The sequence below is a fragment of the Callithrix jacchus genome, chromosome 3, assembly GCF_049354715.1.
Source record: "Callithrix jacchus isolate 240 chromosome 3, calJac240_pri, whole genome shotgun sequence".
In the NCBI taxonomy this organism is placed as follows: Eukaryota; Metazoa; Chordata; class Mammalia; order Primates; family Cebidae; genus Callithrix; species Callithrix jacchus.
Genome location: NC_133504.1, coordinates 16,125,752 through 16,269,930, shown reverse-complemented (window position 1 = coordinate 16,269,930; position 144,179 = coordinate 16,125,752). Strand labels below are relative to the sequence as shown.

The 144,179-nt window shown below is 37.4% G+C and overlaps 1 protein-coding gene across 12 annotated transcripts; it reads left to right on the top strand.

Annotated features, from left to right (window-relative positions):
* Positions 1-59,992: 59,992 nt before the first annotated feature.
* On the top strand, positions 59,993-117,445 carry ADAM29 (ADAM metallopeptidase domain 29). Of its 12 annotated transcripts, XR_008479970.2 has the most exons (10): positions 59,993-60,116; positions 72,279-72,478; positions 78,568-78,648; positions 85,299-85,453; positions 87,721-87,831; positions 88,253-88,430; positions 96,192-98,982; positions 111,435-111,556; positions 112,708-112,896; positions 117,019-117,445. XR_008479970.2 is itself a non-coding variant. In XM_078366236.1 (9 exons), exons 7-8 carry the CDS (start codon positions 96,372-96,374, stop codon positions 111,542-111,544), a joined length of 2,721 nt encoding a protein of 906 aa, XP_078222362.1. In that variant the 5' UTR covers positions 59,993-60,116; positions 72,279-72,478; positions 78,568-78,648; positions 85,299-85,453; positions 87,763-87,831; positions 88,356-88,430; positions 96,192-96,371; the 3' UTR covers positions 111,545-111,556; positions 112,708-117,445. The 12 variants fall into 12 exon arrangements, 10 of the variants coding, with proteins under 10 accessions (XP_078222362.1, XP_078222360.1, XP_078222359.1 ...); XM_078366236.1 differs by having other exon boundaries at positions 87,763-87,831; positions 88,356-88,430; positions 112,708-117,445; XM_078366234.1 differs by having other exon boundaries at positions 87,763-87,831; positions 112,708-117,445.
* Positions 117,446-144,179: the final 26,734 nt, after the last annotated feature.

Sequence of the window (144,179 nt, the reverse complement as noted above, 5' to 3'; positions counted from 1 at the left end):
TAGATTTCAGTGGTTTCTATTGAGATGTACTCAATGTCACAGATTCTTTTTTCAGCTGTGTCCAGTCTACGGAGAGGCCCATCAAAGGTATTCTTCATTTTTGTTACCGTGTTTTTGATCTCTAGCATTTTGGGGGAGAGTCTCTTTTATAATTTCCATCTCTTTGTTTGCATTGACCACCTGTTCTTACACATTGTCTACTTTACCCAGTAGAGTCCTTAGCATATTAATCATAGTTATTTTAAATTCCCCATCTGTTACTTCCAGCAGCCTGCCATAACTGAGTCTGATTTTAATGCATTTTCTGTCTCTTCACACTGTGTTTTACCTATTTGTATGTCTTGTCATTTTATTCTTGATAGGTGGACATTATGAACAGGATAAAATGAACTGACCTAAGCAGAGTTTTAGTAATGAGCTGGTACCATATGTGGGAGGGGAAATGTTCTACAGTCCTATGATTAGGTCTCAGTCTTTTAGTGAGCTTGTACTCTGGACTGTGAGCTTCTCAGTTTTCTCCACTTTGATGGGACTAGATGACTACAGGGAATCGAAATTGGGTATGTCCTTTCCTCCATAGGGGATGCTAGATCCAGCAGAGGTTGGATATTTCTCTTCCCCCAGGTCTGTTAGGCTCCGATAAAACCAACAGTTTAGGCTTTCATAAATAATCTCTCCTGAGAGTAGAGCTTGTTAAGAATAAATACATTCAAATGGTTTAGTTTCCCCTAACCTTGCCAGAGCATGAGGGGATTTTGATGTGTTATCTATTGTGAGCCTGTAGAGCTCCAGGAGGTAATGTGTGTGAGAGTGCATTGAATGGGAGCACCCATAACTGGGTTCCCCTGTTGACAACTCTCAAGAATTGTCCTCACTGAGCCTCCGATAATTCAGTTACACTTTCGGTTTTCCTATCCTTGCACTGGTTCCAATATGCCCTGACTGCCTGTGTTCACCTGTTTGTCTCTCCAAATTGGGGACACTGGTTTGTCTGTTATGGTACTAATAAAAATTATTTTATCGCATTTTAGGTTTGGGGGTACATGTGAAGAACATGGAAGATTGTTGCATAGGTTCACACATGGCAGTGTGGTTTGCTGCCTTCCTCCCCATCACCTATATCTGGCATTTCTCCCCATGTTATCCCTCCCCAACTCCCCACCCCCCACTGTCCTTCCCCTATTTCCCCACCCCACAAACCCCAGTGTGTGATACTTCCCTCCCTGTGTCCATGTGTTCTCATTGTTCAACACCTATTAGTGAGAAAATGTGGTGTTGATTTTCTGTTCTTGTGTCAGTTTCCTGAGAATGATGGTTCAGGACTTTTCCTATTGTTAGGCTGAAGTGGTGATTTATAAGCTTCTTACATGCTGAACCAGAAACTGGAAGTTTCTTTCATTATTTTTGAGACGAAGTTTCACTCTTGTTACCCAGGCTGGAGTGCAATGGCATGATCTCGGCTCACTGCAACCTCCGCCTCCTGGGTTCAGGCAATTCTCCTGCCTCAATCTCCCGAGTAGCTGGGATTACAGGCACGTGCCACCATGCCCAGCTAATTTTTTAAATATTTTTAGTAGAGACGGGTTTTCACCATGTTGACCAGGGTGGTCTCGATCTCTTGACCTCGTGATCCACCCGCCTCGGTCTCCCAAAGTGCTGGGATTACAGGCTTGAGCCACCGTGCCCGGCCATGGAAGTTTCTTATGGTTCTATTTTAAAAACTTTAACTGATCTTAGATTTTGGATTTTTTTTTTCTTGTTGTTGTTTGTTTTGTAGCTTTGGGGAATATTTGGCCTTTTAAACTTCTGCATAGTTTGTCTTTGAAAGGAACTTCACTTGAGCCTGAAACACATTCATTTTAGAATTTAGGCATGTTCAAAGCATTTCTAGAAGACAATGTGGTATATGTAGATGTACACAAGGATATTGGGGAAAACAATCTTATTCAAAAATAGAATCAAGTCACACAAGTTAAATGATAAGTTTCATTTCAGTTCCTCTAAATACTTACCTCTCTCTTTTCTACAGCATTTATATTCACTCTTGCCTCTAACTGGTATGTTTAACTCTGCATGGTTAACTCCTCTAGTCTAGCATGTCTCAGCTTGAATACTTCCCAGAGAAAGCTTCTCCCATCTTATGTAAAGCATCGTTATACCTGATACTCTATCATATCATCCATTTTGTTTATCATAAACACAGTTCATGGTAACCTTTTTTATGTACTTATTTATTTTGTCTCTTCTCTGGTAAGGTAGCTCCATGAGGTAACTACCCCCTTTGCCTTTTTTGTCTTTATATTTTCATTACTTAGAATAATCACTGGCATAGGATAGATCTTTAAATAATATTTGAATTAAAATAATAGTAAGGACTACAAATGAACTTCATAGAAGAGGAAAGTTTCAGGATGCAAAATGGCATTTATAATTGACATCAGTGTTCTCTTCCCCTTACCCACTTGCATTCTTGCATCTTAGGATAAAAAAAAGAGTGTGAAAAATACAAGGTGGTGGATGAGGGAGAAAATAGATATTTTTATACTTGTGGAATATTGAAAACTTGAGAAAACAGACCAGGAACAAAATTTGTACTGATTGATGGAGACAGGCTGGAAAATTTGGCACCATTCCTAGACTAGTCTGCGGGGTCCTTAACATTGATAGTCGACAATAATTGGTGCAGACTTAGCACCAAGGTCAGCCTCAGGGGCAGACAAGTGAATCTGTGGCAGCTGCAGAGGCAGTTGTGTCTCTAGTGAGTGTTAGCAGCACAGTTGACATTTGGAGGAAGGATATTCAGTAAGCAAAGAAGAAAGAGAAAGTGCTAAAAAAATCATACAGTAGCCATGGAGACCAGTAGCTTCATGGAGCATTGGGCATGACACTTCTAGGAACCTCTCAAGATTAAGAAGAAATTGAGAGGTTGGCTTTGTTGAAGAATTAATAGGAACATGCAGTGCCAGGTAAGTTTTATACTGTCAACTTTTTAAAAGATATTTTCTTATTGCCAGATTGCTGAGGTCTAAGAAACAAAGGTTTCCTTCTAAAAATAATTATCTTCTTTATTTGCCCCTATGATAGGGAAATCATAAGACAAAAAAATAGCCAAAAATCCCCCAAATACATCCAGACATTTTCTGTACACAAAAGGTTACAAACATCTAAAACAAGTAGATTTTTCTTTCGTCTAGCCAAATAAATTAAGAAGAAGAATATAGACATTTAGGATAATTAAGTTCTTTCCCCAAGTTTCTTGGATTCAGAAAAAGTTCTCCGGGGGTTTAATGTAGCAAAAAATTGTGGAAAATATTTTTCTCATACACTTCCATATATTCTCATATCTTAATTATGATATATGACTTTTTCTTCCCAATGTAAATCACACTTGTCTTGAGTTGACATTTGGCAATTCAGACTCACCCCTGGCTGAATGGAGGTTGATAGCGTCCTTGCAGTCTCCTCCTTTGGACAAAGGACTGTTGGCAGTAATTTATGTTCTCTACACTATTTCTCATACTTGTGAGAGAAAGATCCCAGCTTGGTCAAAGACTTTCAAAAATAAACACTGAGAATGTCCATCTTGGCCACTGATCTGTTTTGTGTCTGGTACTTTGTATGAATCCTTGTGGTGATGAATTAGCCCATTTTTCACCACTGCAAAGAACTGTCCAAGACTGGGTAATTTACAAAGAAAAGAGGTTTAATTGGCTCACAGTTTAGCATGGCTGGGGAGGCCTCAGGAAACTTGAAATCATGGCAGAAGGCAAAGAGGAAGTAAGGACCTTCTTCACAGGGTGGCAGAAGAGAATGAGAGCCAGCAGATGAAATGCCAGGCACTTATAAAAAAAAATCAGACCTCATGAGAACTCACTATTTCAAGAATAGCATGAGGGAAACTATCCCCATATCAATTACCTCCACCTGGTGTCTCCCTTGACACATGGGGATTAAGAGGATTATGGTGATTACAATGCAAGATGAGATTTTGGGTGGGGATACAGCCAAACCATGTCAGGTGACTAATAATGTTCCTTTTCCTATGTCTTTCTCTAACTTGTCACATATAGAAGATATTCCACCTTACAATGACTTTATTGGTAGTATTTTCTACTATTTTTTTCTACAGATAATTACTTCAACAGTACTAGAAATTTATGTGCTACCTTTAAGGCTTAGGGTCCCATGACATAGAGCCTGAACTTTTTATCCAAGTCTTACACCTGTACCTAAGTTGCATTAAAATGGAATCTTTCCTTGGAGCATTCAGAGACTGACAAAACCTTGAAATAATTTCAAGTAAAATTATATTTATGTTTCTAGATGTACATTAAAGATCAGATTCATTGCTAAATCTTGACATTTATTCAAGAGGACATTCAATTTAGAAATAGCTCAAGGGCATTTCTGAAATTAGAGATCAAGTTTGAAAGTCAATAAAAAGATGATGCCTTTTATTTTGTAGCCATTTTCTTTGCCTCAATGTTGCTCTAGGAATGTGTGTGTGTGTGTGTGTGTGCGCGCGCGGCGCATGCATGCACAGGTGCGCGCTCATGCACATATATTAGAGTTGTTATTAGATTCTTTCCAATTTATAATATTATATATTTTCTATCCTATAAAACTGTCTACAGGAATAGGTTTTACTATATCTAAGAATTAAGAATGACTTTTTCAAACTTAGAATGATACATACCGATATTTCTTATTCAAAAATATCTCTCATAAATTATAGAAATAGCAGATATTTAAGAACATATTATCTTTTCTTTCAGCTATACTCATATTAAAGTAGTAAACCTTTAAGCTGCTTTAATTTTTTCTCATACTATTTGGTATAAATGTTTCATATATAAATGTTTTCAAATTTTAGATCGAATATAGTTGCATAAGATTGCAATATGAGAACATCACATAAAAATCACAGAAAAAAGTGAGTAAATATTTATGTGCATAGCAATATTTTTTAGTACAACACACATAGTAACAATTTAAGTTCAAATCAATGACCATATGCTGTTGAAATCATAGGCTGTTTCTGCCTGAGGACTGCCATGTATTGTCATCTACAGTGACAACTATTTCTTTGACAAACTCAAAGAGTGCTGTATTTTTCCCCATCAATTAACAGAACTATGAGTCTGAACAGACATATGAAACAAACCAGCAAACGTGATCTGTATGGCCTGGCTCTGGTGATAGAAGTTTGGGTGGATCATGTTTCCATAATAAAATTATTATCTGCTTCAGAGTACCTGGATGAAGTAGAATTTTAACATACCAAGCCCTCAAACCAATTAGAACACTGCATGGCAGCAAGGAGAGTCTCCTTCCCCTTAATGAGCCCTTGGTAATAAAAGTCTACCACTGCTAACACCTATGTTGGGGATAAATTTAGCACCAAAATATTTTCATATAAGCAATGGGCTTTAGTTGTTGTACCTAAAGTACACAAGAGATGCCCTTCTTACTTGATAGACTACCTGCCTGAGACTCTTAATCTTGATGCTCAGTGCTGTCTCTGAAGCAGAAGGCATGGATGATTATTACCTTATACGAAAGACTCTTGTTCTGTAAGCTCAAAGATCCTCTATTGTATTGCAATTAATTGTGTTCAGGTATCATCTGGCCTCCTTCACATTGCATTGTAGGAATTGTGGCTTGGAAAACTGGCAAACAAAAAAGCTGATACTCTGGCTACTTGAATTGCTGTAGTAATATACTATTTTTTGTCTCTGACGTGGGAGTCTGGTACTTTCTGCAAGCACTCATGGGGTTCTGGTATGTAGTTGGCAAGTGGCATGAATCTTTAATCCTTCAGAATTCTTAATAGTTTTGGCTATGAAATTGGGACATTGATAGATACACAAAAATTTTAAAGAAAGATAAAGTGCTACTGTTCTTGGATCAGTGATATAAGAAGACTTCCTGGAATTTGGTGGTGAATTCAGTCACCTAAGTGTTGGAACAGCACAACCCTGCCTGTAAATGAAAATCTTGATTTCTTTGTCCTCATATATTTTTTTTACCTATAAAGAGAAACCTTTAGACAAGTAACTTAAGATCTCTGCATCTCACTTTCTTTCTCTTATGCAAAATGCAATAATACTGTCAACCTCATATAATTATTATAAAATTCTAATTAAATGTCATACAAAAGGCACATACACAGTTGCTGACTTAATTAAAAAAAAAGAAAATCTGGAGGCTGAGTGGTGAGAAGTAAGGTTGAAATTAACTACACAAATGGTGTTTTGGTCATTCTCACTCTTCTTAGGGCAAGCAAAGGAAGCAGCATCATCAGAAAGAGGGGGCAGCAGACTTCAGGATCTCATCTGAAAGGCAGTGTAATTGTGGCTACTGAGTCAGAGTTCTTAAGATGAAGCAATGTTAGCAGTGAAGATTTTGCTATACATTATAAAGCTTGGTGGTGCTGAGAGGATTAGATGTTCATCTGGTTGTGCTGTGAGTGACTGAACTGAAACTGAAAATGCATGTGCCTTGCTTACTAACATGGAGCCACTCTCTTCCTTTTCATCTACAGGTCTTTTATTTATACTCTATTCTAATTTTATCTGCTTTATGGATAAACAAGATTCATGGTAAATCCAAGATTTCTCTGGTTCCAAGGAGGACCAAAGATGATATGGTCATATACGTAGTCAACTTTGGGATAAAGAGGTATTCAAATATTTTTACTATTGGATTCAGAACACAAGTTACCAATGCATGCACTTCCATGAGGAGAGCAGATGCTTCTAAACAGGTAATGTCATTTGGCTAGGGTTTATAGGGTTCACAGTAGGGGAACAAGGCTAATGTGATCTTGTGTGTGAGTCTGTTCGATCAATTCAATGTACTTTTTCAGTTGCTTCTACAACTAAATGTAGAGTAAGCATTAATGTATTATATAATTGCACTTCCCATCCCAGTAATGTCAGAGCGTATGGTTTCAGGAGTTGGTGTAAAGAAGTCCTTCTACCATTGGGGGTACTGAAACCCTAATGACATTGTTAAATCTCAATGACTCATAATTTTGCTGATTAAAGCCCTGTCATGGTTTGAAATGTGTCCACCCCAAAAAATTTATGTTGAAGCCTGACCACCCCCCACCTCACTTCTAAATGTGACATTTGGAAATAGGATCTTTGCAGATGTATTCAATTTAAGATGAAATCATAGAATTAGAGTGGACCTTAATCCATTATCTGATATCCTTATAAGAAGAAAGAAATTTGGACACACATAGGAAGATCTCCATGTGAAGACACAGAGACACACAAGGAAGGACATGTGATGACTGAGGCTGCAATGGGAGTAATACGGTTGCAAGCCAAGGAAAGCCAAGTATTTTTGGCAATTAGTAGAAGGTAGGAAGAGGCAAGGAAAGATCCTTCCCTGAGTCTTCAGAGGGAACATGGCCCTGCCAACACTTTGATTTCAGACTTTGACCATACAGAGTTGTGAGCACACAAATTGCTGCTGTTGTAAGCCTTTCAGTTTGCGCTACTTTGTTATGGAAATCCTAGGGAACTAATCCAGAGCCTCTGATTTCCACATAGAGTTGCCACTTGGAGTTTTGGATTCATCACTTCTCTGACATGACTATAAGGTGAAAGCAGTTATTAGCTTGCTACTGGGCTCTTGTAGAAACTAGACACCTCATTTATGGAGTCATTGTGACTATAACCTGATATATCCATTTTAGCGTAGTTACACTTGGACTCAATGACTGACAAAATGAGAATGACCTAACAAGCCTCATTTGTTAAATATAAATGGTGTATTCAAGAATGCAGCCAGCCTCGTCCAATTGGAATCTTTGTTTAGATTTTTTTAAAAATGGCAGCTGTTCCTTTAGGAGAAGCACTCCATTGCTTAAAGCAAAAACTGCTAGCTCAATGGGGCCTACAACGCAAGGAGCGTTCCTTCAATTTCTGGTTCTGGATCACTAAAGGTGTTTGTTGGGATTCTGTGGCTGTTCAAGCTCTGTGCTGACTACACAGAACCAAAAGCACAGGTGGTCACGCCACCCAGTAGGCAGAACCAAAGCCTCATCTCATCTCTCTCTCTGGTCAATACCGTCACTTAGTAAAACATTTTATTTTCTGGATTCATGAAGAGTTGCAATTAACATAGCTATTTGGAATGCCATTTTAAACATTACAGACTGTCAGATTAAAGACATCCTTCTTTGTCATTGTGGCCTATGGAAACAAATTGCAGCTGCTGTTCATACTATTTAGTTCATTCATGTAGATATTCATGGTAAGGGCCTGTTTTCTGATGAAACCAACGGGAATTGACACTGAAATCATAGACAAGGTATTTCATAGACCTTTCACCCTCCCTATTATTCACAATCATCTAATATTGCTGGACAATGGAATGACCTCTTCAAAAATGGCTCAAAAATATTTCTTAGAAAGAAGGGCACTTTAGTGAATTAATGCAGCTATCTTCAGAAAGGTATTTCCTTTCATGTACTTGCTGGGTAATGATTTAGATAAAAGGGATGGGAGCTATGTAGACACATTTTGAAAATTCAGGATACGGTTATGATCACTCCTATGAATGATGTTTCCTTCTTTCCTCTAGCAACAACTCCAGTCTGTTCTTGATAGTATACCATATTAGTGGCGGTCCAGTGAAAACAGGTCCTAGAGGATTCAAAATTAATTCTGACTTAGACACTGGAATTATCTTATTAGACATGCATAGTCATAGATTGAAATAACCACTTGGTTGAGTTCACTGCTTGTTAAGTTCATAGTGGCCCATGTGAGTCAAATTGGGTCATGTAGAAAGTTTCTGTAAGTTTTATAAAAATTTCTTTGTCTGTCTTGAACCTGAGCTTTCCAGATCAAAGGTCTGGATGTGAGTAGGGAATGACATGAAAAGACAAATGCAGTGATAGGTGCTGGAAAGAGACTTTAAGCTTGTATCAGACAGACCATAGAGTGGTCCCCTGGGACCCCTACATGTTTTTTATATGGTGCTATAAAGCCTGGAAAAAAATTGATTCCTGATATTTGTGGGAAGCAGAGCTCCTTATGATAGGCATATTTATTTAGCAAAAGAGATTTCCAAACAAAGTGTTGAAGGTACCATCTGATGTCTTCCTTCTGCTTATGGTGAAATGGTGAAATGCAAGAGAGACAGAGACAGAGAGAGAGAGAGGAGGAAAGAGAGAGAGAGAGAGAGAGAAAGAGAGAGAGAGAGAGAGAGAGAGATTTGAGGAGAAAACTATGAAGCAAAAAGGAACCAGGAATCAGCACTTGATGAAATTGAAAATTCTCATCATACTAAAATGGCAATAGATGCAAAATTTAGACATCACTTCTGAAATCTTGACATAGAGAAACAGCCAAAGATGTGGCTGTGTTAATTCTTGGTAAAACCTAAGAAAGAAAAACAAAAAGTTACAGTTTTCAGTTACACAAAGACCCTTTGAAGAGTTTAAAGTTGTATCTCATAGCTCCTCTTAATCAAACCATGAGGCCTACAGGAGGCATAAGGGCATTGACCCTTACCCATCTCAGCAGGAGGTTAAGAGAGATAATGGATTAACTTGAAAAGATCTGTGGAGGTAGCTTTTGTCAAGTCGAGTAAACCCCACTTAAAATCCATGGGAGACCTACAGAGATTTTCTGAAATTTATGTCATTAAAAACACTACTCCAGGGAGGGGACTCAAGATGGCGCTGTGAGAACAACCCAGGATTGGAGCCCGCATTGAATTCGCAAACGGTGAGTCAGTGCTGCATTTCCAGACTGATCTTTGTTGCCCACAGAACGGGGAAACTCCCAAGTATAAAAAGACACGGGACGCCAGGCAGTAGGTCTGCCTGGCGAAGCCAGCAGCCGTGGCGGCGGCGGCCGGCCCTACCCAGCAATCCCCACAGGGCGCGCTTGTCCGGGTGCCTTGTTGAACCGGCAACCTGAGACTTGAGAGGGCTGGACTTGAGACTGAACGAGACTTGCACAGTAGCCCAGCCCAGGGGATTGCAGGGACAGATCGGTTGGGATACCCAGTGGGACGAACAAAACCGCGATTTCAAACTATCCCGGGCAGACGGTCCGAGACGCTCTGTGGGGGAGGGGCGTCCACCATTACGGAGGCAACCCGTCCCTACTGAGATACACGCCCACTGCTGACGCAGCCTGCCGTTGCTGAGGCAACACGCTACAACGAAGAGACTCCGCCGCAGGGCGTGGCGGAGACCACAGCAGAGCCGGCAGGAACAGCGCGAATCACACAACAGCAGGGCGGAGCCTCGGCAGCCAAACAGTGGCTAGTCTGCCTTTGAGCTGGGCAGGACACCTGATCGGACATCCAAAAATAAAGCCCAAACCCCTCAACACAGAGCATTTGAGAAAAAAAAAAGGGTTGTTTAATGAGCTGTGTTGCAGCAGAATCAAACATAGCAGCCTAACAGCCCTGAATGAACAACAGAGTGCACAGCTCAGCAATTAAACCCCTATAAAGTACAAACTGTCTCCTCAAGCAGCTCCCTGACCCCTCTATATCCAAAAGACTGTCATTAGGCAGGCATCATCCTGGGACAAAGAGAGCAGAAAAAGAAACTGGTAGCATCCCTCGCTGTGCCACGGCTACTAGAGGTGCACCCCAGACAAGCAGGGTCTGGAGCGGACCGCAACAGTCGTACAGCGAAGGGGCTAGACTGGTAGAAGGAAAACCAAGCAACAGAAATACTTCATCATCAACATTCTGGGTGTCCACTCAGAGACCCAAACGAAAAGTCAGCAACTACGCAGACGACCAGCGGACAAATCCACAAAGATGGGAAGAAACCAGCGCAAAAAGGAGGAAAACACCCGAAACCAGAACACATCGCCTCCTAGAAAGGACCAAAACTCCTCACCAGCAAGGGAACAAAGCTGGACGGAGAATGACTGTGACGAAATGACGGAATTAGACTTCAGAAGATGGATAATGAGAAACTTTTGTGAGCTAAAAGATCATGTATTAAATCAATGCAAAGAAACTAAGAACCTTGAAAAAAGATTTGAAAAAAGATTCGAGGAAATGATAACAAGAATGGATACCTTAGAGAGGAATATGAATGAATTAAAGGAGCTGAAAAACACAATACGAGAACTTCGCGAAGCAAACGCAAGTTTCAATAGCCGAACTGACCAAACAGAAGAAAGAATATCTGAAGTCGAAGACCAACTCAATGAAATAAAACGAGAAACCAAGATCAGAGAAAAAAGCGCAAAAAGGAATGAACAAAGTCTCCAAGAAATGTGGGACTATGTGAAAAGACCTAACCTACGTTTGATAGGTGTACCAGAAGGGGACGAAGAGAATGAATCCCAGCTGGAAAATACTCTTCAGGACATCATCCAGGAAAATTTCCCCCACCTAGCAAGACAAGCCAACACTCAATTGCAGGAAATACAGAGAACACCACAAAGATATTCCGCAAGAAGAGCAACCCAAGGCACATAATCATCAGATTCAACAGGGTTGAAATAAAGGAGAGAATACTAAGGGCAGCCAGAGAGAAAGGTCGGGTCACCCACAAAGGGAAGCCCATCAGACTCACAGCAGATCTCTTGGCAGAAACACTACAAGCCAGAAGAGAGTGGGGGCCAATATTCAACATTCTTAAAGAAAAGAACTTTCAACCCAGAATTTCATATCCAGCCAAACTGAGCTTCAGAAGTGAAGGAAGAATAAAATCCTTTGGTAACAAGCAAGTACTCAGAGATTTTGTCACCACCAGGCCTGCTTTACAAGAGCTCCTAAAAGAGGCACTACACATAGAAAGGATCAACCAGTACCAGCCATTCCAAAATCACACTGAATGCTAAAGAGCTTCAACATAATGAAGAATCTACAACAACTAACAGGCAAAACAGCCACTTACCATCAAAATGGCAGTATCAAATTCACACATAACAATATTAACCCTAAATGTAAATGGACTAAATGCACCAATCAAAAGACACAGACTGGCAAATTGGATAAAAATCCAAAACCCATCAGTGTGCTGTATCCAGGAAACCCATCTCACATGCAAGGATACACAAAGGCTCAAAATAAAGGGATGGAGGAAGATTTACCAAGCTAATGGAAAGCAAAAAAAACAGGAGTTGCAATTCTCATCTCTGATAAAATAGACTTTAAAGCAACAAAGATCAAAAGAGACAAAGAAGGCCATTACATAATGGTAAAAGGATCGATACAACAAGAAGAGCTAATGATCCTAAACATATATGGACCCAACACAGGAGCACCCAGATACATAAGGCAAGTTCTTAATGACTTACAGAAGGACTTAGACTCCCACACAATAATAGTGGGAGACTTTAACACTCCACTGTCAATACTAGACAGATCAACCAGACAGAAAATCAACAAGGATACCCAGGGCTTGAACTCAGACCTGGAGCAAGCAAACCTGGTGGACATTTACAGAACTCTCCACCCCAAATCCACAGAATACACATTCTTCTCAGCACCACATCACACTACTCTAAAATTGACCACATAATTGGAAGTAAAGCACTGCTCAACAAATGCAAAACAACTGAAATCATAACAAACAGCCTCTCAGACCATAGTGCAATCAAGTTAGAACTCAGAATTCAGAAACCGACCCAGAACCGCACAGCTTCATGGAAACTGAACAACTGGCTCTTGAATGTTGACTGGGTAAACAACGAAATGAAGGCAGAAATAAAGAAGTTCTTCGAAACCAATGAGAATGAAGACACAACGTGCCAGAACCTCTGGGACACATTTAAAGCAGTCTCTAGAGGAAAGTATATAGCAATAAGTGCCCATATGAGGAGAATGGAGAGATCCAAAATTGACACCCTATCGTCAAAATTGAAAGAGCTAGAGGAGCAAGATCAAAAAAACTCAAAACCCAGCAGAAGACAAGAAATTACTAAGATCAGAGCTGAGCTGAAGGAGATTGAGACACGAAAAACCCTTCAAAAAATCAATAAATCCAAGTGCTGGTTTTTTGAAAAGATCAACAAAATAGACAGACCACTAGCCAGATTGATTAAAAATAAAAGAGAGAACAACCAAATAGATGCAATAAAAAATGATAAAGGGGAAACCACCACAGATTCCACAGAAATTCAAACCATCATCAGAGAATATTACAAACAACTCTATGCACATAAACTAGTAAACCTGGAAGAAATGGATAAATTCCTGGACTCCTGTGTCCTCCCAAGCCTAAACCAGGAGGAAGCTGAAACTATGAATAGACCAGTAACAAGGTCTGAAGTTGAGGCAGCAATTAAGAGCCTACCTCACAAAAAAAGCCCAGGTCCAGATGGGTTCACAGCCGAATTCTACCAGACACACAAGGAGGAGCTGGTACCATTCCTTCTAAAACTATTTCAAACAATCCGAAAAGAGGGAATCCTTCCCAAATCATTTTATGAGACCAACATCATCCTGATACCAAAACCCGGCAGAGACCCAACGAGAAAAGAAAACTTCAGGCCAATATCCATGATGAACATAGATGCAAAAATCTTCAATAAAATATTGGCAAGCCGATTGCAACAGCAAATCAAAAAACATATTCATCATGATCAAGTAGGATTCATCCCAGGGATGCAAGGCTGGTTCAACATACGCAAGTCTATCAACGTAATTCACCACATAAACAGAACCAAAAACAAAAACCACATGATTATCTCAATTGACGCAGAGAAGGCATTTGACAAAATTCAACAGCCCTTTATGCTAAAAACCCTCAATAAACTCGGTATCGATGGAACGTATCTCAAAGTAATAAAAGCTATTTATGACAAACCAACAGCCAATATCATACTGAATGGGCAAAAACTGGAAGCATTCCCTTTGAAATCTGGTACTAGACAAGGATGCCCTCTCTCACCACTCCTATTCAATATAGTACTGGAAGTTCTAGCCAGAGCAATCAGGCAAGAAAAAGAAATAAAGGGTATTCAAATAGGAAAGGTGGAAGCCAAATTGTCTCTATTTGCAGACGACATGATAGTATACCTAGAAGACCCCATCGCCTCAGCCCAAAAACTCCTGAAACTGATAAACAACTTCAGCAAAGTCTCAGGATATAAAATCAATGTGCAAAAATCACAAGCATTCGTCTACACCAATAACAGACTTAAAGAAAGCCAAATCAAGAGCAAACTGCCATTCGCAATTGCTACAAAAAGAATAAAATACCTTGGAATACAACTCACAAGGAACGTAAGGGACCTCTTCAAGGAGAACTACAAACCACTGCTCAACGAAATCAGAGAGGACACAAACAGATGGAGAAACATTCCATGTTCATGGTTAGGAAGAATTAATATTGTGAAAATGGCTATACTGCCCAAAGTAATTTACAGAATCAACGCTATCCCCATCAAGCTACCATTGACTTTCTTCACAGAACTGGAAAAAACCACCATGAACTTCATATGGAACCAAAAGAGAGCCCGCATAGCCAAGTCAATTCTAAGCAAAAAGAACACAGCGGGGGGCATCACACTACCGGATTTCAAACTATACTATAAGGCTACAGTAATCAAAACAGCATGGTACTGGTACCAAAACAGAGATATAGACCAATGGAACAAAACAGAGGCACCGGAGGCAACACAACATACATACAACTATACAATCTTTGATAAACCTGACAAAAACAAGCAATGGGGCAAGGATTCCATGTTTAACAAATGGTGTTGGGAAAACTGGCTAGCCATGTGCAGAAAGCAGAAACTGGACCCCTTCCTGACACCTTACACTAAAATTAACTCCAGATGGATTAAAGACTTAAACATAAGACCTGGCACCATAAAAACCCTAGAAGGAAATCTAGGCAAAACTATCCAGGACATAGGAGTAGGCAAGGACTTCATGAACAAAACACCAAGAGCATTGGCAACAAAAGCCAAAATAGACAAATGGGACCTAATGAAACTCCACAGCTTCTGCACGGCAAAAGAAACAGTCACTAGAGTGGATCGGCAACCAACAGAATGGGAAAAAATTTTCGCAGTCTACCCATCTGACAAAGGGCTGATATCCAGAATTTACAAACAACTCAAGCAGATTTACAGGAAAAAAACAAACAAGCCCATTCAAAAGTGGGCAAAGGATATGAACAGATACTTTATGAAAGAAGACATATATGAGGCCAACAATCATATGAAAAAATGCTCATCGTCACTGGTCATCAGAGAGATGCAAATCAAAACCACATTGAGATACCATCTCACGCCAGTTAGAATGGCGATCATTAAAAAATCTGGAGACAACAGATGCTGGAGAGGATGTGGAGAAAAAGGAACACTTTTACACTGTTGGTGGGAGTGTAAATTAGTTCAACCATTGTGGAAGACAGTGTGGCGATTCCTCAAGGCCTTAGAAATAGAAATTCCATTTGACCCAGAAATCCCATTACTGGGTATATATCCAAAAGACTATAAATCGTTCTACTATAAGGACACATGTACACGAACGTTCATTGCAGCACTGTTTACAATAGCAAAGACCTGGAATCAACCCAAATGCCCATTGATAATAGACTGGATTGGAAAAATGTGGCACATATACACCATGGAATATTATGCAGCAATCAGAAATGATGAGTTCGTGTCGTTTGTAGGGACATGGATGAATCTGGGAAACACCATCCTCAGCAAACTGACACAAGAACAGAAAATGAAACACCGCATATTCTCACTCATAGGTGGGTGATGAAAAATGAGAACACATGGACACAGAAAGGGGAATACTAAACACTGGGGTCTATTGGGGGGAAAAGGGGAGGGCCAGTGGGAGGGGGAGGTGGGGAGGGATAGCCTGGGGAGAAATGCCAAATGTGGGTGAAGGGGAGAAGAAAAGCAAAGCACACTGCCATGTGTGTACCTACGCAACTGTCTTGCATGCTCTGCTCATGTACCCCAAAACCTATAATCCAATAAAAAATTAAAAAAAAACAAAAAACAAACAAACAAAAAAAAACACTACTCCATAGACTGAAAGAGACAGAGAGAGTGTAAAATGGAAGAAAGCTGTTAGATCTCTAAAATTCTACTTATCGGAAGCAGGCTGATAAAACCATTTAGCTGCAAAAGTTCTATCTTCTATGAAAAAGGAAGAATCCATAGGGTAGATCTTAATGCCATGGAGGGCAATTCCAGGTCTTAAAAAGTAATTAGGAAATGACAAACACTTACATATTTGTGTCTAAGTTGTGCTGAACCACTGAGACCTTTCTTCCTTCCATTTACCTTCTTTTTGGCTGGAACTGTCTACAGCTGCTATTCTATTTTAATCTTACCACTTTATGTTAGTGTTCTAGGTGTTTAGAACTTGTCTCTTCAGTTTTTTAGATCCACAGGTAGAGAGGAATTGTGCCCTGGGAGCTGTACCTAACAGATTACAACTAGAAGCCTCATCTGCACCTGGACCTGGTTTAGATGATAAAATTTTGAACTTTGAGCTTGATGCTATAATGAATGACACTCTTGAGATCTTTGGGAGGCAGCGGATGTGTGTTGCAGAGCACTGACTGCTGTTTGCTCTGGACTGTCTTTTGAGGTGTGTTTGTGTAGAGATAGTGTCTTCAAGGGAGAAAAAGCATGCAAGGATGCATGCTTGCTGCCTAGATAATGTTTCTCTGAGAGAAAAAAATAAAAGCAGGGGTGCTTCCTGCTCGTTAATAAAGATTCATGTTTCCTAAGCTTGGTGTCTCTTTCCTGTGGACTACAACCCACTAAATGTGTGTGTGTCATCTGGCCCTCCTGGTGTCTCCTTGTAGAAATGGAGACCAGGGGAAAAAGTGCAAAATATATGCTGAGTCTCTCTCTGGCTACTGGAATTAGCTTAAGTAATAAACTGTCCTTTGTGACTCAGGAGTCCTATGTCTTTTGCTACCAACCTTGAAGTTGTGTTAGTCTAACTTGTTAAGCTACAAATAGGCTAGAACCTCAGATCTTTCACAATTCTTAATAAGGTGATATATGCCACATTTGGACCAAGGCAGAGAAAAACTATGTATACTTCCCCTTAGTTCCCATCCCCTTTTAAACTGATATTGGATGGAGGCACACAATGAAAGGAGTTGTTTCTCTGACAGCCTCCTATATAACAGAACAACAAACTGGTTTTTCTATTAGGTAAGACAACAATTCGTTTTTTAGAATGCTAACTTCCTGAAGTGGGGTTTATTTGCTACCATGATGGGAAGTTTGCGCATGAATTTGACCAAGAATGACAGACTAACAAATGCGAGCAGCCAAAAGTCACACACATCACACCTCCTGAAAATGTCTATGGAGCCAACTGTAGATAAATCCTTAAGGCAGTGCATCTGAGTAGGCAGCAGAGGTGGTGATTCCATTACTCATCTGCTACGGTATATAAACTTCCATTTCAAGGTCTACAAGCCTCACAGCCCCAGAATTGGAGGTGTTCTGAGTTTGATGTCTCGTCTGCTAGATCTCTGAGCATTATTCTGGAATGTGAAGACCAATGAAAGACCTGTCTAGCTACCATTGGTTTTTCTAGGACATAGTGTTTTCTAGTACATGCTGTTCCTGTTGGTCTAGCATATGTGCTGCCTGGGCATTCACCTTTGTTTACTTATTATTTCACACATTTCTAGAAGTACCCTATCAACATAGAAATAGTATTGGATGATGGATGCCACTTCAACTACCTATGAACAAATGTGGCAATTTATCAGCAGTGGAGCCACAGGCTAAGAAACAGTAAACACTTTAGGACAAAAGGTTGAATAACTGTTGTTATGTGGCAAATATTTAGTAACACTGCTGTGTGCCTTAATGTGAAAAGAAGAGCAATATTTTACTGTACCTGTATTTCTTGGGAAATTTTGTTATAAAAATTAAACATATTTGTGTATGTTGGCTTTACTCCTTCTTCTTGAAAATGGGACTTTAAGAAATCAGTCCATGCAATAATTATCTGCTTTGATATCTGAGGTGAGAAAGAATAGGGAAATTTATGGCTTAGCAAGATTGAGAAAATCTACAGACCAGAAGCGTAAAACAAGACGGAAAACAAATTAAGGGCAACAAAGGCCCAGTAAAATTTCTCAGTGAAGCTACGTGACTCAGTCCAGAACGAAAGATCTGATGAGGGTTTTACTTTGCCTTTCAAGATAAATGTTTTAGATGGTCTCAAAATAGCCACCATTAGGTTGAGAGTGAAAGGTGGAGAGAAAAGGAGGCAAGACAGAGTTGAGAATTATTTCTAATGAAGGACAATGATAAAGTACTTGGTACTTAGCATTGATTAGAAGCAAAAGCCTACCAAAATTATAGGAAATTTTTCTGGGGAAACTTGATGGCTAGTTTTATGTATCAACTTGACTGGGCTAAGAAATGCCCAGAGAGCTGGTAAAACCTAATTTCTGGCTGTGTCTATGAGAGTATTTAACGAGGAGATCAAAACCTGTCTTGGTGGACTGAGTAGAGATCACCCTTCGCTCATGTAGGTGAACGTCTCATTCAATCCACTGAGAGCCTGAATAGAATTAAAAGGTGGAGGAAGGAAGAATTCACACTCTCTTTTTCAGCTAGGACGTCTATTTCCTGCCCTTGGATCCTGGTGCTCCTGATTCTCAGGCCTTAGGACTTGAGCCAGGACTTACATCATTGGACCTCCATTCAGTTCTTGGATTGCAAGTAGACCAGCAGCTTTTCTGAGCCTCTAGCTTGCAGAGGACAGACTGTGTGACTTCTCAGCCTCCATAATAATGTGAACCTATCCCTCATAAAAAAATCTTTTTGTATGTGTTTCTCTTTATATGTCCTAATGATTCTGTTTCTCTGGAGAACTGTAGCACTCCAAAGAAATCAAATTCCCTGAAGTAGAAAGCCTTTGATATTTGTTCTTTGAACTTCCATCAGATCCCCAGTCACAGGCAAAAATTAAACATCTATAAGCAAAAATTACCATGCAAAAAAAGCATAGTATTAAAGCCCCACAGCCATCACAGAGGGTATAATGCCAACATCCACCTCACCTGTGACCCTAACAGGAACATGAACTAGAAAAATGATGCAGATTGCAGTCAAGGCTCACAAACTATGATCCTTTCAGAGAGCAGAATCAGTGTCGAATCAGGAACTTCCACCACTGCCAGAGCAGAGCTTCATGAGGCCCTCCTACAGGATTGCCCCTTTGCCTTGAACCAGAGTTGGCGTGTTTTCTTATTCTTCCCATCTCTGAATGTTCAGGTGGCATATTTGTTTTGTTTTGCTTTTTATCATGGATGTCTTGCCCCGCTCTGTAACTATATAATGGATGGGGGAGGGGATAAGGGCACGTAGTCTGCTAGTTACTAAAACACAGGATCATGACGGTGTAGGATCTGTGTTGTGGTTGCTCGAATACAGGATCAGGGAGAGATCCTGGATTATAAACTGGGGACAGAAGTCCCTGAATCCTTGGGAACTATTTGCACAAAAATTTAGAAACAGACTAAGTGCCTGAATTATCAAATAGAAGAAAGTAAGATCCACAAGTTATGATAGGGACAAATAAAATTCTATTATGTTAAGCCACTAAAATTTGCGTGTTTCTTAAAGAAATAGTGTTGCCCTTAGTTGGTTATTCTCAAATTAGTATTCATTTCAGCCCCTAAAGAACATTTTCAGACTTTTAAAAAAAATCACCTCATTAAATTTTATCTGTTTATGTCTTATATGTGTATCTTTGATTATACATAAAAAGAGAACTATTTGCCCTCCACACCGGAACCATATTTTTTGCCCCTTGAGGGCGCAATTGCCTGAGTTGAAAACATGTATCCAGAATGATGTTAAGATGTGTTCTCCCTCCTGCCCACCACTCTTCCCTCTCTTAAGGTTCCCATCTATCATGCACACTAATCATTTTCACCTTCTTTCAATTTCTTGAACATGAGAAGCTTTTTCTAACTTAAGGTCTTTTTTATTTGTTTACTTTTTTCCTTGAAAACTTAATTTCAGTCTTTGTACTGCTGGCTTTCTCTAATTTTTCATGATATTTCGTAACATTTTCTTAAGTGTTACCTTTTCAGAGAAACCTGATTCTAAGGTAATCTACTCCTGTCATTCTCTCTAAGTAGTCTAAGTTTTCTTTCATAGCACTTATGATAATTTAAATAATATATTTGACTGTTTTGATATGTACTCGTTCTTATGCCTGTCACTCACTGCAAGACACTCCATATATACTTGGAATTAATATACTTGTTAATTAATATTGAAGAATGAACATAAAAAGGATAAGTTAATGAAAGAAGAAAGAAAGAATGAAAGGAATCAATGGCAGGTCAATTCCACTATTTCTAAGTTAACCTTTTCACTCCATTTTCTCTTTTGCTCTCTAGAGTTCAAAGTTCACATTTAGAGACATTTCTTATTAATCTGCAAAAGAAATATTAAGTGTAAAATTTCACTAAAGCAGAACAAGTTCATGCTCACTACTTCAGGTCTATCTGGTAGCTTCTTGCTTAAACTTCCTTCTCCTGAACTTCTCATCTAGAACTTTCAAGATGTTTTCCAGAGGCCCATGATAACACCTACTGATAAATATTTTACAAAAGTTAGTGACCACGTGTGCTACCTGAAGGTATTTCCAAGGAAAGATTTTTCCAACTCCCTCAGTGAAGTTGGAGTGTTCAGCTAGCCCTTCTGTGAACCAGGCTTTAGTTTACTTCTTCCTTTTTCATTCTTCTATTAGCTGGTCATTGAGGCCTCACACAAGGCCACAGGTGTAGGTGGAGAGAGATAGGTTGATGTAGAGTAGGTACTGGTGGCAGTGGGAGGGTGGGGTGTGGTGATGTAATTTACCTGTGCCATGCAGATTTGCTTGAGCTTAATCTCGACATATACCACTTTCAACTTATTGTTGGAAGGCGGCCTAAATTTAATACACGTTGTGTCTGACAATGATGAGTGTATGATGGGCAGTCTGAATCACATGGTCATTTGATACCTCACAATCAGTCATTCAGTTTCCAGTAAGGCCCACAATCCAGGAATTGTACTGCAAGTGGTTTACAATGTCCCGCTGAAGTGGAAGGTCTTATTCCAAACCCTAGTGGCCTGTGCTGTAACTTTCTTATTAGAGTATTCTAAGGACTCCACACAATGTTCTTCTCTATAGCAGAGCTCAGAATATTATAGCCCATGGGACAAATCTGACTCAGGGCCTGGTTTTGTAATTAAGGTTTTATTGGAACATAGACACACTTATTTGTTGATGCACTGTCTGTGGTTCCATTTGCACTACCACGGCAGAGTTGAGTAAGTCTAGGCTAATGGTGGTGTTGAACAGTTGTACTACATCAGCAAAGTACAGTCATTGCAACAAAGACCCTAAGGCCTTCAAAGCCTAAAATCTTTACTGCCTGACCATTTACAGAAACAGTTTGCTGACTCCTGCTCTGTAACTTATTGGGTCTGCCAGATCATATCACCCAAGTGGCAAGCCTGTTCTACACCAGCATATACCTGCTGCTAAGCTGCCTTCTGCTCTAGGCCCCACTCAACATTGGCAGTATTCTAAGTCACCTGACTTAGAATGAATCAGAGCAGTACCCCCTAGTACAGTATGTTTTATTTCAAAAATCCAAAAATGTCTGCCAAGCATTGCAACCTTTTAGTAGCAGGAGGCTTTGATGTCCTGACATGCACCGTATCATTGAATCCTTAGAAGTTTCATTAATATGGCAGGTCCCATGCTCTAGCAAGCAGTCAACTTAAAAAGGCATATGTGGCTAAGGGCAGTTGCTCACACCTGTAATCCCAGCAATTTGGGAGGCCAAGGCATGTGGATCACCTGAGGTCAGGGGTTCAAGACCAACCTGGACAACATGGCGAAAACCCATCTCTACTAAAAATACAAAAATTAGCTGGACATGGTGGCATGTGCCTGTAATCCCAGTTACTCAGGAGGCTGAGGCAGGAGTATCACTTGAACCCAGGAGGCAGAGGTTGCAGTGAACCAAGATTGTGACACTGCACTCCACACTCCAGCCTGGGTGACAGAGAAAAACAAAAAGGTATATTGAGTATCTGTTACTTCCTGTGGACTATCCGAGTCTTGTAAAAGAATTGGATAGTCCACAGAATGTCCAGATAATCAAGATCCTTTCAGACTATAGTGTGGTGATGTAGCAGAGTTAATATCATCCAGAGGCAAGATAATGTGCTATTTACTTTCCATCCCAATGAATGTTTCTGATTCTTCTGACAGGGAGTAAAATTAAACTCATTCACTAAATTAATAGCAACTGTATTAATTTTATGCTGCTACTGTGACTAATTACAGCAAACAGTAGCTTAAAAACAACACAAATTAATCATCTTATGCTTCTGTAGATCAGAAATCTGATATAGATCTCTCTGAGCTAAGATAAAAGAATTGGCAAGGTGAATTCTTTTCTGGAGTTTCTAGGAAAGACTCCCTTACTATGCCTTTTCCACCCACTTTCCTTGGCACATGGCCCCTTCCTCCATTGTTAGAGCCAGCAATACTTGGCCAGTTCTCACAATGCCATCTCTTTGGTTCTCTCTCCCTAGTCACTTTTCTACATTTAAGGAACCCCTGAGATTATATTAGACGCATACAGATAATCCAAGATAATCTTTCTATTTTAAGGACTGCTACTTGGCAACTTTAATTTCATCTACATTCTTACTTTTCCTTGGCCACGTAACATAACATATCCACAGGTTTCAGAGAACAGGACCTAGACATCTTCGTAGTGCTATTACTGTGTCTGCCACAGCTACATATCAAGTATAGAGTCTGTGTCGCCCTTTTCTAGGAAATATACTACAGCAGCTGTAAAAATTTGCATGCCACTTGGTTAAAGATATGAGGCTTCATTTTCATTTGACGTGAAATGAAAATCTAATTATTTTATGGGCCAATATTGGCGCATTAAATAAGGATTTGAAATCGGATCACAAAACTTAACTTTTTAACGTCTTTGAGCTTGGCATCAACTTCTGCCATTTGGCATGTAATGCAGTAGTGTTTCTGATGTTCTATCCTGGATAAGATGATGAGGCAGTATTAGAGACCTCTGATTTTTTTTTTCTATAATAATGTTTTGTATACCACAGAGCAGGAGACCAGCGTGAGGGTTCTGCTAAGTATATCAATGTTAGCACAGGCAGGGATTGGGAAAACAATAGAGGGAAAGGCTCCCGTGTGTACCTGCGGTGCCAACAGAATCCTGCAATATAAGGATTTGATTTAGCTTAGAATCTTTGTTAATAAAATTTCTGAAAAGTAGATATGCCTGCAAGTCAAAGATATTTCTCTATGGAGATATTAGTAATACCAAACACCCTGTTAACTATGTACATGTGGGAGGCAGGATTCTAAGATGGCTTTCAAAACTCTTGTCCCATGGTGTATGTGCCCTTGTATGATTCCCTCCTCCTGAATGTGGGCAGAATCTGTGAATATGATAGGATTTCATGCTTGTGAATAGGTCACTAATCAGTCAACTTTGAATTAATCAAAAGGGAGATTATCTAAGTGGGCATAATCTAGAGGTGACCTCTTAAAAGGGATTGGAACATTTCTTCAGTCTTAAGAGATTGGAAATGTGGGAAGGCCTATGGAGGGGGCCGGGTTAGCTAGGTCCTGAGGGCAGCCTTGTGAACTAGGAACAACCCCTGATTGTGCAATCAAGAAAATAGGATGGCCGGGCGCAGTGGCTCACGCCTGTAATCCCAGCACTTTGGGAGGCCAAGGCGGGTGGATCAAGAGGTTAAGAGATCGAGACCATCCTGGTCAACATGGTGAAACCCCATCTCTACTAAAAACACAAAAAATTAGCTGGGCATGGTGGTGCGTGCCTGTAATCCCAGCTACTCAGGAGGCTGAGGCAGGAGAATTTCCTGAACCCAGGAGGCAGAGGTTGCAGTGAGCTGAGATTGCGCCATTGCACTCCAGCCTAGGTAACAAGAGTGAAACTCCGTCTCAAAAAAAAAGAAAATAGAATGTCAGTCCTACAATCACAGGAACTAAATTCTGCCAACACCTCGCATGAGTTTAGATGAGGACCTCTAGATCCTACTGAGTCCTAGTAAACACCTTGAGTTTGGTCTGGTGAGTCCCTGAGCATTGGGCCCAGGGGATCCATGCCTGGACTCCTAACACACAGACTGGGAGATTAAAAATGTGCGTTAAGATAGTAAGTTTGTAGGAATTTGTGACATGGAAATAGAGAGCTAATACACATTTATACATTTAGCAATTATTTATAATATTGCCATCAATGAACTAAGCAAAGCATTATTAAACGTTTCGTTAAAATTAACCAAATTGGTCTGACATTTCATGTATGACTCTATGTGAACAAAGTCAATTAGAAGATAGTTTGCTTGCCTGTTTGGGGTTAAGAACATGTGTGTAGCATTTTACTTTATTTTCTATTTATGAGAAATCTATTTCATTATGATTATCATAATCAATTCAATCATGGCACTTCTTTGTGGTGGTGTTTATGAGCATGTGAAATACTCGGTTTCTATTTTTGTATACTTCATTTTGATGCGTATTTACTGAAGTAATAATGTCTGAAGATCTATTTTGTATTTTAATTACCAGCATTTTCTTGCATAATGAGTGTAATCTTTTATACTTATGCTCAATTACAATTTTGAGATAAAAATGTCTATTTACTTTTTGTTTCAAGGAAAATATTTTTCCTTCTCAATTGTTACAGGCATAGTTCAAAGAAAGCCTGGTATCATTTTATTTGTTCTAAGTTTATAAATAGATATATGATATTCTATTTATATTGTTGTATATAGTTTTCATTCTATACTCTATTTGGATATATTTGTTGTTTTATTTTGCTTGCTTTTACATAAAACATTACTTTTAAACTGTTTTTGTTCCCTACTCAAAAATTTTTTAGACAACAATTAAATTTACAGGGATCCACGGCAATTGTTGGCTTCACCCCCTAATTTCCTGCCTGGTGATGATAGGAGTAACAGCTGATGCAAATGACTTGCCAATAAGTGGGAGAACCAGATTGCCTGGAACACAGCTCACTACTTTTATACCACATTGGCAGCTATTTTTTCAGATATTTATAAAGATGTATAGATACTTATAGAAAGCACATGAATGCCAGAGAAAATTCATTTATTTGTCCCTGAACGCTAACATGCTACATAAAAGAAATGTCTTTTGAAAATTGCAATGCTGATGTAAAACATAGCAAAACAAAACGCAGCTGAAACAAAATTTGGAGTTTCCAAATACAATCTATCAATCAGACCACATCGTGTGAAATATCCGACGTGTTCTGGAAAGTCAGAAATATTAAATATTGAGTATATGTAGTATCCTTCCTAGCCTCTCATTCATCACCTCGCTCATTCTTTGTATACAGATTTTTCTTACTTCACCTGAATTAGTGTTATTTCTTCCCCAGAATGTACTTAGAGGGAAATAGGTGTGTGTGTGTGTGTGTGTGTTTTGATGAGGCTCAGTAAAGGATTCATGTGACTGAGCTTTTTTAGATATACACCATGCCGGTAAGTGATAGAATTGAACTGAAAGTGATTGAAAGAGAAGACATTCAAAGTGGAAGAGATATCATTTAGGAAGGCACAGGTGGGTTAATAACTAAAAGTTCAGAGGAAATAAACAGCTTATTAACTTCCGTGAATAAAGAGAAAACATTGGAAACAAAGAAGAGATAAAATCATTTAAGAGTATGTGTTGGAATGTATGTTTAATGTGGGGCTTGAATCACTTGGCATTTAAAGTAATCCCCAAATGAGTAATATGGAGATTATCACACTAATTCTCGACATGTAGCTGCAAACAGGAATGTAGAAGGGATTTTTTTCAAGTTACTAAGAAATCTTTCCAAAAAATTCACACGTTTCCCCTCATTGTTTACCGCAAGTGTCTTGCGGTACTCTCAGTCTTGAATTTTACCGGATGGCTCAGACCTAAGAAAGGTAAATGTGACGTGGACAATGGGAGTGGGTTTGTGGATTGCTTTGGTTCCCACGTGGTGCTCTGAGAATGGCACAGCATGCTGTTGGGCTAGCCAGACTCCCACTTCTGATCTCTGCTTAAGCATCTGTTAATGTCTGATGCTGGAAAAATTATTTAACCTAACATTCTTCATCTATAAATTGTGGATTCTAGCATCCCCCACAGGGCTATTATAGGGATCAAATGAGCTAATGCTTTTAAAGCCGTTAAAACGGTGCCTAGTGCACGTTAAGATTCACATAAGCATGGATTAACTTAAAAGAAGTAGCTTTGCTCCTTTTATGTTTAATATGTTCCATAGTATAGCAATCAACATAGCAGTTCTCCAGAAAGGAAAGACTTGGAAATTTTAGAAAGGTAATACAATTTGAAATTGTTCAGCATAAAATTATCCAAATAAGTGTGTATGTCATATTTAATATATAGACAATAGCAAGTTTTCATTCAGATACTTTAAAGCAAGGTAACTGATAATTACAGCTAATCTGGTAGTGCTAATAAGGTTTTTCATTATTTTATCCTCTCTTAAAAGTGCTGTCTATATGCATAGACAGAGACAGTGACCTCAGTCACATTATCAGAATAAGTTGTAAGCACTTTACTAAGTTACGTATTTTTTAAGAACCTGAAAAACAAAAATGAGGGTGCTATGTGCTTTGTTCTACCAAACATGCAAATAGTATTAATATCTTTTCATGTGTATATGCTTAAAATGTATCTCACATTTTTAACAAAGTATACAGACAAACATTGACAGCTTTGCAATATTATAGGCATTTGGGAGTTAAGGTAATTTCTGAAAGTCTTCCTATTATGAACCATTGTTTAGCCTCAATACTAAACTACATTCAGTACAAAACAAAGATTTAATCATAGTCCAAGACTATTATGTTTATTAAAATTCCACTAATGAGGAACTGCTAATGCACTATTTCATTTTGAAAAAAAGGAAAGTTCCAATTTCAAATTTAATGAATTTAAATTAGCATTTAAATATGTTCTATAAACACGTGTCAGACTGAGTTATGATCATTATGATCATTGCTGTAGTGACTGTTATGTGCCTTTTAGTGAGCACTCACTGTGTATTTAAAGCCTCGCAAAATGCAGTGTGTTTAATTCTACAGATTTCTGATGACTGTTTTTTTTCACAAGAACATAGAATACATTATAATATCTTTCCTTAGGCCTAAAACATACTGATAAAAAATTAAAGGAGTTTAATTTTTGTTTCTAAGATTTTTGTCTCTTCACTGAAATTTCAGAATTCAGGTAAATTTAATTTTCTTATTTTTTTATTGCATTGTAGGTTTGGGGGTACATGTGAAGAACATGCAAGATGCATAGGTACACACATGGTAGCATGATGTGCTGCCTTCCTCCCCATCACCTATATCTGGCATTTCTCCCCATGCTATCTCTCCCCAACTCCCTACCCCCTGCTGTCCCTCCCCATTCCCCCAACAGACCCCAGTGTGTGATGCTCCCCTCCCTGTGTCCATGTGTTCTCATTGTTCAACACCCGCCTATGAGTGAGAACATGTGGTGTTTGATTTTCTGTTCTTGTGTCAGTTTGCTGAGAATGATGGTTTTCAGATTCACCCATGTCCCTACAAAGGACACAAAGTCATTGTTTTTGATGGTTGCATAATATTCCATGGTGTATATGTGCCATATTTTCCCTGTCCAGTCTATCATCAGTGGGCATTTGGGTTGGTTCCAGGTCTTTGCTATTGTAAACAGTGCTGCAATGAACATTCATGTGCATGTGTCCTTATAGTAGAACAATTTATAGTCCTTTGGATATATACCCAGTAATGGGATTTCTGGGTCAAATGGAATTTCTATTTCTAGGTCCTTGAGGAATTGCCACACTGTTTTCCACAATGGTTGAACTAATTTACACTCCCACCAACGGTGTAAAAGTGTTCGTGTTTCTCCACAAATTACAGCTAGTGGTTGGTTGGTTTACTACTTCTCTAGCGAATTTTATGGGTTTAATTTTGACACCGTATTTTTAAAACACTGAAAACATTTAAAATATTGATTTCCAATCAGGTTATTTGCTTAGTATTCTTTCCATGCTATGCCACTATTTCTGCTTTTTTTTCTGACCTATATTTCATAATTTTAAAACACTTTTATTGATTTTGAAAAGACATAAACCAAGTGCTATTATATGATGTAATTCTGCAAAATATTATAATTGAAGCATTATTTTGTGTATTCAAAATTGTTTTTCACTTTGGTAAGATTGTTAAATATTTTGGTTGGTAATCTTTCAGTGTTTTCCCTCAGTTACATGCCTCGGATATCAATGCATTTTTTTTTTTTTACACAAAACCTTATTGAAGATCTGAAACAACCATATTCAAGAACCACTTCACTTGTTCCTGTGAAAGACTATAAAAAACAAATTGAGAAATAAACAGATGCATCACAGAACTAATATTGTTAAACACCAAACACTGTTCAGTATTAAATAATGTATTTGGAAGTTGGTTAACTTGGACATTTCTTCAAAGTGAGGAACTTTGCTAACGTCAAATCATTTGATCAGAATCACTGTCTTCCAAAGGGCTTTGTTTAAAAAAGAAATCTTTCTAAATCTTGCTACTGTAAATCATCTTAATGAAATAGTAATCAAGAGGTTTATAAATATAATACTTTGTGGTAGAAGCTGTTAGGCTAAAACTCCACAAATTCAACAGGTTGCAATTCGATAAAATATTGAATTGTGTTAATGTTACTTGTTATTTTGTGTCTATAATTGCCAATTACTGCATTATAGCACATTCTTTTTAATATATTAATAAAAATAAGTAACATAAAGGTACAGGCAATAGACATTTTATGAAGTGTCTGCAAAAAGATTTTGGAAAATATATATGAGGAGAAAACTATGCATAGATTTCAAAAATGATTTGTACTCAAATAAACTCGTACTAACTTGTTACAACACGTCTGAGTAGAATCTAGTTTGAGACATTAAGAAGGATAAGACATCAGTTTGAAAAGAGCCCCTAGAGCTCCTAGCTCAGCAACATGAATTCTGGTAGCATTGAAGCAAGAACAAATACTCAATTTATGGCGAGGCCTGAGTGGAAGAAGGGAGAAATTACTGACGCTTTATGAAAACTTTAGGGGGATGCCTCAAAGAAATCAGCAGTTTATAAATGGATAACTCATTTTAAGAAGGGACGAGATGGTGTTGAAGATGAAGTCTGCAGCAGCAGACCATCCATATCAATTCTTGAGAAAAAAAATCATGTTGTGTGTGCCCTACTTGAAAATGATTGACAATTAACAATAGCTGACTCCATAGACATCTCAAATGGTTCAACTTACATAATTCTTTTTTATTATTATTTCATTTGAGACAGAGTTTTGCTCTTGTTGCCCAGGCTGGAGCGCAATGGCACCATATCGGTTCACGGCAACTTCTGCCTCTTGGATTTCAGTGATTCTCCTATCTCAGCCTCCCAAATAGCTGGGATTACAGGCACCCTCCACCAAGCCCTAGCTTACATAATTCTTATACAATTGTGTTGTAAAATTTGTGTTTGCCAAAAATTAAGCTTTAAACCTTAGTAACTTAAAAAATGTGAATGCTACAATTTAAACTTTTTAAAAATTATATTTTATTAACAATTTTGTAAACTTTGAATAATAATGTTTATTTTTAAACAACTGTCATATTTGATTAAAGGGCTGAAAAATAAAAATAAAATTTCTTTTAATTTATAAAATTAAGTGAAAAATAAACATATAATTAAGTGAATTTTGTGTAAATTCGTAACACTGATACTTCGGCAGATACTAGAGCTGAAAATATTTTAAGATTTTGGGGACAGCCTCTACATTTCTAAAACATATTTTTTCTTTAAATAGGGATTTTACCTAAAAGGAGATCGAAGTGTGCCAAATTGCTCATATTATCAGACATTTCTTAAATATTATCTGGATAACTTCAATAGATATTTGTAGTTTAAATGTAATGAGATAATGGTAGATTCACATGCAATTGTAGAAAAATAATAGATGAAATAATAATAGTGTGACTTTATTCACTCCTCCTTCTTCAATGATGATATTTTGCAAGACAACACTATAATATCACAACCCGAATATCGACATTGATTTAATTCACCTGTCTTACTCAGATTTTTCAAGTTTTACTGTGTCATCTGTGGGTGTACATATTTAATTCAATATAATTTTCTCAGGAGTTGTTTCATATGATTGCTACAGTCAAGATACTTAACAGTAATAGTATTGCAAGGTTTCTATACGTTGGCCTTCTATGACCACACTTACCTCCCTTCTGCCTCCACCCCCTGCTGCCCAACTCATTACAAAAAAATGTTATATAAATGGAGTCATCCATATGCAAATGTTGTGGATTAGTTTTCAGTGTTGTTGTTATTAATTGATTATTCTATTGGTAAGAATTCTGGTCAACAGAAGGCAATTATTACTAGTTCAGTTTTGGGGGAGTCAAAAGTTCTATGTGGAGTTTTTATTGTGTGAAGGTTCATGCCCATAACCCCCATGGTTGCTTTGTTTGTTTTTCTTTTTCAACTTCTATTTTAGACTCTATTTATGCTGTGGTTTGGAGCACAAATTATCCCATTACCTAAGTACTGAGTATAGTATTCAACAGTTTTCAACTCTTGACACCCTCCACACCTCTCTTCTCAACAGTTTTTCAACTCTTGACATCCTCCACACCTCTCTTCTCAAGCAGTCCCCAGTGTCGATAGTTCCCATTGTGGATTGGCTTTTTCAATCAGCATAATTCCCTGGAAATCATGAAAGCTGTGTGTATGCTTTTTGTTACTGAATAGTATTCCCTGGAGTGTATGTACCAGAGTTTATTAAGCATTTTCTTCTTAAAGGGCTTCTAAGCTGATTTCAGTGTTTGGCTGCTAAAAATAAAGCAGGTATAAAATATATGGACAGGTTTTCCTGTAAATAGACATATTCATTTCTGGAGAAAATGCCCAAGAGAAAATGTCATCTTTGATTTAAAGGGCTAAAAAAAAGGAGGCAAAATTTCTTTTAATTTACAAAATTAAATAAGTGAAAAATAAACATACATAATTAGATTTAAGTGAGTTTGTGTAAATTTGTAACATTGATACTTTGGCATATACTAGAGCTGGAAATAGCATAAGATTTTGGGGACAGCCTCTACATTTCTAAAACATGTTTTTCCTTTAAATAGAGATTTTGCCTAAAAGTAGATAGAAGTCTGCCAAATGGCTCATATTATCAGATACTTCTTAAATATTATATGTATAAGTTAAATAGATATTGGCAGTTTAACTTTTTATTGAGATAGTGGTAGAACAATGCTGGATCATACAGTAATTGCTTGTTTAGTTTTATTTTAGTACCCTGCCCAACTGTCTTCCAGAGAGGTTATATCATTTTACATTTCTCTCAGCAGTGTGTGAGTGATACAGTTTCTCAGCCTTGGCAGCTTGTTTTATTATTTTTTTGTTGTTGTTCAGTGATAAGCTGATAATCAGATTTGCAGGTAACATTTCATTTGCATTTCTCTAACGGCAAATGATGTCAAAACAACGATCATGTTTTCATGTGCTTATTTTTCATCTGTAAATCCTCTTCATACAGATGAAATACAGTGAAATATCTGCTCATATTTTTTAGCCTATTGTCTTTTTAAGGTAGCTTGTTCATGTTTTCACCATTGGGTTTTAAGAGGTCTTTCCATATTCTAAATAATAGGTTTTTTGTCAGACATGTGATTTGTAAATATCATTTCCTAAACTGCAGTATTTTTCTTTTCATCTTCAGATAGGCTTTCACAGAACGAAGTCTTTAAGTTTGATGAAGTTCAATTTATTTGTTTTTCTTTTGTGAATCATACTTTTGGTGTCAAATCTAAGAACTCTTCACCTAGCTTTAGACCTCAATTACTTTCTTTAGTTTTTTTTTTTTTAAAAAAAAAAGCTTATTGTTTTATGTTTTACATTTAAGACTAATCTATTTTGTTAGTTTTGAGTAATAGGTGAGATTTAAGTCAGATTTTCTTCTTTGCAAAAATTTTTGACTATGTATGTCAAATTTTTCCAGCACTATTTATTAAAAGAGTTATCCTTCCTCCACTGAATTGCTTTGACCCTTTGTGACAAATCAATTAGACATTTTCATATGTCTTTTTTTTTCATTCTCTTTTCTCTTCTGTTGCTCAGTATGTCTCTTTCGGCCCACTCCACACTATCTGCTTACCGTAGCTATGTAGCCTTAATACGAGGGAGAGTTATTCTTTCCATTTTATTCTTCTTTGTCAAAACTCCATTCTAGGGCCTGTGACTTTCCAAATACATTTTAGAATAAGCTTTTCAATGTCTTAAAAAGATAAATTTGCTGGAATTTTGTTAAGAATTGTATTACACCTATAAATTAATTTGAGAAGAATTGACATCTTTATTATATTGTTTTTTTTTTTATTGGATTTTATGTTGAGTTTTTTGATCCATAAACATGGTGTGTCTCTCTCTTTGTTTAAAATTTTTTATTAATTTATCACTGTGTTCTAATTTTTGGTTTACAGATCTTCTTTGTTTTATTAATAATATATCTATCAGCTTCATTTTTAGAGCAATTGTAAATAGTATTGTGGTTTTCATTTTTGCCTCTCTATGTTCATTTTAATATATAAGGATATGATTGATTTTTGTGCATTGATCTTGTATCTGTGACCTTGCTAGACTCACATATTAGTTATAGAAGGACTTTTTGGCAAGACGTTTTAGGATTTTATATACATATTTAAATAAAAGGGATACTTTTATTTATATATATATTCTTGTTTTCTACAAATAAAAAGTTTTATTTTTCTCTTTTCAATCAGTATCCCTTTTATTTCTATGTCCTGCCTATTGCAGTGGCTAGAACTTCTATGACAAATAAGAGTAGTGAGAGGGAATTATCACTTTTTGATTTCTATCTTAGGGAAAAAGCATGCAGTTTTAATAATTACATTCACTACAGATATTTGTATACATCCTCTTTAGCAAGTGGAGCTATTTCTCCTAACTTGTTGAAAGTTTTTATAATGAATGAGTATTGGATTTTGGCAAATAATTTTTCTACATCAGTTGAGATGAGCGTAGAATTTTTTTTCCTTTAGCTTGTTGGATTGTAATTGATTTTTAAATGCTGAACCAGCTTTGTATACCTGATAAATCCCACTTAGTCATGGTGATTAATTCATTTTTACACTGTTGCATTTTTGTTACTAATATTTTGTTGAGAATGTTTCCATCTAATCTCATGAAACTTATGAGTTTCATACATAAGGCACCTCTTTTTTTGTACTTCATTTTTCTGGCTTTGGTATCAGAATAATACTGGCTCATAAAATTAGTCTGAAAATGTTCCTCTCTCTTCCATTTTTTCTGGAAGATATGTATAAAATTAATGTTAATTCTTTTTTTTAGAGAAGGAAAGAAAAAAAGAGGAGTGAAGGAGAGGAAGAAAGAGGAAGAAAAAGAGGGAGAGAGAACAGAAATGTTGCTTTATTCTAAAAAATGGGTATTAATAATGGCCGATCAATATTTCATTTAAACCTATGAGTAGGTATGATGTGGTATGGACAAGAATGTATATTTTGTATATTTAAAGTGGAGAGCTCTATAAATATTTATTAATTCCAGATCTGAGTTTGAGTCCTGGATATCCTTATTAATTTTCTGTCTCATTGAGTCTAAGTCTCTTTATAGGTCTTATGTATCTGGGTGTTAGGATCGTTAGCTCTTATTGTTGCACTGATCCTTTTACCACTACACCTTTGTTGCTTTAAAATCTATTTTATCAGGTGAGAGAATTACAACTCCTGCTTTTTATTTATTTATTTATTTTTGCTCTCCATTTGGTTGGTAAATCTTTCTCCATCCCTTTGTTTTGAGTCTTTGTGTATCCTTGCATGTGAAATGGGTCTTGATGTAGCATACCGTTGGGTTTTGGTTGCATCTTTTGATTGGGGAATTTAGTCGATTTAAATTTAGAATTACTGCCATTTGATGTGAACTGGCTGTTTTATCCATTTGTTGATGTAAATTCTTCTTTATGTTGATGCTCTTTACTTTTTGGTATACTTTTAGAAAGGCTAATACTGGTTTTTTCTTTCTATGCATAATGCTTCTTTCAGAAGCTCTTGTAAAGCAGGCCTGGTGGTAATAAAATCTCTGAGTACTTGCTTGTTCATAAAAGATTTTATTTTTCCTTCAGTTGTGAAGCTTAGTTTGGCTGGATATGAAATTCTGGGCTGAAAGTTCTGTTCTTTAAGGATGTTGAATATCGGCCCCCACTCTCTTCTGGCTTGTAGGGTTTCTGCTGAGAGATCTGCTGTAAGTCTGATAGGCTTCCCTTTGTGGGTAACCTGACCTTTCTCTCTGGCTGCTCTTAGTATTTTCTCCTTCGTTTCAACCCTGGTGAATCTAATGATTATGTGCCTTGGGGTTGCTCTTCCTGAGGAATATCTTTGTGGTGTTCTCTGTATTACCTGGGGTTGAATATTGTTCTGCTTTGCTAGGTTGGGAAAGTTTTTCTGAATAATATCCTGAAGAATATTTTCCAGCTTGGATTCATTCTCTCCGTCACATTCAGGTACACCTATCAAATGTAAATTAGGTCTTTTCACATAGTCCCATATTTCTTGGAGACTTTGCTCATTCCTTTTTATCCTTTTCTCTATATTCTTGTCTTCTCGTTTTATTTCATTAAGTTGGTCTTTGACCTCTCATATCCTTTCTTCTGCTTGATCAATTCGAGTGTTTAAACCTGTGCATACTTCTCGGAGTTCCCATATTGTATTCTTCAGTTCCATTAATTCACTTATATTCCTCTCTAAATTGTCTATTCTCATTAGGATTTCATCAAACCTTTTTTCAAAGTTCTTAGTTTCTTTACACTGGGCTACAACATGTTCTTTTAACTCACAGTTTATTATTATCCATCTTCTGAAGCCTGATTCTGTTAATGGAATGCACTCGTTCTCCATCAAGCCTTGTTCCCTTGTTGATGAGAAACTGTGATCCTCTTTAGAGGGAGAGGTATTCTAATTTTGAGTATTCTCGGCCTTTTTATGCTGGTTTCTTCCCATCATTGTAAATTTATCCACCTGTCATCTTTGTAATTACCAACTTTCAAATGAGGTCTCTGAGTGGACGTCCAAGTTGTTAATTCCCAGGGCTGAAATATGAGCAACCTACTGAGCCAGCCAAAACAGCAGCCTTAAGACTGATGGTGTTTTTCCGCCTGGGAATCTCCAGTCTGGCTTCCTTCTTGAGTTTGAAATAGGCAACTGTGCCTTCCCGGAGCTCCAAACGTTGGTCAGAAGAGGAACCAGTCCCGTTTACTCTGCACCAAGAGCTGCTGCACCAAGGTCCGGCAAAACCGCTGCGCTGGCCACAAGAGTTGTGCTGGCGATTCGTGGGGCTCCTCCACTGGGAATCTTCTGGTCCAGGAGCGACAAAAATTTGTCTGAAAGTGTTCTCTGTGCTTTCACTGGGAGCTGCAATCCTGAGATGTTAGCGATCAGCCATCTTGGATCGTTCCTCCAATGTTAATTCTTTAAAGAGTTGATAAAATTCTTCAGTGAAACTATTTAAACATGGAAATATATTTTTCTGACTCTTTCAAACTACAAATTAAATTTCCTGAATCGTAATGGAAATTACTCATATGGTTTCATTGTGGCCGATTTTTGTGTGTGGTTTATGAGAAATTTATCCATTTTTCTAAGTGGTCAAATGTATGAGCTTGTTCGTAGAATTTGATAATTATCTTTTTAAAGACCATAGCATGTCTAGTAATCCCTATTTCATTCCTGATATTCCTTATTTCTATCTCTTGTTTTTATGTCAGTCTTGCTAGAGGTTTATTATTGTTTTTCAAAGAACAAGCTCTTTATTTTACTAATTTTCTCTGCTGTTTTTCTATGTCTTTTCTGAATTACCTGTTGTCAAAGACTCAGTTCTGCTTGCTTCATATTAGGGTGCCGCACACTGTGAGTGAATACACATTAAGAAATACGAGATAAAATGAGGACATAAAAGAACTATGAGGAAATTTTTAAAAAGAGGAGTTTGTTTTTGCAATTCTCTTGGGTCAAGCTTCTGACAGAAAGTCAGTTTTAAAGCTACGAGCACTGTATTAGTCTCTCTGTGTGGGTGTGTATGTGTGTGCATACAGAAAAAAATGTAGAAAATATACATATATATTTTACATGTATTATATATAGGTAGATGCTACTGAAACATTAAAAAATTAAATAGAAACTTAATTTGGGAATTTGGATACATTTCCTGTGTTAAATGATGTTTTTTGTGATGAGTTTTGAAAGACTGTAAGAGTTTTAAGTGATATAAAAATAAATTCTAAAGAAAAAACTATTGTGAGAAAAAAGTTAAGGATTTTGGGAAACATAAGGCACATATAGAAAAAGATAGAAATACTGTTGAAAAGTAATTTAGTAGTTTTGAAGATACTATTTGAGTGATAAGAATACAAACAGGGGCTGGGCATTGTGGCTCACATCTGTAATCCTGGCACTTTCGGGGAGGCCAAGGTGGGTGAATCACTTGAGGTCAGGCTTTTGAGACCAGCCTGGCCAACACAGTGAAACTCCATCGCTACTAAAAATATTAAAAAACTAGCCAGGCATGGTGGTGGGTACCTACAAGAACACAGCCACTTGGGAGGCTGAGGTAGGAGAATTGCTTGAACCTGAAAGGTGGAAGTTGCAGTGAGCGCCAAGTTTGCACCACTGCACTCCAGCCTGGGTGACAAAGCGTCTAAAAAAACAAAACAAAACAAAAGCAAGACAGGGAGGGATATAATGGAGAGTGACCGTAAATGTCAATTAATTTTTTATTTTATTTTGTTGGCCTTAAGCCAAATAGATATAAGTCACATAATATTCAAAGAATATGAGAGGGTTCGAGGATTTCTATACTTGAAGACCAAATGTGTAATTGACAAATCTGTTCCTGAAAGTGAAAATGTACAAGATTTAATGAAGTATAATTAATAACTAATAAATGCGAGGACTCTTTGTTAGGTTTTGTCGCCTTCGGATATCCTCTTTTGAGAAATGACCATGCAAGTACTTAGCCCAATTTACCATTGTCTCATTTTCCTTGATTTGAAGAACTGTCTGTTCTGGATATGAGTCATTTTCTTTTCTTTTCTTTTCTTTGTCTGTTATATTTATTAGTTTGTGAATGCTACTGGAAAGCTACAGTATATGTGAAGACCAATTTCCATGCTGGCATTGCATGCATCCAAATATTATTGAACAGAGGCACAGAATTTAAACAAGAGAAAATGTGCAAACACTAGCATGCTCCATTCCCCTTTTTATTGCTTGTTTGCTTAGTATTTCCTATACGTGTTTTGTGAGTATTTTGTCCACATTGTGGCTTTTATTCTTTTAGGATTTTACTTTGGTGAATAGAATCTTTCAACTTAAATATATTACAGTTAAGTTATTCTTTCAAATTTAGCAGTTTTTAATTTTGTTTAAAAAATTATTTACCTACTCAAAGGTCCTAACATTGTTTCCCATGTTTTCCTCCAAGGGTTTTATTAATTTACCTTTGCTATTTAGATCTGAAATCAATCAGTTTCAGAAGCAGAAGAAACAAGAATGAAACCCCTAGGGAACAAAAAGAAAATAAATAATAAAGTGAAAGACTTCATCCCTAGTTATTAATAACTACTAGATAAATAATTTTAACTAGTTAATATATTAACTTGAACTTAAATACAGCAATTAAAAGCAGAAAATGGAAGAATAGATAAAAAATTTTTGACCCATCTACGTGCTTTATTTAAGAAACTCACTTGCAAACATAAGGACAAATATAGGCAGAAAATGGATGAAAAATGATTTGTCATGCAAACATTAACTAAAATGGAATGAATAAATATATTAATATCAGATAAAGCAGACTTCATACACAAGAAAAGTATTATGGTAAAAGAGACATCACATGATAATAAAATAAACAATTCACCAAAAACATATAGAAATCTTAAGTTTATCAGTACTGCTATTGACCAAATTGTGTTGCCTGAAACGGTGGTGTTAAAGACCCGTCCTTCATGTGGTGGTATTTGGAATAAGTAAATAACGTTAAATACAATCATAAAGGTAGGCCTGTGATTTGATAGGATTAGTGTCCTCTACAGAGGAGACACCAGAGAGCTGTCTCTCTCTCTTTCCCATATGAAGAAATAGTGAGAAGGTAGCTATCTATAAGTCAGTCAGAGAGCCCTCATCACAAACCATATTATCTAGCACTTTGATCTTGGACTTCCCAGCTTGAACTTAAATACAACAATTAAAAGCAGAAATTGGAAGAATAGATAAAAAAATTTTTGACTCATCTACTTTAGTTAAGTTCTAGAATTGTAAGAAAATACATACATTTTTTAGTCACACAGTCTATGGCATTTTGTTACAGAAGTTCAGGAAAATGTGGCACATATATACCATGGAATACTATGCAGCCATATAAAATGATGAGTTCATGTCCTTTGTAGGGGCATGGATGAATCTGAAAACCAGCATTCTCGGCAAACTGACACAAGAACAGAAAATCAAACACCACATGTTCTCACTCATAGGTGGGTGTTGAACAATGAGAACACATGGACACGGGGAGGGGAGCACCACACACTGGGGTCTGTTGGACTAGGGGAGGGACAGTAGGGGGTAGGGAGGTTGAGGAGGGATAGCCTGGGGAGAAATGCCAGATATAGGTGTCCAGGGGATGGAGGCAGCAAACCACATTGCCATTTATGTACTTATGTAACAACCCCGCATGATCTACACATATACCCCAGAACCTAAAGTACAATTAAATATGTGTGTGTGTGTGTGTGTGTGTGTGTGTGTGTGTGTTCAAACAGACTAAGGAAAACAGGAAAAGACAGGGCTTAAAAGTACAAGAAGCAAAAACTAAAAAACTAATAGATCTTAAGGGAGGACTAGACAAACCCATTTGTAGTTAAGAACTGCACAGTAATTTATAGAAATACTAGCCAGAAAATCAGCAAGGATATAGAACCGAAGAACACAATGAATTAAAATTTATAGAACACTCCATGTAGCAACAGCTGAATGCATATTCTTCTCCAGTGCCCACAGCACATTAACCAATAGGCAGGAAAATAATTTAAAAACATGCAGATTGAAAAGGTAGAGATAAAGTTGTCTTTATTTGCAAGTATCAAAATTATCTACATTAAATCCTAAGAAATTACCAAAAATGTCATAAAGATTGAGTTCAGCGAATCACTGGACACATTCAAATCAACAATGAGAAGAATCACGTCTTTAATTTTTTAAATTAAAGACACAATACAGTACTATTTATAGTTACTCCAATGAAAATGAAATATATAGGCATACACTTAGCAAAACATGTTCTGGGACTGTGTGCTGAAAATTCCAGAATGTTGATGGAAGAAATGAAAAAGACCTAAATAAATAGAAATGTACAGCATTTATAAAAGAGAAAATTCAACATATTAATCATGTCAATTGTCTACAAAATGAGCTATGTATTTAATGCTATTTCTATAAAAATCACAGCAAGAATTGTATAGATGTAGATAAGCTTATTCTGAAATATATATGGAAAGGAAAGATCTATAAATAGCCAAAACAGTTTGAAAAAGAACAAAATGAATTATTAACTCTTCCCAGTCTTAAGGGGAAATTACATCAATTTTACATAACATTGCCTGTAACATTGGGAAGAGTTAATCATTTGTTTTGTTCTTTTTCAATTTTTTTTTTGGGGCTCTTTATAACTCTTCCTAATGACGAGAGTATAGTACTGGGACAGATATAAACATAGATGAATTGGAGAAAATTAGAAAATCTAAAAATATACTCACATTAAGATGCCCAGTTAAATTTTGACTAAGGAGGAAAAATTATTCAATGAAGTAAGGATAGCATTTTTACTAAGTGATACTGAAATGCTGAACATTGATAGAAAAATAAAATGAACATCAATTTAAACCTTGTATCTTAAAATTATCTCAAAGTGGACCAAACACGTAAATGTTAAATTTTAAAGTACAAAACATTTAGGATGAAACAGGAAAAATATTTGGGATCTAGGACTTGGCAGAGTTTTTAGACTCAACATTTAAAATGTAATCAATTAAGGGAAACTTTCATAAATTGCACCTCAAAATAGAAAAAGAAAAGAAATCTTTATTTTGCAAAAGATTCAGTTAAAAGTTTAGGGCATTGTCCTACTGCTTTTAACCTGGGTTATGAAAATTAGAGATACAATTAGTTTAGGTAACACAACCTATTTTTTTTGGGTAGAATTTCCCCACCATATACCTATAGTGTTTAAACCAATTAATGCCATCACTTGGATATTTTCAGTGCATAAATTTTACACAAGCTTATTTAGAGCAGCATGAAATACCACAAGATGGTTTGAGATAGCCAATATGTTTTCGTTTTGTGAGGAGAGTTTGTTTTTAAATAATTGATTTCTACTTGGAAGTCAATGTGAACAAATTTTTAATAATATTAATTGTGTTATTACAACTAAGAACTTCTTTTGTTCAAGAGTCAGATAGAATGTAGAATTTATTATAGACTTGCACCAAAATAACTGAATTTCTTGGATATTACCTTATATCCTGTAAGCGATATTCAGTTTTTTTAAATTATTGGAGTGTACATGGAATACCACGCAGCCATAAAAAAGAACAGGACCATGTATTTTGCAGGAATAGGAATGGAGCTGGAGACCATTATCTTTAGCAAACTAACACAGGAACAGAAAGTCAAATACTGTATGTTCTCATTTAAAAGTGGGAACTAAATGAGAACACCTGAACACACATGGGAGAACAACACATATTGGGACCTATTAGAAGTTCGAAGGTGGAGGAGATTCAGGAAAAATAACTGAGTAGTAGACTTAATACCTGAGTAATGAAATCATTTGTACAATAAATTAATATCTATTTATTAGTAATAAATAGAAAATACTGCTATATTTTAAAAATTTCTTAGTGGCTTTAGTAAATACTTCATTTAATGTTCAGAAGTATGCTACAAATTTGTGACATTGTCTCTTTGGTTTGCATCCAAAATTTAGTAAATTCACACATTCCTTTCAGGATATGACGGACTGAATGTTTCTATCCCTCAAAATTCATATGCTGAAACCCTAATCTTCAATGTGCTGTTATTTGGAGATGGAGCTTAGAGGAACTAATGAAGACATTAGGGTGGAGCTCTCACGATGGGATTAGTGCCCTTATAGAAAGAGAGGGGAAGATAACGTGCTTCCTCTTTCTTTCTACTCTTGGCAATATGAGGATACATGGAGAAGGGGACTGTCTGCAAACCGAGAAGACAGGCATCCCCAAGTAATAGAATCTGTGGGCTGCTTGGTCTAGGCTTCCCAACTTTCAGAATTGTGAGAAATAAATGTCTGTTGCTTAAGCCACCTAGTCTGTGGTAATTTGTTATAGCAGCCCAAGCAGACTATGACATAGTGTGGTATTTTAAAAACATGTTTTATGGAACATATAAGCAAATTTTCAGTAATAATTAGGTCATGATTTTTAAATGTCTATCCTATGTTAAACCTTTTCAACTTTCATGTGTATCAAGTTCTAAAGAGTTGAGTAAATAGAGGTGGGTAATAAATATAAAAGTATGTAGAATTCTGTCTGACTATTTGGAATCACAGACAGACATTTAAAATGTTACTTATAATAGCATTAGCTTCCTCATGTATACGAACTTAGGACTATTTTTAGAGTTAAAGTAGACTTAAAGTTATCGTACATAAAAGTAATGGGCATACAATAAATACTTAAGGGCCGGGTGCGGTGGCTCAGGCCTGTAATCCCAGCACTTTGGGAGGCTGAGGCGGGTGGATCACAAGGTCAAGAGATCGAGACATCCTGGTCAACATGGTGAAACCCCGTCTCTACTAAAAATACAAAAATTAGCTGGGCATGGTGGCGCGTGCCTGTAATCCCAGCTACTCAGGAGGCTGAGGCAGGAGAATTGCCTGAACCCAGGAGGCGGAGGTTGCGGTGAGCCGAGATCGCGCCATTGCACTCCAGCCTGGGTAACAAAGGCGAAACTCCGTCTCAAAAAAATAAATAAATAAATACTTAAACATGTTAGTTTCCTTCCCTTTAGAAAAATAGAGAGAGGATATATATTCACCCTCACCCAAACAAACACACATCAGGAAAGAAAGCCAATCTCCATATAGATGTTTTTGCTTTCCAGACCCAAACCATCTGGAGATGAAATGAGGGATAATAAAACGTAACAATTCCTTTAAGGGGGAAAAAGCTTTGGGAATAGTGTTTTTTTTTTTTTTTTTTTTTTTTTTTTCACACTAAAAGAGATATTAGATGCATTTACTGTAATCAGGATTGCAAAATGAAGATTACGATTAGATTAGTTTCCTATTTCCGCTGTAATAAGTTAGCAGACAGCAATTGAAAACAACATGACCGCCTCCTTTCCTACAGTTCTGGAGTTAAGTCTAAAGTAAGTGTTACAAGGCTAAAGTCAAGATGGCAGCAGGACCGATTGCTTCTGGAGGCTCCACAGGAAGGCTGTGGCCCCTTCCTATGTCTTCCAGCCAGCTGGGTGGCATTTTTTTCTCTTTAACCAACTGCTTTGCTTGATAAAGACTTTTGTGATTACATTGAGCAACCCAGGAAGCCAACAGAATCTCCCAATTCCCAGATCCTTAAGATAATCACATCATCAAATCCCTTACTCCATGTAAAGTAGCATATTCACCAGTTCCACAGATTGGAATGTGGGCATATCTGGGGACCCATTAGTTAGTCGTTCACAGTTATAACAGAGCTTTTTATTTTTCACTATATAATTTGAAGCAAAATTCCCAAGTAAGACATGAAGAAACTGCAGACCTTCAGTGTTCTTTCAGTGTCCTTTAAGAAAGATGAATGTCTTTTCCCTTTACTGACTTCACAAAAAAGAATTCATTTTTTGAGACTTAAATGACTGCAATGTTTCATATTGATCTAAATTAGCTTCCCTCTTTATTTCTAATTTTTGATCACATTTAGTAGCACTGAAAGCAGAGCATAGCAAGGTTGTGTAAGAGTGTGTGTGTGTGTGTGTGTGTGTGTGCATGTAAAGCAAACACTATCACTTAGGCAATGGTAGAAGATACCCTTGTGGAATTCAAGAATCAGTGCATCTTCATTAATGCTTTCTGTGTCAGCCTTAATGTATTCACTACCAGCTTTAGAGCAGCCTATTTTAGGATGTGATCTATTGGCTTCATAGGGAGGTTTTAGCCAAATTCCCTACTTTAATGATTTTTTGCTTCACAGGTCATCTTGCTAATATTGTGATACATCACAAAAATTACAGCGTTTCTGGATATAATTCAATATAATAGGATCACCATAATGCTACAAAGCCCAGGCATTTTCATTTCTCATGCTCTCCCCTTGGAATAATGTTAAGAGGCTAGATTATAGGCTTTTGAAATTGCAGTTTTGCCATTTGGGAGGTAAAAATAATTGGATGAACTATAGCATGAGATAACATATTAAAAATGTTATTACCATACTGTTCTAACCAATCTCTGTTCTGAATAAAGGCACATGCATCTCTTTCTGATTCTTTTTATGTCCCTAAATGTGGAGGTCAAATTTCAAATTTAAAGAAAGTGAAAGACAACATTATGTAGTATTCCTAGTCTATATAAAATAACAGATCAATTCTTCTCTTCTCTGCCATCAAATGTATTTTATAGACAATCCTTTAACAAAACTCAAAATATCAAATAAAATGTTTTCACATAATTTGAATACTAAAATTATATTAATTGATATGTATAAGTGCTTCTGATTTTTGATTATTCTTCCTCATCAGGCATTTGGCCATTCATTTATGAGATCTCCTTTACTCCCAGTTAAAAGTAACTCCCTTTATCTTGTCTCTGTCTTTATTGTTGATTTGTCACATTTGGGGTCATTACTGAAGCTCATTGTTTTCTGTATCCTCTCTGAGGGTTCATTGTTGCTTTCTTTCCCTCCCACAATTTCCCCTGCAGAATACCAACTGATACTCATTCATTCTTTTTTCCGGTTTCTGTAACCACTATTTTAGCAATTGAAATTGCTTGTTTACTGTTCTTCTTTCAATATCGACCTCAGTTATCTGATTATTCCTCTGTACCTAGAAGAGGTTGTGAGGGCCTGGGGCGACACGTTAGAAGGAGCTTGATCTGGGTATATGTAGACCTTCATGCTGTTCCTCAGAATAACTAGCATAGAGGCCCAAACTAGCTTGAAGAATTATGAGTGATTCATGAACTGGAGTCCTGGGTCAGGCTAACCAGTCCAAGTAAAAAGAGCCAAGAACCAAATTTAAAAGGATTCCGAATTGTGAAAGCCAGTGTGCAGGCAAGGATAGCACAAATAACCAGAATGCTCAAAAACATCCTTAGATGAAAAGTGTAAAGCTGCAGACATATCTTTTCTTTTTTTTGACTGTGAGAGGTTGTTGCTTTGTTTTAGTATTTGTGTGTTGTACAGAACATGTGATAGGATGTCAAAGATCACAATGCTCCTCAGAGTAATTAAGGAAATCACTTTTAGTCCAGTCTTGGCACTTTACAAAATAGTTTAACAAAGCTCTAAGGAATGAAGATCTTTTTTTTTTAATACTTAAAGTTCTGGGGTACATGTGCAGATCATGTAGGGTTCTTACATAGGTATACATGTGCCATGGTGGTTTCCTGCATCCATCCCCTTGTCATCTACATTAGGTATTTCTCCTAATGTTATCTTTCCCCAATCCCTTTACCCGCTGCTATCCCTCCCCGAGCTCTCCCACCCCCCAACAAACCCCAGTGTGTGATGTTACCCTCCCTGTGTCCATGTGTTCTCATTGTTCAACAACCTCTTATGAGTGAGAACATGTGGCGTTTGGTTTTCTGTTCTTATGTAAGTTTGCTGAGAATGATGGTTTCCAGCTTCATTCATGTCCTTGCAAAGGACATGAACTCATGATTATTTATGGCTGCATAGTATTCCATGGTGTATATGTGTCACATTTGCTTTATCCAGTCTATCATTAATGGGCATTTGGGTTGGTTCAAAGTCTTTGCTATTGTGAACAGTGCCACAATGAACATACATGTGCATGTGTCTTTATAACAGAACAATTTATAATCCTTTGGGTATATACACAGTAATAGGATTACTGGGTCAAATGGTATTTATATTTCTAGAACCTTGAGGAATTGCCACACTGTCTTCCACAATGGTTGAACTAATTTACACTCCACCAACAGTGCAAAAGTGTTCCTATTTCTCCACATCCTCTCCAGCATCTGTTGTCTCCAGATTTTTTAATGACCATCATTCTAACTGGCATGGGATAGTATCTCAATGTAGTTTTGATTTGCTTTTCTCTAATGAGCAGTGATGATGAGCATTTTTTCATATGTTTGTTGGCTGCATATATGCAAGTACCATGCTGTTTTGGTTACTATAGTTTTGTAGTATATTTTGAAATCAAGTAGTGTGATGCCTCCAGCTTTGTTCTTTATGCTCGGGATTACTTTGGTTATTTGGAATTTTTTATGGTTCCATACAAATTTTAAGAGTGTTTTTCCTATTTCCGGAAGAATGTCATTGGTATTTTAGTAATGATTGCATTAAATCTTTAGAACAAATTAGGAAATATTGACATTTAAACAAAATTAATTCTGCTAGTCAATGAACATAAATTATCCCTTCATTTTTATGTCCTTGTCAATTTATTTCATCAGGGTTTTATAGTTTTTATTGTAGATAACTTGCATTTCTTTGGTTATATTTATGTATAGATATTTGTAAATACTTTTAAATGAACTGCTTGATTATTTTTTCAGGTAGTTCAAAACTGACTTATAGAAGTGCTACTGATTTTTGTACATTGATTTTGTATCCTGCAACTTAACTGAATTTGATTACCAATTCTAATAGATTTTGTTTGTTTGTTTTGTAGAGTCTAGCGTTTTCTAAATGTAAGATTATTTCTAAATGAAGATTATTTCTTCTCCAAACAAGAACAATTTAACTTCTTCCTTTCGAATCTGGATGTCCCTTATTTCTTCCTCTTGCCTGGCTGACTCCCAGTACTGTGTAAAACAAAAGTGATGAAAGAGGGCATCCCTGTCTTCTCGTAGATCTTAGAGGAAAGGTTTCCAATTGTAGTATGTCGTTCACTGTACTTTCCCATGTAGTATGATGTTCACTGTGGGTTTGTCATACATGGTAGATATGGTTAGGCTTTGTGTCCCCACCCAACTCTCATCTTGAATTGTAATCCCTAAGTGTTGAGGGAGGAACCTGGTAGGAGGTGATTGGATCACAGGGGTGATTTTCCCCATGCTGTTCTAATGAAAGTGAGTGAGTTCTCATGAGATCTGATGGTTTTATAAGTGTTTGGCAAGTTCCTCCTTTGCTCACTCTTCTCTTGCCTACCACCATGTAAAATATGCCTGCTTCCTTTCCACTATAATTGTTAAGTTTCCTGAGGTCTTCCCAGCCATGCAAAACTGTAAGTCAATTAAACTTCTTTCCTTTAGAATTACCTAGTCTCGAGTATTTCTTTATAGCAGTGCGAGAATGGACTAATACAATGGTCTCTATTGTTTTGAGGCATGTTCCTTCTATACAGAGTTTTTGAGAATTTTTATCATGAAGCAATGGGGAATTTTATCAAATGCTTTTTCTGCATCTATTAAGATAATAACAAGGTTTTTGTCATTTATTTTTGTTGATGAGGAGTATCACATTTATTATTCTGCATATGTTGAACCAACCTTGCATCCCTGAGATAAATTCCACTTAATCATGGTGTATTATCTTTTTGAGTGTTGTTGAATTTGTTTTGCTGGTGTATTTTTAAGGAAATTTGTACTTGTGGTCATCAGGGATGTTGGCCTATAGGGTTTTCAATTTTTGTTGTATCTTTGTCTGATTTTGGCTTGTGGGTAATATTTGCATCATAGAATGAGTCAGGAAGAATTCCTCCCTCTTGAATTTTTAAAATAATTTGAGAAGAATTGATATGAGTTCTTCTTTAAAGGATTAGCAAAATTCAGCAGCAAAGCTATTCAGTGCTGTGCTTTTCTTTGTTGAGAGGCTTTTTATTACAGATTCAATCTTACTAGTTACTATTGGTCTGCTCAAGTTTTCTGTGTCTTTATGATTAAATCTTGGCAGGTTATATTCCAGGAATTTCTCCATTTCCTGTAAGTTTTCCTATTCATTGGTGTATAGATGTTCATAACAGTCTCTGTTGACCATTTGTATTTCTGTAGTATTAGATGTAATGTCTCTTTTTTGTTTCTAATTTTAATTCTTGGGGAATTATCTCTTTTTTTCTTAGTCTAGCTAATAGTTGGCCAATTTTATTTTCTTTTCAAAAATGCAACTTTTTATTTTGTGGATCTTTTTTATTTTGGGGACCATATTTTATTTAGTCCTACTCCATTTTTTATTATTTATTTTCTTCATCTAATTTTAGGTTTGGTTTCCTCTTGCTTTTGTTGTGCAAAGTTGTTTATTTACAGTCTTTCTGCTGTTTTGATGTGGTTATTTATGGTTCCAAACTTACCTCTCAGTGCTGCTTTTGCTGAATCCCATAAATTTTAATATGTTTTGTTTCAATTTTTCATTTGTATCAAGAAATTTTAAAATTTTCTTCTTAATTTCTTCACTGACCCAGTGATGATTCAGGAGCATGTTTCCATGTATTAATACAGTTTCCGATGTTCCTCTTATCATCAATTTCTATTTTTTTTTTTTTTTTTTTGAGATGGAGTTTCGCTCTTGTTACCCAGGCTGGAGTGCAATGGCAGGATCTTGGCTCACCGCAACCTCCACCTCCTGGGTTCAGGCAATTCTCCTGTCTCAGCCTCCTGAGTAGCTGGGATTATAGGCACGCGCCACCATGCCCAGCTAATTTTTTGTATTTTTAGTAGAGACGGGGTTTCACCATGTTGACCAGGATGGTCTCGATTTCTCGACCTCGTGATTCACCCATCTCGGTCTCCCAACATCAATTTCTATTTTTATTCCATTGTGGTCGGAAAAATTACATGACATAATTTCTACTTTTAAAAAAATTTCTTGAGACTAGTTTTATGGCTCAACATGAAGTCTATGCTGGAGAATGTTTTATGTGCTCATGAGAATGTGTATTCTCAGCTTTCAGATAAAATGTTCTGTAAATTTCTGTTAGTTCCATTTGGTCTACAGTGCAGTTTATGTGTGTATTTTTTAAATTTTTTGTCTAGATAACGTGTACTATAATGAAAGTGGGGTGTTACAGTCACTATTTTTATTTTTTGTGGTCTGTCTCTCCTTTTATCTCTAGTAATATTTGCTATAGATACCTGGGCACTTCATGTATACTATTTCTGATTGTTAGAAATTGGTGAATGTATTCCTTTATCATTATATAATGACCTTATTTGCATCTTTTAAAAATGATTTTTGTCTTAAGGTCTACTTCATATGATATAAATATAGGCACTTCTGTATGCCTTTGGTTTCCAGTAGCATGGATTATCTTTTCCCACCCTTCACTTTCAAGCTATGCATGCCTTTAGATGGAAGTGAAGTTGAGTCTTATCTTTTCAAAATTTATTTAAGTGGTCTAAATCTTTTAGTTGAGAAATTTAAACTGTTTACATTCAAGGTTGTTGTTGATAAATAAGAACATACTCCTGTAATTTTTGTAAATTGTTTTCTGATTATTTTGCATATCTTTTCTTCCTTTCTAAGTCTCGTATTGCTTGTCTTTGTGACTTGGTGGCTTTCTGTGATGATAACATTTGACTTTTTTCTCTTTCTCATTAGTGCATCTGCTCTTTGAGTTGCATACTTCAGTGTATTTTCCTGAGTGTAATACTGTAGTGTGCCATCTGTTGCATTCAAGTATAGGACTCCCTTAAGCATTTATTTTAAGACCAGTCCATTTTTGACAAATTTCCTCCATTTTTGTTTGTTTGGGAAACACCTATTTTTTTTTTTTTTAAATTTAAGTATAGCTTTGCTGGAAATAGTGTTGTTTCAGAGTTTGAATACATCATTCCATTCTCTCACTCTTTTTTTTTTTTTTTTTTTTTTGAGATGAACTCTTGCTCTGTTACCAGGTCGGAGTACAATGGTATGATCTCCACTCAATGAAACTTCCTCCACTTCCCAGGTTCAAAGGATTCTTCTGCCTCAGCCTCCTGAGTAGCTAGGACTACAGGTGTGTGCCACTATGCCCAGCTAATATTTTATGTTTAGTAGAGATGGGGTGTCACCATATTGGCCAGGCTAGACTCCTGACTTCATGATCCACCCACCTTGGCCTCCCAAAGTACTGGGATTACAGACATAAGCCACTGTGCCCAGCCCATGGCCTGTAACTTTTTGGCTGAGAAATCTGCTGTTAGTCTGATGAGAATTCGTTTACATGTGACTTCACACTTTTTCTATTTTTAGAAGTCTTTCTTTGTCTTTGACTTTGGACAGTTGGACTAAAATGTGCCTTGTGAGAGAACAGTTTTGCTGTAGAATCTATAATATTTGGGGATCTTTGAGCTTTCTTTATCTGGATTTCAATACTTTTTGTAGAACTTGGGAAATTTTTAGTTATTTAATTGAATAGATTTTCCATGCTTCTTTTACATCTTTTCTTCTTCTGGAGCTCCCAAAAATCACCTATTTGCTTGTTTGATGTTGTTCTATATGTCATGTAGGCTTTCTTCCTTTTTTTTTTTCCTTTTTTCTTCTACTTACTATTTTTTTGTCTGACTGTGTTCTTTCAGAAGAGCTGTCTTCAAGTTCAGAAATTCTTTCTTCTACTTGGTCTAGTATGTTAGTTTAGGTTTGATATTTTTAAAAAATCATTCATTGAATTCTCTAGTTCCAGAATTTCTTTTTTGATTCTTTACAATAATATCTATATTTCTGTTGAATTGTTTCTCATTCAGATCATGAATTGTTTTCCTTATTTCTTTATAGTACTTATCGGTGATTTTCTTTACCTCACTAGTTTCTTTAAGGTCATTATTTTGAATTGTTTTTCAGGTATCCTACATATTTTCTTTTCTTGTGGTCTGTCATTAAAGAATTATTGTCCTCCTTTGGAGTTGTCATGTTTCCTTGCTTTTTCATGTTTCTTGTATGCTTACATTGTTGTCTGTACATCGGATGTAGCTCTCCCTTCTTCCAGTTTTATGGAGTAGTTTTTACAAGAAAAGTATTATTCCTGTAGATCTATCTATTCTGTTAGTTGGGTAGGATGCTTTGTTTTGATTCTAGATGAATATTTTTAGTGTAGTCTCTATATGATTACTTCTGCTATAATCAATGTCATTGGTGTCTGCAAGCAACGAGGTGGATTAGGCTGTGGCTGTTTGTGGAAGACGTAATGAGGGTTTGCTGGGGAATGGAGAATGGATAATGGAGCAGGCCAGTCCTCCCACACCAAGGTGATGTGAGGGAAACATCAGCACTGGTGACTGCTTCCCCTGAATGGGCCAATCTTTAGGTCCTGGGGGGGTGCATGGGTACCAGTGGTGGCAATGGCAGGTCAGTCTTCAGCCACCCTAGAAGGTCACATGGGTTCCAGTTGTGTCCACAGTAGGGGAGGAATCCTAGTCCCTAGGTCTCTGAGTCGGGCACATGGGCATTAGCAGTGTTCACAGTGGGGTGAATGGACCAGTTTCTAGGACTCTAACTGGGCTGCATGGATGCTAGATGTGTTCACAATGAGACTGACATGCCATTCCACTGGCACATGACATGGATGTACTGGTATCAGTGGTGCTTGCAGTGGTATGTGTGGGCGAGTCTCCTGGCCTCTGAGTGGGGCAGATGTGGGCTGATAGTGTTTGTGGTGTCTCTTAGACTTTTAAGATAAGATTGTTGACTGCTCAAGTTTGAGAATAGAAATGACAGAGTTTAGTATTTTTAGGACTCTTTCTTGCACTTTGAATTATGTAAGAAAAGGGAAATATAAGCTTATTTAGATTACTATGTGTTCAAATTGAGTATAAACCATATAATCAACCAGATAAACTAATATTTAGATCAATCTCTCTATCTCTTTATCTATCTATCTATCTAATCCATAGTGTATATGTGTGTGTGTGTGTGTGTGTGTGTATATATATAAATTTAATTCACTGGTAGAATCAGTGGGGATATCTCTCAGTGTCTTGCTGATGATTTTAACCTACAGTGACATATCCCCCTGATATGAACATATATTATTCAAGATGAGTTATATTGTTAATCTCTGTGAATTTTACAGTGTTATTAATTTTACACCTTGATTATTTATTTATTCATTTTTGAGATGGAGTCTCACTCTTGTTGCCCAGACTAGAGTGCAATGGTGTGGTCTTGGCTCACCACAACCTCTGCCTCCCAGGTTCAAGTGATTCTTCTGCCCCAGCCTCTTGAGTAATTGGGATTACAGGCATGTGTCATCATGCCCAGCTAATTTTTTTTTTAATTTTTAGTTGAGACAAGGTTTCTCCATGTTGTCAGGTTGGTATTGAACTTTCTGCCTCAGGTGATCTTCCTGCCTCAGCCTCTGAAAGTGCTGGGATTACAGGTGTGAGCCACTGTGCCCAGCTATACCTTGATTTATTATATGGCCTATTATCCTGATACAGACAACCATTGTTGACAAATTGCTCTATACCAAATATGGAATATAAAATTGATGTGCAAAATTACTATTGCTAGTTCCATCTAAACAAATTTATTGCTTTTGAAATTATTGTTATGAGTTATACAATTAATAAAAAGGACATGATTTATTATTTTGATATTTTATTATTTTATAAGCATTCTATTCTTAAAGTTGATTACAATAATCACGTAGAAATGGAAACAGATGCTTAAAATTTAGCATTATTTTCTAATTTACTCCATGATTTATTATAATCTCCTATTTCACACAGCTACTGGACAGGATGACTTTCCAGAGAAAATGGCTTTATTTAAAATGTAGTATTGGAAAATATATTTATTTCAACGACAATGATTAGACATTTACATAAAAAATAGCTTCTGGGTTCTTATGTCATCTAAGAAATAAGGAGAATTGGATAGTGTTTCTCCCTTCTTCACAGTCAGAAAAAAGTTTTTGTTTTTTTTAAATCTTTCAAAATGGATTCCTCTTACCATAAGACAATGACTGTTGCAGGGCCAAACAAAGGAAATCCAGAGTGACAAATCTGCACTCAGGAAGGAACAAAATCCAGGAATTGGCTTACCTGAGACGTAAGTTGCTGAATGTCATTTAAGTTGGTCCACAGAGACAGAGAAGTTTTTAAAGAATTGCTAATGTCTGAGTATAGTTAAGCATAAAAATTGGAAGCCACCACAAAACACTGGCAAATGTTAAGTTTATACTCTCTTACAAGTTTTTCCTCTAGCAAACATACCAGGAGTTCACAGGGAATACTGTTGAGAATACTGTGAAAGCCTCCCTCATGGTGCTAGCTGGGCGGTGAGTGAAACACTGCAATTCTGGGAAGAGAACAAGAAGAAAATATTTTTTCTTATGGAAGTGGAGAATATTTAGCCAATCATTATGTCTGGAGGTGGGGCATGTATATCTATGAAGGCCTTTTACCTGATACCCATGTTTGTAGTAACTGTCTAGGACTATGACTCAATGAAAACCTCAGAGGATGACTCCTGCTCATTTGTCCCCAAACAAAATGCTCACAAGATACCAGTGAAAATAACAGGAGATAGCTGGAAGAGCAGCAAGAGAGAAACAATCTTTTCTTCTGAGCAGCACAAAGTGGAGATCTAAAGTCAGTGGGGAAACAAGGTCAATCAGGAAACATTTATACAGAAAATAAGCCTTTGGTAAATTATCCAGTGCTATGAACAAAAGTTATCACTGAAGGAAGTTGGAGGTTTTGGTGTGCTGAGGTAACAACACAAACAAGTGTCAGCCTGTTCCAAATCTCAACTAGATCAAACACAACAAAATAAGGCCGAGCAACAGGTAAGGTGTATTTATTTTCAAACAAAAAAGATCTACCATGGTATTTACTATCCTGTATCACAGGTCTGCCTTTCAACAACAAAGCCTACAGAGAAAACATAATCATCAAAACCAGTCTCAAATATTAGACATATGCTAAGACTATCAATAATTGAAAATAACTAAAATTAACATATTAAAGGCTAATAGAAGATGTAGAAAACATGGAAGATTAGACAGAAATTTCAGTAGAGAGATTGAAACTATAAGAAAAAAATGGAAATACTAGGCATTGAAAATATCGTAACAGATAAAAAGAAGCCCATCTTTGACAGGCTCAGTAGTACAGGCAAACTTTGGAGATATTGTGCGTTCAGTTCCAGACCACTACAATAAAGTGAATATTGCAATAAAGTGAGTAACATAATTTTTTTGGTTTCCCAGTGCATATAAATGTTATATTTACACTATACTGTAGTATATTAATTGTGCAATAGCATTTGTCTAAAAGCATGTTTTCTACATTTAGCAACGATATAATTGCTAAAATATGCTATTGAACTTTTGAGTCTTCAGCAAGCCATAATCTTTTTGCTGGTGGAATGTCTTGCCTCAATGTTGATGGCTGCTGACAGAATAGGGTGCTGGTTATTGAAGGCTGGGTGGTTGTAGTAACTTGTTAAGACTACAGTGAACTTTGCCACGTTGATTGACTCTTGATTTCATGGAAGATTTCTCTGTAGCGCACAGTGCTGTTTGACAACATTTTACCCACAATAGAACTTCTTTCCAAACTGAAGTCAACCCCCCCTTTTTTTTTTTTTTTTAAAGACGGAGTTTCGCTCTTGTTACCCAGGCTGGAGTGCAATGGTGCGATCTCGGCTCACCGCAACCTCCGCCTCCTGGGCTCAGGCAATTCTCCTGCCTCAGCCTCTTGATTAGCTGGGATTATAGGCACGTGCCATGATGCCCAGCTCATTTTTTGTATTTTTTAGTAGAGACGGGGTTTCACCATGTTGACCAGGATGGTCTCAATCTCTTGACCTCGTGATCCACCCGCCTCAGCCTCCCAAAGTGCTGGGATTACAGGCGTGAGCCACCGCCCCCGGCCCGAGTCAATTCTTTTAAATCCTGCTGCTGCTTTATCAACTAAGTTTATGGAATATTCTAAATCATTGCTTGTCATTTCCAAAATGTTCGTAGCATCTTCACGGGAGAAGCTTCCATCTGAAGAAATCACTTTCTTTGCTCATGCAGAAGAAGACATTCCTCGTCTGTTCAATGTTTATTATGAAATCTCAGTAATTTGGTTACATCTTCAGGCTCCAATTCTAATTCTTGTTATCTTGATATTCCCACCACGTTTGTAGTTACTTCTTCCACTGAAGTCTTAAACTCTTCAGCATCATCCATGAAGGTTGAAATCAACTTTTTAACTCTGGTTAGTGTTGATATTTTGACCTTATTCCAAGTACTGTCATCCATGCTGTTTTGTTCCTTTGCTAGAGCACAGGCAGAGATTTAGTAACTATAAGGGTCTTGGGATTTTCAGAAGAGTAAACGAGCATTGGATTCAACTTAAGGTAACCAGGAATGTTAGCTCCCATCAAGTGAATCGCCCTGTTCTTGGAAGGTTTAAAGTCAGGCATTTCCATCTCTTTTCTTCTTATGACGTCTTAAATGGCACTGTTTTCTAATGCAAGGCATTGTGTCTACACTAAAAATCTGTTGTTTACTGTAGCCACCTTCACCAATAATCTTAGCTAAATCTTCCGGATAAGTTGCTGTAGATTCTACTTCAGTACTTGATGCTTCACCTTGTCTTTTCATGTTACGGAGATGGCTTCTTTCCTTGAATCTGATGAATAAACCTTTGCTAGCTTCAAACTGGTTTTCTCCATTTTCCTCACCTTTCTCAGCCTTCACAGAATTGAAAAGAGTTAGGGCCTTCTTCTAGATTTGGATTTGGCTTAAGGGAATGTTGTGGCTGCTTTGATCTATCCAGATAATAAAAATATTCTCCATGACTGCAATAAGGCTTCTGGTTTTCTTATTATTCATGTGTTCTTTGTAGCAGCACTTTTAATTTTTTTCAAGAACTTTTCCTGTGAATTCACAAGTTGGCTCTGTGTTTGGTGCAAAAGTCCTAGCTTTTGGTTTATCTTGGCTTTTGGCATGCCTTTCATACTTAGCTTAATCATTTCTAGCTTTTGATTTAAAGTGAGAGACATGTGAATCTTCCTTTTACCTTCACACTCAGAGAAGATTTTAGGGTTAGTAATTGGCCTCATTTCAATAATGTGTCTCAGGGAATAGGGAAGCCTGGAGAGAGAAAGAGGGACAGAGGAATGGCTGGTTGGTTGAGTAGTTAGAACACACATTAATCAATTAACTTTACCATCTAATATGGGCTCAGTTTGTAGTGCCCCAAAACAATTACAACAGTAACATGAAAGATCGCAGATTGCTATAACGGATATAGTAATAATGAAAAAGTTTGAAATATTGCAAGAATTATCAAAATGTGACACAGAAATGTGGACTGAGCACATACTCTTGGAAAAAGGATGTTGATAGACTTTCTGAATAGACGGTTATCACAAATCTTCTATTTGTAAAAAATGAAACATTGGTAGCGTCTAAGAAGGCAAAGCCTAATAAAATGAGGTATGAGGTATTACTGTAAAATCAACCCAGCCTGAGGAAAATAATCAGAGGACTTGTAGATTGGTTAACAGAGGTTGCCACAAATGAAATACAAAGAGATAAAAGAATGGGAAAAAAGAGAATAGAGCAACAAAAAGCTATGAGACAATATCATCTGGTCTAACACATGTGCAATTAGAATATCAAAGGGAGAAGAAATAATGAGCAGAAGAAATATTTTTTAAAATGTGCCTAAGAATTTTCTAAAATTAGTGACAGACACCAAGCCACAGATTCAAAAAGCTGAAAGAACAACAAGCAGGGCAAATTCCAAGAAAACACATCTACATATATCAATTCAAACTGTTGAAAGTAAAGCAAACAGGCAATCAAAGACACACACACAGAGGAGAGAAAGAGAGAGAATCTTAAGGTAGATGGGATGGGGGTTATATGATTTATAATAGCACTTAAAATGAAATGCTTTGGTGTAATTAAATATAATAGAATGTGTGCAGAATCTGTATGCTGAAAATGAAATAAACCTGATGGAAAAAGTCAAAGACAATCTAAATAAATGGAGAGCTACGCAGGGTTCATTATGCGTTTGAAACACTTAATATTTAAGAGGCCAATTCTTACCAAATTGATTTTTATACTAACAAAAATCCCAACTAACTTCTGTAAATATTAACATGCAGATTCAAAATGTATATGGAAAGGCAAAAGAACCAGAGTAACCAAACCATTTTTATAAAGAAAAAAATGTTGGAGGGAGATCTGACACCACCACAGTGTAGTGCTATTGTAAAGCTACAGCGTTCAAGACTAAAATATTAATGAAAGGACTGAGTCATAAATCAATGGAGCAGAATAAATACCTTAGAAATAGACCAACAAAATTAGCCAAATGATTTTTTACAAAGATAGAAATAGAAAAGACAGTCTTTTTAGCAAATGGTGCTAAAGCAATTGAACATCCATATGCAAAATAAATAAATGGACCTTGGCAGACACTTCATGCCTAATATAAAAATTAACTCAAAATTGGTTATAGACCTAAACAGAAACATAAGCTATAAAATTCTAATAGAAGGAGGATTGCATGACCTTACTAATGAATTCTTAGATACAGTGCAAAAGCATGAGCCATATGTTTTATAAATATAGTTTTTCTATTTATGTTTAATAGAGTTTATCAAAATTAAAACATTTTGCTCTTCAAAATATATGCTAATAAAAATGAAAATACAAACAACAGATTGGTTGAAAATATTTACAGATTACATTTGAGATAAAGAACTTGTATCCAGAAATGTAGAGAACATTTAACAATCATTAGCAAACTACCTAATTAAGATGGGAAAGGTTAATCTTAAAGAAAAGAATATAAATAGATGACAATCAAAACCATATTGAGTTACCTCAACACACATAACAGAATAGCAAAAACAAAGCAAACAAACAAAAATTGATAATACCAAATGCTGGTGAGGATACAGGAAACAGAAACTCTCCTTCATTGCCGGTGGGACAACAAGACGGAATGTACAGCCACTTTGGAAAGTGAGAGTTTCTTATGAAGTTAAACATATATTCACCATGTGAACCAAAAATAACATGTTTAGTTTTTACCCTAGATGAATTTGTAAAAGTCTGTGCATACAAACCTGAAACTTGTATGTAAATTTTATAAAAGCTTTATAATTACCAAAAATCAGAAATAACCAGGATTCTTTTTAACATATGAATAGGTTAACATGCTGCTACATATCTATACAAAGAAATACTACTCAGCAGTGAAAAGAAACTGTTGATTCATATACAACAATATGAAATCTATATTTCATTTTGCCAAATGAAAGCAGCAAAACCGAAAGGGCTATATATCATATAATTTCATTTATATGACATTTTGCTAAATGAGAAAAAAAATCAGTGGTTTACTGGGACATTTAGTTATGACCACTGGAGAGCACACAATGGAAATTTAGAGTGATGCAATTGTTTTCTGTGGTTCCCCAGTGATGTACAAATGGCACTATGCATTTTCCAAAATTTCAGAAATCATACAAAATAAAGAGTGAATTAAGTGCGCTCATAATAAAATAAAAACCAAGCTTTTGGAAATTCAAGGATGAAATGAAAACTGTGCCAAATAAATCTAAGTGTAGGATTTAATCTCACTGAAGTGTGTGAGAGAAACAAGAAAGAGCTCACAATAACTTTGGGAACAATGTTTTGACTAGACCATAAAATTAAAGACAGAAAGAACGTTACATAAGCATTTTATTTTGGTTGGTAATTTTGATCTCACAGTGTAAACTTAGCCATTCGGAAACTACAACTACCACAGTTGTACAAGTAAGTAAATAAAATGTAGATAGTTCATTACACGATGGAATGGGGACCATATTCTTTACATCAAAAAAGGAAATTACAAACGAGCAAGTGGGAGAGGCTAGAATGATGAGCCCTGTGGTGATGAATTAGAGTTGGAAATGAGAGATTGAGTTCTTGCTTATTATGTAAATAAATACATATAGACATGTGTGCATACATACATGTAACTTTCTCTCTCTGTCCAGGAAAAGTAAGCAGGCAGTGATAGTACTGTAGCAATGACCACCACTGTTGCTTATATCATGAATTCTAAACATGATTCTGCAATCAAAGCTCCTTGGAGAAATGACTGCTTCTAGGGCTGGGATAGGAAAAATGCAAATGCTTCTGGAGCATCTTGTCGTGCTAGAAAGCAAGAAAGGGCTGATGAATAAATAAATATATATAGATAAATAGATAGGGCATGCCAAAGTGATCCAAGAGTTCACCTGAAACCTCAGAAATCTCCAGAGACAACCCTAGGACAACTTGAGTAACAAAATAAACAATGATGATACTGAATTATTACCCATTAGATAAAATAAGTATACATGTGCCCATGCTGATGTAAATATCAAATAAATTAATTAATGAAGAAGGGAAAAAGCTTCTTTACAAATGGTGAATGTAGAAAAATGGCAGAAATAAAAAGTCAACAGGGTATCTTCAGAGCCTGAAAATATCTCCCCAAAATATTTATTAAGTACTATGGTAGTTTAAACATATGCCTGTAAATTCTTTGATACTCCTCTCTCCGTAGTGGAGGTTGAGGGTAGCTAGACGTATCAAGAAGCTTCTAATGAATAGAGCAGGGAAAGAAACAAAGGGCAGTTTTCCAGTGGAGAAATCTATCGGTTGCTAACTTAGCCATGGGGTCAAAGTAATCTCCAATAATAAATCATGTTGGCATCAAGTTTCCTTGACATATGAGAAAAAAGCTTTAAGTGATATTCTACCTCAGTTGCATCATGAGAAACCACAGAAACCCATATTGAGGGCCATTCTACAAAATACCTACAAAAGCATCTTGGTAATGAACAACAAGGAAAAACTGAGAAACTGTCACAAACTGGAGAAACTAAGGAGGTAAGATGAGTTAGTCATGTGGTAACCTGAACTGGATTCTGGAAAAAAAAAATCGGTGGAAAATACAGAGAAATCCTAATGGAGTCTGTAATTTAGTTAATAGCATTATACCAATGGTAATTTTTTACTTTTAATAAATGTATCATAGTTATTCAAGATACTAACATTAGGGGAAACTAGATGAAACATACATGAAAATTCTAAATCTTCGCAACTCTTCCTCAAAGATTAAATCATTAAAACATAAAAAAGAAACAACAACAGCAACAACAACAACCGAAACAGCTGCAGCAGTGGTCTAATGGAGAGAATTTCTCAAGATGCTGCTTATTTTGGGATTCATGTAAAAACGCTATCTTTGTTAAACCCTAGAGTACTCTTGAAAAAGACAGTTTTATGCACTTTAAACTGAAAGAGTATAGGAAAAAACAATTTCACTCAGCTAGGAAACAAAAGGGAACAAATACAAACAGGGGTAATTGATGAAGTTTCTGCAACGAGGAATAAAGCTCACAATGTCCTTCATTGCATAAGGCAAATTTCTCTAAATATTAAAGATAAAAATCTTAACATTTTGATTGGTACGCCCTGTGATATCTGTCATATATCTTGACATTGTTACCCAACTTCTCCCTGGCACTAACTATCAGGTGTTGGATACCTCTAATTACCCTCAAACACTTAGTATGCCCCAGCCTATAACTGTCACCCTCAGACTCTTAATTGAGAAACATTCTCTCCTCCTTTGTGACATCACATCCACTAACCAAATAGGGTGGTGTGAGGATCTCCTGTGAAATAAAAGCTCTCCTGATGGCCTGTTCCTGCACATATCCTGAGGACGCCTTCGACCACAGTCGATCACACGCAGGTCATAGCTATTTAAACCTTGCCTTACCTGTACTCTTTACACACATTGAAGGTCAAAGTAGTCATACTTCTGGGCATAGATAAAACTAATTTCATAATACTATTTAAGCTGAACCTGTCAGTTTCAGAGTAACCCCTCCAAATATCTGCCCAAACTTGCACCATACTCTCCAAAACCAAAGCCTAACAAAGCACTAAAATCAATAGATGAAAACCTAATTGAGAAATGAATCATGAAACTTCGTACTATTACTTGTAATACTTCACTAAGTTAAAAGAAAAACCCACAGGGCAGTGATATAAATTTGTTCGGAATCTCTCGGGTATAAATTTAATAATTATCTCCCACTTCTCTGTAGTAACAAATTCAAATATTCTTTTATCTTTGGTGCATAATGAAGTTGCATATTTTATAGCTATAAATCTTTTTTATGTTCCTTTAGCATCTGTTTAATTCAGAGTCATCTGTTTGCTTTCTCCTGAGAAAATCGATAATGTACACTGGTAGTTATGACTTAGGGCTTATTGAGAAGTTGTCTTAACTTTGAAAAGTCCTCAACCAAGGCCTCAAGGAAACTTATGTTTCCCTATATTCTACCATACTTTGCTGTATTCTGAAGTTTAGCTGAGCTCTAAGACTGACTCGATCTATCTAATTAATTGCTTTATCTCTAATAGTCTTTAAACTTTCTGATGGGAACTAAAATTTTTCTCAAAGTAAAGTGTATCATCTGCTGCATAATGTATCCCAAGGAGGTATATTTCTCAATTCTGAAAGATCATAACCATTCAGAATTTTCCTCATCACCAAGAGATTTTAGAGATGAATCTTTGGGTCTCACTCACTATAGCCAACAATGGGTTTCCAAATGTATTCATTTTCTATTCTAGGTATGAAATTAGCACAGATTTAGGTGCATAAAGCAACACACATTTATCACACCACAGTTTCTGTGGATTAGGAGATTGGGTAACCAGGTACTCTCTCTGTTCTGGGTCTCACAAGCTGAAATCAAGGTATTAGCCATGTTGCCGTTCTCTTCTGGAGCTTAAGTCATCTTCCAAGCTCATTAATTTGTTGTTGGTAGAATTTAGTTACTTGTAGTTGTAGAGAGCATTGAGGTCCTCTCCTTTTAGAGGCTGCCCTCTTTACTGGCAGCTTTCAATAGAGCTGTTTCTCTTTAAGGCTAGCTAGAGAGTCTTTTGCTTTTATCTCTTTCACCTGATTGAGTCAGTGCCCACCGGAATAATGTCCCTTTTGAATCAAAATCAACTAATTAGAGATCTCAGTTATAGCTCCAAAACCATTTCACCCTTGCTGTGTTACATAATCCAATCACTCAAGTGACATTTATCATATTCAAAGATCCTACTGACATCCAAGGGGAAAGGATTATACATGAACATCTGGGCATTTTAGGAGTCTTATTCTGCCTGCCACGTTGATTTTCAGAAATTGACACATTACTGTATCACCTGACCAAATCTTTGTTAACCAGATCTCTAACCAGGGAATTTATGCCTATATAAGAATTTAATGCTTTGAAAATTAGCCCTTCAACAACATCTCATTGTGGGCCTGCTTCATCATGAATCATTTTACCTATTCATACGTAAAAGTTCTGAACAAGTCAAATATCTCTTCAAACTCAACCTTATGGAATCATCTCAAACCAATATCATGCAACTGTTTTTCTACTGACCCGAGTCAAAATCCTATTTTCTACAGCTGAAAACAGGAGTTGAAACTTGCTCGAGGCTTCTACTAACATGATTTTATTTTCTACCTTAAACTTAATGGTCCCTTATTTTGCCAGTGTTTGCTGCCCATTAAAAATACGCAACATTTCCTAACAAAGTAGGCTTATTTTCTAAAATTGTATTACTTCCTTCTTTCCATATTTCCATTTATCACTGTAATACTTTAAATCCTATTACTCTTGTTTCATTAGGAGAGGGAAGCTCAAGACCCACTGACCACTGCTTCCTAAATATCTAGTAGATTTATTAACACACCCTAATACATTTATTAAAGCATGCCCAGAAATCCAGATTTAATCTCAAGTCATAGCCTAAGAATGAAACCAGAAAACATCAGGTAGGATACACTGGAACAGATTTTAACTCACCATTTTGACCCTTTTCCAGAGATAAAAATATGCCCTGGTAACAGAATTGTTTCTAATCTCATAGTTTGCTGGATGAATAAAGGGAAGAAGGTTTATATACACTAAAGTAGAAATGTTTTGGAGTACTTCATGATTTTGGAAAGCTTCAGAGCAAATAAAGGTGCTTAATGTAAATAAAAACCCTAATTTAGAATAGTTAGCAGATTAAAGTTATTTAAATAACTCTAATGGTTCCAAAAAGTTGACTATTATCAAGGTGGATACCAATTCAAAAAGAGATACCGTCAAAGCCGGGAGCGGTGGCTCACGCCTGTAATCCCAGCACTTTGGGAGGCCGAGACGAGTGGATCACAAGGTCGAGAGATCGAGACCATCCTGGTCAACATGGTGAAACCCCGTCTCTACTAAAAATACAAAAAATTAGCTGGGCATGGTGGCGCGTGCCTGTAATCCCAGCTACTTGGGAGGCTGAGGCAGGAGAATTGCCTGAACCCAGGAGGCGGAGGTTGTGGTGAGCCAAGATCACGCCATTGCACTCCAGCCTGGGTAACAAGACCGAAACTCCGTCTCAAAAAAAAGAAAAGAAAAGAAAACGCCAATTGATCATTATACCAGCAAGCAGTTCTCATCAAGGTCCCTAACCCATAACACTCAGAGACCGTTTTTTGAACAAGTTCAAAGAGAATATTATACTATGCCAGTCTTTGGTTCCAGAGTAAGAAAAATACTATAATAAGCACAATGGAATTGTCACCAGAAAGTATTAATGAACATGATGTAAACAAAACGCATTTTTAAAAACCTGTATTTATGAAAACAGCCAATCAACTCGAATGTTACATGCAATATTTCAACAAGAGAAATAAAAACTATAATATGAAAATCACCTCTGGCCCACTTAAAGTGGCTTCTGGTGGCCTCAGATGAAGTCTTTTAAAAAACGTATGTGACATTACCCACACATGAAGGACAAACTGGCCGCTGTACTCAATTAACACTTCATTTCCTGTTGCTGGACTACTTTTGATGCATGGTGCCAAAGAATTATAATATTATCTGACAATCCCATAAGGGCATTTTGGCTAAAACCAAATCATTGAATGGTCCCCAACATCCAATTTTCAGATGGAAGCAGAAAAGCCTACTGTCTATTATCCAGAAAGCAAACAGGGATATACTGGCATGGCAAACTGAAACCCACCTTAAGGAGAGTGGCTAACAGTGTCAACTAGCATACATTTTGATCTATCAGTTTCCCATCTTAGAAAAATATTGTATGCATGTGGTTAAATTTTAAAATTTCTTCTAATCTATAGGCAAATTTTCAAATAATTTTCATTTTTTATGACGTTCTAAATGTGCAAAGATAACCTAAGGAAATGATACATTAGGAAGCTGGACTCATCAGATATTATAACAATTTATTTAATGTTTACAATCAATTGAAATCACTTTATTGAGTCTCCAGCTACTAAGTTAGTCAATGATCCTTTTTAACCTTTGGGATATTGGTTTGACAAAAGTGAATATAAGTATTAAATTTCCTTAAATATTTCCAATATGAAGGCAAATTTAAATCATATATAAAATTCAAATAAAGGTCTGTCACCAGGAACAGTAGCCAGCATAATGTCACTGTCGATATAAAGTATTAATAAACAAGTTGTAAACAAAACACATTAAAAACTGTGTTGGCGACAATAGCTACTCCACTCGAATGTTACATACTATCTTTCAACGAGAGAACAAAAGCCGAACAAACTGAAATCAATGAATTTTCTTGGACCCATTAGAGAACTGAGCGTCATAGAGAAAATCACCATCCTGAAATCTGGAGGAAGGCAAATGCAGAGGTCACAACTGAAGTCTGCTTATTTGGAGCAGAAATTTCTGAAGCCATAAATTGGTAGCAGCATTTATGAGTTAATTCTTCTGAACTGCTGAAGCTTTATGATGAGGCTGAGTGTCAATTAGCATGAGCATAAGAAACTCGGTAGGTGCCATTTATGGAGGCTTCCACACTTGTGTGTTTTTATGTCTAGGAACCCACTCAGCTATCATTGTGCGGCGGTAAGAGAGAGATCCTCAAGACTGTCACAGTGGGTAGAGAAAGAAATGCCATTTGAAATATTCCCAGGGAATTCTTTTTTTCTGATGCAAAATGTTTATTCTGTTAGTTATTTTATGCAGTAATTTCCCCCTTACTATCACATTCTCGTGATAACCACGTCTTTGAAATCTGTAAGCAATGTTATCAAAATAATCTTTGAAATCTCACAAAAAATATATTTTATAATTCACCCTGAATAGCAAGGTTGAAAGAATAACACACTACTTCCTATACTCCAATATGCTACAGATCTACCCAAAACAAACAAACAAAAAAAACACAAAACCCAAAAAACCACCTATGCTTGGTTAGGAGCTCAAATTACTCAAGCACCCCACATAAAACATTCAAATTATTAGCATTCATTTATTTTTTATTTTTTTGAGATGGAGTCTCACTCTGTTGCCCAGGTTGTAGTACAGTGGCTTTATCTCGGCTCGCTGCAACCTCTGTCTCCCGGTTCAAGCGATTCTCCTGCCTCAGCCACCCAAGTAGCTGGGATTACAGGTGCTCCACCATGCCTGGTTTCTTTTTGTATTTTCAGTAGAGACAGGGTTTCACCATGTTGGCCAGGCTGGTCTTGACAATGATTGCTTGAGCACAGGGGTGAATACCCCATAAGTTGTTAAAAGCTCTTTCTTCAGACCAGTGTCTCCTCTCTGCACTGCCAGCTTCTACCTGTGCATCACCCATAAATACTGTGCATGATATATATACATCTATATATCATTAAAATATTTTTCACCACACATACTTCCTTTATTAGTCAGATAACAGGGAATGAAAACAACAAAATCTGAACAGGTCAGTCACTCTCTCTTTGGGATAAGATTTTTTTTCCTTGTGCATGAAGTACTCAGCAACATAAGAAAAGGAAAAGAAGACCCATTTCTTTCGCATACTCCCTAAACATGCAAGCCCCCAGTTCACTATGTCAGATTTAACTGTAAGTGTTTCTATGTCTACCTCCAGGCATGGTCATCTGATGTTTCGTCACTACTGGTTTCTGTGTCTAAGTTCTCACACTCTGCTCGCTAAGTGCGTCTTCAAGGGGGTAACAGGCTAGAACTGCAGTTCTTCAAGAAGTCATTCTTTTCGAGGCCACTTCTTCTCAGCTTCTCTGTCTTCATGAGTTCTTTGAGTTTGTCTTCTGTGAAGAAGGCAATTTTCTTCATTTTCAGGATAAAAGACACTGTTAAGAAAATGAACAGAGTAGCCACGGACTGAGGGAAAGATGCAAAATACAAAACAAAGACATTATTGTAAATCATCCTTAACACTCAACGATAGTACAGACAACTCAATTGAAAAGTGAACAAAAGATCTGACAGACATGTCATTAGAGAACACATACAGATGGCAAGTAAGCGTAGGAAAATATTATCAACACGTTTGTCATCAGGAAATTGCAAATTAAGACAATGAGATACTGCTACACACTTGTCAAAGAGGTTAAAATTTGAAAAAATTGGATAACGCCAATATCTGGTAAGGATGCAGTACAACAGGATCTCTCATTCATTGCTAGTTTTGGAAGACAGTTTGGGAGTTTCTTACAAAGTTAGACATAGTCTTACCTCAAAATCTGGAAGTTATACTCTTGGATATTAATGCAACTGATTTGAAAAGTTATGTCTACAGAAAAACCTGCATGTCAGTGTCTATAGCAGCTTTATTAATAATTGTCAAAAAGTGTGAATCACAAGATGGCCTTTAATATGCTAATAAATAAACAAACTCTGTCATATCAATACAATGAAAACTGTTTAGTGATAAAAAGAAATGAACCATTAAGAAATGAAAAGACATGGATGAACCTAAAGTACATAATAGTAGGTGAAAAAAGCCGGTCTGAAAAGGCTATATGGTGTATCATTTTAGTTACATGAGATTTAGAAAAGGCAATAAAAAGACCATTAAAAGACTAATGTAGGTTTGGAGTCTGGGGAAGCATAATTCTCCACTTCCTCCACGTGGGCTATGCAAGGTGACACCCTTTCAAAGCCTACAATGTGGAAAAAGGAAAAAGAGTAACTTTACATTAGAGAAATGAACAAATGCTGCCTAAGCTCCATGACGAAGGCCAACATCAACTGTCTCAAGGAACGTTGGTAGCAGGTGCCTTGATATGATAAAAGGCACTTTACCCCTGTGGCCTTCCAAATATGTATCATCTTCAACCTAATCATAAAACAACCGAACCCAAAACTGACATCAAACACTAATTGAGAGACATTCTACAGAACACCTTCCCAGTACTCATCAAGACTGTCAAGGTGATTAAAAACAAGGAAAGGGCAGAACTGACATAGACAAAGGAGCTGAAAGAGACTTGATGACTAATTGTAATGTGCTGTCCCAGATGGGACCTTGGAACCGCAAACAGACATTAGGAAAAAAATTAAGAAAATCTGACAAAAGGTATGGATTTAATAACAAGGTGTTAATATTGGTTCTTTCATGATGAAACATGCATTATATAATGTAAGATGTTTCTAGTAGGAGAAACTGGGTATGGAGGTATATGAAAACTCTGTGCTATCTTTGTATTTTTTTCTGTGAATGAAAACAGTTTTAAAAAACAAAGTTTATATTAAAAAATATTTAAAATGTCATGACAATCTGCCTCTTCTGTCATATAGCCATTCCTCTGTGGCTAAAGAAGTAATTAAATGGTTCTTTTGTCAAAGAAAGGAAGAAAGGAAATACCTTACAATGTGATAGAGGAAATCGCTTTAAACTATGCAGTTTTCCCTTTCAGAACCGTCCAATTCAAATGTTCTCTGGCAGAATTTGTTTTAGATTATTAAATCTGAGAGTCTTGATAACTCTTATACTTGAGCCAAAATTAAGATGCCAGGAGAAGTATCCATTTCAAAGAAAAAGGAAGTGGCTACCCGCATTGTTACGTAAAGACTTGTGCTCCTGTGAAACAAGAAGTGGACCAGACAGAAGTAAAACGCTAGATAAAAACCGACGATGATAATTGCTGGAGAAGGCTTAGAAAAATAACTAGAGGTTCACAGTGGGTACTTTATGTTTCCCTTCTTGCTGAAAGACAAATAGTAACAAAGTATCAGGTACAGATGCTTCTAATGATATAGGATCACACAATAGCAACACTGCTTCAGACAAACTCTAATGAAAGTCAGCTTTTCTTCAAATTTATCTTTATCTTTAAAAAAATTATATACTTTATTTCCTATTTGGTGTAAAAAAAAAAGGAGTGTAGATCTTTATACAGATAGGATGAAGTAGAGATTTGAGAAACCATTGTAGTGTTTTAAAGTATTTTAAAATAATCATTATAATAATTATGTATTAAATAAGTAAGGAATGGTAGTCATTGTCCTATATATTTAACCTGGTTTACCTTATTTAACTTCCTGAGCCACCATACGAGGCAGGCATGACTATTATCATTCCCACTTTACAGTCATATGGATAATGCTTGAGCCTGATGCTCAGACCACTTCCCTGCCTTCTAGTCATAAGTACCCAAGTGTACTTAGCCTAAAGAAACGTCTAGGTATCAAGATAATTAAATTTGTATAAATTTAATTTTTCTCAAGTTCTGAAAATAAGATATATATTTAGCTATGAAGATTTAATAAGGCAAAAGTGTAAGGACAGATGAATATGTTTTCCTTTGAAATACTAGTTTTTAAACTCAGAGTATTGACACTAAAAACAACATTTAGGAGGCTGAGTGGGAAGGATTGCTTGAGACTAGAAGTTCAAGACCAGTCTGGGCAGCATAGTGAGACTCTATCTCAACAAATACATTAAAAACCATTAGCCAGTGTGGTGTTGCAAGCCTGTAATCCATGCTACTCAGGAGGCTGAGCTATAGTCACGCCACTGCTCCAGTCCAGGTGACAGAGCAAGACCATGTCCCTAAGGGAAATAGAAAAAAAAAGGAACATAGCAACAAATGATAATACTGTTTCCCCAATTTCAATTTCTGCTATGTAGAAATCCTCATTTCCAGTTTTACAATGCTATCTATACGGCTACACCTTTTTATTAAATAGTTCTGTTGCCTTTATGAATTCTCTCTAACTCGTATTTGGTATATATCGAGAACTCTTAACATTCGGTTAAAAAAAAAAAAAAAAACAGAAACTAGGCAAAATATTTCAGCAGATATTCCACCCAAGAATATACATAAATGTCAAATACGCTTATCAAAGATATTCAGTATAATTAGCCATTACTGAAATGCAAATTAAACACACCTAGATACCACAACAAATCTCTTACAGTGGCTAAAAATTACTCAAAGTACTAAGTGCTAGCAAGAACTCAGACAAACTGAAACATTCAAATGTAGGTACTGGGAAATAGCACAGCCCATTTGGACTATTTGGTAATTCATTATACACTATCAATCTAGCCACTCTACTTTTAGGTATTTGCCTCACTAAACACTTATGTTTAGGCAAAAATCTGCATATGAATATTTATAGTAGCTTACACCTGTTCGTACAAAAGTAATTGCATTTTTTAATGGCACTACTTTTAATGATAAAAACCGTAATTACTTCTGCACCAACCTAATACAAAACAATTTGGGGAGAACTGGCACCTTTACTATGTTGAGTGTTCTAATCTATCAGTATTTTATTTTATTTTTTATTTCTCTTATTAACATTTTATAGTTTGCACCATGTCAACCCTGTACATGTTTTGTTATATTAATATCTAAGTATTAAATTTTCTTTAGCATAATTGCAAATGGTTGGTGAGTTTTAATTTCAATTTCTAAATATTCCTTGTTAGCATACAAACTGTGATTGAGTTTTGTTTGTTAATCTTGTATCCTGCAACCTTCGTGAACTCACTCACTGGTTCTAGGAGTATTTTATAATATATTTCCTGGGCTATTCTACTCGCCACCTGTTAAGGCGAGGTCCCCCTTGCTGGTTGGCACACAGCTACCTGGATATTCCTGGTTGTGGGAGTGGGGTTTCAGGATGAGCCTGGTGAGAGAGTGCTTCTACTGGCCCCTCAATGTTTACTAGGCCCTGATGGATTCTTTTTGCGGGTGGAATCTTGCTTGGTATTATTGGAGGGACACGCATTTGGTCCAAGGAAGGCATAATCTTTCTGGGTCACCTTCTTTTCCTAGATCATGGGCTCTTTTCCTAGACTATGAGCTTGAAACACTTCTCCTGCATGGGCTTCTTCTGTTTGGTGGGGGAATATACGACAAACTAACATTACGATTTGGTTTTCTTCCAGTCCTAGGATTCCAAATCAGTTTGTCTTTCTCTTGTCTGCTTAAAACATTTCCCTAAGGGTCTACAAAATCTCCATTTGCTGGATTTTACCTATCTCTACAAGCAAATTCCCCGTCCTGTGCTCTAGTCACACTGCCAAAAAAAAAAAAAAAAAGAAGAAGAAGAAGAAAACAAAAATGTCACCAGCTAGAGTTAATAGGCAAATTGCAGAGGGAGGCAAGACTATAACACTATTGCACTACCGGAGAGAGGCTAAAGTTATCTCCCTGAAACAAAAGAAGGGATAGTTTTCAATGGCAAGTACTAGAGGACTTCGCAGGGAGGTTGGTAATTTGATTGGGCCTCCTACATTTCTATAGAGACTGGATATAGGGGCTCTATCTTTCTTGCTACATACTTTTCAACGGGATGACTCTCAGGACCTGGAGAAAGACATTCCTAATCTGTAAAACTTGCAAGAGAAGATTTACATCTGAAAGCTGCAGTGAAAGAATTTACAATTTTAAGTTTTCTAAAGTAAGTGCTCTAAGAAAAGAGAGATCAAGGACCTTGAGCCGGGAAGAAACTGGTGTAAAGTTTAGTCAGGTTTAGGGGAACTTTTAAAGCAGCTGCCTTGGTCAGTGACAAATTAAATTTCACGAGTGCCATCTGCTAATTTGCACTTTCTTGTTTTTGCCCATGTTGGTCTCTCTGTAAAATATCCTCCGTCTTTGTTTTCCTGACAGTTTTGTTATTTTATTTCAAGAATCTGCTCAATCTTTACCTCTTCTGTGAAGCACACCCTGGTCACTCCATATCAGTTGATAAGGCACTTTTTTGTACCACCTTTCTGAAGCATGAATTTGACTTTGTTCAGAAAACATAGTCTGATGCTTTCAAAAAGACCCAGCCACCTCTCTTTGATCACCTTGTAAAACATAAAATGCCTTTTTGTTGCAGGAATTTTCCTTAGTTCAGCTCAGGATGAGGTCCTTACCGCACAGCCACGAAAATTTAGGTTCGCGGACGATTTGAGGAGTGAGAAAAATGGTTTTTTTTGGGAAAAAAGTTTTTTTTTTTTTTTTTTTTTTTTTTTGAGACGGAGTTTCGCTGTTCTTAAGCAGACTGGAGTGCAATGGCACAATCTCGGCTCACCGCAACCTCCGCCTGGGTTCAAGCAATTCTCTTGCCTCAACCTCCCGAGTAGCTGGGACTACAGGCGCACACCACCATGCCCAGCTCATTTTTGTATTTTTAGTAGAGACGGGGTTTCACCTTGTTGACCAGGATGGTCTCGATCTTTTGACCTCGTGATCCACCCTCCTCAGCCTCCCAAAGTGCTGGGATTATAGGCGTGAGCCACCGCGCCTGGCCGGTGAAAAAGTTTTAAGGGAGAAACAGAGACTCTCCGCAAACCCAGAGTGCCTGCTGGTGCACTTGCCGCCTGGAAGTTTGAACCCCAGGTTCCAGACAGGAAGAGGAGGGGCCAGGCTCCGAGCTGCTGCAAACCCCCAGCAATTTCCAGAGTCTCCACCCCAGTGCGCAGGCCGCCTCTAGTGTTTCAAGGAGCCCTTCCCAGCTGTCTCATTTTTATATAGGATTTACATTATTTCATTGTTTATACATCTCTCCTTCCCTCTCTCACAAATACCCCCCCGCCTTTTTATTTTTTGAGATGGAATCTCCTGCTGTTCCTCCTGCAGTGGCACCATCTCAGCTCACTGCAACCTCTGCCTCCTGGGTTCAAGCAATTCCCCCGCCTTAGCCTCCCAAGCAGCTGGAATTACGGGCACGTGCCTCCATGCCTGGCTAATTTTTGTATTTTTATAGAGATGGGGTTTCACTATGTTGGCCAGGCTGTTCTTGAACTCCTCACCTCAAGTAATCCACCTACTGAGGCCTCCCAAAATGCTGGAATTGCAGGCGTGAACCACCGCCCCTGGTGTCTCTTATACATATCTATGCCCGGCCTCTCTCACATATATGTATATATCAAGCTCTATCCCCACTCATGACACAAAGCTTGAAGCTAAATAAGCACTCAAAAATATTTTAAATTGAATAATTAAAGCAGTTTTTACATCATGTTAAAGTTTTAGATAATATGTCTCTTCATTCTTGTCTTTGAATAACTTGAGTTCATTCACATTGTGAAAAAGCCCCTAACACCTTGTCTGGAAGCTGCTTCCTGAGTATTTAATGAACAAAGGGATGAATAATAATGATTTATAAAGCAAAATTATTTTTCCAGAAAAGTAGCGATTTTTATCAAAACTAGGAATATCATATTAAAGTCTTTAAAAGCCTCCGTTTTTTGTTTAAAAGGTAACTATATTTGTTTTCCTTCAACTATTTTGCTTTTCACAAATGGCCACTCTCTTTTTTAATTATTCCTTTTCTCCTGGAATCAGAAATTATACTTTGAAAATGTCCTGTAGATTTAGCAATGCAAATAGTCCACTAAAACACTGACAATTTTGATGTCAAAATGATTTTCTTCTAGAAAATATTATATTTATGCATTTAAATTTCTCTTGACTGTTTTCCATATACTTCAGAAAGCTATGCATTTTTTTTCAGTCTTCCACTTTTGTCTGTAGTTATCAAGTTTAGCTTATCAGACTGCTGAATTTAAGCTTTATCTGCCTAATTTCCTCCTCCAACATTCTTTAGTAGTTCACAGTCCTCATTTCTCATTTCAGGTGCAGTAGAAAACACGTTCTCCCTGCAGTCTCATGAATTGTGAACAAAAACTGAAGTGAAAACTCAGAGGACACTCCCAGTGCATAACTTGTCAGTAGTACTGTGTTTTTATAACCATCAGCAAGAAGACAAATTTGACCGAGCCCCACCTAATCCTCTTTGCATGGACTGAGGCCTCTTTCGCAGTGGAAAGGAGCAGGTAAAACAAACAAGCAGAGGCAATCAAAATCACACCAAACCAGACCCACTGAAACGCCACCACCACTGGAGTGTGTGCGGGCATTTTCTACTCTAGACTTACTTCCAAACAGCAATGCCAACAACCAGTAGAGGTGAAAAAATGTGGATAAACACTTGTTTGGTTTATTGAACTGGGTCTTACCATATCCAAGTTAAGAACAAATGGCCTATCTAAATTTCAAAATAAGGTTCTGAATTTTAATCTTCAGATTCATTGAATTTCTTTTTGATTCAAAATTCAAACCCTTCTATTGAATATATCCTTTAGATAAATTTCTCCCAAATTCAGCACTGGATTCTCTGTTTTTCTTGTAGCCACATGAGTCTATATATTTTCCATACTAGAGTTTCCAAATATTTTCTTGAAAGATAACTTTCTATAAACAAAAATTCTGTTCATTCATATATACTAATTTCTTACATTGTATTTTCACCAACCAAACATAATCGAGACCACACACATATTCCATTTTATACTGAGAATACCTTAAAAGCTCATTTTTAAACTCTGTCTCTATTTTCATAAAAAAAAAAATCCCTCTGGATAGTACCTACCATAATTTATACATCTTTTCTCTCTCTCTCTCTCTCTCTCTCTCTCTCCTCTCCTCTCCTCTCTTTTTCTCTCTCACACACACACACGCATGCATGCACACCCAAGCACGTGCACACGCATGTACACAACATGCACACACGCACACACATTCACACTGAGAGAGTGGGAGAGACTGTTTTGAGTATTTTGGATGTATTTACAAATACAAATATGTATTTGTACAAATACTAATGTATTTTTCTCCATTTGTATTTTTTTCATATTTACTTTCATTGAAATGAAATATTTTTCCGACATTTACTTTTATTGAAATAACAATATATGATGCCTGACAATGTGGTTCACACCTGTAATCCCAGCACTTTGGGAGGCCAAGGCGGGTAGATCACTTAAGGTCAGGAGTTTGAGACCACGCTGACCAACGTGCTGAAACCTTGTATCTACTAAAAATACAAAATTAGCTGGGCGCGGTGGCACAGGCCTGTATTTCCAGCACTCAGGAGGCTGAGGCAGGAGAATCGCTTGTTTGTGCCATTGTACTCCAGCCTGGGTAACAAGAGTAAAACTCCATCTCAAAAAAAAAAAAAAAAAAGAAAGAAAGAACAATATATGAAGTTTTCCCGAATGGAAAGAAAGTATAATCAGAGAGTAAAGATGATCCCAGCACTTTGGGAGGCCGAGGTGGGTGGATCATAAGGTCAAGAGATCGAAACCATCCTGGTCAACATGGTGAAACCCGTCTCTACTAAAAATACAAAAAGTAGCTGGGCATGGTGGCACATGCCTGTAATCCCAGCTACTCAGGATGCTGAGGCAGGAGAATTGCTCGAACCCAGGAGGTGGAGGTTACGGTGAGCCGAGATTGCGCCATTGCACTCCAGCCTGGGTAACAAGAGCAAAACTTTGTCTCAAAAAAAAAAAAAAAAGATGTAACAATTCCTGGTATATAACATCAAATATTTAGGATCTAGCTGTAAGCTACCTCAGTCTGTTCGGGCTGCTGTAACCAAATCTGTATACTCACATGGTAGAAAGGAAGGCCTCACAAGCTGCCTTAGGCCTCTTTTACAAAGACGTCAATGGAGGTACAGCCCTTAGGACCCAATCACTCCCAAAGGCCACACCTCTTAATATGATCACATTGGGGTTTAAGTTTCAATATATGAAACATCCATTCAGACCATAGCACAAACCAAGTAAAGATTTTACGAAGCAGGACTATTTTATCCCACTCTTCTTTTGCCCTTTGTCCAAACTAAATGAAGATTTTGCAGTGAAAAAAGGGAAAGTCTGAGGAGGAAATGAAAGGGCTAGACACTAGTGAGATCTGGGAAAGGAATTCTTTCATCTCAGAATTCACCATGATATGGAGTGATGAAAAGAAGGGATGTCAGGATTCAAAGAATAGATAAACCTGGTGTGCATTCATACCTGATCATCTAGGAAACCTAAAAAATCTTTCCAAGTATCCTGGGCCTAGGAACGTGGGCTTAGAACATCCTCACAGATAGGTCCCCTATGATTTGGTCAGATAAAAGGAGGAATCTCATGTTACCTTAACTGGCAGAGAGTGGAAGTTAAGCAACAGAAAGCAAATGGCTCTGAGGAGGTTTCGTGATTGTCATTAGAGGCACGTAGTAAATAAATTAGATTGAACCATAAAGCTGGTTACCAGAATGGGGTTTGTGATGACAAGAATCTCTGCCTGACAGTGTGAAGAATAGGATGCCAGCAGAGGGCAGAACACACCCACAGGCCAGGAGCTTTGCTCCTTCCTCACTATATATAGCGATCATGCAACCTCTTAGAAAAGAAAGTTCTAGAGAGAAGCAAGAGGGAAACTTCTTGAGCTCCTTAAGTGTGAATTTGAAGTAACAAAGAATACTGAAATAACTGTGTTTAACTTGAATTGCTTATGACTATCTAGCATGAGGTAGAACATGAGTTTTTGAGATTTTTAAATTACAGAAAAGTCAAGAAGTTGCATGCCTACCAAGCTTTATTATTATTTTTGAACTTTTATTTTAGGGTCAGGGGTGCATGAGCAGGTTTGCTACATAGGTAAACTCATGTCACAAGAGTTTGTTGTATAGATTATTTCATGGCCCAGGTATTAAGCCTATACCAATATTTATTTTTTCTAATACTCTGCCTCCTCCCTTCCTCCATTGTTAAGGAGAGTCCAGTGTCTATTGTTCCCTCTTTGTGTCTGTATGTTCTCATGATTAAGCTCCCACTTATAAATGAGAACATGTGGTACTCGATTTTCCATTTCCCTGTTTGTTTGCTAAGGATCATGGCCTCCAGCTCTCTCCATATTCCTGCAAAAGATACAGTCTCATTCTTTTCGAGGGCTGCACATTATACTATGGTACATACCTACAGCATTTTCTTTATCCAGTCTGCCACTGATGGGCATTTAGGCTAACTCTGTGTCTCTACTACTGTAAATACTGCTGCAGTGAACATATGTATGCATGCGTCTTTATAGGAGAATGATTTATATTCCTCTAGGGATACCCAGTAATGGGATTGCTAGCTTGAATCGTGATTCTCTTTTTAGCTCTTTGAGGAATTGCCACACTGCTTTCCACAATAGTTGAACTAATTTACACTCCCACCAACGGTGTTCCCTTTTCTCCACATCATCACCAGCATCTATTTTTTGACTGGTGTGAGACAGTATTTTATTTTGGTTTTGATTTGCACTTCTCTAATTATCAGTAATATTGAGCATTTTCTCATATGCCAAGCTCCATTTTTTTTTTTGAGACGGAGTTTCGCTCTTGTTACCCAGGCTGGAGTGCAATGGCGCGATCTCGGCTCACCGCAACCTCCACCTCCTGGGTTCAGGCGATTCTCCTGCCTCAGCCTCCTGAGTAGCTGAGATTACAGGCACGCGCCACCATGCCTAGCTAATTTTTTGTATTTTTAGTAGAGACGGGATTTCACCATGTTGACCAGGATGGTCTCGATCTCTTGACCTCGTGATCCACCCGTCTCGGCCTCCCAAAGTGCTGGGATTACAGGCGTGAGCCACCACGCCTGGCCACCAAGCTCTAATTTTAAGTATCATTAGTGAATTAATTATGAAGATTTTTACCCTGTATTTCTCTTTTATATGCCAGCATTATGATGTAATTCATATATCATAAATTTTGAAGTTTTTCATTTTCTGATAATTTCAATATCATAAATATCAAACAGAAAGTTCTAATCTTAATCTCTACTTCTTCCATATTTCCCATTTTCTTAATTAGTGTTTTTATTTCTATAACTGTGCAATCTTATAGTTCAAAACACTTATTTCGGTTTTTCTAGTGCCAATTGCAATCATAATCTTAACTGATACCAATTTTAACTCTGATATTGTTGTGTAATTCTATAATCAAATTCTTCTTTTTCAATTCATCTTATTATTTTTTCACTATGAGCCACATGTCTGTTGTGATTTTTTATTTATTTATTTATTTATTGAGACAGAGTCTCGCTCTGTCACCAGGCTAAAGAGCAGTGGCTTGATCTCAGCTCACTGCAACTTCTGCCTCTTGAGTTCAAGCAATTCGCCTGCCTCAGCCTCCCCAGTAGCTGGGACTACAGATGCATGCCACCACGCCCAGCTAACTTTTGTATTTTTTAGTAGAGACAGGGTTTCACCATGTTGGCCAGGATGATCTCAATCTCCTGACCTCGTGATCCACCTGCCTCAGCCCCCCAGAGTGCTGGGATTACAAGCATGAGCCACCATGCCTGGTCTATTGTGATATTTAAAGTAATATATTTGAGCTTCATCCTCAGAGATTCTGACTCAGGTCTGGGGTTTCACATCCTCTGCGTGACGCTGATACTGTTACAGCTCACTTTCAGGGTCTGTCAGTCTTTTGTCTAGTGTGTCTGTTACTCTGAAATAGGACCTTAATTTGGCCCACGACTAACTTTTCTCATTATAATTAGATGCAAAAAGATAGGTTGAAAGAGATATAAAGAATTTTCTAGTCCAGAAAGCTGTGAACTAAAGCAAAATTAATACTTTTAGTGCATATTATGTTACCTGAATGGATAGAGAAAAAGAAAAATGGATAGATAGATGATAGATAATCAACAGAGGTAAAGACATAGTACATAGTATTGTAACTGTGTTCATATGTCATAGGCATCATATTTATGAGGAGCATGAGCTGCCAGTGTTACAGATTTTTTACCAAAATACCCTAGTTTTACAATTGAGGACCCCTTGTCTGGAAAACCAGTCAACCACCTTAAATAAGATCTCTCTGTTGTTGGTTCTCAAATGAAATGAATTTACATAACAATAGAAGCGTTTACATATAATACAGGACATGTCATTAGAAATGCATTGAATGCTTATCAAATCTCAATCCCATGTGGAATTCAGAATTTAATGTTAGATTAAAATATGTAGTTAAGAAAAAAACCATAAACTTGATAAGCCCCTGTATACACAAGATAGTTTTGGGACACTATGAGGTTTGGGACCACAGAGAACAATTCTTGGAGATCTTCATTGAGTTAAAATGTTCTATCTTAAACCTACCACCCCATTCATAGTGAATGTCTAGTAATGTTTTTTTGTGAGTTTTTTGTTTCATTGGTTCTGATAGAGTTGAGGCTTAGGTTATTTAGAAAGCAATACAAAGATTATCCGTATTTATGAAATAGGCAAGTTAATCTGGTCGACTTAATTTATTTAGATGTTTTTATTCAATAGATTCCCTGTAAATGGTGGTACAGTCCTACCATTTACTCTTTCCTTCAAATACCTGACATAGTATTTCACTTCATCATTCATTTATCAAGTATTAGAAAGGCTGTGTGGCTCTGTAAATGAAAGATGTAGACTTGTGAGTCAGCAGTTTGGGGTTTGCTTCTGGATCGCATGAATCAGGTATGTGAAGGCTTAGTTTCATTGTCTGAAAAATGGTCACCTCTCTTAAAAGTTTGCTTACAAGAATAGTGTTTGCACTGATAGAAACATAAAAAGTATGCCTCAAATATTAACTAAATAGGGTGACCATATTATTTACAGTCCAATCTGGATATTTTTGAGAACAAAAGGGGGGCAATATTAATAAGTACACTGGGACAATAGGCACAAATCAGAACAGCCCAGGGCAAAATTGGGATGCAGGTCAGTCTAATAAAAAATGGCATTGTAGACCCTCAATACCAGTAACTCAATCTCTTTCATTGTATTCCTTTGAAAGCAGACAGTCTAAATCCAGCAATCAACTTGCATTGTGGAAATTCTGTCTCTATAATATTAATGTAATTTCTATGTGAATTCCCAATTAAAAGCGGAAAGTGAGAGAAGCTTTCGAGCAGTTTTCTTTAACATGTGCAACAAAGAAAAGTGTCTAAATAAGATCTTGAATAATATTCAGCTTTAAAGAACATATTTATGCCAATATAGAACAATGAGAATTTATCATCTATGATATAATTTTAATATAATGAGTTCCTCTTATTTCCAGAGAATGTGACTTTCCTGAACAACAGGAGCAAAAATCAATGCTGGATTCTCTTGCCTGAAAATAAACAAGCTTTTACTACAGGTAAATTAATTTCACTTTTTTTCACTTCTTATTACAAGGGGATTTCAATTTCTATTATAATAAAACCCATATTTTAAATAGATGTCATGCGGTGCACATTGATACTTACTTATTGCATTATGTAGAGAGTCAGTAAAATCTTTACTCACAATTTGCAAATAATTTTCATAGAGCCTTTTTCTTCAAAGCAAGAGGTCACTAATTCCTTTACTTCACATCCTAAAGAGTGTGTTGGGTCAAGCCATGAGCCATGTAGGCCACCAAAGAGAGTTATGCAAGTGTTGATGTATTCATTTATAAACACTCCTAGTCATTTTCTCAGCTATCATCAACTTTCCTTTTATTTTTAAAAATCCTATTACTGGCTGGGCATGGAGGCTCATGCCTGTAATCCCAGCACTTTGGTAGGCTGAGGTGGGCAGATCATGAAGTCAAGAGGTCAAGACCATCCTGGTCAACATGGTGAAACCCCATCTCTACTAATAAAATACAAAAGTTAGCTGGGTGTGGTGGTGCATGCCTGTAATCTCAGTGACTCAGGAGCTTGAGACGGGAGAATTACTTGAACCTGAGAGGTGGAGATTGCAGTAAGCTGAGATCACACCAATGCACTCTAGCCTGGCAACAGAGCTAGACTCTGTCTCAAAACAGAACAAAAAACAAACGAAAGTCGGAAAAAAAGAAATAATCATATTACTTTGATATTTTTCTAAAGATTCTTACCGTTGAGTCCTAAATTACTTTACTCTTTTCAGTTGTCAAAGTTCAAAAACATCTGACTTTTATATTGTGAAAATAATCTTTTATAAACCTAAACTTCCATAGTCACACCAGGCTGTCTCTCCCATTTTATCAGGTGATTTCTTACCAGAATTTCTACAGCAGAAACTACGGTATTCTTTAAGGTTTTCAAACAGGTTATATTTCCTTTCCTTTGAATGTTTTCATACATGCTGTTACCTCATTTCTTTACATACCCTATTCACCTGGCTAGTTCCTAAGCATTTCAAATTTCAGAGTATTATTATTTTTTTCTCAAAAAAGCCTTTTTTGAGCCTGAGATTGAAGCAGTTCTTATTCCTCATCCAAATCACATTTTACACTTTTTGATATAAGAAGAATCTCAGCATAGCAATTAATTAGTGCCTGCCACACCACTTGAATAAGGTATTAAAACATTATGACAAATTGCAGTGTTAAAAGCCAGGAGTGAAAGAAGCAAGTGATAAAGGTTAGGGCCAGTTTTTCAGAAATTAATGATATTTCATTGTTTGTAGTCCCACAAAAGTGTGGTGTCAGCTGCATGGTCTTGTGACAATAATAGATATTACAGATGATGAAAAATTTTCATGACTGCAACTGAAGAATATGAGGAAATATTAATTCTGACTAGCTATCTCTGAAAAGACATTGTGGACAATAGATCATTTGAAGGGTCTCTAAAAATAAATGAACATTTCAGCATGTGGATATGGTCACGAGGAAATTTCAAAGTGGAAGTAACAAATAAGAAGAAAGATTAAAATATTTAAAAAATAATAAATATTGTGGCGGGGCAAGAAGTCTACCAGGGAGGATGAATTATGTGGAAGTTATAAAACTACAGAATTTGAGGAAGTTAAATAAGAATAGAAGAGAAGGAAATGGAATGAGAATGTGAAAATGCTGTGTCTACACTACTCTAACCCAAAAGTAATAGAGATGTAGATGAGCAGTTAAGAAGAATCGAGACTGAAAGGATGCATGGTGGATTGATTTTCTTTGGAATAATCTCATTTTATGAAGGAGGAGAAAAAACTTCTGCATATACACCAGTATTATACATTTCTCTCCTTTTTAAAACATTCAGACTTTGTTTGGGTTTTGTAAAATAACTATGTTATCATAAAATGTATGGTGAAACAGATGAACATACCATTTAGATGACCTTGCTTTAAGAGATGCTTGTACCAAATATGAACACAAGATAATCATGAGGTCATCTGAATACCTTGACTGGTTCTCAGGATGTGAACACAGGAGGGATGGCACATTGTTTTCTTAGGACTGCCATTACAATCACCACAAACTAGTGGTGATAAACAACAGAATTTCATTCTCTCAAAATTTTGGAGTTTGAGAGGCCAAAATCGAGGTGTCAGAAGGGAAAATCTCCCTTTGTAGAGACTCAGGGAAGAATCCTTCCTTGACACTTTGAGTTTTTGGTGGCTCAAGGAATTACTTGGCTTGTGACAGCATTACTGCAGTCCTTATATCCATGGTTATGTGGGTTTCCATGTGGCCTTCTCTATTATGTGACTGTGTCTTCTCACCTTCTCCTTTCTAATAAAGACACTTGTCATTAGATTTAGGGAACACCATAATCCAGGTCTCATCTCTAGGTCCTTACCTTATTTATCTGCAAAGAGTTCTTTCTTCCAAATAAGAGAACATGCACAGGTTCCTGGGGTTAGGACACAGGACATGTCTTTTTGGAGACCACCATCAAATCGACCACAGATAGTAGCACCTCTGTTTTTGAACATAGTACTCATAAATATATACTTTCTTTTCTATTTCCCTTTCTAAGAGCCTACCTCAAAACGCTGCCTAATTCATGAAGTACTGATGTTGGCTAAGAAGAGATTTTAATTATCCACTCCAGAAATCATGTAGAATAAAGAATAGTCAAATGTTTTATTATTACGGTTTGAATAGTCTCAAAATAGAACAGAAAAATGAAGCATCAAACAACTGGATATTTTCCCCTTTTATATTTGAAGTATAGATTTAACTCTAAGGCAGCATTTGCAAATAGATGTCATTTTTATTTTTAAACAATTTGAAAATATTTTTTATCACATACCTTTGTTTTTTTTGTATTTTTACTTATTTTATTTTATTTTATTTTTTAAAATTTATTTATTATTCTTTACATTCTGGGGTACATGTGCAGATCGTGCAGGTTTCTTACATAAGTACACACATGCCATGGTGGTGGTTTGCTGCATCTATTGCCCCATCATCTGCATTAGGTGTTTCTCCTCATGCTATCCCTCCCCAATCCCTGCACCCCCTGCTGTTCCTCCCCTAGCCTCCCACCCCTGAGGCCCTGGTGCACAGTGTTCTCCTCCCTGAGTCCATGTGTTCCCATTGTTCAACATCCACTTATGAGTGAGAATATGCTGAGTTTGGTTTTCTGTTCTTGTGTCAGTTTGCTGAGAATGATGGTTTTCAGTTTCATCCATGTCCCTGCAAAAGACATGAACTCATCCTTTTTTAAGGCTGTGTAGTATTTCATGGTGTATATGTGCCACATTTTCTTTAATCAGTCTATTGTTAATGGGCATTTGGGTTGGTTCAAAGTCATTGAAATTTGAAATGCTTAGTAACTAGCCAGGTGAATAGGGTATGTAAAGAAATGAGGTAGCAGCATGTATGAAAACATTCAGAGGAAAGGAAATATGATTTGTTTGAAAATCTTAAAGAATACTGTAGTTTCTGGTATAGAAATTCTGGTGAGAAATCACCCGATAAAATGGGAGAGATGGCCTGGTGTGACTAAAGAAGTTACTTTGAAAGTAAAAAAAAAACCATTGAATTATTTGAGGCAATATTTGTTTTGTTAATTATGATTTCTTAGTAGAGTGAACAATTTAGTGTTGATAATTGAGTCAAGCATAAATTTTCAGTGACATAACATGAAAAAATTATTAGAATACTCTACAAATGAAAACATGAAGCTGTTACTACCCAGATCCACTGAAAAAATAAGACGATTAGTATTTTGTGCTTTCTGATGCAATTGAGTATGGAGTACATGGGACTATCTGTGAGATATTCTCATTAAAATACTTGGCCTGAATCTAATCAAACGTCTAGAATTAAATTCCATTTATATGGGGAAATGGATAGCATGGGAAAAATATAGATGCACCTAGAAAGTAGACACATTAGGTCACGGTACATGCGAATGGACTACTAACAGAGTGAGCGGGACACATATAGACTGTAAGAAACTTACGAGACACAATCGAATACATGTGCAATATGCGGTCTTTATGGCTCTTATTCACATAAGTGGTGTAATTTTTATGATGTCAGACAAATTTAATTCTTGATTAGGTGTAAATTTATACAAAGGAAGCACTTGGTAATTTTTCTTGAAAAATACTGGCTTTATTATTAAGTCTGTGTCCTCTGTTTAGGGAATTGGTGGTAAAATGACATGTGGAATTTATTTTAAAGGGCTCACACACACACACAAAAAAGACGAAGGGATACATATAAACCACATGTAGCAAAATCCTGGTAAGTTGGGAAAGGAAGATTCACTGTACTTTCCTCACTATTTTAAATATATATTTTAGGTTTTATTAAAATTTTGTAAAAGATGATGTTTTCACTGACAGAAATAGAATGAAAAACTTGAAGGACAAAGAGTAAATGTTAACTGAAACATAGTTTGATCTTATTTGTACTTCCTCTTAAGCTATCTTTTGTGACTCAATTCACAGGTCATCTGCTAATTAAATACATTATCATCTAGGATAATAAAATATTTTTCAATAAATTATATATGTTTTAAAGGCCCAACGCCCAGTACTTGAGAGTGTGACTGCATCTAGAGATAAGGTCTGTGAAGAGGTGATTCGAATTAAAAAAAGTCATTACGGTGGGCTTGAATCCAATTTAACTAGTGTCTTTATAAGTAGCGAAAATCAGTACACACAAGAGGCATCAAGGATTATATGCACAGAGAAAAATCCATGTGAGGCCCCAGTCAGAAGGGAGCCATCTGTAAGCCAAAGGAAAAGGCTCCAGGAGAAACCAGTCCTGCCAACATTTTGATCTCAGCCTTCTAGATACCATAACTGAGACAAAAATTGTTTAAGCCACTCAGTCTGTCATATTATATTTTTGCTTTGTCAGCCCTACTAAACTAATACAGCATTGTAGAGACTACAGAAGTGTAAAGATCAGAACCCCCAAAATAATGAAAATATGAAACATGAAGGAAATTAATACAGATTCTTAAGAGACCATAATCTACCTATTTAAGTAAAAATATTTTACTATGTAGCTAATGTTTTTTGGACTAGATCATTTATTCTCAAGGACAGATTTTAAATGCATTAGTACAGTATTGTATCTGGTTAAAATTGAGTTTAGGAAATGTAGTGGGCCATGTAAATTAAGAAATTTAATTAAAAAATAAATATAAACATGTAAGAGTAAAACCTTTAATATCGAAAGTTGAATTTAACCACAAGATTATGAATACCTGATTTTTAAAAGACAATTTGTGAAATCCTTTTTGCATTTGCAAAATTCTGTATGTATATGTTCATAAGTGTTTGGCCAGGTGAGTAGGCAAAAAAATTAAAAATAAAAAACACAGTAAAATAATGAGCAGGAGATGGTGGTTTATGGAAGTCAAAGAGAACTGGGTATCAGAGTGAACTCCACCGATATTAACTACTGACTCACACTACCAGAATCTTTAGTTATCATTTCACAGGGAAGAAGAGGACTATATATATCTTAGTTTTTTTAGTGTTGCTATAACAGTATACATAAGACTGGATGATTTATAAAGAACAGAGATATATTTGGCTCATGATTCTAGGTCTTGTGAGTGACTCCCTCATGCTGCTTCCTCTCATGCCAGAAAGCAGAAGGGTGCAAAAAGATTACAGGGTAAGGGAGGAAGGAAGAGAGAGAGAAACCAAGGAAACCAGACTCTTTCAAACAACCGGCTCTCATGGAAAATAAGCCATTCACTCAACAGTGAGAACTCATTCCCCCTAATAAGTGCATTAATCTATTCATAAGAGGTCTGCCCCCATGACCCAAACATCGCATACCAGGCATCACCTCCCAATACTACTACATCGGGGATCAAACTTTAACATGCGTTTTCATGGGGAGAAACCACATCAAGCTCTATTACCTCTGTCTGTCTGTCTATCTGTCTATCTATCTATCTATCTATTTATCTGTCTATCTGTCATCTATCTATCTACCTACCTACGTACCTACCTACCTACGTACCTACCTACCTACCTACCTTTATACGATTATAAGACACATGAGGTTTATTATAAGAAACTGCCTCCTGTGATTATGAAACCTTGAAACACAAAGATCAGGGCACTAGCAGATTTGATGTCTGGTGAAAGCCTAAATTTCTTTATAAGGAGGAGGTCTCCTTATAAAGGAGGACTCGTTTTCATGACCTCATTTAAAACTAATTTATATCCACAGAAAATAACATTACCCTGAAGATAACGGCTTCAATATATGAATTAGTAGGTATACAATTCTGACCATATCAGTGGGTCCCAGGACAACAAATTCATGTCTTTCTCAAAAGCAAAATACAGTCATCCCTTGACATCCAAGGAGGGTTGGCCCCAGGACCTCTCACAGATAGCAAAACCGGGATGCTCAAGTTTCTGATATAAAATGTTGTAATATTTGCATATAACTTATACATGTCCTTTTATATACTTTAAATCGTTTCTATATTACTTACAATACCTAGTACAATGTAAATGTGATGTAAATATTTGCTATACTGCATTGTTTAGGGAGTAAATGACAAGAAAAATGAATCTTCACATGTTCAGTAGAGATGCAATTTTTTCCCAAATGTGTTTGATTTACAGATGGTTGAATCTATGGATGTGAAAGCCACAGATATGGAAGACTGACTGTATATTCATTCCATCCTAACAGCCTCAACAGCCTTACTTGATTTTGGCATCAACTCTGAAGTCTAAAATTCAAAACTTCATCTAAGCATTTTTTAAATCAGATATGGGTGAGACTCCAAGTAAAAATCTATCCTGAAACTAAACATCCCTCCAGCTATGAAACTGTAAGACTAGATAAGTTAAGCCATTTCAAAATACAGCTATAGGACAGGAGTAGGATAGACATCCTATTCCAAAGACAAGTATCTGAAGAAAGACATGGATAATGTATCTCAAGATAGCTCCAAACCTAGCAAGGCAAATATCATTAAATGTTAAATGTTAATCCTGTCTGGCTTGACACTCTGCCTTTCAGAACCACTGGGGTAGCACTTCTGACTCCATGGCTCTGCTGGTCATGGGCCATACACCCAAGGATCTGGGGTCCGGGTGCCTGGCCTGGGTTAGTCAAGATAATGTCCCTCACCTTTGAGACCAAAGAGGCATCCCAGTGATCTCTGAATTGCCTTTCGGATCATTCTTCCATTCTCTTAGAGAACAGCCTATATTTGTAGCAGAAAAGCAAGATAATTAAGTCCTATAAAATGAAAGTCCAAGAGCTTCATTTCATCCCGTCACCCTCCCTTTCAGTTCACACTGGCAGCATTCCTGCTCATGTAATCCTATATGTGTGTTTTCCTGTGTGTATTGCCCTTCTAAACACTTTGTGTGTGTATTATAAAAAAATTTTAATTGTGCTAGCTTCCATTTGGATGAGTTTGCTAGTGCCTCCCTTATTAATTATTGCAGTCTTTGGACAGCGGGGGGTGGGGAGTTGGGCAGAGATAGCATGGGGAGAAATGCCAGATGGGGAGGAAGGCAGCCAATCACACTGCTATGTGTGTACCTATGCAACAATCTTGCATGTTCTTTACATATACCCCAAAACCTAAAATGCAATTAAAAAAAAAAACTTATTGTAGCTTCACCTATTTCTAAGATGATTCAATAAAGCCACAAAACTTCTAACATTTTTTACTTCCTTTTTAATCAGAAGTACATCTCTAAACTTGAACTTGGTGTGCATGTTGTTTGTTCTCAGCAATCTTGAATCGTGCTGGTTTCTTCTTTCAGTGGCAATTATTTGACTTTTAACATCTGCTACATTCATGTCATCTTCCATTCTGCAGCTCATTCTGACTACCCAGTGAATAGGGAAATAGGTAGTGTAACTATGTCAACTTTGTACTTCTCTATAAAGATTATTGTGGATATTCTTAGGGAATTTGAACATTCATATAAACTTTAAAATCAGTTTGCCACTTTCTACCAACACACACACACACACACACACACACACACACACACACACACGAGAGCTTAATGTAATTTTGATTGGTGTTGTCTTAAATCTGTAAGTCAATTAGGAAAATAAAATCGCCACTCTCATAGATCATCTTCAAGTACTAGTACCCTGAATTTTATGAAATTCATTTCCTTCATTTAAAGTCACATAAATCCTCTCTACTTCATTGTTGCTATTTGTATTTTTGCATAAGGTGTTTAGTTCTAGAATAAAAAAGAGAGAGAGAGAGAAAAGAGAGCACATTCAGTCTAGAAAATTCAGTGTTCACAAAGCCTTTCCCATCCTGTAGTCAGATCTGTCATTAGAAAATTTACTGTCTTATTTCCCAGTATTTGGAAAAATTAACATCATCATCCTCTTCCTTTTTAATCATCATCATCATTATCATTGTCTTCTTTAATATCATTGTATACTTTAAATAACATTACAGAACCAATAAAAGGAAAATTAAAAAAATTCTGCATAGTATGTCAGAATCTTAACTGCTAAAATGAATTAAAATTGAACCTAGTTTAAATGTCTTCACTTTAAAAATACATTTTTTCTGATTATAAATAGAATTTATATGTATTTGAAAAAAATGTTTAGAGAAAGGCCCCACAAAGAAAATATAAGTAACTCTCAAATTCACAATTCCAGGGAATACCAATGTTAATATTTATGTATACTTCACAATAAACTATACAAAATAAATGAATAAAAATACAGGAATATTTATAGTAATGTGCATACATAAAACAATCCTATACAAATATCATTTCTTAAAGTTAAAATTATGTTAGTTACTTTCTATCATGCCTTTATGTTTAGAAACAAACACCACGTATTTTGATGAGATGCTTAATATTATTTAAAAATATAATTTACATGATTACTGCCCCATATAAAATGAAATATGATTAATTTAGCTATTTACTCAAAGTTGAGAATTGTTCACATATTTTTGCTATTATGAGTAATGCTATGATATTTTTTCCTTAAATATTTGGTTATCTTACTTAATATTACTCTGGAATAATTTCTTAAAAGGAAACTCTGGATTTTGACCATATTGCCACCTTTGCTCTTCAGTGTGAAGCTTGATTTATCATTCTATATTTTGTATTAGAAGGCACCTGTCTCTTCACATCACCACTGACTGTAAGTGACATCATCTTTTATTACAACAACTTGATAGATACAAGAGAATAATATATGGACTGTACGTTCCTGGAAGAAAAATTCACAAGAAGAGAATAGGCACAGATTAAAAGACAATGGGATTAGTTATTAGGAAGATGAATACAATGAAGAGGATGCAGTAGGTAGAATAATTGTTTCCTAGAGATGTTTCTGTCCTAATCCCTGAAACTGACAAGAATTCTGATTTCCATGGTATAAGGAATTAAGGTTGCAGATAGAATCAAGGTTGCTAATCAGACACCCTTAAAATAGGGAGATTTCCTTGTATTACACGGTGAGTTCTAAGTAATCCCAAAGGTTCTTGTAAGTCAAAGAGGGAAGCAAAGGGCGCAGAGTCAAAATGAAGTGATTTGAGACTGATTTGATCTGTTATCTCCAGCCACCCTTGAAAATTGAAGGAATAAGTCTATAAGCCACGTAATGTGGGTGGCTTCCAGAAGCTGGAAAGGAATGAGAAACAGATTTTCCCTTTAAACCTCCAGAGAGAAACTCAGTCCTGCTGACACTTTCATTTTGGCCGAGATTCATTTTAGCCTTCAGAACTACAAAACTATAAGGTAATAAATTTGTGTTGCTTTAAGACAATGAGATTGTGGCGATTTGTTACAGCAGCCATAGGAAACTAATGGAAAAGCTAAAAGAAAAATAAACATACTGTGGTAGTTTTAAAACCTATATTGTTGCCAAAATATTCCATGCAAATCCCCTTCATAGTGTTATCTTATGATCTGTTTTATTTTTGTGGCATCTGTAGTAATGTTGCCTCTTTCGTTTCTGACATTGAGTTTTCTTTTTTCTTTGTCTAGCTAACATTTATTAATTTTATTTGCCTTTACTTAAAAACTGTGTTAATAGTCTATTTTAAGCTGACAAGTTCAATAGCACACAGAAACTCCAGAATAATCTCTACAGTCACACACAGAAGCTCTGACACACTACCCCACACTTTATTTTATTGTTGTTGCAATTTAAATATATTTACATTTTGTATCTTTTAACATATTGTGTTTAGGTTTTTTTTTTTTTTTTTTAGATGGAATTTCGCTGTTAGCCAGACTGGAGTGCAATGGTGTGATCTTGGCTCACCACAACCTCCACCTTCTGGGTTCAAGGAATTCTCCTTCCTCAGCCTCCTGAGTAGCTGGGATTACAGGCACGCATGACCATGCCCAGCTAATTTTTGTATTTTTAGTAGAGATGGGGTTTCACCTTTTTGACCAGGATGGTCTCGATCTCTTGACCTCGTGATCCACCAGCCTCGGCCTCCCAAAGTGCTGGGATTATAGGCTTGAGCCATCGCACCTGTCCTTGTTTGGTTTTTAAAATACTTTTGTCTTTTGACTTTTATACTAGAATTAAAAATTATTATTACTGTCATCATTTCACTATGTATATGTATATGAAAACCTATTGTATACCATAAATTTATACAATAACATATTTGGAATGAGTTTAAAAAGTCATTTACACACCACTCTTGCAGTAATACAGTATCTGTGTTTGTCTCTACACTTTCCTTAACTACCAAGTTATATACTTTCTTATGCTAGGTGTTGCTGTTTAGTATCCTATCATTTCAACTTGAAGAACTCCTTGTAGCATTTTTTTCTAAGGCAGGTATATACTACTGGTGATGATTTCTCTCAGCTTCTGTTTATTTTATTTTACTTTTATTTTTTATTATACTTTAAGTTCTGGGGTACATGTGCAGAACATGCAGGTTTGTTACATAAGTATACATGTGCTATGGTGGTTTGCTGCATCCATCCTCTGTCATCTACATTAGGTATTTCTCCTAATGTTATCCTTCTTCAATCCCCCCACACCCTGCTATTCCTCCCCTAGACCCCGCCCCGCCGACAGGCCCCAGTATGTGATGTTCCCCTCCCTGTGTCCATGTGTTCTCATTGCTCAACACCCACTTATGAGTGAGAACATGTGGCATTTGGTTTTCTGTTCTTGTGTTTGTTGAGAATGATGGTTTCCAGCTTCATCCATTTCCCTGCAAAGGACATGAACTCATCCTATTTTAGTGCTGCATAATATTCCATGGTGTATATCTGCCACATTTTCTTTATCCAGTCTATCATTGATAGGCATTTGGGTTGGTTCCAAGTCTTTGCTATTGTAAACAGTGCCACAATAAATGTACACGTGCATGTGTCTTTGTAATAGAATGATTTATAATCCTTTCTGGAGGCCTCTCACTATCTGACTTCAAACTATATTATAAGGCTACAGTAATCAAAACAGCTTTTGTTTATTTTAAATAGTCTTTATCTTTCTTCCACTATTAAAGACCAGGCATGTGTAGTCCTGGAGAGGTTGGGTGCTGGGCACATTATTAATTCTTTTCTTCTCTAGAAGAAAGCTGACACTTGGAATATTTTGTCTGCTTGCTCTGTGCTGAACAGAAGGGAGGATCTATGGTGTCCAGCAGCACAAGCTTCCATCTACATTCTTCTCTGATGTGCTAGACTGTGGAAGGCCACTCAGAGCTCTAAGACTGGCTAGTAAGATGCCAGTTCTTTGGATAGCCCCAGAGAAATGGGCTTGGATGCACCAGTCAAGTTGTCCCCATACCCTCCCTAACCCCAGGAGAAAGCTGAGAGCTGGGATTTTTTTGTCTGTTATCTATGTGCTGAGAAGTAGGGAGGATGTATGGTGTCTACCTGTTCAAGCCCCATCTCCATTCTCCCACAGGTGTCAAAACTGTGTCAGACCCGTTCGAGCTCTAAAACTAATTGGAAAGATGCTAGAGCTTTGCGCAGCCACTGAGAAGCTGGAGTGTCAGACACAGAGATCAACGCTCTTCCTCCTTAGCACTCTTCCTCTCATCTGCTTACTCTATGCCAAGAAGTAGGGGGATCTGTGGCATCCACCAGCTCAAGCCACCATCTCCGTCCTCTGCAGAAGGCTAGATTGTGGTAGACCAGTCAGAGTTGCAACTGACGCAAGTCTTTCATGTATAAAGGCCCTTTAAAAATTTTGAAGTACCAAACACAAATCAATCTCTTGCAATGACTGGGAGAAGCTGGGTACTAGGGGTTCTCTTTATGATTGCATGGCAGTGCACTGGGAACAGGGACTCCACTGAGAGAGTGTTCTGAATCTCCCTACTAAATTTGGTAACTCTTGATTTTTCATTTTTGCAGGGTGTAGTAGTCATTCAATTAGCTTCAGCATTTCTTACAAAGATAATTTTTTCAAAAATTGTTGTTTTTACAATTTATTTTTCATACTTTAAGTTCTGGGGTACATGTGCGGAACGTGCAGGTTTGTTACATAGGTATACATGTGCCTTGGTGGTTTGCTGCATCCATCACCCTACCATCTACATTAGGTATTTCTCCTAAGGCTATCCCTTCCCAATCTCCCCACTGTCTGCTATCCCTCCCCCAGCCTCCCCAACCCTCGACAAGCCCCAGTATGTGATGTCCCCCTCTCTATCCATGTGTTCTCATTGTTCAGCACCCACTTATGAGTGAGAGCATGAGGTGTTTGGTTTTCTGTTCTTATGTCAGTTTGCTGAGAATGATGGTTTCCAGCTTCATCCATGTCCCTGCAAAGAATATTAATTCATTATTTTTTATGGCTGCATAGTATTCCATGATGTATATCTGCCACATTTTTTTAATCTAGTCTATCATTGATGGGCATTTGGGCTGGTTCCAAGTCTTTGCTATTGTGAACAGTGCTGCAGTACACATATGTGTGCATGTGTCTTTATACTAGAATGATTTATAATCCTTTGGGTATATACCTAGTAATGGGATTGCTGAGTCAAATGGTATTTCTAGCTCTAGATCCTTGAGGAATCACCACACTGTCTTCCACAATGGTTGAACTAGTTTACACTCCTACCAAAATTATAAAAGTGCTTCTATTTCTCCATACCCTCTCCAGCACCTGTTGTCTCCTGATTTTTTAATGACTATCATTTTAACTGGCGTGAGATGGTGGTATCTCAATGTTGTTTTTCTCTTGTAAATTTTTTTGAGTTCTTTGTTGATTCTAGATACTAGCCCTTTGTCAGATGGGTAGATTGCAAAAAATGTTTCCCATTCTGTTGGTTGCGAGTTCACTGTAATTATAGTTTCTTTTGCTGTGCAGGAGCTCTTAAGTTTAATTAAATCCCATTTGTCTATTTTGGCTTCTGTTTCCATTGCTTTTGATGTTTTAGTCATGAAGTCCTTGCCCATGCCTATGTCCTGAATGGTATTGCCTAGGTTTTCTTCTGGGGTTTTATGGTGTTAGGTCTTACATTTAAATCTTTAATCCATCTAGAGTTAATTTTTGTATAGGGTGTAAGGTAGGGATCCAGTCTCAGCTTTCTTCACACGGCTGGCCAATTTCCTCAACACCATTTATTAAATAGGAAATGCTTTCCCCATGCTTGTTTTTGTCAGGTTTGTCAAAGATCAGATGGTTGTAGATGTGTGGCATTACTTCTGGGGCCTATGTTCTGTTCCATTGGTCTATATCTCTTGTTTTGGTAACAGTACCATGCTGTTTTGATTACTGTAGCCTTGTTTGAAGTCAGGTAATGTGATGCCTCCAGCTTTGTTTTTGTGCTTAGAATTGTCTTGTCCATGCAGGCTCTTTTTTGGTTCCATATGAATTTTAAGGTTTTTTTTTTTTTCAATCCTGTGATTAAAGTCAATGATAGCTTGATGGGGATAGCATTGAATCTATAAATTACGTTGGACAATGTGGTCATTTTCATGATGCTGATTCTTCGTAGCCATGAACATGAAATGTTTTCCATGTGTCCTCTCTTATTTTCCTGAGCAGTGGTTTGTAGTTCTTCTTTAAGAGCTCCTTCATGTCCCTTCCTGGTTGTATTCCTAGGTATTTTATTCTTTTCATGGCAATTGTGAATGGGAGTTTACTCATGATTTGGCTCTCTGTTTGTCTGTCACTGGTTTATAGGAATGATTATGATTTTTGCACATTGATTTTAATCCTGAGACTTTGCTGAAGTTGCTTATCAGCTTAAGGAGATTTGGGGCTGAGATAATATGGTCCTCCAAAATGTAGTCACATCATCTGCAAATAGGCACAATTTGACTTCCTCTTTTCCTAACTGAATACAACTTATTTCTTTTTCTTGCCTGATTACCCTAGCCAGAACTTCCAATACTATGTTGAATGGGAGTGGTGATAGAGGGCATCCTTGTCTTGTGCCAGTTTTCAAAGAGAATCTTTCCAGTTTTTGTCCATTCAGTATAATATTGGCTGTGGGTCTGTCATAAATAGCTCAAATTATTTTCAGGTACATTCCATTGATACCTAGTTTATTGAGAGTCTTTAGCATAAAGGGCTGTTGAATTTTATCAATGCCCTTCTCTGCATCTGTTGAGATCATCATGTGTTTTTTGTCTTTGGTTCTGTTTATGTGATGATGGATGATGTTTATAGATTTGCCTATGTTGAACCAGCTTTGCATCCCAGAGATGAAGCTGACTTGATTATGATGGATAAACTTTTTGAGGTGTTGTTGGATTCAGTTTGTCAGTATTTTATTGAGGATTTCCCATCAATGTTCATCATAGATATTGGCCTGAAATTTTCTTTTTTAGTTGTGTCTCTGCCAGATTTTGGTATCAGGATGATGTTGGTCTCATAAAATGAGTTATGGGGGATTTCCTCTTTTTGTATTGTTGGGAATAGTTTCAGAAGAAATGGTACCAGCTCCTCTTTGTACCTCTGGTAGAATTTGGCTGTGAACCAGTCTGGTCCTGGACTTTTTTTCATTGGTATGCTCTTTATTGCTGCCTCAACTTCAGACCTTGTTATTGATCTATTCAGGGATTCAACATCTTCCTGGTTTAGTCTGTCCCTCAGACCACAGGGCAATCAAATTAGAACTAAGGATTAAGAAACTCACCCAAGACCACATACCTATTGGAAACTAAATAACCTGCTCCTGAATGATGACTGGATGAAGAAAGAAATGAAGGCAGAAATAAAAATGTTCTTCAAAACCAATGAGAACAAAGACACAGCACACCAGAAATTGCAGGACACATTAAAAGCAGTGTCTGCAGGGAAATTTATAGCACTAAATGCCTGCAAGAGACATGAGGAAACGTTTAAAATCGACACCCCACATCATGATTAAAAGAACTAGAGGTGCAAGATCAAACAAATTCAAAAGCTAGCGGAAGACAAGTAATAACTAAGATGAGAGCAGAACTGAAGTAGACAGAGACACAAGAAAACCCTTCAAAAAATCAATAAATCCAGGAGCTGGTTTTTTGAAAAGATCAACAAAATAAACCGCTATCCAAACTAATAAAAAGGAAAAGAGAAAAGAATCAAATAGGTGCAATAAAAAAATGATCAAGAGGATATGACCACTGATTCCACAGAAATACAAACTACCATGAGAGATTACTACATACACCTCCGTGCACATAAATCAGTATATCCAGGAGAAATGGAAAAACTCTTGGACACTTACAGCATCCCCAAAACTGTTGGTGATATGTGTTCTGGGAGGTAGGAGAGTGCGGAACTTCCATTTTGCTGACGTCACTCTGTAGGAGATGCTTGATCCTAATTAAATTTTCTATTTTAGAAGATAGTTGCCTTTCTATGTTTAGAGTGTATATTCTGGTGTGCTTTTGTGGACTGAGTAACAAAAAAGTTTAATTTTGATAGCCCTTTTAATATCGTTATACTTTACTTTGCTTTCTGACTCTGAAGGGGTTTCAACTCAATCACTGATGGTGCCACCTGGGGCAGAAGGCTCTTTCTAGGCCACTCATGTCATCGGGCCACTTTCACACCTGAAGATGGAAGAAGCAGAAACCATCAGGCTTTGGTATTCCTATGTCATCTGATAGAAGGCTAGGAAATATCAGGCTTTATGGATAATACTTCTGTGGCTCATTCAGGTACCACTTCACTGGACTAATTCTACAACAGGGTTATATCAGCTATCTAGGGCTTCACTGATGCCTCTGAAGGCAGATCAGTTAGGTAGTTACCTGGTTACTGAATGAGGGTTAGGTTGGTCATCCAGTGCTGTGATGTTTCCAATATAGGTGGAATGGACAGCCCACCAGTGCACTGAAAGTGGAGTGTGTTTTGGGTAGGCCTGTCAAATCTGAAATTGCCACTGTGGATGAATCAACACACACATATGTCCTGACTCCAAAGAAGGGGCTGGAGCACCTCACCATGTCTTTGTTGAGCTTTTCAATTTTTAGCCATTTGGCCAGAAAGTGAAATCTTTTCTTTATTTTTTTTCCTTTTTTTTTTTTTCCTGCTATGCTTGTTGGAGGTTTGGGGTTAAAGATCCATCTAGCAGTCAGTTTGGGATATACATGAGAGGTAAGAAGAAACTCAGATAACTCACTCTGCTCAAGTACAGAGGTCACCAGTCAGAATTTTTCTTTTTATTAACCATCCTCCTATATTCTAGGTCCATGAGTTTTCAGAGTCTTTTTGTTGTTGTTCATTAACTTGTTTCACAGCATTAAATTGTATTTAGAAGGAAGGATCAGGAAAAACAATCTATACAACTTTGTTCCAGAGCGTGAATTTTCCATAAATGTTGAATAATATTCTTCTTTAAAAATGTAATACAGTGTAAACATATTTTGGGTAATATTTATTTCACTTCAAGAACAATCACCTTCAAGTCAACCATTATTCATTACATAAAGAATTAAGCCAGGCATTATCTGAGGTACCAATATTTGTGAAAGATACAGTGATGCTCTTGAGGATCGTCCTGTCTGACAAGACTAGTGAGAAGAGGAAGTTAGGGAGGAAAAAGAAAACTAAATAAATATCATGTCATAGAAAGGTATATGGTAAGTACCATAAAAATTGGAAGTAACATAAGAATGGTTTATTAAAATGTCTCTTAGATAAATGTTATCAACTAATGTATCATTTGTAGTCAAATAGAAAAAGCTATTAATGCTTATAATAATTTAACATGTGTAAATTGAAACTGTCTCAGAAATTTAAGATATAAGTTCAGCTTACCCATAAGAACTTTTTGTTTTCATTATTTATTGTGAAAATATTTGCAAATAATTACCTATAAAGAACTGTATAGTGAATCAAGTTTCCATTATTATATTCAATAACCATCCATGTATGGCCAAGTTTTATTTTCTGTACGCTCCCTACTCCCTTTTCCCTATCAATATTTAAAAGCAAATTCTAGGCAATTTCTTGAGTCATTCCTTGATCAAAGCATTAATCACTTTATCTGATCCTTTTCCCTTTCTCCCCTTCCCCACTGTATTCTCTTATAATCACACTCATCCATGTGCTGCTTTTCGTTTTACCTACAGTGCTGCAGCTCTGATGGTTCAACTCTGCCAGAAGAGGGATTTTTAATGATTAGTGCCACACACTGACCAATTCAGAAGAAGGAGCCACACCCTCTGTGACTCCAGCCCTGACTTCTCCTCTGGATCAGTGTTTCCATAACAGTGACTTCAAAATCACTGTGATTTGAAGCCTTGTGGAACATGAAGGTGTTACTCCTGCTGCACTGGCTTGGGGTGTTTCTGTCCTGTTCTGGACACATCCAGGATGATCACCCACAATATCACAGCACCCCAGATGTGGTGATTCCCGTGAGGATAACTGGTACTGCCAGAGGCATGAAAGCTCCAGGCTGGCTCTCCTATGTCCTGCACTTTGGGGGCCAGAAACACATTATCCACATAAAGGTTAAGAAACTTTTGATCTCCAAACACCTCCCTGTGTTCACCTACACAGACCAAGGTGCTATCCTTGAAGACCAGCCTTTTGTCCAGAATAACTGCTACTATCATGGTTATGTGGAAGGGGACTCAGAATCCCTGGTTTCCCTCAGTACCTGTTTCGGGGGATTTCAAGGAATACTACAGATAAATGACATTGCTTATGAAATCAAGCCCCTGGCATCTTCTACCACATTTGAACATCTGGTGTATAAGATGGACAATGAGGAAAAACAATTTCCAACCGTGAGATCCGGATTGATGCAAAATGAAATAACATGCCAAATAGAATTTGAAGAAATTGATAATTCCACTCTGAAGCAAAGTTCTTATGAGGGCTGGTGGATCCATTTTAGGATTATTGAAATTGTCTTTGTGGTTGATAATAATCTATACATTCGTTATGAAAGGAATGAGTCAAAGTTGCTGGAGGATCTATATGTTATTGTTAATGTAGTGGATTCCATTTTGGATGTACTTGGTGTGAAGGTGTTATTATTTGGTTTGGAGATCTGGACTAACAGAAATCCCATTGTAGTAGATGATGTAAGGAAATCTATGTACCTATTTTGCAACTGGAAGTTGGACAACATTAATCCCCGGCTACAACCTGATGCCACACATCTTTTCACAAATCTAGGATTAAGAGGGTTAAGTGGCTTAGCAGTGCAGGGAGGAATGTGCAAACCACAGCGTAGTTGTGCAGTTGTTACTTTTCTGAACAAAACTTTGGGCCCTTTTGCAATTGCAGTGACTCATCATCTAGGTCATAATTTGGGCATGAGCCATGATATTTATCCATGTAGGTGTTCACAGCATGTATGCATAATGCATGGATTTAACCCACCAGTAACTAAATTTAGCAACTGCAGTTATGGTGCTTTTTGGTCTACTGCAGGGCGGTCACGGTGTTTGATTGAACATCTATACACAAAGGACATCTTTAGTGTGAAGCGCTGTGGGAACGGTGTTGTTGAAGAAGAAGAGGAATGTGACTGTGGACTTTTAAAGCGTTGTGCAAAAGATCCCTGCTGTCTGTCAAACTGCACTCTGACTGATGGTTCTACCTGTGCTTTTGGACTTTGTTGCAAAAACTGCAAGTTCTTACCATCAGGGGAAGTGTGTAGAAAGGAGGTCAGTGAATGCGACCTTCCAGAATGGTGCAATGGAACTTCCCATAAGTGCCCAGATGATGTATATGTGGAAGATGGGATTCCATGTGGGGAGAAGGCCTACTGCTATGAAAAGAGATGTCATGACCGCAATGAACAGTGTCAGAGGATTTTTGGTGCAGGGGCAAAGACTGCAAGACAGATTTGCTACACACAATTGAACACTTTAGGTGAGCGTGTTGGTAACTGTGGTATCAAAGATGCTACATACATAAAATGTAATATCTCCGATGTCCAGTGTGGAAGAATTCAGTGTGAGAATGTGACCGAAATTCCCAATTTGCATGATCATTCTACTGTGCTTGGGGCTCGCTTCAAGGAAATAATGTGCTGGAGTACTGATTACCATTTTGGGATGAAGGGACCTGATATTGGTGAAGTGAAAGATGGCACAGAGTGTGGGACAGATCATATATGCATCCATAGGCACTGTGTCCACATAAAAATCTTGAATAGCAATTGCTCACCTGCATTTTGTCACAAGAGGGGCATCTGCAACAATAAACATCACTGCCATTGCAATTACTTGTGGGACCCTCCCAACTGCCTGATAGAAGGCTATGGAGGTAGTGTTGACAGTGGCCCACCCCCTAAGAGAAGGAAGAAAGAGTTTTGTTTTCTGTGTATATTGTTGCCTATTGTTTTGTTTATTTTATTATGTTTTCTTTATGGACTTTGTAAAAAGAAAAAGGCTACAAAAAAACAGCAAGATGTTCAGCCTCTATCTGCAAAAGAAGAGGAAAAAATTCAGCATCAACCTTCCCAGACTCAACCCCCTGTGACGCCTTCCCAGAGTCAACCTCGGGTGACGCCTTCCCAGAGTCAACCTCCTGTGACGGCTTCCCAGAGTCAACCTCGGGTGATACCTTCCCAGAGTCAACCTCGGGTGACGCCTTCCCAGAGTCAACCTCCTGTGATGGCTTCCCAGAGTCAACCGCGGGTGATACCTTCCCAGAGTCAACCTCGGGTGACGCCTTCCCAGAGTCAACCCCCTGTGACGCCTTCCCAGAGTCGACCTCACGTGACGCCTTCCCAGAGTCGACCTCCTGTGACGCCTTCCCAGGGTCGACCCCCTGTGACGCCTTCCCAGGGTCGACCTCCTGTGACGCCTTCCCAGAGTCGACCTCACGTGACGCCTTCCCAGAGTCAAACTGGGAAACAAAAGCAATCAGTCCCAATTCAAAAAACTGTATCCAGAAAAGGTACATTAAAAAAATAATTTCTAGTATGTTTCTACTTATGCTTCATTGTTTTAAATAATTTGAAAGTTTATTTCTCTCAAAAACTTTCTATTTTCTAAAAAAGCCATAGCCTATATGTGGCATACCTGTTTTTAACTTGTTTCTCAGCTTCCAAATCCTTTCTTCATTTTCACTCAGCTTTATAGGAACCATACTTCTGCTAGACCAGCCCTCTTCCTATAGGGTTTTGCAACAGGAAGAATGAATTGGAAATTAGAAATCTGGGAGATCTGTTTTCTTTCTATCAGTGTTTCCTGAATAATAGATTTTACACTGGTAACAATACTTGGTTTTGATCTCCCCCTACTTTTTAAATCTCACTCCAGAAAAAATCATGCTCTGCTATCTGGTGTGTTACACTCAGGGTTCTGGATTACAGCTCTTCAAGCTTTTTACTAATGTCCCAAACTTCCAACAGCAGCTGAGCAATACCTGTTGTTGGAGTTCTGAGTTTGAGATCCACGGGGCCAGTCCTACTATCTTCTAGGTTCAACCATCACCTGTCTTTTCCATTTGCTACTTAGCTTCCTGAATTGAATCTTCTCGTTGTTGTTGTTTTTGCAATTAGTAGTTTATATTTAGTAGCCAATTAGTAACATGGTGTCTATCTTAACTTGTTCTGTTCTTCAACTGCTGTTTACCTGGTTACTTATATTTAATTATATTCCTCCAAAATCACTCATGTGGTTTCCCTTTTTCTGACTGAGCTCTGTTATAGCACTAATCTTGGTATAATGGATGAAGCAGGAGTGAGAAGGCATTATATGCTTTATTTTTTTAAATTTACTTTTAATGTTTATGTGTTTTTCTTTTTCTTTTTGGTTTTTTACCATTGCCCTTCACTATCTCTGAAAAAATTACTTAAACTTATCGACAGTTTACTTCAAAATAGGGTGGGATAATAATAACAGTTCTCTTTCAACTTCTGGCTTCCTTAGATTATAAAATGAGATGAAGCACAGCACTATTCACAGCAACAAAGACGTGGAATCAACCTAGGTGCTCATCACTTGTGGGTTGGCGTATTAGTCAGAATTCTCTAGAGGGACAGAACCAATGGAATACACACACACACACACACACACACACACACATGCACATACACACACACGTAGGGAACCGGCCCTGTACATCACCAGTGGGTACCCTGTGTCTGGTGGTGACAAAGGAATGGGAAAAAGACAGATTAAGAGATATAGTGGGACCAGGGGGCCATCACTCATTACTTTGGAGGAGACAGTGAAGGCCCTGAGCTCTGATCATCCACACTATTTATTGATTACAATCACGCTGATCTATAGGGTAGGGGTGGAGTAATGGTGGAGTAAATCCGTGAGCTGGAAGTGAATCAGTGGCCGGAACTGGTGTGGCATCCTAAGGATTGAAAACAGTAGCAGTTTGAGAGTTTCACAAAATAAGAACATGTGGTTATCTTTAGCTTATTATCTATGTGCAGTTGGTAGAACGTGGGCCTTAGAAGGAAGCTACAAGTCTGGCTACATCATAGTGCTATGAAGGGGTTTTATGTCATTGAGTACAATGTTTAGGTAGTAGAGCCTAGGTCACCCTGCACTGTAACATGATGCATGGAAAGGCCTTCCTCCTCAGAGGCCTCCTGCGGCCTTCAGTGGTTTGTTGTTCCTCGTTTGTATGTTACTCATAACCGATTTATGTAGGCACTCTGTAAGTCCTTTCTCCTTTGCTGCTTCTCCCAACACACACACACACACGCACAGGTGTATATGTATGTATACATGTACATATATATATATATAGCTCAAGTATTAACTCACACAGTCACAAGGTTCTGCAGTGGGCCCTCTGCAGGTTGTGGAGCAAAGAAAGCCAGTCTGAGTTCCTAAACTGAAGAACATGAAGTCTGATGTTCAAAGGCAGGAATATCCAGCTCAGGAGAAAGATGCAGGCTGGGAGGCTAGGCTAGTCTCTTTTCACATTTTTCTGCCTGCTTATAGTCTAGCTGTGCTGGCAGTTGATCAGATTACGGCAACTCAGATTAAGGGTGGGTCTGCCTTCCCCAGCCTACTGACTTAAATGTTAATCTCCTTTGGCCACACCCACATAGACACATTCAGGATCAGTACTTTCTATCCTTCAATTCAATCAAGTTGACACTATTAACCATCACAAGTCCACCCCTTGTCAACTTGAACCCATACACATGTCTTGAGGTCATATATAGTCTTCAAATAAAGACAATTATAAGGTCATAATTGCATCTAACATAAGACAACTGGAAAGGCATCAATCCCCAAACCAACTAGTATTACATAAAATTAACAATACTTGAATGGTGATATGAAGTCAGTAAATATTATGTCACATATTACATGACAAAGGAAATAAAATGAAGATTTTTTTTTTGAGACAGAGTCTCACTCTGCCACCAGGTGCCAGGCTGGAGTGCAGTGGCACAATCTTGGCTCACTGCAACCTCCACCTCCCGGGTTCAAGCAATTCTCCTGCCTCAGCCTCCCGCTGGGACCACAGGCACGTGACACCATGCCAGCTAATTTTTGCATTTTTAGTAGAGATGGGGTTTCACCATGTTGGCCAGGATAGTCTCGATCTCTTGACCTTGTGATCCGCCCACCTTGGCCTCCCAAAGTGCTTGGATTACAGGTTTGAGCCACTGCGCCCGGCCAAAGAGACTTTCTTAATACAAGTTTATACATGCACAAAAATGGACAAAAATGGTTTTAACAAAAGGCGGAGTAAATACTCATGACAATTTCAGTTGTCATTTTTGCAGCTGGGCATGTGGTCATGGCTGCTATTGATGACTAGTCTCTTCTGCTACCCATTCTGTCATCCCTTTGCCTTCAGCAAGCACCTCAGTAGATCGTGTATTTTGTTGCTGTTGTTTTCGTTTGTTTGATTGTTTTTTGGTGGAGTGAGTGACCCAAAGCTTCCATCCTGAAGGGTCTTGGTCATTTGTAGTCTTGCCTGGATTAAGCTATTGTAGTTTCCCATTGACCTTAATCACAAGGCATGGTAATACTAAGAGACGCCCTGATGGATCTCCTGTATTCCATGCATAATCTTCCTTACCTCCATTGTGGAGTAACAGACTGATTTCCTCTTAATTGTCTGGGTGAATCACCCCAGTCAACACTGTAACGCCTTTCTTAGCCTGTTGCCTTAAAGGTAGGAGGAGCCCAAAGTGTTCAGATGGAAATCTGAACTTCCAGTTTAATGGAATGGTTGTTGTGTCTCCCGGTGGCAATGTTCCTCCCACTGGAACTAAGACCTCTAGGCATAAGAATGTAATGTCACAGAAACAGGAGGCAAAATTTTTGCTAGTGGATCACTATGAGTGATGGTGAGTGGTACCACTTCCACCCCTTGATTCCTGGAGCCATGAATCCTGGCTATGGAAGAAACAGTACCATATGTTGCATGCTGATTCAGAACATACACAGCCTTCTGGAGAACTTTACCCTAGCCATGCTAAGTATTGTCACCTAGCTGGCATTGTAATTGTGACATCAAAAGGCCATTCTATAAATCCAACTGCTTCAGGATGATAGGAAACATGATAAGACCAGTGAATTCCATAAGCATGAGCTCACTGCTACACTTCTTTATCTGCAAAGTAAGTGCCTTGGTAAGGGGCAATGCTGTATGGAATACTACGATGATGAATAAGGCATTCTGTGAGTCCATGGATGATAGTCTTAGAAGAAGCATTGCGTGCAGGATAGGCAAACCCATATTTGGGAGTAGGTATCTGTTCCCGTGGGGACAAACCTCTGCCTTGCCATGATGGAAGAGGTCCAATATAATCAACATGCCACCAGGGAGCTGGCTGATTGCCCCAAGGAATGGTGACAAATCTAGGGCTCAGTTTCGGTCTCTGCTCCTGGCAAATTGGGAACTCAGCAGGGGTCTTAGCCAAGTCAGCCTTGGTGAGTGGAAGTCTAGGTTGCTGCCCACGCATAACCTCTGTCTCTACCACCACAGCCACTTTGTTGATGGGGCCATTAGTTGATGATGAGTGGCTGAGGAAAGAGGCTGATTGATGTCCGCAGAACAGGGATCTTATGCACGTGCTTATTAAAATCCTCCTCTGCTGAGGTCACCTGTTGGTGAGCACTCACATGAGATACAAATATCTTCACAGTTTTTGACCACTTAGAGAGGTCTATTCACATGCCTCTTCCCCAAATTTCTTTGTCACCAGTTTTCCAATCATGCTTCTCCCAAATCCCAGGCTATCCAACCAAACCATTGGCAACAGCTCGTGAATCAGTATATAATCACGTATCTGGCCATTTCTCCTTCCATGTAAAGTGCACAACCCGGTGCATTGCTCCAAGTTCTGTCCACTGGGAAGATTTATCTTCACGGCTGTCCTTCAGGGATGTCCTAGAAAGCGGCTGAGTGCTGCAGCTGCCCACTTTTGGGTGGTGCCTGGGTACTGTGCAGAACCATCTGTGAACCAGGCCCTAGTCTTCCCTTCCTCTCAACTGATCATAGGGAACTCCCCATGGGGATATTGGTGCAGGCTGGGGGAGAGAAGGCAGGATGACAGGAGTGGAGACCATGGGCATTTGAGCCACTTCTCCTTATAACTTACTTGGGCCTGCTGGACATGCTTAAGCCTGATCACATATATATCACTTCCATTTGATAATGAAATGTTTCTGTGCATTACCTGATTTATGGCTAAATGGGTCAGAAAGCACCCAGTTCATGACAGGCAGTTCAGGTCACATAGTGACTTGATGACCTATAGTCAGACATTCAGTTTCCACCAAAACCAGTAACAGGCCAAAAGTTTTCTCTCAAAAGGAGGGTAGTTGTCTGCAGAAGATGACAGGGCCTTGCTCCAAGATCCTAGAGGTCTCTGCTCTGATTCACCTATAGGCACCTGCCAAAGGCTCCAAACAGCATCCCTATCTGCCACTAACACCTCAAGCACCATTGGTTCTGTGGGGTCATATGGCCCAAGTGGCACAGCAGGCTGGACCTGTTGTAGAACCTTCTCCTGTTCTGGACCCCACTCAAACTGGAAGCCTTTCGGATCATTTGATAAATGGGCTGGAGTAATACACCCAAATGAAGAATGTGTTGCCTCCAAAATACAAATATTGGCCCACTAGGCACGGTGCCTCTTTCTGATTTTAGGAGGAGCCAAATGCAACAACTTATCTTTTACCTTAGAAGAGTTATCTCCACAGGCCCCACACCACTGAACACCTAGACATATTACTGAGGTAGAAGGTCCCTGAATTTTAGTCAGATTTATTTTCCATCTCTGGCATGCAAATATCTCACCAATAAGTCCAGTGCGTTTGCTACTTCCTGCTCACTGGATCCAGTCAGCATAATGTCATCAATGTAATGGACCAGTGTGATGTCTTGTGGAAGTGAGAAGTGATCAGGGTCTCTCTGAATAACATTATGACACAAAGATGGGGAATTGATATACCCATGAGACAGGACAGTAAAGGTACATTGCGGGCCTTGCCCACTGAAGACATTGTTTCTGGTGGGCCTTATGGACAGGAATGGAAAAAACAGATTTGCCAAGTCAATGGCTGCATACCAGATACCAGGAGATGTTTCAATTTTCTCAAGCAATGAAACAACATCTGATACAGCAGCTGCAGCTGGAATCCACCACTTGGTTAAACTTAGCATAATCCACTGTCATTCTCGAAGATGCATCTGTCTTCTGCACAGGACAAATGGGTGAGTTGAACGGGGATGTGGTGGGAATCACCACCCCTGCGACTTTCAAGTACTTAGTGGTGGCCCTAATCTCCACAATCATTCCAGGGATGCAATATTGTTTTTGATTTACTATTTTTCTAGATAGAGGTTTTAATGGCTTGCATTTGACCTTTCCCGCCTAGTAGAACTTACCCTCCCAGTCGGGCAGTCAATATGGGGGTACTGCTAGCTGCTAAGAATGTCTATGCCAATTAAGTATTCTGGCACTGGGGAAATGACCACAGGCTGAGTCCAGGGACCCACTGGACCCACTGTAAGTTGGACCTGAGCTAAAACTCCATTAATTACCTGGCCTCTCCATAAGCCCGTACTTTAACTAGAGGACTCAATGACATTTGTGGACCCCCTGGGAATCAACGTGAGCTCAGACGTGGTGTCCAGTAGTCCTCAAAATGTCTGAACACTTCCTATTCTCCAATGCACAGTTACCATGGTAAAGGGTTAAAGGTCTCCTTGGGGAATGAGTGGAGGAAGATTCACTGCATAAATTGTCAGCAATGTAGTGGGAGCCTTCCTCAAAGGGACCCAGCCTCCCCTTCATTCAAGGGACTCTGGGGTCTGGAAATTGATTGAGGGGCCATGATTCTCTGTTTTGATAATTTAAATTACTCTTTTTTCCATTTGATCTAGAAGTTTTCTGCTTGATTTCCTTTCCATTTTGCATAGCCAAAGTCTTTGAAAACGGTTGTTTTTATTAAGAGTATAACTAAATATAAACATCTTTGAGTAACGTCTATCTGTGGACACATGGTACTCCCTCATTCAATTCCACTATTGTTAATTGTGTTATTCCACAAAGATACCCATCACTATTTTTGTAAAGAATAACTGATACTTTGTAGTTTGACTGGAAGAGGCAAAGATATGACAAATAATTATTTGTTGCATGGAAGTATATATTAAAAAACATGAAAAAATATGAAAGTATTTTTTATATATCTATCCAGAGTAATGCAACTAAATAATGTGTCACTTGACACTGAAAGGAAGAACATTGATATTTATTCCAATTCAGTATGTATAAATTAAGATTTCCTCATCAAAACAAGACATATGTTCAGTTTCAGATTAAGAGCCTTTCCTTTTAAATATTTATGAAAATGTTCACACATATACATATATTTTGATAATAGCACAATTAATCCATGTGTCCTTCATCTGGGTTCAGGATTTGTCAACTGGCAGCTAATTGTCATTCTTTAGTATACAGTCTGAGTCTGCCTCACTAGTGTTTAAGAGTAAAGCCAATGTAGTATTATCTATTGAGTCACGTGTTGAGCCAAACACTAATCCATCTTCACCCATACCTTCCTGCTTCTCCTTCACCCTGGCCTATTTATAACACCACCTACGTGTCTGCCCTTTTTCTTTTTCTTTTGTCTTTTAATTTGGCTGCTCTGATAGATGGACTGCCAGAAAACAGACCACTAAGGGTCAGCATTGCAGAAAACCAACCAAAGGAGGAAGACAAACCAATCTTGCCTCCTGCCTTCCCCTCCCTTTTGTTCTCATTCATAGCTCCATCATGGTGACTCCCTAATGGCTGCAGGTGAGACCCTGCTGCATATGAGGATCACACTCCTGCTGCTCTCACAGAAGGTGTTTCTGTTCCTTTTTGGATGGGCCCAGATTGGGCACAAGACCACAGCCCCCCAGAAGTCGCGATAACCCTGAGGGTAACTAGCACTGGTAGTGGTATGAATCCTTCAAGCTGGCTCTCCTGTAGCTTGCAATTTGGAAATAAGAGACATATTATCCACGTCAGAGTCAAGAGGCTTTTGATTTCCAAACACCTCCCACTGTTCACCTGCACAGACCAAAGTGCTCTCCTTGACAATCACCCTATTGTCTGAAATGACTGCTGCTGTCACGGTTTTTGTGGAAAAGAATCCAGAATCCCTGGTTGCTATTAGCAATTGTTTTGGAGGTTTTCAAGGAATGCTACAGATAAATTCCATTGCTTATGAAATTACACCCAAACGGCTTTCTGCCACATTTGAGCATCTGGTATAAAAACGATGGGTAGTGAGGAGACACAATTCCCAACCATGAAATGTGGATTAACAGAAGATATAATAAGACAATTAAAATTTTGAGAGTGTAATATTCCCACTCTGAAGCAAAGTGGCTATGAGGGCTGGAGTACACACACATTTTTTCTTGAACTGGGAATAGTGGTAGACAACACTCTATTCATTATTTGGAAAGTAATACCTTTCTTGGGCAGGAAGAAATAATAGTTTTTGCCAACAAAGTAAATGTTGTTTAATATTGCAATAGAACTTAACATGATTTTAACTGTACTTGAGGTCTGAAATAAATAAACTGACAGCAGGTGACCTATGTATTCTTACGTAACTTTTGCAAGTGGAAATAAATAGTTTAAATTTCTTCATATCTGATGGTGGTGTAGAACTTGCAGTAAAGGATCAACAGGGTACATTATTATCCTATACTGTTATTGGTTCAACCTGTAATATTGGTTTTAATTGTGGAGTTATACAGTTCCAAGGTCCTGAAGTTTTATCATTCGCATTGCTGTTGGCACACGAGTTAGGTCATATGTTTGGTATGCAGAATGATGGTAAAGATTGTTGCTGTGGTCATGGAATATGCATGCTGTCTTCAAGAACATAAAAGGCAACATGGTGAAACACCATCTCTACAATAAAAAAAGAACACAAAAATTATCCAGGTGTGGTGGTTCCAGTGACTCAGGAGGCTGAGATGGGCATTGAGCTATTGAGCCTGGAAAGGTGGGGTTGGCAGTAAGCCATGATGGCACCACTGCATTCCAGCCTGGGAGACAGAGCAAGACCCTGTCTTAAAAAAAAAAAAGAATATCGAAGACAAGTCTATTCAGACACAGGAATTATTCTATGTTGGTCAGGTTTTTCATCTAAGCATGATTTGTGTAACTCAAATCCAGAGAACATCATCACAGAGGAGTGCTGTGGGAATGGAGCTGTTGAAGAAGGAGAGAAGTGTGACTGTACATCCTTACAATTGTGTGCAAAATATCCATGCTGCTTAGCAAACTACGCCGTGAAATCTGGGGCTGCCTGGGCTTCTGGGCTTTGATGCAAAAATGGCTAATTCATGCTATCGGGCAATATGTGCAGAGAAGAGAACAACCAATGTGTTATCTCATAGTGTTTCAATAAAAATTCACATAATTGTCCAGAAGTTAAGAATGTGTAGAAGAGGATCCACTGATGGGCAGTGGCTACTGCTATGAAAAGGGATGTATTAACTATAAACTGTGTAGACACAGTTTTAGCAAGAAAGCAAACAGTGCAAATCAGAGTTCCTACAGAGAAATTAATACCCAAGGTGACCATTTTGGTCACTGTGGTATCTGAGGCTGAATGTGTAAGATATAATGTCTCAGATATCTTGCGTGGGAGAGTCCAGTGTGAGAATGTGAAAGAAATTCTCCATCTGAGGGATAACTCTACTGTGCACTGAATTCACATCAGTGGTGTCACCTGCTACAAAACTGACTTTCATCGGGGCACGACAATAACTGATATTGGTGGAGTGAAAAATAGCACAGGGTATGGTCCAGAACAAGTATACATTGACAGGAAGTGACTTCATATCATTTTGGAAACTCTTGTTCTTCTAAGTATTAGAGGAATCTGCAACTATAAACATTAGTGCCACTGAAACCAAAGGTTGAAAATACTCACTGTCTGATACAGGGCACTGGAGATAGTGTTGATAGTGGCCCATGCCCTCCCCACTCCAAGAAGAAAGCGTTGTGCAAAAGGATTTTCTTGATAGTAATTTTTTTATTCCTTTTTCTCTTTTGTTTTGCTGTTTGTTAATTTTGCTTTCAATGATACATGGAAAAAAGAAAGAAAAGAACAATAAGGAAAAAAAATCATCTAAAAAAGTGCAAATTGTTCAGACTTCACCTAAGAGAGAAGAGCAAACTGTTCGAACTTCACCTAATAAAGAAATGCAAAATGTTCAACTTTCAGTTATGAACAAAGAGCAAAATGTTTAAACTTTTATCAAAAAAATAGCAAAAATATACTATTTCAGAAAATAAACACAATTCTGAATGAAAATTTTCATCTGTTAATTTTTAATGACCTGGCAGAAGAAATGTTATTGGGTATGTTAGAGATTGTTGAAAAAATGTTTTCAGAGATCTGTTATATTATTTAAGAATCACAAACATTAGCCATTCAATGAAAATGTTAGTACTAGAATATTAATACTTTACACAATTTTAAGTAATTTTAGTGGTTTAGTTTTCATGAAATTAGTCTCATGTTTCCTAGGCCAAGGCAGGGCTCATGGATGATGTGTGTACATGTGCTGTCTCCCAATTTCAAACTCCTTGCCTTTTCCAATATGCTTTGTCATAAGAAGGATGGGTATTGATACAATATAGCTTTCCGTTGCCAGTCCTCTCCTTATTAGTGTCTTCCAATGGAGCAGCTAGAGGGAGACTGGAAACCTGAGATAACAGTTTCATAGTTGTTCATGTCAGTATTGGCTCAGTAAAAGCTTTCACCTTGGCAGTAGCTGTAGCTCTCAGTCTGCACATTGTTTTTATGTTAAATTGAAAACTTCAGACAAATAAAATTTAGCAGAGTTTATTAGAGGAACAAATCATTCATGAATTATTGGCACTCAGAAATGAGAGAGATTCAGGGACCTCTACTCAGCAACATGGCTATGCAGTAATTGTAGAAAAAAAACAGTTACTGATCTATAGAAGCACAGTGATTGGTTATAGCTGGGCATTGGCCTTATTTGGGCATGATATCATAAGGCATATGCCTTATGTGGACATGGTCTGATCAGTTGGCACCCTGTGATTAACTGAAGCCCAGCTGTGATTGGCTGGCTCTAGATCATGAATGATCTAGCAGATATCTGCTGGTAGTTCCTAAAGGGCTGCTTTTACCTGGAGAAAATATACTTTGGCATAATCCATTAAAGTCTCGCAATATTGAGTCCTTTCAGAGTTCATGAGTGTGAGATAGATGAAGTTCAATTATTGGGGGCATAGGCCTTCTAGTAATTATTTCACAAGGGATCAATCTATATTTTCTAGTGGATCATCCATCAGTAGTAGCTTTGATCAAGGCCAGCCATTCGATTCAGCTGGCTTTGCTTAATGCCATTGTGTTTGTAATACGCTATTTAACACTTTATTATTTTTCTAGCAAAATGAATACCTTCATTGCTGGAGATTTCTCCTGGCATGCCCCATAAACAAAACACATTTTCTAGTAATTGGTTTGCTTCTGTTATAGCATCAGCCTTCTTGCATAGGACAGCTTTTTATGCAAACAGACAAAAAGCATCAAAGTTGGCAATTGAGTAAAATGTTCAAGTGATCCAGTAAGTGGTGAAAATGTATCAGCTGAGGATATGTTCTTACCAGAATTACAGGTTTGACAACCCAAACGCCAGTTATAACCCGCTTCAGCAATTTCAGAATAGTCACCTCACCATTTCTTTTCATGATTTGTATCATCTCTACTCCGTAATGAATCAGAGCATACAGTCTTAAACAGTGAAAACTTTAAAAAGTCAGGAAAGATCAGGCAGCCATGAGTGTCCACTTAACATTGAATTTACATATTTTTAATGCCAGATTTTTTTCCCCTCCATATCAGGAATGCAGCACTGTTTATTAAATAGTTATTATAGGTAATTGACTTGAATTTGTATCATAAAATTCATAACAATTTCAGTACTGTCTGACTTAGCATAAAAATCAGCCAATGCATTTCCTTAGTATATAATTCACTCTTGTTACACTTGATTTTTGGTTAGCAGTTTGACGAGTCAATCAGTCTCTTCAGTAGAGTTCTGGGAATACTTATCCAGTACAATAGTATGAGTAGATTTCTAAGAAATACGTGTAATTTCTGAAACACATAATAACACATCTATACAAATATAATTCAAAGAATGTTTGGACTTACTTATTTGGCAATGTTTTCACATAATTTAATATATAGAATAACCCAAATTAGCTTAATGTCTCTCTCCACAAAGACAGATCTCTTTTTGATGTTTCCAAAGGCACTAAAAACTTCCGAGGTTAATTTGAGGTCAAAAAAAATACTTAATTTCAATTTGGTTTCTGAATGTATGTCAAAAATATGAAGTACGTGAAAACTTGGATCAAAATAGGATCACAGGCTACTGTGTGCGATCGTCATTAATTTAATCAAAGTACAATTTAAAGACTTCCAAGACAAATACGGAAAGCCAGTTGCAGAACAATCTTAGTTCTTTCAATAGAGAAGACAGTTTTCTCAAGCCAACAAAAACCTAGTAAAGACTACTTGAAGTGCAAGAAGTTATCTTAGTAAAACACAGAATCTTTGTTTTCTATGGCCTAGGCCATTTAACTAAAAGATAAAGAAAACCCTTTCATAATTTCCTTTAAAGAGCAGACCAAAATTCCAAGAAAACTTTGTTGTTTAATGCAAGGGAACAAATTCTAGTTTTGTATCAGTGTACTCTGGGTGTTAATATTCCCTTTTTAGAAGAACTTATAACTAATTCCTTTCTGAGCTCATCTAGCTAAATCATACATAAAATTCCTTTCATGAGATTCATCCTTCACAAACTCTTGACTCCTTTATCCATTCAGGTTTGTTTGCTTGTTTGTTTTTCAGACGGAGTCTTGCTCTGTCGCCCAGGCTGGAGTGCAATCGTGCGACCTCAGCTCAAAACAACCTCCACCTCCTGGATTCAAGTGATTCTCGTGCCTCAGCCTCCTGGGTAGCTGTGATTACAGGTGCCCACCACCATGCCCAGCTAATTTTTTTGTGTATTTTCAGTAGAGACGGGGTTTCACTATGTTGGCCAGGCTACCCTCGAACTCCTGACCTTGTGATCCACCCACCTCAGCCTCCCAAAGTGCTGTGATTATAGGCATGAGCCACCGTGCCTGGCCTGTCCATTCAGTTTTATCCTACATTTTCCCTCTTGTCATTTTAGAACCAGTCATTTTACCTTAGGAGAAAAATTATTTTCTTCTTCCCTTAACAAAACATTTTCATACCTTATAGTTTTTGGGTATAAAAACACAAATCCCTTTTATACTTGCATATAGACTTTTTTCCCTTCTCATTTCTAACAATTTTATTTACATATAGTAATTAGAATTCTTAACCCTTAGTAACCTTAGTTTTCAGTGAACACTAGGAAGCCAGGAATTTTGAACCATCTTTCTTGGTAGCAATTTGTAGATCAACAACCTATGAATCATAATTTCAAGAAACATGTGCTTTCTCCTAGTAAAATTTGTCAGTGTGGCATAAAACCTGTTTACTAGCAGTTCAAAGTGTCTTTGATAAGGAACTGTAGATGAGGAAAAATATATCTGTCTTAGGATTTTTTGGGCTAGGCATGAGAATCAATGTTTGTATAGCCTCAACTTTCCATTCTGGGTGATAAAAATGTTAAAACCTTCTGGTACAGGGAGGACATATTTCATATAGGAATTTTATTTTGCATACATCTATTTAGCTCAACTTATTAAAACAATTATGCTTAAATTATTCATAGAGATGAGACATTAAATAGCTTGCAATCATTTTAACTTTCTTGCTGAAAAATTTTATCCTTATGATAAGATGAGCTTTTTATCAGGAAACCTAGGTAAAAGAGGTTGTATTATATTTAAAGCTGAGAACACTGAGGATATGTCTCTCTTAAAACAACAACATTTTTATTTATGTAAGATTACCCAAGACACATATACTTGAAAATTTGGGAGTTAGTTTTCATTTTTCTGAGAAACTATTTAGTTTATAAATGTGCTTGTTTTCCTTTAAGCCAATTAAACAGAATCTCTTCTACAATTTAATTCTGGCACTATCATAAGAATATAGACAATATTAATGCAGGGTTTTGTTTTTTTTTGGTTGCTGCTTTGCTGCCCAGAGACTTCTGTCCGGAACTCACTCAGTCCCAGCCTGGCTACAGGAGGCAACCCGCCTACTCAGCCTGCCGGTCTGTGCCTGTCTTGCACTCCAATCCAGATTCCAAGCTTACTGTGAGATCCGTGCTCAGACCCCGACAAGAGTGGATGTGTAAGCAAGCGTGGTGGACACTCCAAGTGCCGGCACAGGAGTGAGTTCTCTCTATATGAGGCTTGGGTTGGATCAGGCATGTTGTGAGTGACTCCCATGGTGGACTCCAGCATCCAGATGAGGGAAACGTGGTGGCACCCAAATAGCAATGCCCATGATCCTGAAGCCCCAGAGGGCGTGTTACAATGTGCTAACAACTCTTTTAGTTCCTCCACTGGCAGCCTGAGTGGGCTTGTTAACAGCTACCTCAGTCCCATTGCCCCACTCTGGCCTGGGGATCTGGGGCTAGCCAAGCCCCACTGCTATTTCCAATCATGTGGGGCAGTAGGCTACAGTGCTGCCTGCTTCTACCTGTTTTTGGCAGCGTCCAAAATTCTTGTCCCACATCGAAGAAGAATGAAATCATTCTGACAACTAGAGGGTGAAGAGGGTGGAAAAGAGATTTTGAGCAACAGAACAGCTCTCCGTAGAGATGGGACATGAGGGTGGTCCCCTAGCAGAAGTCAGGTGGTCTCTTTCCAACTGTGGCTGGATCCGGGCTTTTATGGGCTCAGATGAAGGAGTGTGTGCTGATTGGCTTGTGAGTATTTAAAAATGCCTCAAACAAAGACACCACTCAGAGCTGTCCAGGACAGTGTTAAAAAACAATTAGGGAAGGGTAGGTCTATGTAAAATATGTAAAAAGTGGAGATCAATCAGAGGAAAGCATGCCAAAAAGGAAGAGAGGTTCTCAGTTGGGTCCATGGATTTATTCAAGACCTGAAGTTTGGCTTTCAGGCTTTAAACTGTCTATGGTTTGAAGATCAGGTTTCACCAGGGAACTGCCCCTGTCTGCCTATAATTTTTCTGCCTCCTGCTGCTATCAATATCACACATATATATCATATATAAACATATGGACAGGTATAATAATACAAAACTCACTAATTTATTAAATCATACCTGTATCTAGATTGTTTCTTCTTTCTGGCTTATGAAATAAGACCCCTTGGCCAAAATGCTTTACTTGTATTTTTGAAAAAAAGAAAAAGGAAGGGGGAAAAATTAACTTTTAGAATTTTCATTCATCAGTTTCCAAATAGTGATTTTTTAAAATTTTTCTCTCTCTTCTTCTAAGTCATCATCTCTAAATTTGGAATTCCAAGGGAATAGCCCTTAGGTATGGTCATGTAGAAAATGTACATCTCAAAGGTGCAGAACTGAGACTTTAAGCCTAAATATCATCATTTGCCTGTTGCAAAAAAGAGGAGCATAAGAAAAAGCCCAGTTAAGACAAGATGGCCAGAAAATGCACCTTAAACAAAGATAAGGCTTGTTACGTAGATTTAAGTCAATGTGCACTCTATTGAGAGCATTGCTAATATTTAGTACTCGTCATATTCCACTGTACAGATGAAGGCACCCTTACAAATAGATATTTCCTTCATAGATGTAAATTTTTCTTGCTGAAAGCACTCAAAGTAACCAGCTGAAAATAGGTCTTATGCCATAAAGTCTAATTTTGGAAATTAATTGGCTAGATGGGCAGTTCTCCAACCTAGCTTGCATCCTTTAACTAAAAATACTGAGTGAATGGAGTATACTGAAGAATAAAACAACCATTTTTATGGCTAAATACAGCATAGACACTTTAAATCTTGCCTTAGAGCGAGATGTTGTCCCATCTTCTGTTTCTTTTCAAGATTGAGTGAAAGACCAATTATCTGCCTTTTTCTCTCAAGAAATTGTTTTGGGGCATAGAAAAATCAGGAAAACAAAAAAGAGCTGGACAGAATTGACAGAGAATTTAGTCAGCAGAATTTTGAGAAAAGAGGTTTTAGCATCCTGAGAGTTTCCCATGGGTAAACATGGAATTAATGCTTAAAATGGTTGTGTTACTGACCATGGGTTCTTGGGCTCTCAATGCAACAGAAACTGACATGAGGCCAAAAGAGTTTTCCCACACATGGCTTCATTGGAGCCTACAGCCAAGCATAAAGGAGAGAATTCCTCAACTCTCCAAAGAGTGTTTGTAGGGCTTTTTTTTATGAGTCAAAGCAAGGTAACTGACATCAGGGGTAGGGTATATATGCAGGCTGGGTTGCGCAAAGCAAGTGAGGGGTAGGGTATCAGGTCAGTATTATCAGGCTGCCACAGTTATCTTGACTGAGCATAACTGGCCACGTGATGATGTGACCAGTGGGAATAACACTGAAAATCAATGTTCAGCATTCCTTCCTGAGGTGGGACATTCTGCAACCTTTGTTATCTCTAAGGCCAGTTCCTGGAATTCTTTAAGTAAAAGGGCTCTTAGCAATATGGTATGGTGTGGGTTTGGTCATCACTGGAAATTCATGAAAGAATGCTCCTGTAGGGTGAGCTGAAGTTAAGCCCCATCTTTACTCTATCTCAGTCGTTAAAAGGGTTAGCTTGAAGGTTCTTGACTGAGTAAGGAGTAAGTCCCATAGTGCTGAATGAACTGACCTGCCAGGAGAGCTACTACCTCTGATACAATCAGTAGATTACATTTATTTACATAATACATATTATTAAATTAGATCAACTTAAACATATTATTTTATGCAAAGATGAGAAAATAGACAATCTTAAGATCTTTAATATTATACTTATAAAAAATGGAGATTCTGTTTTCAAATTCCTTTACAAATTATAAGTCTAAGATACATATCTATGTACTTCAAATCATTACAATTTGTTATAGAATGGAGTAAGTTGTGCACATTTATATGCACACACACAAAATGTGTAGGTTCCTCTGAAAATTTTACATTTTATTCTTAGTCAAAGGCAAACACAAGAAAGAGGTATAATAGCATCAGGGAAGGACGTGACTTAGCTTCTTACTTCTTGCAGTGTGGTCAGCAGATAGTTTTATCTATCAGTCATTGAACCTGTGTTGTTGCTTGATTTGCTTCTAAGGCATGATCTCTTTCTTCTCTTCTTCAGATGTTGAGCCCAAGAGCAATTCTGATTTTTTTTTTTTTTTAAGACAGCGTCTCACTCTGTTGTCCAGGTTGGAGTGCAGTGGCACGAACTCAGCTTACTGCAACCTCTGCCTCCAGGGTTCAAGCGATTCTCCTGCCTCAGCCTCCCGAGTACCTGTGATTACAGGCGTGCACCACTACGCCTGGCTATTTTTTTGTATTTTTAGTAGAGATGGGGTTTCGCCATTTTGGTCAGGCTGGTGTCGAACTCCTGACTTTGTGATCCACCTGCCTTGGCCTCCTAAAGGGCTGGGATTACAGGTGTGAGCCACCATGCCTTGCCCAATTCTGTTCTTTTTAAGAGATGGGATCTCACACTCATAGGCACTGCAGTTCAATACTGCAATGAACTCACATAATCAGTTCACTGCAGTGTTGAACCCCTAGACCCAAGCGACCTCAGCCTCCCCACAGCTGTGGTTTCAGCTGCACTCCACCATGGCCAGCAGTAGAACGATTTTTAATCAACAGCCTTCACACTAAATCCCAACTGTGTCTCAGAGTCTGCTTCCCAGGGAACCCAACATGTAGCAATGTGTCATTTAAATGGAAAATAACTATAAGTGTAAAATCTCAGGCTTATATTTACTCTGGCCAGTCCTGTCTTCTTTAGGTTGTAACCAAGATCAACTGTAGCACAACTGAATAGTTTAAGAGATATCCTGTGGTAGTAATTAGTATCATTAATCAATATTTCTAGGACTTGTATTTCTGGGTTCTTCCTTTAAATCAGACTGGCCAATGAGATTTTTATTTTTTTATTTCTTAATTTTTATTTTGAGATGGAGTCTCACTCTGTTGCCCAGGTTGGAGTACAGTGGCACGATCTTGGTTCACTGCAACCTCCACCTCCCTGGTCCAAACAATTCTCATTCCTCAGTCTCCCAAGCAGCTGGGATTATAGGTGCATGCAATGAAGCCTGGCTAATTTTTTTATTGTATTTTTTAGTAGAGATAGGTTATCACCATGTTGGCCAGGCTGGTCTAGAACTCCCAGGCTCAAGTGATCCGCCTGTCTTGGTGTCCCAAAGTTCTGGGATTATAAGTGTGAGCCACCATGCCCAGCCCAAGGAGGCATTTAAATGAAAATTGAAAGGTTTAGCTAATAAAATGTAAACAAAAGTTTTAATGTGGCAGTGTTAAATATGATCTAACATATTCCCTTCCCTTTGACACAGCAAGCAATCATATCAAGATGGAATCCAGTACAAATTAGAGAAGTCTTTAAAATGATTCTACAAGAATTTTTCCTATCAATTTTTTTAACTACAAAATCAACTTATTTCCAATCACTGCTATATGTACAGGTAAATAAGGAGAAATGGGATTAAAGAAAGAAAAGTGAACTTTGGATATTTTAATTACTATTGTTAGGGATTCCGAGAAGCACCTCTTGAAGGATTTGAAATTGCAGTGAACAAACCAGTGTACACAAAAATAGGGCCACATTAAGTTGAAACCACTCACTTCAAATTCAGAAATGTTATTGTGAAAAACTATTAATTTTTTTAAAGTAGACATGTGTAGTACTTATTAATATAAAGGCCTTAGGGTCTTCTACAGCCTGTAAGAATAAGTAAATGTTTGTTAAATGAAAAAATAAAAGAAGCACTTCTAAACCTTTCTAGTTTGGAACACTGCTCCCCTACAATGCATGTAACCAATCCCTCAAATTAAATACATTTTTGTATTTCAATATTCCAGTGATTTTTAAAGACACTAACTATATGTGAATCTTAATTTGTCCAAATGTTTAATATAAATGTTACCTCATGAACAAAAAATTAACTATAATAGCAATGAGAAAGAGAGAAAAGAGAAACTACCTTCTATTTCACTGGAATATTTTATTTTACAATTATAGCGGTACTAACATATCCCTTTGAAAGAGGAGGCGGTTAGGGGCTGGTTAGGCATATAAAGAGGGTGGGCCTCAGGATAAGGACAGAGAAAGGCAATGTTACAGAAACAACCAAGATGGCACCTGCACTGCCTCTGCAGCTTATGGTGAAATGTGGTTAAGAATTTCCCCTTGTGCCAGGATGCTGCTCAGAATGGACTGTCCCAACTTAGGCACAGGCACAACAAATCAACCTAAATGTTCTTAACTTAAACCAGCTCATTATATTTTATTAACATGGCATTAGCATTTGCCTAGGTATTCATGGGTAATAACAACATGAAGTCATTGTGGGCAACCTCATGCATCACCCTTAGGAGGGAACTTTACACCTCCTATTTGGGCAAAATCCAGAGAAAATGTCCTGACTTCTGCCAGATAAAAAACACAAAAGTCAGCCCCATTTCTGGAAACCTGCTTTCCAGCCCTCTCTCTTTGCTAAGAGCTTTTCATTTGATTAATCAATTCTATTCTACTCATTATCTGATGTCCATAATACTTATTCTTCTCAGATGTGGGACAAGAACGTGGACCTAGGTTAGGTACGGACTATGAAAAGTGCAATGCCATCCAATATTATCATCTTCTTTTATGTAACACTGTCATTCTTTCTTTGAAGGATCTTGGGTCTATGAGGATCTGTGACTAAAACAGAAAAGATGCTATGTGACTTTCTATGCTGTCATAAAAGTTTCCCCCTGGGATACTCACCATTTGATGTCTATCAATACACCATGAAAATGCCAAGCAGCCATAGAGACAGGTATAGTTCTTTCAGTGGGAGCCCCAGATACCACAGCTGAGGTCCGAGCTGTTAGGTCCTGCCTAGGACCTTCAAACCTGTAAGAGAGCCTTCAGATGATGTCAATCTGGTCTTCAAGCTGCCCAAGCTGGTAGTGAGTGAGCTGTCTCTACTGAGCCCTGCCCAAATGGAAGGTTTGACAGCATAACAGACAATGCAGGAAAGGGCACCTGGGAAAGAAAAAGGGGAAATATGAACGGTGCCCTGTAATTGCCCTCACATACTGCTTGAGGGAGTACCTCACCAACAGCCCATGTAAAAGCTCAACTTGAGCTTGACAATCTCCTTAACTTGAGGGAGATGAAGTTGTATATTTGCAGAGGCCAAAGAAACTAGAGGTTGCAGGAAACAGTATTGATCATTTAAAATCATTCTAGTAATTATCAATGTAATTTCATTCCTGTCCAGGGACCCTTGCATTTGACACTCCTTCTGCCAGGCATCCCCTTCCAGATAACCATCTCACTGACATACATGCCACTATATTATCCATTTCTAAGTGACTTTATTTTAAAAATTTTTTTATTTATCATACTTTATATTCTGCAGTAAATGTGCAGATCATGCAGATTTGTTAAATAGGTATACATGTGCCATGGTAGTGGTTTGCTGCATCCATTGGTATTTCTACATTAGGTATTTCTCCTAATGTTATCCCTCCCCAATCCCCTCACCCCCTGCTATTCCTCCCCTAGTCCCAAACCCCCCAGGCCCTAGAATGTGATGTTCCCCTTCCTGTGTCACTTGCTGTCAATCTCAATCCACTGATTTTTTTTCCCTTATAATTTATCACAAAATACCACAGACATCAAATGAATTTGGAAATTATGTAAGCAGACTGAGAAAAGTCCAGAGGCGAAAAATAGAATCTAATTATTTGCCATTTAAATATCTTAATTAAGACAAGAAGTGCAAAAGCAAAAACAAAACAAAGCATTAAAGTATCATCCACAAATATAATGTTGTTTGTAGATGTGGTAGAGGATACATTTCTAAATGCATTACTCCTCATACCTTTAAACTGGAATTATGGTTCCAATTCCTTCAAGTTATAAAGTTCTTATTATTGGAACTATATATAAAATTAAATGGTTACCATAGTTTTGTGGGCAAGAGCTTGATCTCAATCCTAGACCTGTCTGTGCTTTGATTGCTAGATTTTTCAGCTATATGATTAAGAAAACAAAAGCAAAGAAGTCATTTGGATAGGGAAACGTGCAAATTTTTAGACAGTCTATTTCTTAGGAGTAAACATGTTTATTGCCAAGAAAATCTAGATTGAAATACTATAACAAATCAATCACATAATTTACGTCAAACAGTAATTTACCACTGTTGACATTTTGACATGTAGCACTGTTGACATTTTGATTTTGAGTAAATTGTAACATCTGAAGTAACTGGCATTTAAAATTACTTAATAGATTATACTTAAGGTTATAATCACAAGTGTGTAGTTATTTCATTGAGATAGAACTGTGCTATTTGTTATTAACACTTTTAAAATAATTTTGCAAATTATATCATTGGATTTACCAATAATTTAAGTATTTAGGAAAGTTTTGTCATAAGAGAATTAAATATTTAATAGAACACCGAATACTTTATATTTGTCAACACAAGTGTGTTTAATAGATTTTGGTTACTTCAACAAATCCTCCATGAAAATTATTGGTAAAAATTATCTGTATTTATTTATAAATAGGGTAAGATTATAGTTTGAATTCAAGAGCTTAAGGAAAAACAAGGCTTTTCATTTTTTCACTATAATTAGTTGAATACTTATGATATAAAAGTAAAAAAATCCCGTGAGGAAAACACTCAAAACACTATAAAAATCTTTTGTGGAAAACACTGAAAACACATACATCTAATTGTTCATTTATTTATTCTTCCCTCAAAAAATTCATCTTCATATAAACCATTTTCAAAGAAAACTTCAGCATCAGATGGCTGGCTTCTTGAGCTTACCCATTTAAGAAATTCTGTTTTTTTAAAAAAAACTACAAAGCACGTAAACCAGAGCATATGTCCCAAAGATTAAGAACATTATTTTTAGTTCAGATGAATCAAGATTGTCTTAAGATGTATGCATACCAAGAAGAGAAAATAAGAGATAAATTTGGTTTAGAGAAATATTTAACAGGCAGATACAGTCAAATGATTTTGGGCAAGAGAACCAAGACTATTCAAGTGGGAAAGGGTGGTCTTCTCAACAAATAGTGCTGGAAAAATGGCATAGTCATATGCAAAGAATCAAATTGGAACTTTATCTAACAATACACAAAAAGGATCAAAGACCTAACTGCAAGAGCTAAGACTACAAAACACTCAGAAGAAAACATAGGAGAAAAGCTTCATAACATAAGAACTGGCAATGAGTTTTTGAATATGACAATTAAGGTACAGGCAACAAAAGAACAAATAAGCAAATTGGAATTCATAAAAATTAAAAACTTTTCTTCATCAAAGGATATTTTCAATAAGGTATAAAAGCAAATCTAGAGAAAAAATATTTGCAAATCACATATTCTGAATATGGATTAATATCCAAAATATATAGCAAACACACAAAACTCAACAATAGCCACAACAACAATAAACAACCTAATTCAAAAATGGATGCAGGACTAAATAAAACATATCTTTTAAAAGAAAACATACTCATGATCATCTGTTATCTTGAATAACTCATTAAAAGATGCTCAGTGTCACTAATCATTTGGAAAATACAAATCAAAACCACATGAGATATAGCTTTACCCTCATTGGGATGCCTAATATCCCAAGAATCAAACACTAATTTTTGAGGAGGAGATACAGAAATTGGAACTTATGTGAACTGCTAGTGGGATTGTAAAATGGCGCAGCTGCTATGGAAAATATTATTTTGTTTCTCAAAAAATTAAAAATAAATTATCATTGTATCCAACAATTTTACTTCTGGGCGTACAGGAAAACAAGAATGGAAATGTGGACAGATATTTGTACATTCATGTTCATATTTGCCGAAATTGGCAGCAACCCAATTGTCCATTCATGAATGAGTAGACAAAATGCGGTATATACATACAATGGAATATAATTTAGCCTTAAAAAGCAAGGCAATTCAGACATATGCTACAACATAGATGAACCTTAAAGATATCTTACTAAGTGAAATAAGCCAGTCATAAAAGGACAAATGCTGTATGATACCATTCATTTAAGTTACCTAGGGTAGTCCAATTCATAGAGACAGAAAGTAAAATCATAGTTGTCTGGACTTGGGGGAAGAAAAAAATACAGTTATTGTTGAGTAGGTACAGAGATTTAGTTTGTGATGATGACAGGATTTCTGAAGTCCAACAGTAGCAATGGTTGTACAATGTGAATATAGTTATTTTCACTGAATTTCACACTTAAAAATGGTTAAAATAGCACATTATATATTTTGTATATTTTACACATGACTTTTAAAACAAATGTTGTTTTACAAAATCTTGATAGTCTAGTGGGCCTTGGACCAAAGAAAGGAGTTCATGAAGCACTCGTCAAAGAACCAAAAATAACTCACTTGTTTCTCAGCCATACTAGCTTTAAGTCTTATAAAAGCCAAGGCAAAGAAAAGAAAAAATGAGAGTCTAACTCCATGGCAACAAGCAATTTCTGTTTATTGATAGCATCTTAGGGAAATAAGTATCTGGCTGCTATAGAGACCAACACTGTGTGAAATCTTATGATTCCATTACTCTTTTCTGAATGATCAAACAAAAAATTCATACCTATTCTATATTCATAAGAGATATATTTTTGTATTTTTGTTTGACAACACATTCCCATATCACAATTGTTTCGGGAGTTATTAATAAATATTACAGCATGCCAAAACAAACAATGATGCATCAAGGCACAAGGCAGACAATAAAATAATCATAGGTAGTAACGTAGCCAGCGTAAAAGTATTGGGTATTATTGGCCTGATGAGTGTAGAACATAACATGTTACATAATCATTAGCTTTGGTAAGAGAAAAATTAAGGTAAGCAATGGGCTTCAGATGAGTTCCTAAATTTGAATGAGTACTACTGATGCATAATCTTGTTTTATAAACACTAAGATAAGAAAAGGGTAACAGGGTCTAGCTACGTTCAAAATAGTTCATCTGCTTAAGAATGGAAACACCCCATTCTCTAACTGGACCCCAAAAGACATTTATTTTAGTCAGCTTGTAGAGTGAGTCGCTGAAATAAAATTGAGAGAATACAAAACATATCTAAATATTTTTGTAACCCTCTTTTATAAAGTCAGTGATATGATTTGGATTTGTGTCCCTGCCCAAATATAATGTTAACTTGTAATCCATAATGTTGGAGGTTGGACCTGATGGGAGGTAACTGGATCATGGAGTTGACTTTTTTCTTGGTGTTGTTCTCATGACAGTGAGTGAGGAATCCTAAGATTTGGTTGTTTAAAAGTGTGTGTTACCTAACTCCCCTCCTCTCCCTGTGGACTTCCTCCTGCTCTGGCCATGTGTAGATGTGCCTGCTTCCCCTTTGTCTTCTGCCATAGTTGAAAGTTTCCTGATGTCTCCACAGCTGTGCTTCCTGTACAGCCTGCAGAATCATGAGTCAATGACACTTCTTTTCATTATAAATTACCCAGTCTTCATTATTCCTTTATAGCAGTATGAGAACAAACTACTATAGAAACTTGTTACTGGGAGTATGGCATTGCTGTAAAGATATCTGAAAATGTGGAAGTGACTTTGGAACTGAGTAATGCGCAGAGGTGGGAAGAGCCTGGAGGAATCAAAAGAAGATAGGAAGTTGACAGAAAGTTTGGAAATTCCTAGAGATTGTTTTAATGGTTATGACCAAAATGCTGATAGTGGTATGGACAGTAAAGAATAGGCTCACATGGTCTCAGATGGAGATAAGGAACTTACTGGGAACTGAAGCAAAGTTCACTTTTGTTATGCATTTGCAAAGTGGGGAGGCATTGTGCCCCTGCCCTAGGAACCTGTGAAACTTTGAACTTGAGGGCCTCTTGTGGAAGAAATTTCTAAGCAGCAAAGTTTTCAAGATGTAGCCTGAATGCTTCTAGCATTCTGTGTTCATATTCAGGTGCAAAGAAATGATGTAAAACTGAAACTTAAATTTACAAAAGAAGCAGTGTATAAGTTTGGAAAATTTGCAGCCTAGCCATGTGGTAGAAAAGAAAAAATAATTTTCAGGGAGGAATTCGAGCAAGCTGCAGATTTTTTCATAATTAAAAGGAAGGCAAGTAGTTGTAGCCAAGACAATGGGGAAAAGGTTCTGAAGGCATATGAGAGAACTTTATGGGGGCCCCTCCCTTCATAGGCCTGGAGATGTAAGAGGGAAAAATGGTTTCATGGGCCAGGCCCAGGACCCTATTGCCCTGTGAAGTCTCAGGACATTGATTCATGAATCTTGGTTATTCCAGCTCTGGTTGTCCCTTAAAGGGGTCCAGGTACTCAAACTCCTGCTTTAAAGGGTGCAAGCCATAAGATTTGTTAGCTTTCACATGGTGCTAATCCCCTGGGTGGGCAGAGTGCAATTGTTGAGGCTTGGGACTCTCTGCCTAGATTTCAGAACATGTATGGAAAATTCTGGATGTCCAGGCAGAAGTCTCCTGCAGAGGTAGAGCCCTCATGGAGAACCTCTAGGAGGGCAGTGCAAAGACAATATGTGGGGTAAGAGCCCATACACAGAGTCCCCACTAGGGCACTGCCTAGTGGAACTGTGAGAAGAGTACAACCACCCTCCAGACCCCAGAATAGTTGACACAGCAACAGTTTTCACTATACACCTAGAAAATTGGCAAGCAGTCAATGGTAGCCTGTGAAAGCAGCTGTGGGGGCTAGTGCTATAAAGCCACAGGGGCAGGGCTGGCCAAAGCCTTAGGAGATAACCCCTTTTTATGATGTGAGAAGAAAATGAGATTTGGGAGGGAACTGGGGAAGAATAATATGATTTGGATTTGTGTCCATGCCCAAATCGCATGCTACTCTCATGATAGTCAGTGAGTGCTCACAAGATTTGTTTATTGAAAAGAGTATGGCAGCAATGCCCTCTCCATCTTACTCCTGCTATGGCCCTATAAAGATGTGTCTCCTTAGCCTGCACCTTACGCCATGATTGTAAGTTTCCTGAAGCCTCCCGGGCATGCTTCCTTTATAGTTTGAAGTGAGGTAGCTTGATACCTCCAGCTTTGTTCTTTTTGCTTAGGATTATCTTGGCTATGTGGCCTCTCTTTTGGTTCTATATGAAGTTTAAGATATTTTTTTTCCAGTTCTGTGAAGAGCGTCTTTGGTAGCTTGATGGGGATAGTGTTGAATCTATAAATTACTTTGGGTAGTATGGCCATTTTCACAATATTGATTATTCCTAACCATGAGCATGGAATGTCTTTCCATCCATTTGTGTCCCCTCTTATTTCTACGAACAGTGGTTTGTAGTTCTCCTTGAAGAGGTCCTTCACATCCCTTGTTAGTTGTATACCTCAGTATTTTATTCTCTTTGTAGCAATTATGAATGGCAGTTCACTTATGATTTGGCTCTCTGTTTGTCTGTTATTGGTGTATAGGAATGTTTGTTATTTTTGCACATTGATTTTGTATTCTGAGACCTTGCTGAAGTTGCTTATCATAAAGGATATTTTGGGCTGAGACAATGGGGTCTTCGAAATATACAATCATGTTATCTGAAAATAGAGACAATTTGACTGCCTCTTTTCATAATTGAATACCATTTATTTCTTTTTCTTGCTTGATTGCTCTAGCTAGAACTTCCAATACTATGCTGAATAGGAATGGTGAGAGAGGGCACCCTTGTCTAGTGTCAGTTTTCAAGAGGAATGCTTCTAGTTTTTGCCAATTCAGTATGATATTGGCTGTGGGTTTGTCACAAATATCTTTTTTCTTTTTCAATTTAATTTTTTCCCTCCTCTAGAAGCATTATATTTTCTGCAATAATTTGTTCAGCAAGTAGTATGGTATAATGATAAGAATTCAGACTGAATTATGACATTGAAGTTCCTGTATAAATTTTAGTGATTTATGTATCATCTATAAAAATATTCCATTTTTAATAGGGATACCACCTGTATGTTTTCATCTCCCTAAGCCTCAGTGTCTTCAGCTATGAAACTAAAATATTCTTATAATTATTAAATAAGGTTATTACTGAAACATCACAGGTCTATGTCATGTTGCTAACTGCACAGAAAGCCAATCACTGAGTTAACAAGGATTGCCAGGTGAAGTGATTTGGTTGTGTCCTCACCCAAATATCATCTTGAAATGTTTCTCCCGTAATTCTCACATATTATGAATCATGGTGGGTGGTTTCCCCCATACTGTTCTAGTGGTAGTGAAGAAGTCTCAGGAGACCTGATGGTTTTATAAAGGGAAACTCCTTTGGCTTGGTTCAGTTCTCATTCTCTCTTATCTGCCATCACGTAAGACATGCTTTCACCTTCTGCCATGATTGTGAGGCCTCACCATCCATGTAGAACAGTGAGTCCATTAAACCTCTTTTTCTTTGAAAATTAGTCTTGGGTACGTCTGGTGTGTGCTGCGTCCTGCACTGCACAAGGGTTCAAAGACCTAAGAGGGAACAGTAGGGGATAAAGAAAAACTCAAAGACAAACATAACATAAATAATGCTGGGCCAGGTGGTCTGAGAAGTGAGGGTGTCAATCTCTTTGGCCCCTACCTGTCTCAGAGTACTTTGTTTTATATGTTCACAAAGCACATATGAATCATGGTGGGTGGTTTTCCCCATACTGTTCTAGTGGTAGTGAAGAAGTCTGAGGAGACCTGATGGTTTTATAAGGGGAAACCCCTTTGGCTTGGTTCAGTTCTCATTCTCTCTCGTCTGCCATAGTAGATGGAGGGTGCAGTTACCCAGAAGAGCCTGTGGTTATAATTCTCACACTTCAGTTAACATACTTCAGCTAACAGCTATCTTGCAATAAGGTCAGTGAAAGCTGGTTATCTTTCTCTAGGTCTGAATGCTCTTCTCCGAGACATACACATTCCCCTATTATGGTTTCGCTTCTCTGGAGTTCACCCAAAGTTCACAGCAGCCTTGCTGCTGATTCCCCCAGAGCAGGTGGGCTACTCTGGCTCTCTACAGGTGTCTTTATCCAGCATCATGAGAGCAAACTAATACATGAGTGAAGAAGGCTTTACTTTGGGTGCTGCACCCAAGGATAACAGATAATACAGTCTCTAAATCTTTTTCCCTAACATAGCAAAAATGGGGTATTTATATGGCAGTGAAGGTAGGAAAACAGGAATTTGGGAGGGGTAAGAAAACAATCATGAGGAATGAAGGGTATTGCATCCTTTCTTCTCGTCTGAATGTGGTAATCTAGTGAGTTTCAGCCCCTCACCTGAGGGTTGGATTCCTGAGGAGGAAACTCAGATGAGACAAATACAAGTTTTGAGTTTTAAGATGAGAGAAGGTCAATTTCTAGTTTATTTTATAAAAATCTATAAATATCACTTATATGGGACAATTTGGCTGGTATCAATACCCCCTTTCTATTTACCAATTCCTCCATTATGGGGATGGGGAATCTGGTTGTCAATCTTTTTGGCTGCTTCTTGCTGAGGAGAGCTATTATGGGATAATTTTGAGAAATGTAAACCTTATCCCTGTAATTAAAAGTACTCATGAGTACCTGGCCAGTATCTGGCTTGTTGGCACACCATGACCTAGATACTTTTATCTCGGTTTTGAACAGCATGGTAAGCCACATTGCCTAGGATAATTAATAACATAGATAAACCAAATTTTAAAACACCAGAGAATATGGAGCTGATCCTCTGGGGAAACCTAGAGAATAACCCTAAGCCTATCAAAAAGTCTTCTGATTCATTACATCCTGCATGCGAAAAGCTGTGGTTTCGGGAAGAGCAACAACCTGAAAAGTACACGGTCCCTTTATGACTTCTTATTAAGGCTCTTTGGCTGGGTTTTGAGCACTAACTTTGGCCATCTAAAGGTTTGCAAGACCATGACCTATTTCCCCTGGAGAGATCCCAGAGGGATTGGTTTTACCTGAATATGGAGAATCCATGGCTTACCACCATCCAGTTTGAAGTAGAGCCTATTGTTTGTTCAAGTTGGCTGCAGTACAAGTTGGATGGTATTAAGCCATGGATTCTCCATACTCAGTAGTAGTATGAGTAGTTAATATACATCATCTTAAAGCCAGTCTCCTGTGGCTTGCATATGAAGCATATCAGCTGCTTCATCTAGGGTGTTACACTTGGCATTGATACGTGAAGTTTGGCAATTCTCTTTCTCAAAGTAAACAGATCCTACAGTGGCATTTATTCAATCCACCAGGCTGGTTGTTCCCTTGGAAATAACCTCCTGTGTTTATAGATTATATATACCCATCCTGTGATTGTTCAAGAGTGAGTTATGGATCCTACATCAACCAAAACATTCATTTCCCTTCTTTGGCATTTAAAACCAAAGTCAGCACTCAGATTGTTTAGTCTCATAATCCATTGTAGAAAATGTTTCTCAGGAAGCTGATGATACCAGTCTACAAAATGGAACAATTTATTTACATTGTACCCTCTGGTTTCAACAGTTACTTGGTTCTGCCCTTCCCACACTTTGACTACCTTCTGGAAAAGGCAGGTCTCTGAGGTACTTTCTGGTGCTCTGACATAATTTATCCTATTATGGGTAGCCTTGAGGCTACTTATTTGAACCCAGAAAGTTTAACAGCTGAGTTGGTCAAGCCCCAAGGCCCAACTCAGTATTCTCTTACTTTCATTTTAGCTATTAGAGATAAAAATAATGAAGGGATTGAATATTTTGCTTTGCCCTTATTAGTTTGCATTTACTTATGCATCCTGTGAACTAATTCCCCAAGAGTTGAATCTATCTCTAAATTCCATTGGTAACTTTTGTCTTGAATAACTGAATGCAGCACAACGGCAACTCTATATAATAGGTGACCAGGTTGCTACCAAGGAATCAAAAGCGAATTTAATAGAAGGCGTACTATAGTTTTCTTCTGAAATATAAGTTTTTCTCTCTTTAGTCAACCATTTCTACCAAAGACAAATTGTAGTAGAACCAATTTACTTGCAATAAAAGTTTTCATCTTATTATACTTGGCCTGATTATTTGCATAACATACAGCAAGAATTGTTGTCCACATAGGCTCTTTTATACTGAGGCTTTGATGGAACTTTTTCATAAGGAATCTCAAATTTGACTTTTAAAGGCCTCTCAAGCCCAGCCAAGGATTTATCTGTGTCAGCAGGTGTCTGTATGAACTGGGCGAATTTCTCTCTTCTCAAGATCCCAAAATAACTTAAGGTTCCTAAGCCTGTCAGAAAGTGATATTCTTTACTTACCACAAATCAGGAATCTTATAAAGGAACCAGTTAGACAAAATGTTAGGCCAGTCTTTCCAAGAAGCTTTTATCAGCTCTATAAGTCAATCTCAATCTCTGAAGGCATTCTGCTCATATCTGAGAATATCTCATTCCAGTCAAAGCTTTGGGAAAATAACCAGTGTTTCCTACTGTGTACTAATACAAAAGAAAACAAATTCTTACTGAACATATGCAAATAAACATTTTACCATGAATTAAGAATATTCATAGATGATTTCTAAAATCTGGAGAAATCCACTAGAGAAAGAAAAATATGCTTTAAATTGGTTTACAAGAGCATACTCTACTCAATTGTGAAAGACTATAAATAGCTCAAAATAAAGACAAAAAAGACTTCCCTTGATCCTGAAAAATAAAATGAAGCAGCAACGTTTAAAAAAATGTCATACAAAATTAGTTTGGTCCTTTATTATTTCAGCCTATGCAATTAACTCTTGTTCTGCTTCATATTGGGTTAACAATCTTTCTGAATACATCAGCCTTTAGATTTAGACACTTAATTAGAGTCCTGAAAGTGCTCTCTCTAGTTCAATGGCACAATCGCAAAAGTTATTAAACACTAAAAATCCACCTTAAACTTCATATGGAACCAAAAGAGGGCCCACATAGCCAAGTGAATTCTAAGCAAAAGGAACACAGCAGGAGGCATCACACTACCAGACTTCAAACTATACTACAAGGCTATAGTAATCAAAACAGCATGATACTGGTACCAAAACAAATATATAGACCAATAGAACAGAACAGAAGCCTCAGAGGCAACACATCTACAACCATCTGATCTTTGACAAACCTGCAATGGGGAAAGGATTCCATTTAATAAATGGTGTTGGGAAAACTGGCTAGCTATGTGCAGAAAGCAGAAACTGGACCCCTTCCTGACACCTTATACTAAAATTAACTCCAGATGGATTAAAGACTTAAACATAAGACCTAACACCATAAAAACCCTAGAAGAAAATCTAGGCAAAACCATTCAGGACATAGGAGTAGGCAAGAACTTCATGACCAAAACACCAAAAGCCTTGGCAACAAAAGCCAAAATAGACAAATGGGATCTAATTAAACTCTGCAGCTTCTGCAAGGCAAAAGAAACAGTTATTAGAGTGAATCGGCAACCAACAGAATGGTAAAAAATGTTTGCAGTTTACCCATATGACAAAGGGCTGATACCCAGAATTTACAAAGAACTCAAACAGATTTACAAGAACAAAACAAACAAGCCAATTCAAAAGTGGGCAAAGGATATGAACAGACCCTTTACAAAAGAAGACATACATGAGGCCAACAAACATTAAAAGAATGCTCATCATCACTGGTCATTAGAGAAATGCAAATCAAAACTACATTGAGATACCATCTCACTCCAGTTAGAATGGCGATCATTAAAAAATCTGGAGACAACAGATGCTGGAGAGGATGTGGTGAAATAGGAACACTTTTACACTGTTGGTGGGAGTGTAAATTAGTTCAACCATTGTGGAAGACAGTGTGGCGATTCCTCAAGGACCTAGAAATAGAAATTCCATTTGACCCAGCAATCCCATTACTGGGTATATATCCAAAGGATTATAAATCGTTCTACTATAAGGACATATGCAAACAAATGTTCATTGCAGTACTGTACAATAGCAAAGACCTGGAACCAACCCAGATGCCCATCAATGATAGACTGCACAGGGAAAATGTGGCACATATACACCATGGAATATTATGCAGCCGTCAATAACGTTGAATTAGTGTCCTTTGTAGGGACATGGATGAACCTGGAGACGATCATTCTCAGCAAACTGACACAAGAACAGAAAATGAAATACCGCATGTTCTCACTCATAGGTGAATGTTTAACAATGAGAACACATGGACGCAGGGAGGGGAGCACTACACACTGGGGGTCTGTTGGGGGGAGTAGAGGAGGGACAGCAGGGGTGGGGAGTTGGAGAGAGAAAGCATGGGGAGAAATGCCAGATATAGGTGAAGGGGAGGAAGGCAGCAAATCACACTGACATGTGTGTACCTATGCAACTCTCTTGCATGTTTTTCACATGTATTCCCAAACCTAAAATGTAATAAGAAAAAAAGAAAAAGAAAAAAAATCAGTTATTTTCATGAATTTCCCTAAAAAGTAAGCTTGGAAAAGTAGCTGATTGTAAGCTACTTTTTTAAACAATAATCAAAGTAAAACAATAACTTTGAATAATAAAGGTCTTAGGATAGTTCTGATTAAGGACAAGTCTTAGGTTAGCCATAATTAAAAGCACAATTGATAGGGAAATTACTGATTTCTTTGGCATACAGCAATAATAATAATAAGTATTGCTGATACCATAAACTTAAGACATATCAAAATTTTAGGACTCTCATAAAAATTTGGAACACATATTCATAACATATTTATTTAAATATAACCCCAAAGAAAGTTAAACACCACTTCATATTTGACAATGCTTCCTGTATAGTTTTTACATACCAAATAAGGCTAATATGTCTCTCTTGGACTTCAGGGGATGTAATGCCTAAAAAGTTGTTTTAACATCAAAAAGAATAAACTTAAGAACTTGGAATTTTGATATTGGAGAGTTTGTCAAATACCAAAGTATTAAAACACTTACGACCACAAAATAAGATCATAGGTCACTATAAAATACTCATTCATTTAGCCAAAATGATGATTCAAAGTTTTTTTTAAGCCAAAACCCTTATTCTTTGATAAGGAGAGTTGATTTCCCAAACAATAAGACCTTATAAAGGCAGCATGCACCTAACTAAATCTGTCTCTATCTCTCCCCTCCTTTATGCTCCCGAAGTTTACTCAAAAGGTAAACAATAATTTTTATACTCTTACTAATGTTACAAGAAAATTTTGTTCACAGAATAAAAGCATAATTTACCTTTGCATAGTATATTGTTAATATTAATGGTAACTTTTGTAAAACTTTATAAGTATATCTATCTAATTTTAATAAGTTTGACCATAATGTAAGATTTTTGTTTATAATCTTTTACTATTTTCTATTAAAGAGAAGACCAATGCACCAAGAAAACCCTTTTATACTGACCCAGGGGCCCAGACACTTGTTCTTGCATTACTGTGCCTTTGATCTTAATGTTAAATTTATAGAAAAATTCTGAATTATTATTATCCCCCAAAATCGACCTTTACAATCTCATGCAGCACCTTTTCTGCAATAGGCCTTGGGCCTAGAGGGATTGAGAAATTTTGATTTCTGACCCTGTGTTTTAGCAAAGCAGTTCATTTCGATTGCTGCTATCTCCAAGGTCTGAAAATGAGATGTTGACCAAGGACCACTTCCAAGACTTGGCAGGAGTCAATGCTTTGGTCAGATCCAGGAGTCAAAGCCCTGCGATATAACAGCACAAGGACTTTAAAAGCAATACAGAAAGTCACATGGACATAAATACCTTAATTCTTTGTCAGATCCAGGAGTCAAAGCCCTGCGATATAACAGCACAAGGACTTTAAAAGCAATACAGAAAGTCACATGGATAGAAAAACCTTAATTCTTTGAAATCTCAGTTTTCCTAAGCAATCAGAATCCTAATAATGATGACACAGGAATTATTACAATAAAATGTAAAATATGTTCCTTAGGCTAGCTACCAAGAGGCAAAGAAAGGCCCTCTGCTGTGCAATTGTTTCTCCTTAAGGGAAGCCGATTTAGATAATCTGAAAGTCAATCCTGATGAATAATTTAGACATATCAAGAAATGTCAAGAGTATGGAATCAAGTTACACTGAAGGAAAGCACTGCTTTTCTAGACCTCCAAAATAAACATTTCAGCTTCAAGCCACAAGAGTAGCTAGAAATAGAGGAAGAAAAGATTATAGGAACTGACAAAAACATGGAATGAGAGTGTTAGCATCTTAAGCGTTTTCAAGGGGGAAAAAAGCAAAACATGAAGACACAAGAAAGTTGCACATCTGAGATATGAATCTGAGAAGTTTAACAAGAAGCAAATTATAGAATCAGATTAGAAGAATCAAATTATAGAATCAAATAAGAAGAATCTTTTCATACAAAAGAATATTCTTTATAACTTTCTTACCAAAAATACATTTTCATAACTTGTCATTTGTCCCTCTCGCCTACTTACTGGTTCTGTTCTTGTTTCATAAGTTTCATAAATAACCTTTCCAAGTCCATAATTTGAGTTAATCTTTAACTTCTGATTTAGAAAACATGCTTCATTTTCTCAATAGGACAAATTATCTTTGGCACATTTGTATACAGAATTACATATTAACTAAGATTCTTAGTAACCTTAAATTTTAATGAAAACCTAGACAGCAAGAAATCCTGAACTATCAGGTATTAGCATTTATAGATGAAAACATTCCACAATTTAAAAAGTTTCCCATACTGTAAGCATTTTTTAATTGTAAATGACCCACAAAACTAGTGAACATCCAAAATAATTTCAAAATTTTAAATTAGATAAAAGTTATACTACAGCATTTACTCCATTTATATCTCATTTATTTTTAGTGGTTTATCTAGTTTACTTATAAGAATTGAGACATCAAACAAAGTTTGTCATTATTTCCTTGCTAGCCACTTCTAAAACCTGTGCATCTTATGTATTCATCTATGGAGGAACCTTAAACACATAGGTATTTTCACGCATAATTCAGAATCTTATGCTATCTTCATTAAACCAACAACATTAAATTAGTCTTATTTATCAAAAGATTACACAAACAAAGATAATTTTTTGTTATTGGCTGGGTTTGTGGTCTTACAATCTTTTGTGCCAAGCTTGGACATTTAAGATCCTAAAACTAACTTGTTTAATAACGATTTACTTAAGTCACATAAAGCTGAAAAATTCTTCAATTCACTTAATTTATGAGCTCTGTTTTATTTATATGCAAATTTGGTACCATATAAATATAACCTACAACATAATAAAAGCACATACACATAAACACATTAAAATATGTATACATAACATAAAAATCCTGCAGTTTTTATCTCATAATACTAGCCATAAAATACAACACAAAGTCATTGTTTACCAACATGTTCATGTGGTTAAATTTTGTTTGTTTTGATAGGTAATCCAATAAGGACTGTGAACAAAAATTCTGGGTAAGGCAGTTTTCATGGTTATTCAGTATTTAACGTTCAAGCATCCCAAGACTCCAGAGAACACTCTGGCCAATACACTACAGAAGAACATCATGTACTAACCAGGCCTGAACCTGGTTGGAAGAGCAGAATGAATGCCTGGATACAGAGAACTCCATCCCGTTTCCACATTCAACAGCAAAATGAAGATGGCACTACAATTACAAGGCCTTCCAGAAGCAGATCAGGAAGGTATAGCTATAACCATGGCCCACAACTAAATTCAGACCAAACCTAAATAATGCACCAAAGCAGGCTGCACTCTTGGATGGAAACCCAGACTACCCCACACACACACACACACACACACACACACACACTCACTCAACAAAAAAGAATCCAACTGCTGCAGCAACTAACATGCCCCAAGAATGTCCAAACTGAAACAGTGAGGGTGCTTCCCCTCTCCATTGTCAAGCCTTGTTCAATTTGCAAATGTAAATTCCTGTGCTATTTCCCAAATTGAGAGAAGCTGATCCCACTGTCTAGTAACCTCCTAAGAGTTTCACTTGCCCAAACACACAATCAATTACTAACATGCCCCAAGGTTGTCCAAACTAGAATAGTTGAGGTGCTTTCCTCGTTGAGTCAATTGGGCTAGTGCAACCTGCAAATGGAAAATCCTTACAAATTTCCCAAGTTGAGAGAAGCATATCCTGCTATTTGGTCTGAGAAGAGACACTCATTTATCTAGATGCAGATGCCAAATATCAAAGGCTGCTCTTCCTAGGCAACCAGGAATGTGACTGAAGACAACAAAAGTGAAGCCAGCAATAGTGAGGCCAGCAACAGCAAGGCTGAAGAGAGAGACCAAACCCAAGCTCTGGCCAAAAAAAGAGCCAGCAGCTGCTTAGGAGGACTTTTGAAACTCTTCCAGCCCATGATAGCTGAGTCATCAGCAATGAGTTTCTCACCAAGGAACAATTAACTGTTACCAGAATGCCAGTGATTAAGTCTAGGTCCCATTGTGCACTGCACAGAAAGCCAATCACTTAGTCAACAAGGACTGTCAGGGAAGAAAGCTTTACTTGAGTGCTCAAGCCAAGGAGAATGGGAGATAAAGTCTCAAATCCATCTCCCTGACTTACTAAAACTTGGAGTTTTACACTTCAGAGAAGGCAGGAAAAAAGGAATTAGGGAGGGTGAAGGAAGCAGTCATGAGGAATAAAGGGTTTCGTGTCTTGTCTAGATGTGGTGATCCAGTGAATCTCAGTCTTTGCCTGAGTGTGGATTTCCTGGAGAAGGAACACAGATGAGACAAATGTTAAGTTTCAAGTTTTAAGGCCAGGGAGGGTCAAGTTCTATGTTTATTTTTAGAAACCTGTAAATATCACTTCTGTGAGATGACTGAGTCAATATCAAGATGATGCATGTAAGTCAACTGGCTTGAGATTCTTCTATCCTTAAGAAATGTTAGCCTAATTTCAGTTTTCTAACGTTTAGATGACATAATCAAAAAATATCCTTTAATATGATTAAAATGAGATGTATGGAAGCATAAGCATAGAGATGTATTCTAGGCCTCAGTCTCTCTCTAAGAAATTTTTTTTAGGGGGACTAAATAATTCCCTCCCCACCCCCACACCCCAAGATGTGTACATCTTAATTTCTTAGAACTTGTGAATGTTCCTTATTTGGCAAAAGGAAATTTGTAGATGTGATTGAGTTAAAGATCTTGAGCTAGGGTGATTATTTTGAGTTATCTGGGTGGATCCTATGAAACTATAAATTCTTATTTAGGAAGAACACAGGAGGATTCGGAGTTAAAAGAATGGAAGGTTAAGACTGAGGTGGAGAAAGAATGAACAGTTTCCTATGGGGCCACAAGCCAAGCAGTGAGAACAGCCTCCAGCAGTTGGATGATTTAAGGAAACAGACTGTCACCTAGTACCTCCAAAAGGAATGCAGTCCTGCAGAAACAATCTGGACTTTCTGTATTTCAAAGGTGTAAGATAATACATTCATTTTTTAAGTAACTAATTTAGTTTTTGGCAATCTATTACAGCAGCAATAGTAAATGAATATACACACACATCTATATACATACACGTTCATAAATATGTATGAACATGTTTGTACATATGTAGGTTAATAATATATATTACAATAGCAGTATGCTTTTAAACTTACAGCTATAAAATCAATTTATATCTTATGTCACTTGATGAATAGTAGTTTAACAGTGTGTGTGGTTTTATATGTGCACGTGTGTGTATATATACATATAGAACTTGATGTTTTCTAAATATTCTATATATTTCACAGATATATAAGTTTACATATATTTATACATGTGTTTATACATGTAAAATATAGTACTCAAAATCCCGTGAAAATATTTAGAAAACATCAAGATATCTTGATATTTCACATTGTCTAAATATTTTCACAGTATTTTGAGTGCCATAGTTTTACACAATTTTGATGTTTACTGTATAACAGACTCAAGCGAGATGGAGACGAAGCAACAATTAAATAATTTAAATATTTACTTGTCATATCTGAAGTACAATAAAACTCGAAAAAACTCTAGTTCTAGATCTATCTCTAAGGACTTATGTGATGTTTGGCATCTCAATTCACCTCTCCCAGTGGTGGTACTACCTCTATAAAATAGATGAGACCAAGCATTTTTCACATTCTTTAAATCAACTGAATGATTCTAAATATTGTAAAAGTCTTAGTAATTATATGTAGGGAATCCATGAGCCCCACAAGTTCATGCGCCAGAATGTAGGGATCCCTGAGCCCCACATTGGGCACCAGAATGTAGGGAGCCAGTCCTACATCACCTGTGGATACAGCTGATGGAACTCGAGCCTTACAAGGAGCCTACAAGTCTGGCTACCTCATAATGATATAAAGGGGTTTTACGTCCTTGATATGATGTTTACAGCAACAGATCCTAGGTTAAATGATCTGTTTAACCGTGTACCAGAATGATTGTGCACCAGAACATGAGGTGTGGAGAAGCCATTCCTCCTCAAAGGCCTCCTGTGGCCTTCCGCAGGTTGTTGTTCCTTGTTTTTGTGTTACTCATGATCAATTCATGTAGGTTGCAGCTTTTCCCAACAATTATATGTCTCTAGTATGTTGAGAGGGCCTGAATTTTTTTTCAGCCACGGGGAGGTAATGTAACGATTGATAATGGACTGAATTGTACACTGAACCACTAAAATTCAATTGATTATTTAAGGCATTGTAATTTCTCCAGTATGCATAGAATATGGATTATTCACACTTATAATGGTAGCGAATCCACACTGAATATCATATAAACTACAATCTATCTCTCTGAATGACTGTGTTGTGTTTTAGAATTGTTAGACATTAATTTTGATGATCAAATGTAATTTTAAATTACTTAAAACACATCAGTATTTTCTCTTACTTGCTTTTCATTTTTTTCTGAATTGATTAAATCCACTATATATGTAGTAGATGCTGACTGATACAAATTATGCAATTTAAACATCTTAATCAGAAATTCTATCATTTATAAAACATTATAATTATAATTAATAGTAAGATATCTTTGATTCTTAGGCATATCCTGATTGTAGATATATTAAAATGTAAAATAAATATGTCTTAGAATGGATGACAGTTTTGAATGCAGTTTGGTTCAAGAAACAGGAATGAGGCACTTTTAAGTGCTATAATATATGCTTCACACTGGGAGTCCATAACGGGTATGGGTTATGTAACTAAATGGGAAAAATAAATAAAACTTGGTACCTATGCTAAACAGCTAATGTTAAATTAATCAATTTGGGCTTCTATAACACAATACCTGATACTGGGTAATTGATAAATAATATAAACAATATAAATTTATTTCTCACAGTTCTGAAGAGTGGGCAGTCTGAGGTCAGAATCGGTGTCTGGTGAGGGCTGCTCTCTGCTTCCAAGGTGGCACATTGTTTCTGCATTCTCTAGAATGGATGAAGAAAAACTGTGTTTTAACCATTCCAGGAGAATGAAAAGGAAACATAGGGGCCAAAACCTGCGTGAAGCCTCTTTTTATTAGGGCTTGAATCAAATTCACAAGGGAGGAGGCTTCATGTCCTAATCACATCTTAAAGGCCCCACCTCTTAATACTACTTCATTAGAGATTAAGTTTCAAAATGATTTTTGGAGGGGACAGAAATATTCAAATAATAACAGACTGTAATATCTTTCCTGGAATTGGCATTTATCTGTCTATCTTCCTCTTTCTATCTGCCTATTTACCTATCAATCTATTATCTGTCTCTCTTCACTACCTATCCTATAAATTAAGCAAATTCCAACAAAAAATAAAGTTGTTGGTAATGATATCAGACTAGGAGCATTATTTCCACAAATTAGAACGTAGATTTCCCTAAGATAAAGGCATTTATACTCTTTAATAGCTCTACATTATGTATACAATTCCAATACTGAATGTGTGAGAAAATGAGATGTGGTTTGGTAATGAAATATATTATAAAATGAGAAATGATGAAAATCGTTGAAAGTTAAATAGAAGTTTTTTTTTTTTTTGGAGACGGAGTTTTGCTCTTGTTACCCAGGCTGGAGTGCAATGGCTGATCTCGGCTCATCGCAACCTCCGCCTCCTGGATTCAGGCAATTCTCCTGCCTCAGCCTCCTGAGTAGCTGAGATTACAGGCATGCGCCACCGTGTCCAGCTAATTTTTTGTATTTTTAATAGAGTCAGGGTTTCACCACAGTGACCAGGATGTTCTCGATCTCTTGACCTCGTTATCCACTCGCCTCCCAAAGTGCTGGGATTAAAGGTGTGAGCCACCGCGCCTGGCCCTTAAATAGAAGTTATACCAGACATATAAAACAGGCATCATTTCCCTTCGGACTCATAATTAGTTTAACTCATACAATCAAGTCATTTGACCTTGTATTAGTTTAACTCATACAATCAAGTCTTTCTATATACAGGGCCTGCTTATGAGGTATCAGAAAATAGGCAAAGAAACATGGCAGTATAATCAGGGTGACTTGTTTTAGGCCTTACTCTGAATGCATTTCATTGGGGGATTTAAGCTCTGCTTTTCTTCCTTTTTTTTTCCTTTGTAGAAAAACATATACTGTAATATATTTTATGAGATGTTGTGGTAAATCAATGAGACAATATAATTTGGACATGCTCTTTGAACTGGAAAGGATAGTTCAGATTATTGCTGTACATCAGTGATCCCCAAGTGAAAGGCATTCAGCAGCAAAGTGGTAACTTGAGTATAGGCTGGAGTTGGTGGGGACTATCTTAAAATGAATTGAGATGTCTTGTGAAAAGTATGTATGTTCTTTTTTAGAGCATTATGCAAATTCAAAAAACATATTGTAGATTGAATTTGGCCCATGGGTTTCCATTTTGAATCTCTGGCTTGCAAATTAGCTACTAACAATTAGAATAAGACTGTTTAGACAGGAGAGGTGCCTCGAAGAGACATTTTGGTAATACTCAAGATCAGCCCCACATAAATTGATGCATGAGAGGGAAGATTATGTTATTTTGAGTGATGGTAATGGAAATGCACAAAAATAAATGAAGTCCATTATCTGAAAGAGTCTCTAAGAAGAATTACCTTCGTTGAGGAGAGGATACTGTGAAATAAGGCTGGTGAAAGCAGCTTGCTATGTAGAAAGAAAAATGAATGGTAATCAAGGAATGATGAGACCTCCTTGGTATCTGGGATGGCAATTTAATTATATGAATAAAAGTACATAAATGTTCTACTTCTAGAGAAGCTTATTAAAAAGTAGAGATGAAATGAAATAATGTCTAAAATTTGTACCAAATACTACGTATATTCTAATAGAAAGCCAAGTTTGTGAAATATCTATGGCACAAAATTACATGAGATTTCTTTATAAGCTTTCTCTAGACTTTCTGCGATATAGTAGATAAAATATTTAACCGTGTAATTTTCTTCCTTCAGAATGATGAAAGTCATTGAACTCCTCAAAAAGTCATGCATTGAGAGCAAAGTTCTGCAATACTAATTCATCTTACACTCATCACACTTGTGTTCCTTTGCTCTCCTCTAGTTTCCATCTTGAACTTTAATAAAAGATGGATGAAAATTATTTGATCGCTTCCAGCTTTATTATAATTTTGCATTCTAATGATCCAGAGATATTGAATCCTCTATATTATGCAATAATAAAAACTTACATATCTTGATGTTATTCTGCTTAAATTATCAAAGTTAAGCTCATATCTGAGTAATATATATCAAATTTGTGAGTAAACAGGCAGCTTAGAGTTATCGGATCTATTTGATCAGAGCCCAGAACATTTGAGTATTTTGCAGAAAATTAATTTTAATTGTTGCTAATAGATATGATTATCAGAATCAAAATATTTTAGAGGAAATATCAAGAAGTAAAGTGTCTTATCCTATACATTAGGAAACAGTTATTCCCAAAATATAATTAAGCCTGAATTATTGAAATGCTTATTATATAGGCATATTTTCATAATTGGCAATGATTAGATTAAAAATCATGATATAGTTATCTAAGTATTAATTTATATGGCATTTAGGGGCACATTCTCTTGAAGCATTCCACTATGGTAACTTAATAGTGTCCAATGTAGTATTTTTAGGAAACAAGGCAATGAGAAGTATCTATCAATCAAATTTACTTCTGGAATATTTTTCTCAAAAAAATGAAAGTACTCATTTTAAATATTATTTGTATAAAATACTATCAGTATTATGGTCATATTGTTAAAGTGCCAGTAAGTATACATGGTTTCTGTGAAAAAGAATAAAACCTTTTAAGGGTTAACTGTAAAATACTAAAGTTTTAAAATAAGAACCATACTTGGAAGAGAGAGAAATACACTAGAAGGAAGGGTTCAGGATCAGCAATCAGATGCAGTGGGGAAGTGTCGCTCTCACAGAGAAAGATTGGGGTTTCGACCGAGCCAATGTAATTGGAACAGATCTTTGGAGAGAAAATGCTGAATGTGAATGGAGAAAAGACAGACAGTGAGGCTGAGAAGGAAGGAAGCTAGAAACTCCCTATAGGCTTCCTGAATGCTAGGGCTGGTTACCATGCCTGAATGGCTCCTAGGGAGGGGGTGAATGAAGGGACTGAGGGACTGCCCATCCTCGCAGTGGACCTCCAGGAAATTAGCTGTAGGGAACCCCACACCTCCCATGAACATTTAACATGGCACAGAGATCCACCTGCAGATTTAGTAGAGACTGTGCTGCATAGGGAGTCTCTATTAACTACGGGCCTTTGTGTGCAGGACAGCTCTGGTGAAGCCTGGCTGCGTGTTAAGTGCCAGTCTCCCAGGGCTACTGGTATCCCTCTGAGAGGTTACAGCCTCGGCTAACTGCCAAAGCAGAAGACACTAGGGCTGGCTTCCTCATAGGACTGGGGCACAATCCATCCTGCAGACCTGCCTGTCCACCAGCCCCTCCCAAGGCTCCTGCTTGGCTTCACCCAAAGGAATGTGTGCATAGTGCAGCCTCCTCTACCAAGCCTGGATGCTTTGCTCCATCTGAGTTCACCCCTGCAGCCTGGGAGCCCTTGTGATTCCAGTGCAACTGGAAACCAAACTTTACGGTCTGGAAGAGGAAGCTGTGAGCAGATACTCAGGTCCCAAGGCTACAGCCTTTGGCTCAGGAGTGCTGAACTGGGATCTGTGCCTATCATTCAAGTGGGGAAGGAGTCCACACTCTCAGAAAACTGAGAGAGGGGAGTCATAGTTTTCCCAGCTGTTCTGGGACCTAAGTGTGCCTCTTCCACAGGGTTGTCCCTGCCAGACCTTCTGCCTGTGGGAACCCTGTGCCCTAAAACACCTAACAACAACAACAACAAAATCATGGGCACAGTGCCAGTGATCAGAGGTGGCTCCCTTAAGACCCAGGAGCTGACTTGTTGAGGGGGTCACTTCTCTCTGCTTTGCACCTCAGAGCACAGCTGTAAATTCAAGGATACACAAAGAAGCCACACGGCTGAATAAAAGCCTATCTACTACCAATTGCCCTCAAGCACCATCCACTGGATTGTATCCCAAGCTACAGCACCAAAAAAGACCACTAATTCTTCCTTTTGTGAAACCAGGGGTGAGAATTCATAAACAAAGACCCTGTACAGAGCCTTAGTCCTCTGAAGACTTCCAGAAATTAAGTCAACTGACTATGCTCAAGTCTACATAACAGCAAGCTAACAACATAATCATAACATCAAAATCATACATTTTAATACTAATCTTGGATATAAATGGGGTTAACAGAAACCCTGTCAGGCTGGATAAAAAGACAAGACCCATCTGTTTGTGTCCTCTCTTATTTCGTTGAGCAGTGGTTTGTAGTTCCTGAAGAGGTCCTTTACATCCTTTGTTAGTTGTACTCCTAGGTATTTTATTCTTTTTGTAGCAATTGTGAATGAGAGTTCACTCTTGATTTGGCTCTCTGTTTGTCTGTTATTGTTATATAGGAATGCTTGTGATTTCTACACATTGATTTTGTATCCTGAAGCTTTGCTGAAGTTGCTGATCAGTTTGAGAAGGTTTTGGGCTGAGATGTTGGGGTCTTCTAAATTTACAATCATGTCGTCTGCAATTAGAGACAGTTTGACTTCCTCCTTTTATAATTGAATACCTTTATTTCTTTTTCTTGCCTGACTGTCCTGGCTAGAACTTCCAATACTATATTGAATAGGAGTGGTGAGAGAGGACATCCTTGTCTAGTGCCTGATTTCAAAGGGAATTCTTCCAGCTTTTGCCCATTCAGTATGATATTGGCTGTAGGTTTGTCATAAATAGGTTTTATCATTTTATGATATGTTCTGTCAATACCTAGTTTATTGAGAGTTTTTAGCATGAAGGGATGTGGAATTTTGTCAAAAGCCTTCTCTGCATCTATTGAGATAATCATGTGGTTTTTGTCTTTGGTTCCATTTATGTGATGGATTACATTTATGGACTTGCATATGTTGAACCAGTCTTGCATCCCTAGGATGAAGCCTACTTGATCGTCATGAATAAGCGTCTTGATGTGCTGCTGCATTCAGTTTGCCAGTATTTTACTGAAGATTTTTGCATCTATGTTCATCATGGATATTGGCCCAAAGTTTTCTTTTTTAGTTGAGTCACTGCATGGTTTGGTATCAGCATGACATTGGTCTCAGAAAAGGAGTTAGGGAGGATTCCCTCTTTTTGTATTTTTGATACAGTTTCATAAAGAATGGAACCAGCTCCACTTTGCACATCTGGTAGAATTCGGCTGTGAACCTGTCTGGACATGGATTTTTTTTTTGGTTGGTAGGCTATTGATTACTGCCTCAACTACAGCCCTTATTATTGGTCTATTCAGGGTTTCAGCTTCTTCCTGGTTTAGTCTTGGTAGAGTGCAAGTGTAAAAGAATTTATCCATTTCTTCCTGGTTTGCTGGTTTGTGTGCGTAGAGCTGTTTGTAGTAATCTCTGATGGTACTTTGTATTTCTGTGGAATCAATGGTAATATCCCCTTTATCATTTTTATTGCATCTACTTGATTCTTCTCTCTTTTCTTTTTTATTAGTCTGGCTAGCAGTCTATTTTGTTGATCTTCTCAAAACACCAGCTCCTAGATTCACTGATTATTTGAAGGTTTTTTTGTGTGTCTCTATCTCCTTCAGTTCAGCTCTAATCTTAGTTATTTCTTGTCTTCTGCTAGCTTTTGAGTTTTTTAGATGAAAAAACATTCCATGCTCAAGGTTAGGAAAAATCAATATCTTGAAAATGGTCATATTGCCCAAAGTAATTTATAGATTCAATGCTATCCTCATCAAATTACCAATGACCTTCTTCAGCGAACTGGAAAAAAACACTTTAAACTTCATATGAAATCACAGGAGATCCTGCATTGACAAGACAATCCTAATCAAAAAGAACAAAGCTGAATGCATCATACTGTTGGACTTCAAACTATACCACAAGGCTACAGTAATCAAAACAGCATGGTACTGGTATCAAAGCAGAGACATAGACCAATAGAACAGAACAGAGGCCGCAGAAGCAACACCACCCATGTACCATCAGCTGATCTTTGA

Bases quoted from the DNA above. Each gene is read 5' to 3' on its own strand.
- ADAM29 (XM_078366238.1), top strand. From the start codon at position 96,372: ATGAAGGTGTTACTCCTGCTGCACTGGCTTGGGGTGTTTCTGTCCTGT. The intron at 98,983-111,434 runs GTACATTAAAAA...TTTGTTTTTCAG, and splicing joins AAAAACTGTATCCAGAAAAG to ACGGAGTCTTGCTCTGTCGC.